This window comes from Agelaius phoeniceus, chromosome 4 (assembly GCF_051311805.1).
Source record: "Agelaius phoeniceus isolate bAgePho1 chromosome 4, bAgePho1.hap1, whole genome shotgun sequence".
In the NCBI taxonomy this organism is placed as follows: Eukaryota; Metazoa; Chordata; class Aves; order Passeriformes; family Icteridae; genus Agelaius; species Agelaius phoeniceus.
The window spans coordinates 9,004,036-9,148,214 of record NC_135268.1 but is presented as its reverse complement, the minus strand read 5'-3'; the positions used below and the strand labels follow the sequence as shown (position 1 = coordinate 9,148,214).

General features: G+C 39.8%; 1 protein-coding gene across 6 annotated transcripts; it reads left to right on the top strand.

Moving 5' to 3' along the window:
- The first annotated feature begins 72,511 nt into the window (after positions 1-72,511).
- SLC7A11 (solute carrier family 7 member 11) lies at positions 72,512-141,578 on the top strand. Of its 6 annotated transcripts, XM_077176778.1 has the most exons (14): positions 72,512-72,638; positions 74,410-74,506; positions 78,282-78,507; positions 81,174-81,300; positions 85,804-85,919; positions 94,326-94,451; positions 96,511-96,610; positions 99,768-99,812; positions 125,973-126,096; positions 127,262-127,365; positions 127,831-127,927; positions 131,410-131,559; positions 133,311-133,488; positions 138,394-141,578. In XM_077176778.1, the coding sequence occupies exons 2-14, from the start codon at positions 74,486-74,488 to the stop codon at positions 138,459-138,461; spliced, it is 1,482 nt and encodes a 493-aa protein (XP_077032893.1). In that variant the 5' UTR covers positions 72,512-72,638; positions 74,410-74,485; the 3' UTR covers positions 138,462-141,578. The 6 variants fall into 6 exon arrangements, with proteins under 6 accessions (XP_077032893.1, XP_077032891.1, XP_077032896.1 ...); XM_077176776.1 differs by lacking the exon at positions 72,512-72,638 and having other exon boundaries at positions 74,384-74,506; XM_077176781.1 differs by lacking the exon at positions 72,512-72,638 and having other exon boundaries at positions 74,408-74,506; positions 78,433-78,507.
- Positions 141,579-144,179: the final 2,601 nt, after the last annotated feature.

The window sequence follows — 144,179 nt, the reverse complement described above, 5'->3', positions numbered from 1 at the left end:
GCAAGTGTGCTACATGGCCCACTCCCATGCTCCTCGCTTTCATAAAACTGCCAATATTCCAGAGCCATTACAGATTTGGCAATTAAGTAGACACAAGCACTCTTTCAGAAAGAGAAGTAGTCTGGCTTCCTGCTATGAAACTACAAAATCACCCAGCTCTTCTCTCTGAGTCACCACATATCTCAGTGGAAGCAGGCCTTTGATTTTGCAAAATCAAAGATGTTCACCATCAGTTTTCAGAAATTATCACATGTCCCTTTTGTGAATGAGGTACCTCAATGTGGTCACAGATGTTTTGGTGAACGCAGGATGCAGATCAGTAAACTGCACAGCCTCAGGTACTGAGGCAAGTCATAAGACTAAAACTTGAAATGAGGAAGTGGCAAAAACTGAAGATTTTTTTTCTCCCACTTGGGCACACCCAGAGAGATTTATGACTGAATCCCTCAGAGGCACAAATGATGAGTAATTTCTGAAGAAGAGGCAAAGGGAAGCGTGACAGCTCAACAAATGACACAAGATACACTCCACTGTGCCCACTCTCACCAGACAGCCCATTTCCCACCCCAACACACACCACTGCAGCTTTATCCAGCAATGCTGCACCAGCCTGGCAAGGTGCAGCAACCTGGCTAATTGTGGGCCTTAGCTTTACTGACACAGATAAAGCATACTGAAATACTGTAGGACAAACTGCAACTACCATACCATGGTTTAGGATGAAGAGGAGAAGAGATTCCACCAGAAAATACTGTGGTGTAATACTTCATCTAGCCACAATGTAATTATCCAAACTGAACTTCATGTGAACACCAGAGTTAATAAACTTCCTGCTGTGAAATGTACTAAAAAATGTTTAGTGACAACAGGTGATTAGGACCATGGCTGAAGTCTCACACCAGAGCAGTCTTTGCTTCTAGATTGCTGCCAAACAGTGGTGAAAACACTTTTAGCCACAAGCTCAAACAACTTTTTTTTTTTGATGTGCATTTGAATGCTCATAGAGCTGCCAAGGTGTTTTAGCAGTGAAGTACCAGAAGCACCACGGGATTAGGAGTTTGCATCTGTGCCAAAGAGAAAACAATCTTAAGTGAAAATTCAGGACAATGAAATTTCAGGACAATGAATTACCAGAAGCACCACGGGATTAGGAGTTTGCATCTGTGCCAAAGAGAAAACAATCTTAAGTGAAAATTCAGGACAACTGTCTTGACATAACCCTGTGTGCCAGCATTTTTGCATGTAACCCAGTCTTCAGGACAATGAACTGTTTTTTCTGCAAGAGCAGGAGCCATACACAGTGTGAGTTGTCATGCTCACTCCAAGCTGCAAATTGCATTCAGGCCAAAAACTGCATTATATTTAGAATGTTAAAACTGTCTTCAGACTAGCTACTGCACTTTGTTCATTTCATGATCTACTTGGAGGGATGCAAGAATTGCCCATGTGCAAGAGTACTATCTAAATTGTATTACATATTGTCATGTTCCACTATGGGGAACTGCATGGAGTTCTTATAAAACTTCTGGTCTAGGATGAAATTAAGTCAAATGAGACAATATTGTATCTGATAACCATTTATTGGTAACAAAAAGTGAGTTTCCCTATGGTAGAAGAGTAAAAAAGACAGAAAAGGAGGACAGAATATGCAAAAGGACTGGGGGGGAGAGGGAGAGCGAGGAGACAGGGAGAAAAGGCGAGTGTCAGCACCAGAAGGTCAGGGATGCCCCCACGGTCCGAGCGGCATCAGTGTGTGCTCGCTGCCTGCCAGGGAGCCCGCCCAGCTCCCGGAGAGGCTCCTGGCACAGCTCGGGGCCGCAGGAGCCCGGGCAGAGGCAGTGGGCGCTCAGGTAGCAGCTGCAGTACCCTGGACAGGGTCGCAGCGGGGATCTCGTGCGGCGGGATCGATGCGGGAAAGGCGGGAGCAGCAGGAGCACAGGGACGGAGCAGGGCACGGGCAGGAGCACAGGGAGGCAGGACAGATGGAGGGACAGGCAGGGCACAGGGATGCGTGAGGCTCGGAGTTCAGCCGGTGCTCTGCCAAGTGCCCAGCAAAAGAGAGGGCGAGTAAGTGAGGGCTAGCAAGGGCCAGCAAGGGCAGAAGAGCCAAAGAGCAGGCTGAAGCCAGGGAATAAGGACAAAAACCAGGCTAGAGCCAGGGCAAGAAGCTCAAAAGGTCCCAGAGCTTGTGGCACATTTACTTTTTATGCCCCCTGGCTCCTCCCAAGCTCTTCCTGCTGACAGGAGACCCTTGGCCCAGTCCAATGTTCCACTGCACTCCATGGATGGAGACCTTTGGCCATCCAACTGGAGAAACCAATCCTCTGGAGGGCACAGTGTCCTTGGTGTTTCCCTGCTGACTGCCTGTCCCATGTGAGATGGGAAATGGTTGTCAGGCAAAGTCTCCCCAGAAACAAGATTTTCTCCCATCTTCTTCCAGCTGCCTCCCGCAAGTGGCACAGGTGCACCCCCTCTCCCACATGCCTCTGATGGTGTTGAGACAGATCAGAATTGAACTGGCTCCTCACACATATTCCAGATGTTTTAAATGAAGGCAGAAATGTTCAAGGTCAAGAAATTAAAGATAGGATATTTAGAATCACATATCCATCCTCCTGTGGAGAGCTCCCAAGAGAGGCACACAGCAACAGCTGGGCAGCCGCCCTCCCACTCTTCTCAGCCCAGCAGCACTTGGGGAAGGAGATAAATGCCAACAACCTGGGCCTGCCCTGCCTTCCCAGTCAGCTGTGCAAGCTGAGCAGAAATCTTAAAAAGGTTTTGATCTTGCTCCAACACCCTTTCCCCCAGCCCCATGCAGGCAGAGAAGCCAACAAAACCCATCTTCTGCATGCCTCTTCTAAGCCTCACAAGCCCTTTGTTGTGCTTCCGACTGTGTTGCCTGTAGCCTCATGTTTTTACTTTGGAGACTTGCCTCATAACTGCCCTCTGTACAGTTTCAGTGCTCCTTTAAAGAGTTTCTTCATCCTCAGTAAGTGTTTTTACAAACCCAAGACTGTATTTTTCAAAAGCATATTCCAGGATTTCACGTCAGCACTATGATGTGACCCCTCATCCTTGATATCTAGTGCAACTGAAGGACAAAATAGATCTTCACACTTTATCAAAATACTCTTCGCACTGCTTTTATTTGCTTCTAAATCTATTTACTGAAAAAATCCTTATAATGTTACAATGTCAGTTGTTTAGTGATACACCATCAAAAATCAAAATCATGTTTGTCCCAAAATGTGGATATTTACATAAGGTCAAACAAGATTTGATCTCTGCCTGGGAGTAAGAAAGAGTAATGAGAAAAGTTGTATTTTAAACACTGAGTCTTTATCTTAGAGTCAGCTTGTCTGTCAGCAGCTGGTCTTAGCTGAATTGTCTCTGCACAGCTTTGTGGCCCAAAGCCACCCAAGACACAGTGGAAATAAAGCAGTTGTGTGTACGTCTCTGCCTCTCCTGCCCCGTGCTGAGGGGTTTTTGAAGCAAAAGGAGGAAAGGTGCGCATGCAAAATGGGGTCAAGTGCAGTCACAGTTCAGAAAACTGGGGCTGAACATCTTCTAGGTCACTGAGCACAAAAACAAGTTCCAGCCATACACAAAGTTCATTTCATCAGTGTACAGAGTGCACCTGACCTCAATGAAGCTCAGCCATGACAGAGGTGGTTCTCTCATCCCTGTATTCCAGCACTTTTTGTCAAGAGAATAAAAGAAAAATGTCACAGTACTTAAAGAACTGCAAGGGGCTCACCTATAAAATGGGACTTCCCTCAGAGTAACAAGTGGTTGTTCACCAGAGTAGCTAATGCATAAATGCTGACCTTACACCCAGACTCTCACCCCAGACCGGCAGTGAAGATGATGCCCAGATGTAAACACCCAGTGTTTATTAGCAGAGTGTGGGACTGACGAACACCTGGTTCCTCCCAGGGGGAGATTCCCACACTTGAAACTCAGTTTCTAAATAAGCAGGGAAGGTTCCAAACCTCCATCACAACCTCAGTGCTGCTGCTCTGCATGGGGCTTTGGTTACAATGGAATGGAGGAATGTTGGGGGACTGGAAGCAAAATTTGGCAATTTGTGCTTATTAATCCAGTGCCTTCTGCTGCTGCAGGTAATGCAGGTAAAGCAACTTACAGGGAATGTATTAACTGATTGGGGATTCACACTTAAATACCTTTAAGAATTTTACTTCTACCAAAGCCTCTTTTAGAATGTGATGTTGTCCTGGTTTGAGAGACAGGTGTCTGCCAAGGAAGGCGGGAACCTCCCTTGGGACCCTCTTTCCTCCAAATTATGATGACTTTGGAATTATGGGGCTTTCTGGCAAAGATATGGGGAAAGGAATTACAGCTTTTCCTTATATCTGTCTATGTATACATAGATAGATAGATAGATAGATACATACATACATACATAAATAGATATAATGATAGATAGATAGATAGATAGATAGATAGATGATAGATAGATAGATAGATAGATAGATAGGTAGATAGATAGATAGATAAAACAAGGCAAGCAGCCCTATCAGCCCCATCAGCAGCAGCAGCAGCAGGAGCGGCGCAGCAGCACAGATGCCCTCGCAGCCTCTCTGGGCCCTCGGGCCCTTTCCCCTCCGGTGCAGTTCCGGGCACGGCCAGCAGGGGCGCTGGTGGCTCCCGGCCGGGCAGGGCGGGTGCGATGATTCCCCCGTGCCTGCAGGGGGCGCTGTGGCGCCAGCTCGGCCGCCTCTCCACGCGGCCATGGCGGCTCGGGCGGCAGCAGGGAGAGAGGAGAGAAGGGGCTTTCCTTTGCAAAGCCACGGGAAGGAGCCGCTCTCAGTGCCCTTCCGGGTCTGTCATGGACTACAGCAGGAACCTCGGAGCAGCAGGCAGGGACAGCAAAGGCGAGCGTGCCCGGAGCTCCAGATAAAGAGTAGCAAAGACTCTGGAGCTGCCAGAAGCCACAAGGTGTCCAGTCGGGCATGGAATCAACATCCCATGGTTAAAGTGTAGCAAAAATCCCAAAGCCCGAACCAGCACCAGAAAACAGCAGGGCTGGACAGTGTCAGATGGGCCGCCACAGGCCGCTGCTGCACACAGCCGGGATATTCTCCCTCTGGAAATGGGGAGAGGGTCGGAGTCCCGGGTTTTCCCCTGAGGCACCCGAGCAGTTGCTGAGGATCCTTCTCGATGAGGTTGGGTGTTGAAAATGTCCCAGTTTTTAAAAGGTTGCTCTTATGAGGAAAGGCTCATCTCCAGCAGGAGAAGCAGTCAAGGGCTGATCTCCGCAGTGTCAGCGAATTGCGAATTCTGCCCTGCAGCAGCACCAGCCCGACCTTTCCCCTCCGGTCCTGAGAGCCAGAGAGAGCGAGGGATGAGCCCAGCCTCCACTCCCCAGCCAAAATCTTGTGGTGTTTCTGCCTTTCCCAAGAGAAAGCCCCACAACTAAGAGACTGCAGCCAGCTCCACCCCTGCCTGCACCTTGGCCATATCCTTTGTCTCTCTTAAGTATCCATAGGGAACAAATGGGATAAAAAATCCTTAAGAGAAAAAAAAATGGAACCAAGCCCAATCCCCAACAGACATATATGTTTATTTAAAAACCATTTATGACAATGACTGGTATTTGCTGATACACAAACTTGTGCTTCTCTTCCTTACAAATACAGAAATGGGCAGAAGAAGCAAGAGCATGGGCAATTGTAAACAAAGGTTGAGTCCTTGTAAATTTACATCATTCCATCAGGGACAATTCTGTTTCTTATCATGAGCCTTTCCTCCCTCTCTTAACTTGTGCTTTTCTGCTGCTGCTCTCTCTCCTGTTTATTACTGGTCTATGTAGCCAATCAGGGAAGTGACTCTCAGGGCAAAACTTTGATACCTGGCCCAAGGACAGTATATCCAGCTGGTAAACAGTGCCTGTCAGCCACAAGTTTGACAGGAATGAAAACAAAATGTTGTCATGTGTGGAAATAACCACACTAGAGGTTTCTGATGTGGAACACACTCCAGCAGTGGCTGCGATTTTCCCTCCTGGGAAGAAGCTGGGAGATTCCTCTCAGATTTGTTTTAAGGTTATGTTATGCAAGAAACTACACTCACTTTTAAAATTTCAATGGTTTATTAAACCTCAACAAAAATACAACAAAGGGCTGAATAATTAAAAATTTCAGTCCTGGGACTCTCTGTGACCAGCAGCCACATGCTCGTCTACAAAACGGGTGCTCTGCCTTTTATACCCTTAGTGCCCCCCAAAGTTTTGTCAGTAAATTCCTTCTCTGCAATCCATTGGTGGAGATCATCACTTTTTTACATCTTGGTTGGAGGCCAGGTGTTGCCATGTCATGCCTCTTAGTAACAAGCCAGCCCTCCCCAAGTGACTACCAAGACTATTACGAGGGGGAGGGGAAAGAGGACTATGAGAGGACATATTCTCGTAACATACACATAATATCGATCTCTTAATTGTGAGAGCCAGCTATCACATTACTCTTCTACAACAGGTTATCATTGGTGGGGAAAGTCTGGTGTGACTTTTACTTTGTGTCCTGTGACTTCGCAGAACTTTCAGGACCTGCTTTATGGGGAAGCTCCAGGGGAAATTGCAGGGTACTGTATGGATTTAGGGTGATCTGACCCTTCTGGGAATGGCAAGAAATAAGATAGGCAGAAAAGAGATGTTTGAAGGGAAACCAGCTTTCTGGTTTAATGTGTCTATAAAAGCCACCCATATAAACAGGAGTGATTTTCCAACTCAGGAGTTGTTTTTTTAACCTAGCTCTTTCATATGTGAAGAAATCTGGATTTTTCAGTAGTTTCTTTCTGCCTTTGGCTTCAAAAGAATGGTAGATTTTCACTTGGGGGTTGAATGCAGTGCAGGCTGTCCTGGTGAAGTCCTCAGCTGAAGTCATGAGTTGATGCAGCTCCCATGAATTAAGGTAAAGGTCCTGCTGCATGTTTGCCTCCCAAGCTTTATTCTATTGTTCAGCATCCTCCAAAATATTCATACTTCTGTGACAGGAGGGCACCAGTAGTGCAAAAGCCATGCATTGAATAGATTGAAGAAATTAAGATCTACTATATTTTGGGAGAAACAGATCCTTAGAATGGGGTGGGTTTTTTAGCAGAACCTAATGTACATCAGGTTCATTTTTCTCATAAAAATTGGAGGGAATCTGCTCCACTGTGCTGGGGTCATAAATAAATTTTCAAGTAAGGTGTTTTAAATGTTAACACTGATGTTAGGGTTATTTCTATTTGTGGTTTTACTCAGCCCTGGAGATGTAATACTTAATATTGTCAGAGCAAGAGCTTGGAGTCCACCTCAAGTCTTGAGCCTTTAGTCTGCTTTTCTTTCTTCATATTTTGTTGTTTTTGTTTTGTTTTTTAAAAATTCCTGTTTGTTTCACCCTGCATTGGCAATTAGTATGACTCTCGTTAAAAGTGGAGTATGGTGACTTCTTCTAGTGTGCAAGATGTGGGTCAGTTTCAAATCCTCAGAGAAAACCTGTCATGACATTTAACAGGCTTCATTTATCTGAGCAAAAATTACTCATTTAAATCACTGTCAATACAATCACTCAGGCTCTGTTAACAAGCTAAGAATGTGATGATCAGACATATAGATGTATTCAGATTTATTAAGAGATACCTTTTTAGGTGTCTGCCTTCAGATGTTATAACTAAGAGTCCAACAGAGAGCACCTAGCACAGAGGTATGTAGTCAGCCTTTTACTGTATTTGACAAAAATGAAGAAAATAAATATGTTAGTTATTAATTTAGATTAATTTATTATATTAGACTATATCTTTGGCATGTGTTGTTGTTATGTGCTCAAATTTGACCACCTGAACTTACAGCTTTGGCAAATACAGGGTCATCTTTAGCACTTTAGTGTAGTACTTTGAGCTTAGAAAAGCTTTCATGAAAATGGTGCAAAATAATTTTTTGTCTTTTTTTTTTTCCTACAAGAAATATGAACAACATAAAAATCAGATTCTGGTCTTTCCCTGAATATTAGTATCCCAGTCCCTGTGGCAGCACTGTGAACTGGCATGGAAACAGGCAAAGGGTTCCTGCTGCAGCAGAGAAATAAAGCAACCTTGCATCTCAGAAGGCCACATGGATGTCTCACTTTCAAGCCCTCTGGCACAGTCTCTACCAAACCAGTGCTTTCTTAAGAGCTTGTAAATATCTACAGACTGCTCCATCCTTCAGTCACACTTGGGAACATCCCAGTCTTTTCAGTGCTAAATTACAAACGGCGTGGCCCCTTCACAGCCTATCTGGCCTCACCTGCAGGAGCTGCAACAAGATAGGCTGGTGTTCTCCTCCCATCCTATGACCTTTTGTGAGCTTTTAGAATATTTCAGAAGAATGGAATTTGTTACATCTGCCACAACAACAACAACAACAAAAACAAAAGCAGTTGCCTCCTTTGATGGCCCTGCAGACAGATGCTTCAAAGGAAGAAGGTCAATATTTAATTGACTGTGTGCTTTGAATTTTACTCTTCAGTAGAAAACAAGGATGCAGCACTTACACCCGCAAGGAGAAATGTGGCTAGGGTTCATTTTCAGCTACTATTAATGTTTTCCTGAGGAAGTGCAGGCTTCCTGTAAACTTGTTAAGAGGCAAAACTACTCTGGTTTTTAACACTATGCAAACAATATTGTTAACTATGTTAACAATATTTTCTACAATGAATAGAGATAGTGCAACACTTCAGATTTATCTTCTGCATTTTGTGACTTCCAATATTTGTGTTATATCTTATGTTATATGTTCAATGGTGCTGAGTCCATTCCTCTATAGGTCCTGCAGAATATTTCTAATTAGGAATATTCAGGGGAAACAGATCTGTGCTACAAAATTGTGCTGCTCCAAATTTTGTTATCAGGTAGCAGTTATCAGATGTATGCATCAGTGACACAGTAACATCAGGATGTTAATGTTGATCACATATCACCTTGTAGCCTGACCCCTGTAGCAGCTGAGCCTGGTGGATTCTCAGATAGAAAAAGCAGAGACCTCCTTTCCATGCTTTGATACAAAATCATGGAACACTGAAGTGTGTTGTCCAATACTGGATTAGCATGAAAGTATTTGTAATACTAAGGAAAAAGAGGTCATGTAATTGCTTTTCCCCCCTTCTCAGTGTTTTTGCAGCCCAGATTTTTTGCAAAGGATAAATTTTACAGATCCTTTTATGCTTCATTTTTTTTCTATCAGCAGGAATCCAATCCCTGGCAAAGAAATATTTTGTTTTTTCTCCCTCTCTCACTATTTTTAGAAGAGTAAGTTACTTTTCGTTTCTATTCTTTGTAACGTGCTTTGCATGAAAAAATTACTTTCCAAGAGCTTAGAATTAAAATAATGCCTATTGCCTCTGGATTTACCTAATATTAGTAGTCCCACAATTGTGAGATGAAAAAAAAATCAGAAATTAGTGAGAATTGCAACTTTCAATTAAGAATGAGCATGAAAGTGAAGAGAAATTAACATCTCTGACATTAGTCTTTCCTGACTGCTCTTTGTTATTTGGGTGGCTGCAGACCTGTGGTGTTTCTGAGAGCTCCAGGCTCTGTCAGGTGGGTTGACATTACCCTTGGCACTGGCCTTCCTCTCTCCCCTGCTGTGTACTTGAAAGTACATGTTGCCCAGTTCATATGGAACACTGTGGTGTGGGGCAAAGTGTGGGCAGTTTGCCCCCAAGTGTGAAAGGGAAAATTCCTGGGTTTTGGCTCCTGGTGTTTTGTTGTATGACCTTCTCTTGTGGCAACCCAGCTTCAGAACCCTCTTCTTGAAAGCTACTGATTGTCTCTGTCAAAGCCCATGCCTCTCAGCCTTCCTTGAGATGCCTTAAGCAGTGTTCCCATGATGGGAGATGCTGGGGTGGAGCTGTCTTTGCCTGCCTCTATTCCCCCCCATCATGATGAGATACCCCTGGATTTCTTTTCTTTCCCTTCTCCAGGTAGGAGGATAATATGTAGGGGATACTTTCAGATGGAGCATCAGTGAACTTGGAAGTGCTAGGTTTACAGCTGGATTCAATGTTCTTAAGGATCTTCTCCAACCTAAATGATTCTGGGATTTTACATCCAATTTGCTTCAGCGTCACCTCAGCCCGCTCATGGCAGCACAGAAGCCTGTGGGCATCGTCCACTTGCAGCTACCTGTCAGGCCTGGCCTTTTTGTAACTGTGCAACAGTGAGTTCTCAAGCCAATATCCTTCCTGTTTGACAGCAGAAGTGTTGGAGAGGGCTGTTTTCTTGTGACAAAATGATATAGTAGCTCAAATGACCAGAAAGGAGGAACCTCTCCACAGATGACACTGTGCATCATCCATCCAGGCTGTGTCTGATGCTGCATGAATGTGGGGTTCCAGTGTGGCAAGGGTCATGACAACTTCTTGTTATCTATTATTTTTCTGTTCAGTCTTTTCAAACTAGCTATTTCACTAAGCCACTTGTTGTTAGACGTTCTTGCTAAGACCTTGCTAAAAAGGAGCCCTGTGGCATCTCTCTCCTACCTCACCCCCAGTGCAGAAGAGCTGGTCAGAGGAGTTTGAAGTCATGACACTGTGAAAGTGTAGGTGCTGTGGGGTTTAACCTGGGGTGCAACTGGCCTTCAACAAAAAGATAGAGCCCATAGCTGACATTTCGGGCCAGAGAACTGTTTCCAAACACCTACACCTGATGTGTCTCCCTCTCTGTGCTGTGGTTCCCTTGGGAATGAAATGCCAGACAGAGGATGGGCAAACAGTCATGGCACACCTGGATCATATACAGTGACTCCAGTTGCTCTGATGACAGGCAAGGCAGAATTCATCCACTACCCTCTGCAGACAAACAGCTGTGACTGCTGTGGGGTGTTGGTGATTGTTTCCTGTGAGCTGAGGGCATGTGTCTTTTAAGGAGATAACATTTAAAAATTCAAAAATGTGGTTTTTCTGGCTTGATCTGAAATTGTAAGGATCTATATATAAATCTCTAGTGATAAAACCTGTGTGTTATGTAGACAAAGCTACACAGACTGAAGGTTAAAGTGTTAGAACTTTATCAATCATAAGAATGAATAATTTTTAAATATTGTCCAATAAAGGGTTGATCCTAGGTGCTTGGTAGGTTTTTCTACATGTTTTCATGACATGCATACAGCATTTCTTGTATTTCCAGCTATCAATAAAATGAAAATTTGTGCAGAACGTTTTTTTAAATGTGTTTTAATTTCTTCTTCTTTCATTGCCTATCTGTCACATAAATATTTCCCAGTTTCTAAAAGCATGGAGATATTTTTAGATCTCTCCCTCCAACAAGAATGTGAGGTCAGCATGGTGTTTATATTGTTCTACCAAGTCAGTGTGATGTTACACACTGAGACGTGGGGAGTTTTCTTTCCCTCTCTGTGTTACTGCTTTGCATTCAGACTTCAAAACAATGCGAAATGTCCAAAATACCAGGAGAAAGATACAATTCTCTCATCTTGGTAGGATTTTCTCACTGAAATAATTGTTCACTTAAATTTTAGAACAAACACCACTATAAAGGGCCAGTAGCTACTTTTTGATGTGAGATTCTATTCCATAACCTCTTATGTGATCTTGCAAACATATCAAATTTTGCTCCAACTTTGCCAATGATCAGGGCTCTAAATTTAAATCCTTGTTTTAAATGTTTAGACCTTGACTAGATCTGTGCTAAGTATTTACTTTGGTTTTGCTGAGATTGTCTCAGTTCTGATGAGATCAGATTTGTGCTTGAAAGCCAGTATCTAATGCCAAGTTTTGTTATTAAAATTCTCATGGCATTTTGTAGCCTACAAACTACATTTGCTCAAGTATAGAAAATTTCATACCCCATCCTCTCATTGCCATTGATTAGAGCAATTTTAGACTTATGAGAGTATTTGGGTATCATTTTGGATCTGGTATAACTTAGGTTTGCCCACATGTTGAACTCAAGAAGATGAGATTGGTTCTTTCAGGACTCTAGGAGTGTTTTTTCATGATACTGATGCAGAAAGCAAATTATGGTACTAGCAAGTAGCATAATGAGGATATAAATGTTTTAGCAATAATATTCAGTATACTGTTTGAGGTGGGATTGGAACTTTTTCTTCACTTCTTATTCCACAAATAAACTAATCTTGCAAGCAGGGACTGCAAATGAAACTTAGAGAAATTTAATTCTTTACTGGACCATGCTGCATCATGGACTGCCATCTTTTTTCTTAGCTCTCATAGCAGACTACCCCAATAAAATTGCTGCTCTCAGAACACACAGAATGAATATATTTCACAGAACTTGTGTTGGCAAGACAAGACTGCTGAGGTGACGGTACCCTCAGTTTTGGTAATTTATGCATCATTTTATGTTCTATACAATGAGAATTTCAGCACCACCAGACTGGCAGATAAACATCTAGAAATAGTAAAGTGACATCCTATATATGTGTGGGAACATGCATGTCCTCCTTACAAAAGAGGCCTTTAGAAAGACAACATAGAGACAAAAATAAGGTGATGCTGTCTTGAAGGAGCTTTGCCTTCTTCCTGTGTTCCAGTTAAAATCTTGTTGTTCTGACCCTGTGTAAGTTGAGTCAGAATATGTTGTACTTTATTTTGAAAGGCAAAGTTGAGGCAATATAGCCACAGTCTTGAGCACCAGTTCTCTGCTTTTGCTCAGACCTGGTTAAATGAGGTGCTCCTAGGGATGTAGAAAAGCTGATCTGGGAGCAATGTCTGCTGAGTGGCCCAACTTCTGTTGGAAGAAAGGTCAAGAAAGCTTTGAAAAGCCATTATTTTTATTATTTTCTGTAATTTGCACAAGATTGTATCGAAGTATAAGACTGAAACAACTTCATTAATCTTCTTACCTGCTACAATTTCAGCATGAGGTGAGGAGGGCAGTTGGTTGTTTCCATTTGGCAAGTTTTACTTTTTTTTTCATCTAGGAATTGCAACAACAATAACATTGTTGCCTATTTGTTCTTTGATAGAACAATTGAGTTAAATGACTCAGTTATGAGGCCGGAGAAGAAAATGTTCATCGCAAGTGAACTGCTCTGCAAAGTACAGGCACAATGATGTTATCACCTAATTACATACTTTCAAGGTAATCTTCTCAGCCTTTCTTGGTTAGTCTTTTGAGGCACAGGGCCAAGTGTGACCTTGAGATCCATCACTTGAGAGTGCCTCTGACTCCTGTAGTGCACTTCCAGCTCTCTGAGCTTTGTATGGCTTTCAAGAAACACAGCTTGTCCAGGGCAAGTAACAGACATGTATTTCTATTTTTTTCATTGTTGGGAGCGCATAAGAAAGGACTGCATACTCCCGAAACTATTATTCAGCAATGGAAGTAAAAAAAGCTGAGGTGGATTTGAATAATCTGTTTGCTTTCAAAATCCAAAAATACTTAAGAACTGTTGTAATTGCAGTATTCTGAAGGGGAATAGTGTTGGAAACTTGCCTTGCTGACAATCAGTTAATGATGGAAAAAAAAAAAGATAAAGTGTTTCTAGGCTATTAGCACTGTGACTTTTTAATGAAGAATTATGAACACAGACATACACATATGCACAGACACCTTCACAGTGCCCCAGGCAAATGATTATTAAAATTAACAGCTTTAATAGCTGTGGCTGGTGGTACACAGACAATTTTAAGTGTTTCCCCTGAAAGTTTAGATACCTTTTATTGAGACTCACCCCAACACCCACAAATATTTTAAATGTTTTTGACATTTTGAAGACAACAGTAATGTTTTACATAAGATAATACCAGACCAGATATAGTAAAGCATTATGAAAAAGTCATTTTGGGAGGTTTGGGGAGAGAAGGGGATAGAATTGAGTTGCAGCTGTGAAGCAAATGGTAGCACAGAGCAGCCTGACCTTGAGGAGAGGAGGTGCCAGAGGGCAGAGCCCTGCAGAGAGGAGCCTGCTGGAGCTGACAGGTGAACAGTGTGTGATCACCCCATGTGGGGACATTGAGCAAGCACATTGCTGACATGGCAGTGTGTGACAGGTCATTCAGTGAGAATTACCATATAAGGAAATACTGTGTCCTAAAGAAGTCTATAAAACCAGCTCCTTTCTTTGAATAAACGATTGGGATTCCCTGCTGGTCTGAGTCTGTGCCTCAGTCATTATTAAAAAGAGGAGATGTCATATTTTTGTGTACCCCATAGGAACTGATGCAGTCTTAATATGCAGCGGAGGGCGGTGAGAGGAAACATTTGCCACCTTCCCACTTGTGCCTCCTGCCAAATTGTTTTTGCTTTCTGGGGGCATGGTTCTCTTTAATGTGGTGTAATTACTTAGGGTTCTGCCTCAAATAGGCACAAACATGCTTAGTAGTTCACTTGGCTGTTATAGTGGCAGTGTGGAATCAAGCGGACCTTACAGAGTCATGGTGGTTCACAGTCATGGATGTTTTTTAGAAGGAAAAGGAAAGCCGAAGAAGAAGGAACTTGCCATAAATGTGTCTACTGTTCTTGCGCAAGGGTCAATCTTCAGTGGATAGATTAACTCTGATGGCAGAAGTTCTTGAAAATTCCTATGTTGAACTTCCAGTGCATTTTTGGAGCTGCATGTCTTTAACCTTTCCCCCATGCAGAGGCTGATATTTAGATGAAGGATTTAGTAGCTATTGGAATGGTTACTTAAAATGTATTTTATACAAATATCATATTACACTAGGAGAAAGAGATCAGATTACATTTGTGCATGTAGTTAAATGTTCTAGTTAAATGTTCTTTTAAACAATGCAAGCCTGGGCATAATTTTTTTCTGGGTGTTTGTGTTGGTTTTTCTTTTTTCTTTTTTTTCCCCAAGTGTCAATGGATTGCCTGGTTAATAGCACCTGGAACTCTGCCGGTGTCAAATATAAACCACACATTCCTTTTAACTAGCAAATTTGTAAAGATTTACAAACTTGATAGATGGCAGCTACCAGAATTTTCAACAAATGATTATTTTTTGAATTCTTTCTGCTCCAGAGAATTAATTTGAAAGGAATTCAGAAATAAGCATGTTCATCCTATTTAATTCCTGGAGTGCTTTATCTGGCAGTTACTCTATTCAGTTTATATCCTACTTTATATTCTAATAGGCTATATGGTCTTTCTCTCTTTAAAGAGCAAACTTCAAGGGGGGAAGTTACTTAAAGAAGTACAGTTGCAGAGATTTTCAAAATTATGAGCTTGCTGGAAGCTTCACAACTTCTTTATCCTCCTCAAAATAAATGAAAAATAATACAAAATAGCCTTAATGGATTTTTAAAGGAGTACCAAATTGAAGGGTATAAGCACTGTGGAAGTTAAAAAATAAAATATTAATTTAAGTGATTGTCACTCCTATCAATGCTAGGATCTTTCATTTTTTCATGCTAAACACCTCCTCCCCCCAACCAAGTAATAAACCAGTCTGAACAATGACTGAACACTAAATGAAATATATTGAGATGTGTTTAGAAAGCCATTAATGATAGTAAATTCCATTAGTGGAAGTTAAAAAGTTAAATGCTCATGCATGCAGCATCACATAAAGTAAGTGGCTTGGGAAGGGCAGAGGCTAGTTTTTTGTCCAGGCCCTTTCAGTCTCCGCTTCTCAGTCCTGCCTTGCCCTCCTGCTGTTAGCATTCAGAAATATAATCATGAGAATGATTATATGCAGGTGCTTTTATTGAAGAGCTCTGGGTGTCAGGGGTACAACCCCAAATCTGACTCTGACATGGGTTTGGGATGAACATGTTTTTATATTCTATCGTAATATAACTTTCATGTTAATTATTAAAACTATATTGTTCTATTGTATACATAGATTTCATCCAAGCATGGACTCCTCGTGGCCCTCCTCAAACTTCTAACGTAGTTTCTCATGATTCTTCTTATGATTAAACAATAATTATATTTAATTACTCAACAATCATCACATCTAACAATTATATCATTTATTATATATTGCTTACGAAGGTGCAATTTCAAATGATCTGGAAACCACAAAGCCTAACATTTTCAGAGTCTATTTTTAACATTTTTCCAGGGCCCTACTAAGTCTAGCTTCTTTCTAATTCCCCAAATTTTATAATATTAAAGCCTTTTACTATCACTGCCACCTCACCTCTGAAAGTGTTCAGTGCCAGCTTGGATGGGGCTCTGAGCAGCCAGGTGTAGTAAAACGTATTCCTGTTAAAATTTGGGTTTTTTTAAAACACAAGAAAAGCTGAGCTCTTTCCCATCTTTTAAATCAAGGGTGTAGGAGAATGGATTGCAAGCAACTTCACCTCTAATGAGTTGCAGCTGTATTAATTACCAAAGAGGAGGAACAGCCTTGCCCTAAAGGGGTCACAGCCATGTCCGGTAAGGATGGGTGTTATAAAAGAGTGGGTTAGCTAGTTGAGAGAAGGGTCTGCTGTAAGCACATTTGGAGCCTGTAGTCAGAGTCTGCTTGGGAAGCCTGCAGTTGGAGTCTGCTGGCTCTGCTGTGAGGAGGAAGGGTCAGGTAGTTGTATAAGGTACAGGAAGGGGCTATTCTGCATGAAGAAACAAGTGCCTCATCCATCTCATTTCAATCTCTAATGCAAGTTCTATAGCAAAACACGGGTATTTTTTTTCTAAACCATATTGTCAAATTCATATAAAGTGGTAAAATCTCAAGCTTTTTCTATTGATAGAGAAAGAAAATCCAGATTTGTTTTTATTATGACAGGATAAAATTATTATCCGTTTTCAGTCTGCAAGCTCTCGGCAGATTGACGTTACCAACGTGCATGCCAACTCAGTAATAATTGTTCCAGTTCCTAATGGAAATATAACATTGTTCCTTTGTAATCCAGTCTTAGTATTCCTTAATTTGTGTCTTTAGGATGATATTGACCACTTTGGCACACTAACATCCCCACTATTGAGCTTGTGCTTGACTGATTCTTCCCACTGGTCATATAGGTTCCATCCTAGAAGCCAACCCAAAGAGGTTCAGGAATGTGACCCTCACATTATTCAAAGGTACTGTGTCCCTCAGCACATAGAGGAGAGTGTCCTACCTTTCTCCAATGAAGATTCTCCTCCTGCATTGGAAATGCTTGGAGACTGGAGTTTGCTCAGAGACAAGCTGTGAAAATTAGACTACTGGAAGATCACAGAAGAAAATGTTTGTTGTTGTTCTTGTTAAAACTTTCCCAAAGAAGCTTCAGTGCATGACAGTCTCATTCTTCTGTGCCCATTGTAAAAATTTTCACATTTCCCAATTTCTGGAAGCAAATGTTACTTTTGTTTTGTCATGTATATCAAGATGTTAATGTTGCCTTACAACAACTTCTATTCTTGTTGCTAATATGGAAAAAAGAATTCCAATCACTTTGGTTTTTAAGTTACTTAGCAATTAAGCAAAAAAAAAATTGTCTTTCTAATGTTTGTTCTTAGAATCTACAGACCTTCAAAAGCTGGAGATGGCTATTTATATTTTCTGTTATTTGTGAAAGACATCATATCTCCCCCCATGCTTGATCTTTCTCTGTAGAACTGGATGAGGTTGTTTTCTTTTTTTGAGCTGGACTGATGGTCCTCTTTGAGACTTAGCAAAGAGACAATCTCTATAGAAAAATGTGTTTTCCATGAAAAGGTATTTTGTCTAATTCTTTCAAGGCTACCATCTCTTTACTGTCCTTGCTACCACTTTGTTTTTAGTGTATGTTTTGGATCACTGATCAAAAGACTGAATGGACTAAATGAACACTTGAAAGAAGAAGGTAAAGTGTTGGGGTTTTTCCATTTTCTTTTCTTTTCTTTTTTTTTTTTTTTGGTGTTTTTGTGGGTTTTTTAAACTAGTATTAAAATAGGCAAAGCTTCAGTTCCAGAGCATATACTCCTCTCTGGCATCTAGTCCACAGAAGAATTGTCCTTGAGTGTGCTGGTTTGACTTAACTCATATAAACTTTACCAGTCCGCTCTCTCAAAGTGAAGCAAAACATTCATGGTAGCCTGCTGAGAGGAAAGTTTCAAATCCTCTTGAGATCTTATGGCACGACACTACTAGCTGCTGATACAGAGATTTGACAGGACATCTCAGTTTATTATTTTCTGGGGATTAGTATTCTATCCCTGATGACTTAACATAAGTGATAAATGCCCTTGGAAATGCTATGTCACTTTTTGAGTGGTTGAGCTCAGTCTTGGCAAGGCTAGCAGCATGATGATATGATGGCTGAAGATGCTCTAGTCATCACTGGATTTAGGGAAAATTTCAGAATAGCAATTCACATTGTCTTGAGTTCTCTAATTTAATCCTGTAATGTGCATACCTGCTTTTGAACTTTTCCTTGCATTACTTTTCTTCTGATTCAGGTAAGGTGTCCAGTCTGTGTGCTAAAGAGAAGTCAGAAACCTGAAATTGTATGAAAAATACATAGGAACTCTTTTAGTACCATGGGAAGATATTCATAGAGAGGGGGCTAGATAAGGAATTACAAATATACTTTTTCTAGAAGGATGAGAGCAAGCAAGAGTGGGAAAGAATCCCTTGTCTGACACATTCTCCTGAGAGTCACTGGATAACCTTAGTATCAGATTGTGCCTTTAATAATGGTAACTGCATAGCTAATATTTTTCCTTTCCTGATGAACTTCCTTGAGGTTTTGTACTTGCTCACAGACAGGACAGGGTTCTGTAGCATGTACATTTTCTAAAAATGATTATTCACCAAAAGGTTTTCAGAATGAGTTATCTGTCCCATTCCTCCCCTTGGGTGGATTCTGAATCTTTTTTATGGAGAGCAAACCTACTTGTAGGTGGAGGGGCTAACATCAGCTCAGGATGATGATGCTGGAATTTATTTCCATGTGCTGGTCCCTGCTTTAGCTCCTAATATCTTTTCAAGTGCATTGCAAGCAAATTCTGCTTGATTACAGGATCCTTCTGTTGCAGGAAAAAATTTCCAGAGGCAAAAGAATTATTTGTTCTTACTCCTTGGCCAGTACTGTGCGCAATACTCCAGTTGCATAAAGAATGCTCTGGTTGTGTGAGGTTGTTAGGCATGGCTGATGCCTTTGCCTCCTTGCATTTCAACTCTGAACAGAGCAAGTCCAACACACTGGGCTTGGCTGCTCTTATCGCTATAAAACTGACAACATTTAGGTTTCTTCTCTGTGAAAGGCATTATAAAAGCCAGATTGCTGCTCTTAATAGCAGATGTGATCTACCTCTGGCACAGTGCAGGGATTTGGTTCACTAATCCATGACACTGCACTCACTTATGTTGTATCATTCTTCAAGTGGAAGACTAAAGCATATGATGCACTTTACATTGCATTCACTTAAATACACGAGTTTAACTCAAATGAGTTTTATATATGTTAAAATATATTATCAAGGTCTATATATTTATGGATACATAGAAAAATATAGTGGAAGATATCTGTAATAATAACAACAAAAAAAATTTCTGCCACTAATGGGAGATGCATGTTATGCCCAATCCGTGGCAGTGCTCAAGGCCAGGTTGGTTGGGGTCCTGAGCAACCTGAGTGGCATCCCTGACCATGGAATGGCAACTGGAACTAGATGACTTTTAAAGTTGCTTCTAGCCAATGGTTCTCTCTATATATCACTTTTATTTCCTCAACAGAGCCTCTAATAAAGATTAGGAAGGCATTCTTCTGGGTGTTATACTAACACAATGTGAAATTCCCCTACTCCAAGGGACCTTAATTATCTTATCTAAACTCCTTGATGAGTGGGATCTGCTGCTGTGGAATCAATATTTAACAACAACAACAGAAAAAAAAAAAGGCAAGTTGTGATTTCTCCAGAAAGATAAATGTAAGTTAAATGTGTGTTAAACTAATTATGAAATTATTGTGTGAAATACTTCTCACAGACCTGAAAACATGAATGTATTTTCTCCTGAGCTTCATAAAAAAATATTTTAGATGAGCCTTGACTTTTTTCATCAGAACTATGTATAAAATGGTCATAGAAAGGGGAAGGGAAAGCAGGAAAGAAAAAAAAAGATATTTTCATCTTCTTTCTGCTGCTAATATTTTTAACTTTTTGAAACAGAAGGCTCTATAAAAAGGTAAAGAGTTTGCATCCATTTGGGCAAAACCAAGAAGAATGTGGGTTAGTTTTTGGGGTTTTTTTGTGATTTGAGATGATACTGAATCAGATACACTGGTGGTTGTATCTTTTAAATGCTTGTGAGGAGCCAATTTAGTTTTGGTTTGTCTCAATGCTGATTGTCAGAGATATATGGGAAGGGAGTGCACATGTGCCACGTACAGGAGTCAGTTAGAAGATGGGAGAAAGCCTTGTCTCTGGGGAGACTTCACCTCAACAACAGCTCATGTAGGACAGGCTGTCAGAAGAAGATGCTGTACTCCTCAGAGGGGCTTCTCCAGTCAGATAGCAAAAGGTCTTCACCAATGGACGGCACTGAAAGGTTGGACTGGGTCAATGGTCTCCTTCTGTCAGCAGGCAGAATTTGGGAGGGGCTAGGGGGTATAAAAACTAACTGCTGCTTGCTCTCTGGCTTGCTCGTTCCTTTGCCATGACCCCAGCCTGTCTTTTGGCTCTCCTACCTGTCACAGACATCCTTTATGAAAAATCCTTTCCTTAGGATTTTTCCTCCTGAGAAGCTGAGAGGCCTCAGGAACAAAATGTAAACATTGATTATCTGCTGCTGTGGAATGCAACAGGTGGATCTTTGATTGGACCATGTTGGATGTTTGTAATTAATGGCCAATCACAGTGAGCTGGCTTGGGCAGAGAATCTGAGACACAAGCTTTTGTTATCATTCTTTGCGATTCTATTCTTAGCTAGTCTTCTGAAGAAATCCTTTCTTTTATTCTTTTAGTATAGTTTTAATGTAATAATATATCATAAAATAATAAATCAAGCCTTCTGAAACATGGAGTCAGATCCTCATCTCTTCCCTCATCCAAAAACCCCTGTGAACACTGTCACACCAACCCTTGCCAGCTCTTGCTTGCCCTTGTGTCTGTCCTGTCTCTCAGTGTCTCTGCGTCCAACCCTGCCTGCCTCTGAGCCAGCCCAGCACTGGGATCCTCATCTTGACCCTGCCCAGGGTTCTGGACCCTCTGAGTCACCTGCATCCAACCTTGCCCACCTCTGATCCAGCCCACTGCTGCAATCCTTGCCATGACTGTGCCCAGGGTCCTGGACCTGCTCCTGCTCGAGTGTCCATGCACTCACTGCGTGTCAAATCACCCATCACTGGGGGAGATGTGACCTCTCTGAGAGCTGCATGCACACCCCCTGTTGTGTGGATGTTGATGGCACTCCCTGATCCTGTATTCCTTTTCCATTTTCCTTCGTTCTTTTTTGTCTTTTCCAGTCCTCTTTCCTTTGGGCAACTCTTTTCTCTTTTTTTTTGTTACTGATAAAGGGTTTTCAGATGTCACAGTACAGCTAGTCTGTAGCTGGACAAGATGAATGTAGCCATAACATAAATCCAATTTGGCTCACCTAGTTCAGAAATACAGAAGTCTCTGAGTGAGCAATCATAGGATAGTTTTAAACTTAAACAGAGGCCTCAGCCAATCATGTTCAATCCAGAATGCAGAGATATCACTGCTCAAGGAGCTGGGCGGTGCTGAGACCTCAACAAATCTATACCCAGGAGTTTTGTAACTCCCTATATGAGAAGGCTCTGAACAATAAAACACGCTGTTGTCGCTCTGTCCTGGTGACTCGACTTGTGAATCTGCCTCCAACCTATTGACAAGGTTTGCTTTGTTTGACTTAATTTTGTTCCTGATCATCTAATTCTAAAAGAACTCACATTTTCCCTCAGTGGAATATGACAACACTACAGATTCATATTTCTCCAAGGAAGAGTATTGTCGGCTTGTAAAATGCTGAAGATTTCTATTACTAAATGTTTGTTATGAAAATGATCTCTTTATAATTTTCATTGGGAAAATATCAAAATAAATATCCATCCAAAAATCATAATTCTTACCCTATAATTAATGACTTGTGTACCATAAATTACAAAGGAATATGTATTCCATAATAACAGATGAAGTGCCTTGAGACAAATCTGGAATGTGTCATGTGCACATAATCTAAAGGAGCATAGATTAAATTTGCATGCATGAAGTAATGTAGTGTCGCTGGATAAAATTAAGGTAAAGATTTAGTTTAGGCATCTTCACTTACAACATTTTCAATGAGCTGGTTTTCCATTTAAGTAAGACTGGTTTTTTTCTTTTATCTAGGTCATATGAATTTGAGGAATACAATAAATGATTTCTTGTAATCCATATAAACCACTTAACATACCTTGAAATGACTGTTTTCTGGCAATACAATAAAGACACATTCACTTATTTCCCACAAAATCTATAGATATGAGTTGCATTTGTGGGCAAAAAATTTCAACAGACAATGTGAAAAGAGAAATAAGAGATTTTCTCTGTTACATCAAGATATGTTATCAAAGAACTATTTCTCTGTGAAGTTAATATCCTGGTGAAAGCTCAGGAGTATCTGCCGTAGGCACTGTATTTTGTGAAAATTACCTGAAAAGTTCATTTTCAGATGCAAATCCTTATTTCTGTCACCCATGACACTCATGATAGGAAACTGCACATGTCTAGAGGGGGTTACTAGCAGTTCTCTTTTTTTTTTTTTTTTCTTTTGGTTTTCTGACAATGCCCTCTTTTTCTGGAGCTCTTTTCAAGAAGAGTTGTGGGAGATTTGGTGCAATTGGTTTCCTGGAAACTGTAATTCTGACCAGTGCTCCCAGTCTGTGCCAAGTACACTTCCATGGCCTCATAAGTGATCAGTTTTGATGGCATGTGGTTACACCTGGTCACACACGTGGCAGTGGGATGCTAGGGGACAAAGAGGGACTAGACTCTTTCCACCAAACTTTCAAAATCCTGCTCTCTATAGAAGGAGAAAAAGTTACAGCAAGAAAATAATGGATAATGTGTGCATAAAGGAGAAAAGCAGAAGGTGAGGAGTCACCAGTGTGTTTAGAAGAGCAGAAACAGAAAAATTCCAGGGAGAAAGTACAGGAAAGACTGATTTATCTGGATCCCAACTAAGTGTTTAAATTGTCTTAATAATCTAAAACAACTTCGTTGTATTATGTCTAATTGAATTACATCCATATTTTCAGATACAAGCAAGAGGTCTTTCATCCTACTTGGATTCAGTTGGTTGTAAGAATGTCTCTTGAAAGCTAGTCCTTTTTTTCCTACTTCTATTTTCCATCTTCTCTTTTATGAAGGCCCACCTGAGCTGGCTGAATTTGTGTGTACAGTTTCCTCAGCCAAAGCTAGATCCCTGGCATCCTTCAAATCTCTTATTTCCTGAGCTATCTCTGGTGAAGCTATTGAAATACTGACAGCTGTAAGCCTGACCTGAAGCCTCTTGCAAATGAGGTGGGTCAATATGCTTACAATCAGTATCCTAGAAATACCAGTTCAAAATCTCCTAGTTTGGCTTATGTCCTAAATCTAATTCTAAGATTTAAAACAAAGTTTTATGTCTAGGTTTACATATTGTAAACAAATTCCATTATAAATTATGCAGATGTGAGTTTAAATGATGCGACTTCAGATATAACTGAAATGAACTCTGAGCTTAAAAGGTACTACAAATGCCTTTAAAGGTATACTTTAAAGGTACTTAATCTGAGGTTAAAAGGTACTACAAAAGGTACTACCCATAACCTTCATTCTGCTCTTTGGTGGAAAATGGAGAATCCACAATATGCTTGTCATACAGCAAGTGCTGTGATCCTTTAAAGAACTTGCAATCAAAGGAGCACAGTAAAACAATTGCTCAGTAATGCCTGTGTCTCTGTGGAAAGGGAAGCTTCTGGATCAGTTCACCCACCCAACAGCATCATCTGACAGCATTCAGGACAATAAATATGAACTGGTATATAGAGCACTGATCATGTTTTTAAAATGCCCACTCTGAATGGTAAGTAGTTTTGTATACCATATTACCTATGCCCATTTCTTCATCCATCCATGGAGATTGGATGGGGCTCTGAGCAACCTGGTCTAGAGGAAGGGGGATTGGAACTAAATCATTTTTAAGGTTCCTTCCAACCCAAACTATTCTATCATTCTATTTCCAGCCTGCATTTAATTTTCATCATCATCACAAGATATATTTTGCAGATATTTGCTTGTGGGTATACAGTTTAGGAAACCTTTCCCCCACACGAAATTAATCTACTGAATACTCTTAAAACGTATAGTCAAGCATCTGAAAAGCAGAGTGATTTGTTCTGAGTTCTTTATTAGAGGAACTGATAGAGTGCAAGTGAAGCATTTTAGATTAAGTGATTATCACTGAAATGTGAATGAAGTACAGCTTCATGTTGCACTTGAGTTCTGTATCCAGTTGTTAGCTAGAATTAGAATTAGTGTTTGTTGTGCTTTTTGGATATGATTGAAGAGCAGAAGGAACGGTTTTTAAAAAAAATCTGTTTTTCCTGCAGATATCCACACCAAGCTTCAGTACTGCAACATTCTCAGACATGGGTGTAGTATCTGAAAATATGTCTTGGCCTAGGGAACAAGTGAAGATTAACTCATTGACATCAAGCTGGTTGGGAACTAAGCTACAAGATCCATGAAAAGTTTAGAAAGCATCCTTGGCATTTGCATTTCTAGTAGCTAAAGTGACATAGATCAAGGAGCAGAGAAACCACAAGATAAATCAGAGGAAGGAATGGATTGGTGTAGTATGGTGTACAAGTGTAGTGCTTGTACTTTCTTTTGAAAATTATTTACATCAGCTGTAAACCAGTTTGGTTAGATTAAAAACTAAACAGATCACTGAGAGTTTTATACAGCAGTGAAATTTGATTTCCTAGAAAGATTAGAAATGCAGGACAAAGGAGGAATTCAAGGACTATGAAGTAAAGTTCCCTGTCAGGGAAGGCTCTGTCACTTAGGTATTTCCAATACTATAATTAGCATTCTTTTGTATTTAGAAATTTCCTTTTCCCACTAATTCGCTTGATTCACTGTCTATCCCTGTCCCTAATACATTTATTAATGTCATTTTAATATCATAGGTACATTTTTGCTGGCATCAGGCTGATGCGGTTTATCCTCAGAGATCTACAATTAATTTTTATTCATAATTTTTATTTCTGTAGCATGGCAGTTATTGCTAGGAGATGTAAAGAGAAGAATTCTGATGTCAAATGGAAAAAAATTATTAATATATGAGTTCTTTATGCTCTGAAAGTTCTACATATTATGAAGCAATTCTATTTTATTAATTGCTTTGGAAAAAAATTAAATTTATAATATTTTCTCTTGATACTTAGAACTCCTACATTATGCTTTTTAGTTGCTGCTTCATCACCATCACAAAGTTGTGTGTACTTGCCAAACTCTTTTATTCTGTTAGTTGTCATTTTAAGGACACTTAACCACAGAACTATAAGGGACAAGATAGTATCTAGAAAATCTTACTTCTGTTTTTCTGAGCAACATTTGTGATGCTGTTTCCACTCAACACTATTCTCCCTTTTTAGTATTTGGTGAGCAAAGATAATTTCCACTTTTCATACTTGGAACTTATAATTACTTCCTGGCTGCTTTTCTATGCATCCTGCACTGATTTTGGTATTGTTGAGAATTTAAAGTATGAGGAGAAAAATATACCTGTTGAAAGCACTTTCATCATTTTTTTCTTTTTGTGTTCATCAGTAAGTGAGCAGAGAGGCACTAACAATTTGATGTTGATGGTTGCTAGAAATAATTTCAGATGGAGCAGAATGTCACAGGAAGGGGTCCAACAGAAAGAAAAGGAGTGAAAGAAGCAAGCAGTGAGAGTTCAGAAGGGTAAACAATAATCTGAACTGGCTACAGCAAGGTCAGATGTCTCTGCTCAGTGAAGTCCTAATTAGTAAAGCTGCTGATGATCTATGAGAGCAGTACTGCCAGGCTGGTGTTAATCACATGAACCTAACTTTCTTAATTGGATTGCATTTTGCCACTTTGCAAGTCCTAATTGTACGAAGAGTTTATTTAGCAGCAGGCATGCTTTAACTCTACAAAATATTTTTTCCCCTGTCACACCCTTCTTCATTAAAGTAACTCTTTCTCAAGAAGTCAGTTTCTCCTCCCCAGGCTGATGGCTTTAACAACCATGGTTATTTTGTTGTTTTGTTGTTTTTCTTTTTTTTTTTTCCATCTTAAATCAATATTTACAGGTAAAACGTGGTCAATGGAGAGTTTCTAAAGAGGTGAGATGTAAATGAAAGATTGCTGCCACAAAGTCATTTTCCAGGCTGTTCAGAAAAAATAAAGCAAAACATAGTGACTCATTGCAAGGCAAGGAGAGATGGTAAGATATTCTTCATTTTCAGCAGTCCAAACAAATGCTATAGATTTATCCATTTTGGTATGGTGGTGTTTGTGCAGAAGTGATTACTAGATCATTAGTGTTCTCTTTGAGTTTTGAATGTTTAGTGGATATGATTTTAGGGCCTGCTGATTAGAAGTTTCAGGTATTGGCATAAACTGGCTCCCACCAAGCCCCTGATTGAGCTCCCACAGTGGCACTGACAGAAACAGTTAAACTGCCTGTTAAAATGTGTAAATCCTCCCAGTGCAGTTTCTCCCCTGAACATTTTGTGTGTAGATGCCTATTGCTTAACCAGAGCTAATTAGTTCAGCTCATCACCACCATTTCACTGTGCCTATATGATTTAAAGGAAACCTCTACACCCACCTAGCTCTGTCAGTGTGGACTTGCCCCAAAAAGCCAAGTTTCATTACTTTGATACCTCTTTGTTTCTGAATGGCAATTTATTTCCACAAAAGGCAGATGTCTTTTTTCTTTTCTAGATTGAAATGAAGATGACAGCTGCCATAGACATCACTCTGATAGGTCTTTTCAGTTTTCTGTAGAGTCCAAATCTGTTTTTCACATACAAATCCCAGAATTCCTCTCTTAGATTTACAAAGAGATCTTAAAGGTTTATGAATATTTATGAAAAAAACCCTAAAAAAACCCAAGAAACTGTCAGCAGGGTAAGAAATCACAAAACAACTTCTGTTTCATTCCTAGCTCGCCAACATACTTTTTTTTTTTTCCACAAAGATAAAAATATTCTATGAGTTCAAAAAATGCATCTAAAAATACTTTAAAACATCCCTGGTGCACTCTGCAATCTCTTTCCTCAAGATGTGCACAGTCAAACTGGCCAGGGGGCCAGGGGGTGCCACTGCTTATTCCTAATCCAAGAGTCCTGATTTTCTGCCCCTGAAACCTGAACAAAGTGAGGATGTAGGAGAGAAGAAAAGTGGTTTTGGTACAGTAAGTCATACACATCTCATCCTATTGGAGGTGTTTGGATGTTGCCTTGCTGTCTACTGTCCCAATAATATATGCCCTCAGTCCTCAGGCAGGTGCTGGGCACCTGTGTCTAATTTCTTTTTTTTATTTTTCTCTTTAGGCATCTACCTTTCATCATCACCTATTGCAAATCTAATTCAGTCCATGATATTTCAAAAGAATTTCTCACTGAAGTATTTGAAATACGTTACGCAACTAGGAGTGAGGAAGGGCCATGAGTATTAACAGTACAATGAGGTCAACATCTTTCACTTCCTTTTAATAAAATACTATATTTTGCTTGTTATGTGGAGTTTGGTCTCTGAGAATGAAGTGTCATAGAGCCCAGTGAGATCTTGGCAGATTGTTCCATAGCTAAGGTTCTGTTTTTACAAATGACCTGTCATCAGATGATGAACATCTGATCTTCTCCAGCTGTGGGATCTCTAAGATGTGTGATTGTGTGTCTGGATTAGCTGATTCAAAAATACCAGCGTAACCTCCCCTTCCAAATCCCCTCTTGAGGAGAGGAATTAAAAAAAAAGGGGGTTCAAAATTAAAAAAATATATATTTGTATTTAATAGTTTTATTGTAATATTGCTTAGAAAGTCTTCTGGCACTTTGAAAATTAGCCAGTGCCAAGGAACTTCAGATCCACACAGACCTGCCATGAGCAGCCATCATAACACCAGTGGTCAGGCCAAGGAGCAGCTGCAACTGCTGACATTATTTCCACCCTGAAGTTCAGTGCTGGGCTCACTGCTATACCCACCTTACTGATCTTCTAGGCTATGCCTTGAACTCTGGAACAGGTTTAGGGGCAGTGGTGTACTAAATGTAAATCCGATACCATATTGTCTTTAACAGAAAACAGCAAATACTGCTAAAGTATTTGGATTTTTTTAAATTAAAAACTGTGTTGAAAGCTACTGACATGACATAAGCTGCTCCTTCATTAGGTAAACAACACTTTTTTAATAACCCCAAGGCCAACAGGCTCTTGAGATTGATAAATAACTTGTGGCAGAGAAGCTGTAATCATTGGCTACATTTTTGCCTTATTGGTGTAAAAAAGATAACCTATCTATAAGAGAAATGGACACCCATAAAAGAGACATGACCAATGCCTTAGAAAGTGATTCAAAAAGACCAAAGCATAGGAACAGATAGTTCAAAATTGTGGAAAAGAAGTAAATATGACCCTCACAGACGGAAATTATGACAGACTGAGGGGCCATCAAACAGAGAGACATTTCTAAGGCTTGCCTGACCTAAAGGAAGATGGATGAGTAAAAGATGTTGATGCTGTATGAAAGATGAACTGGTGTGGAGGAGCTCAGTCAGATGCTTCTCTTTTTGCTCTTTCTCATTATAAAAGTACAAAGGGATAATGAAATTAAAGGCAACAAATTTAAAATAGATAAAGAGAAACACATTTTCATGCAACATTTATTTAATCTATAGAAGTTGCCAAGGCAGGACAATGCTGTTGCCAATAGCCTGATTAGGTAATAAAAAGGATAAGACACACGTGAAAAGGAGTTGTTACACAAGTCAGGAAAGAAGTTACATTCTATGAGCAATTAATGGCCTTCAAGGGAGAAACAATGATCATCTGCTGGGTGTTGGAACCAACTGAGGTTTGAGTTTTAAAGAGGCAAAACTTCTCTTAAATTCAGTAGAATTTCTTCTAATTAAAGCCTGTATGATTGGCTTCATTGTCCCTCCCTCTCCACAGGATGGCATAATTGCAAAAAAGGGTATATTTAAATAAATGCTGCTCGTTGCCTAAACACAGGATTTGGTTTTAATCTGCCTCTTCTGCTTTCTTTACTTAGGAAAATATTTTTGTGAAAAAGTCAGCTAATGTTCGGCTTAACATGCTGGAGTTATCCTGCCCTGTGATGTTAAAGCCAATTTACACTCATAGTTTCAGAACAGTTTTGGGCAAGGATCTGGTTGTAAAATCTAGAGTTGATTCCTGCTACTAGATGAGGCTTCCTGCAGGAATGCAAAGCCACAGGATTTATATGGTAGACCGAGTATTTATTAGCATATTTTTGCTCCTGGGCCGCACAAGCTCTGTCATGTTGATATGGTACCAGCATTTTAATTAAAAAATTCTGGAGTGGAGAGTTTTAGCAATTATATGCTCTGGTATTATCCTTTTATTCATATAAAAAAATGCATTTACAATTATCTGATGCAAAATACAGTGAAATTACACTGGATGAATATAGACCTGCCAGCCTGCAATGTGTTATTAATAGCTAGTGTTAAAAAATTATTCTGAAAGGAAAGCTGCAAAATTCCAGTTTTTCTCTATATAAGTGGAACAGACCATTAAATCAAAAAGGTTGTCTCTTATTATCTCAGATCTCATGTTTAAAACATAAATCCTTCATACGGTAGAGTATTTTTGAAATTAAGCTTAGAACTTGAAAGTTTTTAAGCATTTTCTCATAAAGATCATTCTGGTTATTTTGTATGCTGCAATGGTCAGTAGCAATTCAGCTTTCTTCCTTTAAAAAGACTTTTCAGGACCTCATTACTGACAAAATGAACAGATATGAATGTTGTTTGGATTGCTTGTGTGTGAATATATCTCAAAGATAAAATAGGAAAATCCAGTCATCACTGGACTTTCTGTGTCTGTAAAAGAAGTCTCATATTTGACAGGCTGCTTACTTGGATTCTTCTCCCAGCTCAGTCATGTCCTAAATCTTTATTATCCTGCTGCTGTCTTGCAGGTCAGAGGCTATGGAACAAATTATTGTGATAAATGTCACTAGTTAATTTAACTTCCATTAAAATTTTCTCTGTCATAAGCCTTAAATTAAAGAGAAATGGCCTCTCTTTTATTATTTGCCATGGCAGTAAAAACAGAATTACGTCTGGCTTTGGCTCCAAGGGAGGGGATGATGAGACTTGAAAACTTTTTACAGAAATATAAGGGCAGAGCATGATGACCTCCTGCTTTAGTGGTTACCTGATGCTCTGCCCAAACTCGAATTCATACTGGAATCACTTAACTCTTAGTAAAATTTCATTTCATTCATTGAGGCTGGAGTGGAATAAATTTTTAAAATAATTATTATCCATTGACTTTGTGCAGTGCCTGCCTCTGTTTGGAAGAACTATATCTTCAAGCTCTTTCCTTCTTTGAAAGAAATGTGCTCTAAAGTGGCAGTCCATAAAAACTGTAGAACAGGGACTAGAATTCTTGTGTGGAGGAAAAGAATCCATTAAAAACCCCTCAAAAACCTAAATCAAGGGAGCATGAGGATATGGACAAGGAACATATTTTTCATTAATACCTCTGATTTTGTGGACCCCCCCCCCCCCCCCCACCTTCCCCCCGGTAACTACAGCAAATTTGGAGTTTCTAAGAGAATGGGATGTGCTTTTTTGAGTTTAGTAGGTAATGTGTGAAATATTAATGTTATTTGATTTTATTGTTAGCCACTTGGAAAATGTGAGTCTAAGTATGTGAGCAAGGCATTGCTAAAAAAGAGCTTAGTGCTTATTTTTCACTAGGAGTTTCCCTCACAGTAAGTACTGTGGAAGAGTCTTAAGTCCGTGATTCAGACTGATCATGAAACACGATTACAGGGCACTTCCCTTGATTGGGAAAGTGCTGTATGCTGCTGGGAATGCAGGCACATGAAGATGGTTATTCAGTGATCATTTGTCATGCTGATGGATTTAAGGACAAAGGGGCTGGTGGAAGCAATGCAAGTGTTTCTCTGTCACCTTTTCATTAGGTCATTAGGTTAGAGATGAAGCATCTTGTAATTAAGTTTGTGGGAAGTTACATTCACTTACTGTTAATTGCTGACAGATGAAGATATTTTTGTTAGAAATTTACTGTCATATGGAAGGAAATTCAAAGTTACATGTCTGAAGTTCTCTATTTTTAAAACATGAAAGTTATTTTAGGATTTTTAAAATTTGTTATTAAAGATTTCAGGTTGTCTTAAGGTCTTACCAGTTATTTTGTGCTTTATTTTTCTGCCTGTGTTGATAAATAAATGTTAGGCATAAATGAATATGCTATTGATAATACATTTACATGTTTAATGTCTAACATGACAAAAAACTCTCCAGGGAGAATCTCATCAGTAGAGTCACTTTAACTTTTGGAAAGCTTATGTTCTGAAGTTTATAATCTGCGTAGCCCCTGTGTCACACAGTTGAACTCATCTCAAACTGGTAACCTAGTCAGCTGTCTGTGGTTGTGGTTTCTTTTTTTGTATTGGCATACAGGAAGAATTCTTACAAGGTGGAAAAAATATCAGTGGATTCAATATTTTTCAATATTTAATTCAAATATTTTTCTCTTTTTTTTTATTTTTAAATGCAGCATTATGGCAGTATTAAATTTTCAGGATGCTCTGAATGTTTGATCTGAAAATGAGAAAAACTCATAGGCTTTGGAATGAAAGTAACTGATACTGGAAAGGAAAGGAAAAATACTGCAGAAATTTTGTTAAATATTTTAATATTGTGGATGAAATACATTCATGTGAGTTATAAGTAGGACTAGAGCTATGTTGGGATTTGAGCCTTTCATTTCTAATGTATCAATTCTTTCTTCTTTTGAAATGTACAGAGAAAGTGCTAAGGTAGCCACCTTCCTCCTCTATCTATTATTTGAACATAGGCAATTAGGAGAGCAAAGAATTTAATATTAGTTGACAGATCATTAGCCTGTAAGACAGAAAGTAGGAAAAGACAGGAGTCTAAGGAAGCAGTAATTATATTTGGAGTTGAGGGGGGAGAAAAAATGGTCTTAAATATGAAGCATGATAATATCTACAGGTTAGGCACAAGAAAGCAGAAAATTTCTGGTACACAGAAATTAGGATTATGCCTCTTTGCTGACACTGAATCAGCCTGAATCTGAACCCTAATTGGCGCCTGTAGGCTGATCTCTGTACAGTTCCTTCATGACCTGGACCTGTCCTGGGGGATGGTAGTGCCGGGTACCTGGGTGAATGACAGCTCTCATGGGCATGTTTGGGCCTCATTTCCCAGAGAGCTGAGTCTTCATTAGGACTGGGCTTTGAATGGTGGAAAATAGACTCAGCTACTGGTAAAGATAAAATGGCTGGACTATTTAATATGCTAAAATTGGGTTTATATGCCCTCCCCTTTTAGGAGAGAGGAACTGAGGAGATGTGTTGCAATGAGCAGCTACAGACTGGAGCCCAATATTGAAATGGGAATTTCATGAGACTGAAACAATAAGCTAGACAGCCCCATGAGCAGCTTTTTAAAATAAAGATTTTCTTTTAAAGAGTGATTTAGGCTGGGTTGTTACTTCATCCCAAACCTACATTCAAACTTCTTGGCTTTCTAGATCACATAATTTACAGTATGGGGCAAATCTTATTACAGATCTTTCATAATGAAGGAGAGGTACAAGAACACTTACCCTACATTGAAAACTGCTCCCAGATCTGTGTGTGGTGATATAGTCACCACCTGTGAGCAAAACATTCCAGTAGGAAACAGCAGTACCAGCAATGGGAGATGGATGTCCTAGGACAGGGCAGAACACCTTTACAGAAATAAAGGGGTTATATATTTTTCTTTCAGGAATTATGATTACAGCAAAGACTGGTCTGGAACTAACGTTTCACTTTAGGCAAATCAGTAAAATGTGTTCTACTGTTAATTTTAGGTGAGTTAATGGATGGTATGATAAATCCCCAGATAAACAGTCACTACCTGAAATGCAATTTACTAAGTATTACATTGGGGTTTTGGATGGCTGTTTAATTATAATTAGGTATATTATAATTTTTCAAAGCATTTTTTCCACTTTTAGTTGTTTTTTTTTTAAGGAAAAAGAAAATAACTTTTTAATTAAATTAAAATTGAAAAAAAAAGTTTGTTCTTCTCTTTTCAGTGTACTTTCAGAATGCTTACATTTTGTTAAATTTTCTTCTCTCCCAGTACTAAAGGTTTTCTTTAATTAATTTCCATTTCTTCATGGTATATTATTAGGAAGTAGAATCTGTAGTGGAGATTAAAACAAATGTGAAGCTTTTTGTATTCTCTGAGAAACCTGGGGTCTGAATAGCTTAGAATAACATGCAGTTCTTGAATATTATCTAATTATGAGCTGGGGTTTTTTTAAAACAAATTGCTAGGAGAATAAAATCAATGCTCTCTTTCTTTATAGTTTAAAGTCCCCATTCTGCAAAGACACTTGCATAACAGTTTAGTAGCTGCTCAAAATGTATGAGCTATATACCCTTCTCTGTTTGAAGTGCATTTTTAGAGAGGCAATTTAAGATATCTTTTAGATTGCTGGTGAGATATCTAGTCATATAAAATTATTCCATAGGACACAGTTTAGTACAAACCTTAAAAATTATAGCACACATCCTTCATTTAAAAATAAGGGTATGGAATTGCAATGACATGCTTAGACGGCTTTGAATTGAAAAATGGAGGAAAATAAGAAACAGAGTTATGGAGGAAAGACATCTTTCTTGCAGGACAACAAGTGAAACAAACTTGATTAAATTTTGGAGGGAGTCTGTCCCTCTAAAATCAGAATATATTGTAAATATAATACAGCACTTGTAAAAAAAAATAAATTATTCTAAGTCAAATGACAAGCTCCTAGCTGACAAAGCTGGGAGCCCTCAGCAATAGTATTCCATCTGGTTATTCTGGTTTTTTCCCTTTGTTTTATCTTCTCTGTGTATATCTTTATGATTGCTGGAATCTGGGACTTCTCTGATACAATTATGTCATTATCCTGATCTGTTTTACAGCCCCTTCAATTCTCTGTTCTGTTTCTATCCAATGATTCTAACTTTAAAGTCCAGGAGCATATGGGATACCAGATATAGGTATATCCATCTTGTCAGAGGAATGATGCATTGCTGTATAGTAATTGACATTTTTAGAGAGTGTTGTCCTTGCATATTTCACAAACTGATTTCTTTCACTAATACAGGAAAGCAGAGTAGAGGAGTGAACTTATAACACTGGTTTTAGAGGAAATGAGATAATCTAAATACATACGTAAAGCAAAAATTTCCCTTAGAATTTAATTTGAAATCAAAGTTTTCAAACACAACTACCTTGGCTTATGCTGTTTCTTGAAGAAGTGCTGCTTCTGGGCACACGTACAAACGCATTAATGCATGCAAAAATAGCATAAAAAGGAAAATCCTACAAGTTCAATTTTTATGTGTTTCTGTTGGCCAGATTATCTTCATTATTTTGTATTTTCTCAGCTACAAAGTACAGGTTCTGAGAATTTCAGAAGTTCAGGTTACCCTACAGGTATGAACTGTAGCCACAAAATGGAACTGGGTTGGGATGGCTGAAATTTTCTAGTGAACACAGATGAATAGGTCTGCTCTGTACTTTTTAGTTTCAATTAAGGACAATCAAAGCTTCCTTTCCTGTTAATTTGTGAGATATAGAATTGCCTTTTTTTCTTAAGAAATCTTTAAAAATTTTTAAGTTTACCAGTGTTGTCTGGTAAATCAGACAACACTGAAAAAAACTGTCTCAGCTCTGAAACTTCTTGAGCTAATCTAAATGATGAATACTAATAAATATTTTTGTATTTATAGAAAAACAAGTATTTCAGCCCATGGAGATTTAGTCTTTGTGCCAGCCATGAGCCCAATAGTTCATGCTTGACTTGAGAGGTTTTGAATGGTACTAAAATTTGTTGTGGCTGGTTCTGACTGGCTTATGCCAAATGCCTGAAAGGCTGCAATTCTCTTCAGTTCACCACATTTTTTCTGTCATACAGAATAAGCAATTTCTTGTGTTTTAAACATAGATTCATGTAAGAACTTTAAAAAAATAGAAGTTAATTAATGGTTATTGTGAATGTCATTCATAATGACATATTGTGTTAAAAGTAGCTTCCACTACCGGTTTCTCTCCATTATGTCAGAGAATAGTATGAGTTGTTAACTAGTGCCAACATTTCATCAGAAACTTTTGCAGTTTTCTGGAAGCCCTGATTTCTGGAGGGAAGGCCCTGATTTTTTATTAGAAAAAGAGAAGAATCTGTTTTAGATCTATCAGTTCATCTCTTTTACATGGAAAAGCCTGAAAGTAAAAGCTTTATTCCTCCCTAGTACCTTGACAATACAATAAAAAGGGATCTATCAGAAGAAAAAAAAAATTTTAAAAGGCATTTGAGGAAAGGGATTGTTTCAGGAGGGGTAAATGAATTTATAAGGCCAGGAACTGACAAGACTGTGTGCTGGAACTGAACTTGTGCAACTGGAGGCACAGGAAATGACTTCTCCCTTTTATCTTGCCTGTGCCAGCTAACAGTTTAATCTTCTCTGTTTGCTGCGTAGGTCAGATGCTTTTCTTGGTCAGTGGATTACAGGAACAGAAAGCTCCTGTGCTTGTGAGACAATTACTCTCATCATCCCACTGCTTGTGTGTTATAAATTGAGATAATCTTTCAGATATTAAATAGAATCTGAATAATTTGGTGCTCAGCAGTGTGCTCTTCTGATCACTCAGTTATGAGTCCACCTTTCATTTGGAGATCACCTTAACAAAAGAAGGTGTCATACAAACAATAGTCTAGTGTTGCTCTTTAATCATTCACTTATGCAAAGTTCCTTTATTTGCTTTTCAAAGAAAATTCAGGATGTGAGGTTGGAGGGAGTCCCAGCTGATTTAGGGTGACTATTGTGTAAAACAGTCTTGAGCAAAACCATGGCCTCTTCTGATTGTTTTATCTTTTGTATCAGTGTGTAAATCTTGGACAGGTGTGCATGAGACTGGGAGAGATGGGATCTGGATGTTTACGGCCAGGTTGGATGGGGCTCTGAGCAACCTGGTCTGTCACATTCACATTTTCTGGAAAAATCCCTTCACCCAGGATTTTCCTCCTGGGAAGCTGAGAAGCCTCAGAGAAAAGTGAAAACAATAATTATCTCATTTGCTTCTCCTCTGTTTTTCTCTTGTGAAATGTGTTTGGAGATTGTTTATCCAACAGGTGATTCATTGGTTTCTGGTGTGAGTTATTTTACTCTTTGGCCAATCAGGGCCAAGCTGTGTCGGGGCTCTAGAGAGAGTCACAGGTTTTCATGATGATATTTTTAGCATTCTGGAAGTATCATTTCTGTATTCTTCGGTATAGTTTAGTTTAGTATTCTTTAATATAATTTAGTATCATAAAATGATAAATTAGCCTTCTGATAACATGGAGGAGTCAGACTCATTGTTCCTGCCTTCATTAGGGCACCCTGCAAATACAATACTGATCTAGTTGAAGGTCCTGGAAAGAGATGGTCTTCAAGGTCCTTTTCCAACTTGAACCATTCTAGGATTCTATGGTGTGTTTCACTGTAGTCCAGATGTTGGCTTAACACTAACAGATGTGTGCTGGTGTGGTAGCTGAGGCTGTTCTTGGTCTCTGTCTCCTTCGCAAAGAGCCTGAAGGGCTGCTGTCATACCCTTCCCCAGCTGCCCTCACTACTCCCTGGTCCCCAGTGCAGAACAGCTGCTGATACTGACTTGCACAGCTATTGCAAGTCACTCCTTGTGAAGGAGTGCAGGCCTCCTTTGTACCCTGTCACCCTCTTTGCTGGGTTAGGTGTTTTGAAGGTAGGTCCATCAGTATTCATTCACTGGCCTGCCCTTTCTGCATCCCTTTTGTTTGCTTTTTTAAGGGTATCAGCTTGTGTGAGCAGAGAAATGGACAACTGGCCCGATTAGAATCACTGCATAAATTGGCACTGTATTGTTTTCTTGTTTGTGCTCAGCTAAACTTTGATTTCTGTCATTTTTATTACTCAAGTCGTGTGAATAAAATCTGACAGTGTAACAGAACATTCAAGACACAGTGTCCTTTAACACCTGCCTGAATTCACTCATTCATTAAATAAGCAATCAAAAATGCATGCCAGTCCATAATTAAATTGACATGCGTCAGAGACTGAAATATTATTGTTTATGATTTAAAAATTTTCATGAAGGACTTTTGCCTAGCAAAGACTGTATTACAAAAGCTGCAGAGAAGACCATCACACCCTGAATAGACTTTCTAACTGAGGCCCTGGACTGCTTGCTGATGGAGATAAGGTAAAGTAAACTCAGATCTGGGGAGAAAAGAGTGCATTTACACAGGGATCAAGCTTAGCATCTTCAGGGTAGAGACGACAGCCCCAAGGTTATCAGCTGCCAAGTTTGCACAGACCCTCATATCAAAAGGTGGGTGGGGGGAGAGAGAGGCTTTGGGAAAAGCCTCTGTGTCAGAGGTGCAGTGTGTTGGAAAAGCCTCTGGTCAGAGGTGCAGTGAACGCCCGTCCTCTGCTGTGCACAGCAGCTCAGCTGTGGATCCCTTCAATGGGGAAAAGCTTATCCACAGCAGAGGGGGTGTCATGGCCCAACAAAGACCCCCGTAGGGGATCCCCAGACCCTGCAGCAGAGCATTGCTCATGCTGCAATGCATCCACAGTGTTGCAAGGGACAGTGTCAAACTGGTCCCCTGCAAGGGAAGCACCTGCCCAAAAAATATATTAATCCACTGGATTCTACCCTTCTTCATGGCACAGCATGGCATTGCATTGGGGGACCCTCATCACCAAGAAGACTAGATGGAGGGAGCAATGAGTGTTGTTAGGACACCTGGAAGGGTGATATACTTCCACCTTACCCGTGTCACTCTCTCCCTGTCCCCCCAGACCCCATGCACTTTCCCTTTCCCTTTCCCTTTCCCTTTCCCTTTCCCTTTCCCTTTCCCTTTCCCTTTCCCTTTCCCTTTCCCTTTTCCTACTAAGGAAGGCAGGAGACTCCCTTAGAATGGAGAATATGACCCCCTTCCCTCTGAATTATTATAACTTTAAAATTAAGGGGCTTTCAGGCAAAGGTATGAGAGAAGGAATAACAGTTGTTTACAAGTGTATGTATGTATAACAAGGCAGCAAACAACCACAAAGGTAACAGAACAACCACAAAGAACAGAAATTCCGGGAACAGTCTCGTCCCGCTCCTTAGGCGCGTTCCCCTCCAGTGCAGTTCCGGGCACGGCCAGCAGGGGCGCTGGTGGCTCCCGGCCAGGCAGGGCGGGTGCGATGATTCCCCTATGCCTGCAGGGGGCGGTGTGGTGCCAGCTCGGCCGCCTCTCCACGCGGCCATGGCGGCTCGGGCGGCAGAAAAGGAAAGAGAGAGAAGGGGCTTTCCTTTGCAAAGCTATGGGAAGGAGCCGCTCTCAGTGCACCTCTGGGTCTGTCATGGACTACAGCAGGAACCTCGGAGCAGCAGGCAGGGACAGCAGAGGCGAGCATGCCTGAGGCAGCAAATAAAGAGTAGCAAAGACTCTGGAGCTACCAGACGCCACGAGGTCTCCAGTCGGGCATGGGATGTTGGGTTAAAGTGTAGCAAAAAGCCCGAACCAGCATCAGAAAACAGCAGGGCTGGGCAGTTCAGATGGGCCGCCATAGGCTGCTGCTGCACACAGCATGGAGATTCTCCCTCTAGGAATGGGGAGAGGGTTGGGGTCCCGGGTTTTCCCCTGAGGCACCTGAGCAATTGCTGAAGGTCCTTCTCATTGAGTGGGGGATGAGCCCAGCCCTCAGTCCCCACCCAAAATCTCATGGTGTTTCTGCCTTTCCCAAGAGAAGTCCCCTCAACTAAGAGACTTCAGCCAGCTGCACCTGTCCTCACACCTTGGCAGGGGCGCTGTGGCACAAGCTTGGCTGCCCCTCCATATAGATGATGGCAGACACAGCCAGGGGAAAGAGATGGAGGAGGGGGTTCCTTTAAAAACCCCCAAGGACAGCCGGCGTCCCCTCTAGATTGCAAAAGTGAGATAAATAGGGCCAGGAGACCAGCTCCTTTAAAAAGGCCTTTATTAAAGACAGCTCTGGGTGGGGAACCCGAGGGGTCGCGCACACCGCCGCTGCTCCCACAGGAGGACACTGAGGAGGAGGAGGAGGAAGAGTGCAGCTTTGTCGCTCGGCAGAGCTGGGGCTTCTGTTCCCACGAGAGTCCTTAGGAAGACAATGTTGGCTCGTAGCTTAGGGGTATTCTCTGAGGCAAAGTGGAAATTTTCCAGGGTAGAAATCCATTTTGATTTAGGTGAAATGTACATTTTTGAGTTGAGTCTGTGGTTAGAATACATAGCTATTTTGCCTGACTAAAAAACCTAGGCTCAGAGAATCAGTGAAGGACAGAGATAAGGGGGGGAGACAGAGGATGATAGAGAGAGACAGAGAGACTGCTGTGAGAGCAGGTCAACCTGACCTAGGAATTCTTTCTAATAAAGAAGAACTAGCGGCAAACATCACATGAAATTCGTAAAAATGAATATGTATGAACCTATTGTGAAATTGTATGCATATGTATCTGAGAGGGGAATAAAAAAGGACTTGAAGTTCCCAGAGGCACGCATGTCATTTTGAGGAGACCGATTCCCACATGCGTCCAGCACTGTAATAAACATACTGGCTTTACAACTTTCACAAAAGTTGTGGAGTTTTGATTATCTCTGCAAAACGCCTCCAAGCTGGGTACTATTAAAATTATGGCGGCAGGACGGAATCCGGCTGTGGTCAAGGGTGGGTGATTTAGTGTGGTACTGGTGGCTTAAAGTCATAGTTTATGTGCTGGTTTGTTGTTTTCAGAGGGTTCATATAGTTCCCACAGTCTGTCATTTAAATTCAGTCTGGGCGCAAGTGCTTCTTGGGAGCAGGGGAGCAGGGGAAGTGGTTCCCGATGGGAAGGGATACAAGGAAGGGATACAAATCTGGGGTGAGATGAAAAGGGGTACAAATACAGAGTATGATGGAGAGAGATACAAATACAGGGTAAAATAGTAACACTTAACAGCAGCAACTAAAGGCAAGTCCTAGAACTCTAACATTCAGTGTTTAACAACAGACCAACACTTCAAATTAAGACGCTATCAACTTCGTTAACATCAACTAGTAATTACTACTCTGAAAAAAGAGCTCTCATCTCCAGGGTTTCCTTTCTCACAAAAGGAGCAATAGCAGGAACCTTAGGAGAAGCAAATGGAAGGGCAGGACCTCCAGTGAAAAGCTACAAACCTGGAGCAAGGGGCAGAGGTATGGCGGGGGATTTCTCACTTTCTCAGAGAAAGGCAAAACACAATTCTTATCACTTGCTGTGCCTGTGTTGTACCAAAGTAGAATGCAATATAGAAATTGTTTATCCAAAGTAAAGATATTTTGTTTCCTTAGCCTATCAAGGCCAAGAGTGTGTGTGTGTGGACTGTCAAGTGACAGTCACAAGATTCAGGGCAAAGTGTGTAAAGTTGTGCGCAAAGTTAAGTGCTTAGCAGATTCAGTTTTAGATGTATAAAATAATATAGTATAATAAAGTAATTAATTAGCTTTCTAATATTTATAGAATCAAATACATCATTCTCTCCCCTTCGTCAGAGTCGCCTTTAATTTACAATAGATGGGATAATAAAATATCCCCAAGACATTTCTCTCTACCTCTTTTGCTATTACATAAAATATATCAATATTTTTTTTGGCACCAGCATCTAACCTTGTTTGGTTTTAACCACATTTTTTAGGTATATTTTGAACCTTCAAAGTTCTTTCCATTTTATTCACAGAGACCCAATTTTCTTTGCTCTTCCTTGCTCTGGTTTAAACCAGGTTATGGCAACATTTTTGTAGAACCTTTGGTGCTCTATTGCCTGTTTCTCTGTATGCTTTTCAAGGAGTCTTTAGGTCACAGGAAAACCACTTTTACCTGCCCTCAGCTTGGCTCCCTCATTGCTGTGGATTTGTAAACCCAAGGTAGATGGAGCTCATACACACCAAGTCTAGCAAAATTCATTGTCTTTGTCCCCTTGTTTGTTCTCAATGACATGGCTCTGATATAGAGATTAAATATCTGTATGGTTAAAAAGAAGCTCAGCTTTATATAAAACTCTTCATTGCTCTTAAAGGGTGATGGATTAATGTCCATTGGCTCCTTGGCTGGAACCACCTCTTCCTTCAGCTTTTCTCCTCAGATATTGCACTCTCAGAAGAGGGGGTGCAGTAGGAACATCACTGATAAAGAATGCTTAGTCCAGAAAATTTTGGGTTTGTGCCTTACCATACAGTGGATTTGTCTATGTATAAAACCAATGAGGTTCCAAAGGTCTTGGGATATTGCTAGAAATATTGCTAGAAATTAATTGATCTGAGTATGAGCATCTCACCTGCCTCTGTTCTATAGTCCTTGTGCTTTTGAGGAAAATGTTTGACATTTCAAAGAAAGAAGTAATACAAAATGCAGGAAAGCTTCTTCAGCATGTTGACATGGCAGAAAAAGCAACACAATTGATTTGTGCATATTGTCATATTCGTGTTAATTTTTTATCAGTTTTGAAGTGGTTATATCCTTAAAGTAAGTATAATTACTTCTCATATGTTTAATTTTTAAAAAAATGTTGTATTTCTCCCTTCACCTTTCATGCTTGCACCTCAGACACATTGCAAGGAAGAAACTTGGTTTGTTCTTCAATTATCAACAATTCATCATCAATTACAGCAGAATGGGCTTCTGACCTAATGCATCTTTTATGATAGCTCTTAAAGAAGTAGATAACAGCTATTTTTGGTAAGCTGCACCTAAAGTCCCATTAAGTCTTTATTTCAGTAGCCTACAATGTAGATCAACTGAAATCACAAGATTTGGGTCAGAATTAGACAGAATATTAGGACATGGAAACTTTCGTTATCTCCCTCAGTACTACAGAGCTCACAGGGAAGGATACACTGCTGAGGTTGCTTTTCCTACCTACCTACCTAATTCACCAAAGGCAGTTCTGAAATAACTTTAATTGTTTTTGTACTTGAAGACAGTGATTTAAAGCCTTTTTGTGAGTATATTTTTGTTAAGCAGGCAAAAGACACCAGAAACTGCTTTTTATTTTGCAAGGGTAGGAGATGGGGTTGTTTAGTAATAAAGATTACCTGCGCACTGTCTCTGTCTTAGATGGCTGTAACTCATGGGAATTCACTGAAGTTATTCCTGATTTACAGTACTGTAAGGGAAGGGTCAGAGAATAGTTAGCTTTAAGAAAATGGAACAGGTTTGCAATTTCCTAATACCTGGCATTCCTAGAACTTTAAATTTATGTGTGTTTTGTAGGAAGGCATTTTCTTGGTCAGAATGCTGCTGATGGAATTAGTATTAGAAATCAGGAATCCACACCATTCAAATGGTAAAATTCCAAGTCTCTGCTGAAGTGCAGTTCTGCCTGGAGATTACATTTTTTCTTTTAGCCTGCACTGCTTGCTTTAGGAGCTTTTGGATTTCCACTACCAAGGCTTCCACATCAGTGTTCAAAGAAAGGAAACCAGGAGGTACAGCTAACAGCAAAACTAGACACAAAGTTGTTATGTGCCAATATTGCTTATGAGAATGAAACATACTTGTTTTGTCCATCACTCAGTTCTTTGTAGGTCTGGAAATGGTGGGATGTAGTCTTTTCTCAGCTACCACTGAAGTTGATCTTGTCAGTGCACATTCCTTCAGGAATGAATATTTTCCTGCATGAATATTTTTGGTAGTAAACATACATGTATCTCATGCAGTATCTATCTGTTAGACCAAAGACTGAATCAGGCTGGAAAAAGGGCTTCGGAATACTGCATGAGATGAGTGGCATCATATGCTGACCTGGCACTGGTTGTGCTGTTGCCACAGACAGGGAATCCTCTACTCCAGATCTGCCTGAGCAACATGGATCAGGTGCTCCCCTTTCTTTTCTCTTTTCCTTTTTCTCTAGTTGTCTGTTTTGTTGGGGGCCCTTAAGGAAAATCACCTGGAAAGATTATCAAAGCACTTACTTATGTTAATAACAAAGTAAGAACATCAGTAGATTTGTATTTTCTACCTCTGAAAGAAATAAATAGGGAGCAGAAGTTACTGCTTGGAAGGATGCTTAGTTAAAAAATTAAATATTTTTTTTTAGAAAATAATTTCTCTGACTATCATCTGGTCATTTCTTGTGTGACCCCTGTAACCTACTGGTCATCTTGGTGTGTTTTTCCTACATTACTTGTGCACACACTGCTCTTCTCTTGCATTATTCATGGAAACCTTTTCCCTCTATGTTATCTTGTTAGCCAGCCATTGTTTTTACCTCCTGGTCTGGGTTATACAGGAAGAAAATGTCAGTGGGCAAACTTGTATCTTGTTTGGTGCCCCTTAAAGAATGCTACTGTTGTTTTGGGACTTGGTTTTTTTTTTGTCTTTGGTTATTTATAGCAGCTGCTGCCCTTGAAAGTGGAGAGCATAAAGGTGAGCATATAATAATGGCTAAAGACAGATCCCTGGAATGTTGAGCTTTGGCATAGTGCTGTGGTTTGCATCAGAATTACAAACAAGGCTAGTCTATGATATAAGAGAAACAGTGGGAGCAGGATTCCACAACCAATCAACTAACCAGCACAAACCCCTGCTTGATCCAAGAAGGGATCAGGGAAATATAAACACAAAAACTTTCTCTGGAGAAATGTTTGGGGATGACAGCCAGAAGTTTTCTTGTGCCATTGCATCTAAGCGTAGCTTGTTGAGGTTTGCTTTTATTTTCCATAGGAAGCAGATGGCTACCCAATTCAACAGTGTTTTCTGAAAGGTAGCTGTTAACCTGCTGGGAATTCCAGATCAGAATAATAATTGCAGGATTATCCTAGCTCGGCTGGATGATGTTCCTTCCCTAATGCTTCCCCTGAGCTTTGTTTGAAGCCTTTTGTGGGTCTTTTTCTTAGATGGAAAAAGGGAAAGAAGTACTTGTTTTCCTCTTCTAGAAATCCCTAGATAGGAGAAGGGTTATGGATATTGACTGTTCTCTTTGGACATATTTTCACTCATTTACTGTTGCCACTTTCCAGTAAACACTTCATTATAATGACTTATTGAAAGCTCTGGCATGTGATCACTAGAAGTGGCAATAAATATTTGGAACTTAATATTGAGCTGGTCTAAAGGAAGACAGTGTTTCTTGTTGACTCTAGTAAGTGGTCTCAGACTTTTGATGTCTGCTCATCTTTCCAATGAAATCTGATGATCTTAGTGTAACTGAAATGCGAAGAGTGTTTGGAAAGTGAGAATTAAAAGAGGAACTGAGTTAATTGATAGTAGATCTGGTAGAGAAGGTAAAGAATAACATTGCAGAAAAATAACAGATACTGTCTTGTATGGGGAACCTAAGATCAATATCACTAACTTTTTAGAAGGATCAGAGTTGCTTTTATTATATGTTACAAATAATTTTGTCCTTAGTATTGGGCTCATGTAGAATCAGAACAGGAACTCTTTAAGGAGCAGAATTTGAGTTCAATGTGCTCAGGTTTTTGTTATCTGTGTATCAGTTCCACATACTTCAATATCCTAATGGTGTTTGGTTTTTCCCCTCTAAAATATTTTTCCTCCTTTTTTGGAGGGGGGATAGCTGTCTTTTCTAGGGTTACTTTTTTGGCTGTTGTTCAGATAGATACCAGTAAAGAACAGCATCTTGCCTTCAGAACATTCCTTTTAGAGCCCAGCAGGGATACAGTGTCTGGGATAGCGACAAAACTATTTTTTCAGTTTGATTCATACTGAGACAGAGGTGGGTCTTGAGTTTTTTTACAGCCACCAAGAACTCTTGCCACCTCTTTGTGCCTGGGAGTAGAAATTCTGGCCAAATGTCTCCAGCTCACCTATTTAAGAGCACAGGGAGTTTTCAGGCAGGATGGAAGTGAAGAAGTTGTTGTTTATTCCATAGCAACCTGTTTCAGGTGTTGAAAAGTTTTACAAGACAGTCTAATTCAGTGTGGTTTCCCAAGATCTACCAGTGTCAAAGGACTGTAGTGGGTTGACTTTGGCTAGACACCAGGTCCCCTCCACGACTCGAGAGAGGAGAGAAAATATAATAAACGATTAATGAGCTAAGGACAAGGAGAAATCAATCACTGATTACTGTGACAGGCAACACAGACTTGACTTGGGGAAATTAGTTGTAGTTATTACCAAGCAAATCAGAGCAGGATAATAAGAAATAAAATCTTCTAACATCCTCCACCCAACCCTCCTTTCTGCTCACACTCTACCTCCTCCCCTACAAGCTGGGCAGGGAGACAAGGAGTGGGGGTTGTGGTCTGCTCATCACACATTCTTCCTGCTGCTGCTCAGGGAGTGGAGTCCTTTCCCTGGGTCCCTCCAATCAATAAATGTTCTTCATGAACTTCTCCAAAGTGAGTTCTTCCCATGGGCTATAGCTCTTCACTAAATGCTCCAATGTGGGTCACTCTTCCATGGGGTGATGTCCTTCAGGAACTCAGCATGGGTCCCCCACAGAGTCACAAGTCCCACCAGGAAATCTGCTCTAATGTGGGCTTCTGTCTCCATAGGCCCCTGCCAGAAACCTGCTCCAACACAGGCTTTACTACCCATGGGGTCAGTCACCAGCATCCTTTGGTCATCCAGCTGCTTCAGCCTGGTCTCCTCCACAGGCTGCATGTGGGTCTCTGCATCCCCATGGACCTCCATGGGCTGCAGGGGCACAGCTGCTTCACCATGGCTGCACCACAGGGGAGAATCAGCTCTGGTGCCTGGAGAACCTCCTGCCCCTTCTTCTTCACTGACCTTGGTGTCTGCAGAGCTGTTCATCTCATATCTTCTTACTCCTCTCTCCTCTGAGCAATAATTTTTTTACCCTCCTTCTTACAAATGTTATTCCAGAGGCACTACCAACATCTCGGATGGGCTTTGCTTTGTCCAGTGGTGGGTTCATCCTGGAGTCAGCTGGCACTGGTTCTGCCAGACATGGGGAAAGCCTTTGCAGCTTCTCACAGAAAGCCACCCCTGTAGCTCCCCTGCTACCAAAACCTGGCCAAAGCCCAACAAAGGGTCTCAGAGAAGAAGTTGCAAAACTCACTCTGGAAGACTTTTTTTAGAGTTGAAGCACAGCTTCTTTAGCTGTTTTCTGTACATTACTGTTAATTTGCTAGATTTTCACATTGATCTATTTAGGATTTATAAGGACACTGTTAGATCCACATCCAAACCTTTGTGTTTTTAGATTGTCATTAGATTTAAATATAAGCATCCTGAGTGCCAATTTAATTACATTGTATTACTGGCTAGTTTTCTGGCAGTATCTTGTCTCTGACTGTCCAGACTGGCTTCTGAAGGGAGCTGCTTATAAAAATATAGTCCGTAGGGCAATGATTAGAAAGGAAAGACTAAATGAAGAGTCTGTGCTGAAGGAGGAGTGAGTAGTCAATAGAGGTAGAGGAAACTTTGCATATTATCATGCAAATTTTGCCCAAGCTCTTGCATGCATAAAGAAGACCTAATGTACATACTCACAAATGCAAATTGAAAAACAAACCCCTTACTGGAGCAGTTATTTTAAATAGCCTCATAAAAATTTAAATAATATGTGAATTTATAGTTGAAATATTATGCAAAAATAGCTTATCTAGAAGATGCTTATTGGACCTCTAGGTGATATGTGGATATCAATTAGTGAGCATTACATTATTTCTGTTTAGCTTTAGAAACCCACCAAAACACTGAATTACAGCATAAAAGGACACATGTTTAGGGCTGAGTTTGTGCTTAAAGGAAGGACTCAGCATCTTTCTAGAGCTTAAATCTCCCTGTACTTGTGAATTCTCCCCCAAGCTGCTGACCAATTTGAAGCCTGGAGGAAATCTGCACGTAGATGGAGAGAGCCCTTCTGGGCCTTGCTTCCAGGATGAACCACTGCCATTCTGCTCTTCAGCTGTCAGCCCAGGCTTTGTAAGGAATGCAGAGGTGAATTAGCATCACACGGCCAGAGCTGTTACTGCCTATATGGGCTCCATACCAACTTCATCAACTAACTTTGGTGTCAGGTTACCTTAATATGCTAAAATATGAGTTAGGAGTTGATTCATGAGTGGATCAGACATCCCTGCCTTGGGGGTGGCAACATCTGTTAGGCAGGTGGGGGAGGAAGGCAGGGAGTGGCAGCAACTTCAGCTGCCTGATTTTCCTCTGCTCCTGCATGTCTGCCAGAGTCGTGTGGTCACACGTTACCCCTCATTAAAATGTCCTTCCTGGACTGAGAGTTGCTGCTCGTTGTTCTCAGTGAGACTGACGTTTACAGGATCAAAGGTCCTAGCTTTGCCTGACATATGGCCACGGGCTATATTTGCTTACTGCAAAAGCAAACTCTTCCTACCAGATGAGCCTGAGCTGTGCAATGCTTTCTCCAGCTCTCAGCATATGGAGAGGGAGGGCTGCAGTTTGAAACTCCTTTCCTTCCTGCTTTTTCAGTTTTTCTGACATCTTCCCCACCTTACTGGGTTGGCACTGCAGTTTTCTAATGTGGTTCCGGAAATCTTTTCCCTGTTCGTATCTTAAAGACAATGCTCATTCAGCTGCAGGCACCAGTCAGCCTTCCAAATGCTACAAGCTTGTCCTTGTCACCTGGTTTTAGGGTATCCCAGTTGTTCTCCATCTAAGGTTCAGCTGTCATGGACAAAAATTTGCAGTCAGTCCTGGGCACTGTCTGCAAAATAGTTACCTTAAAAATTTAGTTGTAATTTGAGTTTGTTTGGTGGCTTGCTTTTATCTGTAGGAGTCTCTATGTTGCTTTATTAATGATGATAAATGAATGATATCCTGATATCTTGCAGATTACAGGCTGAGGAATCCTGATCATCTGAAAAGTCTTGCCAGCATCTGAGAAATTTCAGTCACAGCCAAGGTCTTCATTGGTAAAGAAGAAGTTGCTAACATATGTTAATTATGCTTGTATTTTTCTTGATCAACTTCTCAGGTTCAAGTAAGATAGAAATTGATTTGCTTAATGAAATTTTTCTGTTTGCCTAATTCAGGATTTTATCTAAGATACATCTAGACTACATACTAGGTTTAACTATGGTGTGTTCAGGTGTTTTATGCACAGAGATGGGATTTCAGGAGTAAAGGATCACTTGGGATGCAGAATGCAGAACTGGAAGTAAAGGATCACTTGGGTATGCACTCCTGCCAAGCCTGGTAATACAGATGCAGCTCAGACTTCTTCTGTTTCTGCTTATGATGACAAAATAAATAGTAAATAGTATTGCCTTTCCTCCTGGTATGAAATCCATTAAAAAGACAGACACTTGTTCTCTTCTTTTATGCTGAAGAAGTTACTTGTATTGGAAGTGGAACTGAAAGAATCTAGCTGTAGGATGTTATGGAAGAACATGCTCAGCAAACATACATAATGAGGAAGAACATCAGAAAATAGAGGAGATATGGTAAATGGGACAAACCATATTGTGAAATTTTTTATCAGAAACTGAAATTTTTCTTCCTGGTTTTCTTAATATTTTTAAAATAGTTTTCCACCCATTGCTTCTCATATATATATATACACATATATACATACATACATACATACATACAAATAATAATAATAATAATAATAATAATAATAATAATAATAATAATAATAATAATAATAATAATAATAATAATATTATTATTATTATTATTATTATTATTATTATTAGTTAGTGAGAAACACCAAAGAAATACTGCTGGTGCTCAACCCCTGCCAGAATGTAAAACCTGGAGAGGATCTCCTCTCAATTCCCAGTCATTCTGAGCACAGTCTGAGTATGAAGATGCAGATGGCTAGAATGTGGAGGCAAGAGGGGAGTGTGGGAAATAGCAATAGTCCCAGTGAAGAACATCCTTATACTGTAAAACCTTATTCTGTCAAAAGCCCCATGCTTTCCTTACAGGTGATTCATATACTGATATTTTAAAGTTACAAGATTATTATTCTTTTAAGATGCCAAATCAGAGATATACTTCAGCAGAGGTATACCTGATGTATACCTTCACTCATTTTTAGTCTGCTCAGGATGAGAGAAGTAGAAGTTCAGGACTAGATTCAAATTAGTTGTATATTAAGTACACTTGCATGATAGGAATAATCTGTGCTAATTCTCTGAAATAAATGTTCCACTTCTCATTTCATTTGCTCACTTTCTTTTGCAGAACCCCTAAATGAATAAGGGATTGTTTGTTGTCAGTTAATCAAAACCATCAACTAGATTATTTCTTTATCCCAAATTTATTGAATCACTTGGCTTCTAGTGTAAGAAAGATTTGATGAGGTTAATGTAGCACAGGAAAATACCAATTTAATTTTTTGGTTTGCGCCAAATTTTATTTTAGTTATTATTTGTTATTAATATTTATTATTTAGTTCTAGTTTTTTATTTAGTAGAAAAGTTGTGAATAAAGCTCATCAGATATTCAGTCTGTTTCTGTCTCTCTGAAGTGAATGCTAGACAGTGAATTAGTCATATGTGGTGCTGGGCGTGTTCTTACTTCTTCCACTGCTATCCTCACCCACATCCTTCCAATTAAATTGTTCAGTTTCAGATTATTTGATGATGATAGAAAACATCTGGTGTCTCCTGTGGGCTTGCATGGAGTCTAGGATGGAAAAGGAACACAGCCACAGACAGACTTGGAGTGGACTCCCAGCAGATTGCTACAAGACTCTTTCCCACATAACCTTTTGCCACACAGCATGTTCCAATGTGTCTAATTACACCATACCAAGGGATTAAAATCCACAACAATGACCTACCTTGGAAGGAGAGTGGGGAAAAGGGAAGGCATTGCTATTCCAAAGTCCTGAAGTTCCTGGCTATTCTGACCCCTTTTCTTCTAGCCAGTCTTCCCCAACTACTGTTTTCATACATTCAGCTTTATAGCTTTTCAGCTTCCTCCACAGAATTGTTACTGAGGGGCTGTAAGTAAATTTGCCAACCAAATGCTTTCATTATCACCTTTGAAGCTTTGTTATTTCTTGTGCTCCATCCTTTTTCTCATTCTGATCTCTTACTCTGAGTGAGTTCCTCAGGGAAGCATTACAATAACACTGAATTCTGCAGCTCCTGCCTCTCTTGCTCCAACAAGAACATACATGAGTCTGAGACCCAGGCAGTGCACATGGAGCCATCCAGCTTTGGGCTTTAAACTGAAAGAGTACAGGTTTAGATTAGATATTTGGAAAATATTTTTATGATGAGGGTTGTAAAACACTGGCACAGGCTGCCCAGGGAAGTTGTGGATGACCCATCCCTGGAAGCATTCAAGGCCAGGTTGGATGGGGCATTGAGCAACCTGGTCTAGGGAAAGGTGTTCCCAGCTCATTGCTGAGAAACTGGGCTAGGTGACCTTTGAAACCCCCTTATAACCCAGACTATTCTCTGATACCAAGATAATTAAGCAGGAGGAATTTGGATTGTGTTTGTTTTCTTCAGGAAAGTTGTGAACGTAGTGCTTTCAAAAATCATGAAGGAACAAGACGATATCCTGTGCAGGCAGAACAGCAAACTTATTCAGTCTGATGTGGCAGCTTGAAAATAAAATGGGTATGCATTTCTTTCTGCTAAGCACTTTGCATCAATAAATACTATAAGCTCTTGGCATTATTAATTGCCCTCGCATTCTGTGAAGCAGGAAAACAGCCAAAGGTGAATAATCTTAATTCCCAGTCCCTTTATCTAATTTAAACAGTATTCAGTGACCTTTAGCCAGAGAATGATTTTTCAAAAGCCTTTTCAAACTCTATTTTAACATGACATCCAGCCTTTCAGCTGTGCCTGAGATTTCGCCAAGCTTAGGGGAAAGGCAGGACATTATATAAACATACCAGCTTCATCTACCCATGTTCCAAAAAAGAAATAAAATAGGTCAATAAAGCATGTTGAAGTCATTATAATACAGCTTTTGGAAACTCCTGTTAGCTGAGCACTTGCGGGTATTAACTGAAAATGTGTTTTCTTTTAGGATGAGTGGCTGCAATATCTGCTGTCACTCAGTGACTGGGAGCTTTCTCTGCATGCAGATACCATGCCCACTCAAAAATGTGTTAGCCAGGTGGCAGTCTTGATATGTGCCTTATCAAGGACACATTGGTACAAGGAGAAGTATGTCAAAACTCTGATTATCCTTCAACTAAATTAATCCTGTTTTGGAAGTTTGGAAATTTTTCACTCAGATATTTCTATCTAGGTAGTCCTGATTAGGCAATGACTTTGTACCTCTCTATTAAAAGAAAATGTTACATTTTTTGAACTCTGTTTGCTTGAAGGTATTGAGGGGCAATAAAAGATACATAAATAATAACAAAATCATCAAATTTGAGAATATGTAATCAGTGACCCAAACAGCAAAATTAATTGCTCTTCTTAATAAAACCAAAATCCTCAGTGTACTCCAGAGCAAGGGAATTTACCTAAGGAAAAGAAAAATCCATAAAATGCTTAATGCTTGACTTGCTATGGCATATTTCCTATTCTAATTATAAAAAATTTCCAGTTGTCACCTGCTGTATTTTCTAGCTGCTCACCTTTTATAGATGGGAAAAGTTCAGGAAATTAAGATAGAAGGAATTGAAAGAGATTAATATAAGTTTCCTGGGTTTGAATTTTCCTACTCTATCATGTATTGTTAATGTAAGAAAGAAAATCCCAAGTGTGCAACAGCTGCCATAAAATGAAATTTCTTGTCTAAAAGAATTTTCAAGTTTTTAATGACCTTAATTTTTTATAGAAGATATTCTTTAAATTCCTCCCCCTGTGATGCTTGCAGAAACAAACCAAATGAGTAATATCTGATTAATTCAAAAGTAGATGAGATAAAGCTGTTATAGGACTATGCATTTATTTGTTTACAATGTTCCTAACCCAGAGTTTTGCTGAGCACTGACATGTTGGGTGCCTTGTTTTGTGGGGCAGGAGTTAGTTTGCTATAACTCTGATAATCATAAGGTCATGAGATCTATGAAGAAGTAAAATTACTGCTCGTGCCAGGTGAGGATTTTTTCCAGAACAAATGTTATACTTAGCTATGGTATTTAATTGCTGAAGGAGGGAAGCTTCCAGAAGGAACTGTGCAAGTCTGTAAGTGTGGTCACTCTCAGCTCTTCTGTGAAAGCAAAACAAACTAAGCAAAGTGAAGAAGTCAGCCAGTCCCACTTGAGCATGTGGGCTATAGGCAGGAAGTTTAATGCATTTTCCTGTTCTCCAGTTAATCCCATTATTATCCCCCATTTCTCATTACTTCTTGAAATTTAATCCTTACACATAGGAGTAGTCAATCCTAGGGACATCTGAAGGACCAGACATTATATGATGTCCGACCCTGATGAGGACGACTGTGTCCTTCCTCAGGACAGAACAAGCATGTTCAATCCTTGTCTTTTTTGTGATGTTCTAGGAACAAAATACATGACTTGTGTGTTTGAGTTGTGATGCCCAAGGATAAGCTTACAGCACTGACAGTTGCTATAGATGCAATGCTTTTTGCAAAGTGATCAAGACTTGCTTTGGAAACTACTGACATGAAGTTAATTTTCTGAGGAAAGTCTTGACATAACTGCAAGAACCATGAACTTCTAAAGGGATTTTAATTGCCAATGAATTTTTTACAGTTTGGAGACACCCCAAAGTAGTTTGATTTCACATGAAGTTACATCCAAAATATGTTCTTGGAAAATGGATACACCCTTAAGCAGTGGAAACAAATGCAGAGTACTGCTAATTGCTCATCAATTAAATTTTAACCTCAAATGTCAGGTACTTTTTGAAAAAGAAAAAAATAAAGATCTTCAATAACAATCCTCAAGTAAGTATTTCTTAATAACTATTGATCATACACACACTAGTGCCTAAAGGAGATAGAAATGAATCTCATAAATGTCAGAGAGAGAACATCAGCAAAACATTTTCTGTAGAAGTCACAGATTGTAAATATTTTCCTTTGAAATCACAACCAAACATAACAGCAGTTCCTCTCTCAAATGGTTAAATTACCTTTTTTCATTAGAAAGATTTTAATTACATACTGTCAGAGAGTGATTTGTTACTTTTCAATATTTGTTTATAGGGACCTTTATAGCAGGAAAGTTTGGAGCTGTATTGTTTTTTGGTAGATTTTTTTTTATTCTTTACTGAAGTCTTTAAATGTGAGGTCTTTTAACCTGTATTTTCATAAAAATGACAGATCTTACAGCTGATAAAAATGCAAAAGCTATGGTACAGAAAAAAGGACATAAATCACATTATACCTGTACAATAGTTATACCTATACAATAGCTAAGTACTGGCCAAGAACAACTGTCTGCCACTGAGTTTAAGTGCATGGCCAACATGATCATTTGCACCTTTTTGCAGTCAAAGCAAACAACTTCATTTAATTTTCAGTGAAATTATGTGTAACTTTATGCTGGTTTTCAAATTAATTGTCTCATAGTCGAATAAAACCTGCAAATCTATTGCTTCCCTGGTTACAATATAACTTTCTGTCTTTGCACATTAACATTTAGTCTCATAACACTCTGTAAACTGGGTGAAATTTTGCAGTGAAAATGGGGGAAGGAGGGGAGTCTGTGGCATAAATAATTTCTGGTTTTAGGAAAATTAGTAATGTGAGGATTCCTGTGAAGCACAATGTGACCTAAAGTTATTACACAGGAAATTTAGATCCGCAAGTGCCTCCTGAAAATACAATTAGAAACTCTCTTCCAGACTGAGTAAAGAAAGGCAGAACTACTGGGATAAGAGAATCCTCTTTGGAGTGATGCATCAATAACTCTGCTTGCTGAGTTGAGGTATAAAGTTTGTGTTTAATGGTGATTATTGTTGTTGTGCTACTTCCAACCCTTCTAACCCTCCCATCCTGAACCTTCTTTGTACTCACAAAGTTTTTCTTTTTAAGTAGTTCTCTTCTTTGGTCCTAACATGTAGAAGAATTAAAGGCTCTCCAGGCTGCTAATAAGATCAAAATCTGTAAAATGGACCAGAGGATAGAAAAAAACCTCAGTTTGAACAATAAACAAAGACAAATAATTACGATGAAGGTCATAAGAAGATGATGAATCCTGAATTACCACAGCAGCCTAGCCATGAAACTATAATAAGGGGAAAAGAAAATCCACCCTAGCATATGTCATTTTAATTAAGCTCTATTATTTTTAAGTGCTGCCATAAATTTTGCCACCAGCTTTATAGATCCTGACTCTTGCCTAAGTCTGATTGCAGTCTGGGAGGTGCTATGTCCACACAGATTTCTATGGATTTATTCAGAAGTAGGAAAGGACTTTTGTTTCTTGTGTGGACCAAAATAGATATAACATAAAGAAACCAGCAGTAAAAGAAAGCAGCTGCAGAACAACAGAGTATCAATGAGCCTGGATGTCATGTGCTACAGTTAAACATTTTCACTTTAATGTGTGTTTCGTTAGCATGTATGTGGTGATATTTAGTTGGTTGAGTGGTGGAGGTGTGTAGATGTGAATTATTAGTGAAGTCTACTGGATCTGGGATGTGTTAGAAGCTCATGAGCTCTTCTGCCTGGAGCCCAAGAAAGGCTACTTGTAGTATAAGTCAGGCAATAATAGGAAAAAATATACAGGAAAAATTGATGCAAGTTGTCTTATTGGGAATTCTGCTCCTTATAATGAAAACTTTGAATGTAGAAAGAGGACAGTTGTGCACAGGACAGTCTGAAGATAATAAAGTCATTCCTTTAAGAGCTTATGGTGCCTTCAGAGAGAAACATGTCCTAGCGGTGTAACTTTTGTAGCTTACGGAGTCTCCACAGCACATGGAAAGACTGAGCTGTCAACATTGGCCACTCCTGAAATTCAGTAGCCTCTTAGGAGTGTGTGGCTGCATTGACAAGTTTCACAGAGGAAATGGAGACAGGAGGGAAGAAGGGAGGGAGGGAGGAAGGGAGAGAAGGAGGGAGGCAGAGGCATAGGGGAGCAGAGGGCCTGCAGGAACTGCTGATCATAATCTCAATAGAAATCTAATTATAGCACTGCCACTTACACAGTTAATTTTATAAAGTTGCTACCTGATCTTTATTGATCCCAACTAGACTGAATTTATTGTTTCTTCGGGAGAATCATAGAATCATTTAGGTTGGAAAGGACTTTAGGATCATAGAGGTCAACCATTAACCTAACACTGCTGTCTTCACTATTAAACTGCACAGTTTTACCAGCAAGCTTATTAACCCACCCTGAGACTTTCTTTCCTCATGGCAGGACACAAACAGTCAAGGAGTTTTCTAGAGGGCATCAGGAATAACTTCTTGCTTCAAGCACTGGAATGAGCAGCTAGTGTGATGCACAGACAGGTCTGCTCCTTGTTGACATTGAAGATATGGCTTTGGGATGTGGTAAGTAGTCAGGTTTGGAATCAAAGGGACCTTTAAAATCATAGTGTTCTAATACGCCTACTGTGGGCAGGGACACTTTTCATTAGACCAGGTTGCTTGAAACCCCATACAACCTGATCTTGAACACTTCCAGCAATGAGGCACACGCAGTTTCTCTGGACAATGGCTGTGGGATGTGGAGGCCCATGAGCCTAATGGGGAAAAGGCAATGGCAATGGAAGGGTAGGTCTTAGGCTCTGGGCATTCCCCACAAGTTATGATGAGGAAGGGGCTTCTGCCATGGTGTTCTGCAGCACAATGTTAATTATCCCCAGTTCTGTTCTCCCTAATGGTCCGTTGGCCTCACCTACCCCTTTTACCATGTTTGTACCCCAGTTCTAGAATGTTCTTTGTGCCCTGTTGGCCCTTGTGTCCTTGCCTGTCCACCCTCTTGGTTGTTACTGTTTGCCGCCCCTGTGTACCATCCCTGTGCCCTCAGATAATTGATCCCTGATGCTCTGCTCCACCCCCTCTTACCCTGGTCCCTCCTTTGTTCCCTGGCTTCCATCCCTGGCCCCTTAGGTGTGTGGATTCAATAAACCTCCAACAGAACTCCATATAGAGGGCCATTCCCCTTTTCATTCATTGACAGCTATCTGTGGTGAGAGCGTTTGTGACTGTGTGATTGTCAGAGCACCTGCCCAAACACCCTCACCTGGAGACACTTTTGGGAGGGTGGTGGCAATTTACCATCCACCCAGGCTGCTACAGTGGGGTCCAAAACAGTGGGGTTCAATATCCTGAGAAGGAGGAAGGAGAGCAGTAGAGAACAGATCCTGGGCTCTGTATTAACCATCTGTAGTGGTTTTCATCATCAAATGGCTTGGATGAAGGGGCAGATGCCTCCTCAGTGAGCTCACTGATGGCACAAATCTGTGAGGAGTGAGCAATACTCCAGAGGGCTGTTAGCCCTTCAGAAGGACCTTGATAGACTGGAGAGGTGGACAGAGAAGAACTATCTGAAATTCAACAGAGGCAAGTGCAGGGTCCTCCACCTGGGGAAGAATAACCCCCTGCACCAGCACAGGCTGGGAGTGACCTGCTGGAAAGCAGGTCTGCAGAGAAGGACCTCAGGGATGTGGTGGACAACAAGCTGTCCATGACCCAGCAGTGCCCTTGTGGCCAAGAAGGCCAATGGTGCATTAGAGTGCATTAGAATGAGCAATGCCAGCAGGTTGAGGGAGGAGATCCTGCACCTCTCCTCAGCCCTGGTGAGGCACATCTGAAATTCTGTGCCCAGTTCTGGGCTCCTCCAGTACAAGAGGGACATGGAGCTCCTGGAGCATGTCCAGCATAAGGCTATGAAGATGATGAGGGACTGGAACATCTCCCTTATGACAAAAGGTTTAGAGTTGCTTCTGTTCAGCCTTGAGAAGAGATGGCTGAGCAGGGCCCTCATCAATGTCTGTGTGTGTCTGCAGGGAGATGTCAGAGGATGGACTGGGCTCTGCTCATTGGTGCTGAGCAACTGGACAAGAAGCAATGGGCAGAAACTGATGTGCAGGAAGTTCCACCTGACATGAAGGAGAACTTCTTTACTATGTGGTGACCAAACACTGTAACAGATTGTTCAGAGAGAGTGTGGAGTCTCCCTCACTGGAGATATTAAAAAACTGTCTGGACACAATCCTGTGCCATGTGCTCTGGGATGACCCTGCTTGAGCAGGGAGGTGGGACCAGATGACCCACTGTGGTCCCTTCTTGACCCATTCTGTGACTCTGTGACTTCAGGAGAGCTTCAGCTCAGATTCAGCAGCAAAATGACAGCTGGGATGGCATGGGATGTAGCTACAGGGGAAGGTAAGTCAGGAAGAGAAGCAAACTTATCAGGAGATGTCTGTGTGCGGAGGGATGCCACCCACCACAACTTCTCTCACTTTTTTGCTTATGGATGAATGATACAGAGCAAACAAAGCAGGATATCTAGTCTGTTCCTCTGAATATTGGAAAAGGGCAATATGTCCCAGTAGCTGTTCAAGGACTGGAATCTAGATGTCTCTATAGCTGACAGGGCTGTATGTGTCTCTTCCAAAGAAGTGCCTCGCCTGGGTGAGGGAGGTAGAACAGCAGAGAGGTTGAGGGCTGGCAGCTATTGCCAGAGCCCTGAGCCCAAGAGTATACCTAAAGCTGGCTATCTGGTGAGTCACATCTTCCCAAAGCAGCTAGCTGTACAGGGTGGAAATTTTCCATCTTTCTTTCTTGGGTTTGAAAAGTGATGCCATCTTTTCCTTGAATCAGTGATGAAAAAATAAGTTGTACCTGAGGTGTAACTGCAAGCTTGAGTAATGATTTCCTATCCACTCTCATGTCCTGGTAAATTACCAGAAAAATAATGTAATTGAACTAGAGCATAATTTTGAAAACTTATCAGTGGGCTTAAAGGGAGACCAAACCTATTTTACCTAGTGTGTGACTTCCAAAGAAACTCCACACATTGCAGAAGCTTAATAGCAGGTAACAGAAGCTATGAAATGTGTTTTGAAGGAAAGCTAACTGTATAATTATTTTGCTTTGATAAAAATGCTGCTGGTGTCAACTGTCTAGCACTAATCTTAACACTGCATTGAAGCAGAATGTATATAGCTTTACTGTTTTTCCTTTTTCTACAGCTTGAAATAGTGATGCTGTTATTGCCTGATATTACTCTTAGCACAAAAAATTACTGCCTGACATAGCAAAAATAAAAATAATTAAAAAAGAAAAATAGGCCAAATGTCTTAGGACTTCAGTATCAAAAGCTATCCACAGGACACAAGATTACAAGTCCCTATTGCCATGGCCTCATTGCCATGTGAGGCAACAAAAAACTGCTTTAACAATTTTTTGTTCCAAAAAACCTAGCCCTGGAATCACCTGCCAGAGCAGCAAAGTTACTAGTCAGCTTAGCCTTTGGCTCTGGTCATTCACATGGAGCTAAAGATTCCCTTGTACAATAGATTTTTCTGTATATTTTCTTACTGCAATTATTACACTTCTAGAAGTTGCTGAAAGTTCTGACCTCAGTTGCAGCCTAAGCTGATTCTCTTTCTTTACATTTTATTCTGGTAATACTTAGTCTTCTTTTAGTATACTACTGGGCTTAGGGAGAAAATTTTAAGTACCACAAGATCCAGAAATGGGAATGTGACAGTCCTTGAGATTCTTCTTCAGCTATTCTTTTAACTAGCAAAGAGATTTTTGCAAAAATGAAAATACTAATCTTTAAATGATGTGGAAGTGAAACTTAAAAATGGCACGTACAATATTATTTAGTTATCCATAAATATGAGGAGGAATCCTGTAGCACCTTTCATTTAAGTATGTTTAAATGTGTGATGGAGAAAGAACTGCTAACAGCAAAGCTGGAAGAGATCGAAGTGCCTCATCTTGGACCACAAATCTTCTGGACCTGTCATGCAGTGATAGGCAATTTCCAGAAAAAGGACCCAACCATGAGTCATTTGTCATGGGAAAGTGAGGAATGTATCATGTTATTCTCCAACCTTCTAAAATGTCCATCTCCCATGCTTACTCATTTAGAGAGTTTTCAACAGAGGAGCAGTACAGAAGGTATGCATTGGATTATAGAGTTCCACCCCTGATCTGTTTTATGTGTTGGTTTTAAAGTAGACCTTAAATACAGGACAAACCAAGCTTTAAGGAGAAGATCTGTTCTGCAAAGTCATTTGGTAAAAATCTCAGCTTCTGTTAGTGGGTGATTGCCTCATACTTTAGTACTACTTTGACTTTGGAATTTTTCTTATAATTTGAACTACTTCTGTTCAATTTTCCGGTTTTAAACCATTTCTCACTTAACCACTAATTGTTCAGAAATTTCTAGTGAGAATTTTTATGTAGAAATTTTCATGCTGTCTGCAGGTTCAGTGGTTGTCATCCTACTAATCTTAAGTAGTGTGGAGTTGAGTTTTTATATATACTTATATATCCTATGTAAAATACCAGAGATTGAAAGTTTGGATGGAATTTTGTGGACATATTTGGTTCATACTCTAAGACAAAAACAGAGAGGATTCATGGCAACAAATTAATTGAAGCATCTACCCCTAGGTGAAAACCCTGCAGTTTTCTGATACATCACAATGTTTTTCACTGCCACCTCTTGTTTTTCTGAATACCTCTGTGTGCTGTTGTGAAAGTCATTAGAAAGCTGGACTGTTTTTCAAAGCTGCTCCCTTGGCTGGGGCAAAGGCATGCAGCAATCGTTTCTTCTGTGATTCCTTTTATGTTCCCATGGTCCACTAGTACCAAGTATGAGCAAATTATGCCTTGCCATGCTATTGTGAGTAATTTTGTTTTGGGCTTTCCTTTGCCACCAAGGGTAGCTTCTTGCATTTTTTTTACTTAAAGAAGTCTTTCTGCCAAATTTTGTCCATCACTCTGTCATAATAATACATAGTGATACTTTTGTGTAGCTAGAGAGAAGCTTGCCATAGATTTATCTAACATAACAATGTCTTGACATATACTAGAGCACACACAATTGCTTCCTCTGATAGTTAGGAACCATGGGAAAAGTTTTTCCTGGAGAGATGGAGCTTAAAGATAGCCAGTGACTTCTGACTCTGGTTTAAAGCTGGGCTGTGTAATGCTAGATAAGCAGAGTAACTGTATCACCTTTTGTTTTGAGAGCCTTTTATGGTCCAAGATTATAGGGATATGCCTTAAAACCTGAGGAGCTAAGGGACAGGTCAGAAAGGCAAGTAGAGGAAAGGAAAATGATGACATGTTTTCAAGTTCCTTGTTGCATATAGATAAAACCTTATAAGTACCCGTGAGAAAAAGATTCTCTACCCATGAGAATTATTTTGTACTCATGAAAAAGAATGTAAACATCTTTGGGAAGAAAGTGTTTGGTGAGCACGTACATTAGCAACTGCTAAGCAATGAACTGGGTAGCAGCAAGTTACTAACTGATTAAAATTAAACATGATGCTTTTAGAAAACCATATAAATATGAGCTGTGAGCAATAAAGATTGGCTATTGCTGCATGCAGGAAAGGTATTTTGTCTGTCTCTACTGTGACAGTTCCTCTTTTTCCTGAATTATTCATGCCCTCCAAAAATCTCCTTTCCACTTTTCCCTGTGTTTGTTTCTTTGGTTATTAATGTTTTCTCTGCCCAAAGATATGCCTATGCCAGTCTGTTTGTCAGTCTATGAGATTCAGTTTAAGGCTAGGAGTTCTTATATCTGTTGGTGGTTCTTTTTCTTGGGTTTTTTTTTTTTTTTTTGGTGTCACTAGTACCTGATGCTGAAGCTTTGAAGTGGACACACTCTATTTTTACCCTCCTTGAAGCATTGAGGGGTAGTTCATCTGGCAAACACCGAATTCTGCTGCCTCTTCTCCGATAGCTTGCAACTTACACATGCATCTTAAATGGGTCATTAGCTAATCATTATCTTGAATTGGCAGATGGTAATTGCTGTATTAAAATTCTACATAACTTATTTGCCATGTAGGACTCAGCAGAATTATATGTGCCTCACCAGTGAGTTGATTAGAGATGCCTTAGGCATCATCTTTTCTAAGTTTTAAAAAATTACTCACTCACAGCTTTCATATTAACTCAGAACAGGGATAAAGTTGAAAACAAGACAGCTCTTAGAGCATACTCTACATATTCTGCATCTTTTTTATAAACCCAGCCTGACCTCTGTCTCCAATGACCCATACATGAAAGAAGAAAAGGAGAAATATTGTAATGAATCAACTTTCTCCAGGCAGGATTTTTATTCCTTGTGAAAAAAAAAAAAAGATGCAAATGAGAAAATAAAAAGCCAGAGTTGCTGAGCTGCTGATCTTGCCAGCACTGGAATGGCTGAGGTACCCTACATTGGAACGTGTCATGATGCTAACATGGTGGAGGTGGAGATGTGTTCTAGCAGAGGTGCAGTGTTTCCATAGTACAAAAAATGACAAATGACATAACCTAAGCCTGCAAAAGTACTCGGCTCTTAGTGAGTCTCTTTCTACACTGGGGATTTTGCCATCCATGCTTAGGCTGATTTGTTCTCTCCACTGCCAATGGATGTGGTTGTAATTGAAAACTTAGTTATGCTTTGTTAGTATCCTCTCAAAAGAACAGTAATTCCTCTCAAAAGTACAGGAATTACAGTGGCCTAAAGAGCCCCTTTTGCAAAATATTTGAGGGAAGAGACAGAAGGTGGTGCAGGCTTTTAGTGGTCACCACTGCACCAATTTTAGTGAAGTGATCTTGCTCAACTCCCCATGTTGTGAGGAAGCCTTTGGTTAGGGTCCATCAGTAGAGCTGGACAAGAAACTTTGTGGCTTTGTTTTCTGTAGCTTTGAATCTGGGCTTTGAGAACTGACCAAGTCTTGTTGGTGTGTTTATGTGATAGCTGGTAGAGATGTCTGTCAAATCAGTGAATAGCTGGGATGAACACTTGCACTGGAGCAGCCACAGGAATGTGTATACCAGGATGAGAAAATGCCTGCGTGTGCCTGAGTACAGAGCAGTCTGAGGAATTTCTGTTGTGTTGATTGGTTTATATTTGTAAATTGAAGAGCCAGTTCCTGCCTTAAAGGCTTTTCAACCTCAAATTGTGTGTTGAGTTTTGGGCCCTTTGCCTCAAGGAAGACATTGAGGTGCTAGAGCATGCCCAGGGAAGGGCAATGGAACTGGGGAGGGGTCTGGAGCATATGATGGATGAGGAGTGCCTGAGGGAGGTGGGGGGTTCAGTCTGGAGAAAAGGAGGCTTGGGGAAGAGGAATAAAAATTTGTAGCAATGTGGAATTTGGTCTTTTCTCCTGGGTAGCAAGTGATGGGACAACAAGAAATGACCTCAAATTGCACCAGGGAGGTTTAGATTGGATATTAAGAGAGATTTCTTCACAGGAAGTGTTGTCAAGAATTGTCAAGTATTGCCCAGGGAAACTGTGACATCACCCTCCCTGGAAATGTTAAAAAAAATCCAGGTGTGGCACTTAGTGACATAGCTTAAAGAGGAAGATGGCAGTGCTGGATTGTTGGACTGGTGACCTTAGAGGCCTTTTCCAACCTAAATAATTTGATTATTCTTAATACAACTGAAAAATACCTAGTGGAATGCCTAAAAAAAATACCTAGTGGAATAAAATAAAGTGTAGGAGTCACTGGGCAGGCAGTGGGACTGGAGATATTGGCTGCAAATACAAGAAAGCTGATGTGGCAGGTGGTGGAAAGAGAAGTTGTTGAAGGATTCTCTACCTATGGTCCACTGTCTTTTGGAGGCTAATAAGTGTTTTCCTCATTTTAAAAGCAGAGTGAAACATTCCCTTTTGCTTGTTACTCAGGGAGGTTTTGAGAAAATTATAACAATTTTGCATTAGAAAACCTGACATGTACTCTAAAAGAAGCTTCTTTTTCCATTTGTAATTCACCAAGACGTAATGATGTTCACAACAAAAATGATGTCAAAAGTGCAAGATCATGATGAAATTTATGAGAAAAGCAATATAAGCAACTTATTTACTGTTAATGGGCATAACTAAAGCCAACAGACAAAGAGGGTGGACTGCTTTCTATCCAAACCAAAATCAATTATTTGATAGCCATGTAAAATCAATGTCCAGTGCCATCATTGTCTCTACAACTGCATGCTGGGATTAGTCAATGATTATTTCACTGGATGAGCTTTTGGAGTAAGTATAGTTAAATCACCAGTATTTCTTTCTGCACTGCTGTGCTGAATGTAAACATAGTGATTACTTCCTTTTCCTTCCATGCAACTTGGTGGTATGATAAATAAATGTGTGGTGTTCTGGTTACTGCTGCCAGCTGGTGGAGTCACTTTTGCAGAAGAGGTGGTTTATATCACCAGGTTTATCTTTTATTGATGGTTCATGACAGAGATTGTCACGTAGTCAGTGCACATTCCTATGAACAATTAGATGAAAGCAGCTGCTTATGGAACTTCCAAGAGAACATAAAGCTGAATTTTTCGTACCCACATATTAGGAGTAATAGTAGATGTAGCTAGTTCCATGTACACAATCATTAGCTTCAAAATGAGGAACTGCTAAATTTATTTTAATCCATAAAAATCTGTCTGATTTTTGTTGTTTTTGTTTAATTTGCTATTGCATAGATGCTGAAAAAGTTCATGGCTGATATTCTGATGAAATGGTGCTTCTTATGTGTAGAAAACTACCTGAATAAAGAGCTGAAGCTGTGAGAACTGAATTAAAATAGTTCAAGCTTTAAGCAACCCAACAAGTATCTCTTGAAGGGTATTGTGTGCTCATTGAAGTCCAAATTGATGAATTCTCTGTTGTAAGCAATTAATGAAGAATTCCTTAATTACAAGAAATGAAACAACTACAGTAGAGAAAAATACTGTTTATTTTATTATGACATCCAAATTTTTGGAGCCTGATCTGAGAGCAGAATTGGTCCATATATAGTTCACTTGCAGAGAGAAGGACAAGAGAGGAAGGTATTGCACTAAAGCATTAATCTGTTGATTTGCAACTATAATGAGATCAGTCCCTCAGTGTAGTAATGTACCACTTCCTGTCTACAGCTCAGATTGGCTCATCCAAACTTGGAGAGAGTTCTACCAAAAAAGAGAGAAATATTACTTGTTCGAGGTTTTTCTGGAAGAATTGGTTTGAAATATTTAAGCACTACAGTTTTCTGACCTAAACGAACTGTGTGGGAGACTCAGAGGTCTCCTTTACTTTGGCTTTTTTTTTTTTATTGCCAGGAGAAAGCTTAATGTAATAGTGAAATGTGCTATAATCTGTCTCTCAGAGGTCCCATTCAGAAATTTATCTTCCTCTTCTTTAGCATTTAAGCCTTACCATTAGTTCCTGAGGAATTTAAAAGGAAATTGAGATGTTCATAGTTTAAGTGCATACAGATGTCAAATTGCTTTGTGAATGATATTCAAGAGTGTTAATGAGGGGGAAAAGTCCTTTGATAGATATTGGTGAAGATCAAGATTTGGTTTTCTTTTTTCTTCTTTCTTTCTTCATATCTTATTCCTTAAAGTGGTTGAAAAATACATCTAAGAGAACTTCCTCTAGACTAAAAGGAAACGAACTAAAGAGCAGGATAGTGTGGAGTTTTAATGTGAATGGATGGTCTAAAATAAAACATATATTTATAAGAAATACGGAAAACATTTTTTTTGTTTTGTTTTCACCAGTGTTAAATATGTCTCAAAGGGACTTATGCAAATTCATGGTGGAGTGGTGTTCTGGCAATTAAAATACAGGTAATTCAGATGCAATTTTTGTGTCACGAGCTCTTGGGACTGCAGCTGGAGTCAAGCCTATGTCCTATAGGTGGATAGTGTTTGCTGGGGAATCCAGTTTGGCAGGCTTTGAAGAACTGCTATGATAAAATGCTATGGTGACATTAAGCTAGTGTACAGCAGCTAATAAGGGAACAAAAAATTACTTTGTTGTGGAAAGAGATGATCCTAGAAGAGAAAGGTGAACACTACCAGTTCAGTATTAGCCTCTTGTCTCAATTATCTCCACCAAAAAAAATAAAGCTTGGTATCTTTTCTTTCTCTTAGCTTTCAGTTGAGAAAGCTCAAGAGTGAGCTTTTTCAGTTGAGAGTGCATCAAGAGACCATCAGGTTACTGTGGAAAGACTTCAACATGAATAAGTAGGACACTATTGATTAAACTACTCAGATGTGCAAAAATGGTGACATCTGTTAGTTACAATGTTTGTTTCTCTGATTTTTTTGCTGTACTCAGCCAACATACTGTGTGTTCTACAATTATTGTAGAACTGGGTCAAACCATGATGCCTTTAATATTTTGGAGATGTAGCTGAAAGCTGGCCGGCTGATAGGATGAGGCTGTGCAAGGGTGCTGCATTCTGCCTTGATGGAGATGTCACTTTGAAGGCTGCCTTTTAGTGTGATTCATCCAAAGCATTTCTATTTTATTTCTGCAAAGAGTTTTGATAGCTAAGCCAAAGGCGTTTTTAAACCTGAACAGGTTTTATTGATATACAGATCGGGGATAGTAGAGAATGGAGAGATAAGCATGCCACAACTGAAATGTGTAAAAGAGCAGGTGAGATCCTGAACTATTTCACTGGTTATGTGATTTAATACCCCCTGCTTTGAGTGAGATTCATTCAAAGACTTTGCACTCTGTATCCTCAGAGTCTGCAGCACAGAGCTTTGTTGTGCTAAGTGCATCTATTAAATGACTTGCAGTTTCCTCATGTGCTATGCCAAAAGGAGGGAGATATATAGAAAAGAGGCAGAAAAAAAGTTGAAAAAAATGTTTTATTACAGGATAGAAAAGAAAGAAGAATTTAAAAAATGGAAAGAAAAAAACTTGGCATTTACTAGTTGGCTTTTCATGTTAATCCTCTTTAAGACACATGTGACCTCAGCTGGAAAACCTCTCACATTTTTCAATCTGTTGTGAAGCAGTGAGCTTAGTGACAGTCATAAGAACCTTTAAAAATCTCTGAGCAGTTTCTAGCCCCTCTAAGTGTCACTCTCTGACTCTCTAGGCTGGCATACTAGCACTGCTCAGTGACTTGGACCAAATGATAAATACTAAGCCTGCTTTTATATATATCAGTTAGTCTGTTCCAGGACTACTGGTTCAAAATGACATGTCAGAAATGGATGTGTGGATTTTAATGCCATTTTTGAAAAGAGACTTGAACAGAATTTTTATTTTTGAAATTGAATTTAATAATTTGTAGTGTGTGCCAAAAAAAACATGCCCTGGATTTCAGCTGTTAAGGTAGTTCACAGGAGTTACTAAAAGTCCTGAAAGGACAAAGCAGAACATAGTGCTGAAAGCTTTCCCTCTTAAATGACTGTAGAGGTAACAAATTTTAAAAAATGAAAGAAGGTGTAATACAATAGATCATTTTGTCTCTTAGGCTGTCAAAGCTGAAGCAGGATCATACATTGTTATTTTCAGTACTTTTCCAGATTAATTTTGGTTGTTTCGAGGAGCTGGATTTTACTACCATATACACCCAGAACTACAGGCATGGGGTTATTTCAGTTTTTCTTTACTGTGTGGGATCTTAAATATATTACCAGGAAATGTGGGCTGACTGAGAACACTAATAATATAGCTCATATAGTCTAACTGTATGGATTAACTGTATGACAATGGTTTTAGACCTTAAAATGAAACTTACACCTTCCATAATTCAGAGGTAAAAACAACCTAGAAAAGAAAGGAAATGGTCAGGTTTGGAGTTTTTATTTAACCATTAATTTTTCTGCATTATCTGTGCTTAAGAACTGAAGAGAACAGCTGTCTGCTTGAAATGGTATTTTATGCTGAGCTCAGGTGAAGTATATTTTTATCCCTTTGGTGCTATCCTGTTGTATTTATTTTGCCTAAATTTTTAATGCATTTATAGTGATGAAATTTGTTGTTGTATGATTCCTTTCATATTGTGAGAAATGAAATGTGTAGCTGTCTGGAAACACCAAACAAATAATTTATCTTTTCTCAGATCTCATAAATTATGAGAGCTTGGGTTTTTCTGTGTATAAATGCTTCAGTCAGATTGGTTGCCAATAAAACTGGTAAACCTATAGAAACTGAATGTGTGGTAAAACACAGAAAATATATATGAAAAGATTTATTTTATCTGATGGTTGTGAGATGATATGTCAGGAATTAAGTACAAGGACATATTTTGTCATCCCAAGATATCACTCTGAAATGAAACCTTTTTGTTCATGCTGACAGATTCTTTCTTCTTCCTAACTGATTTCCAGGTTGTAACTAGTATTCATGAATGCAGTGACAATTTTAAGACTGTGTTTTTTAAATGTAAGTGTGCCATCTCTAGTTTCATGAACTGCTTCTCTATGAGGTCAATCTCTAAAGTTCACATGTGCATATAAATTTAAAAAAAATTTAGTTTTTCCTTGTAAAATGCTGCAGTGAGAATGATTAAAAAGCATCCTGGAAAGTGAGTCATCATAAATGAGGAAAAGCATTTTGGGAATATGACCTTGAGAAGTCTGGGGAGCTGGTCCACAAATCCTACTGCCACTAAATTTTTGATGGCAAGTAGTAACTCAGTGCAAAGGTTGAATTGTACTTGAAATTATATTTTAAAATGAAATAACAGTAAAGCAGTGTCTGACTGCACTTAGATAAACCTTAAAGTGTGTGATATATGAAAGATAAAATTTACAAAGGGACAATGTGTGAATGGGAGCAGCCAGGCAGGCTGGAGGCCTGGCCACCAATTTATGCACACAACTGCACTTTCAGCATAATTAGCTGTCTAATTGAGCATTATAGTTTAACTGACACATTTAACATGTAATTTATTTGAATGCACGCTGCTTGTAATCTATTTCTGTTTGCTCCTCAGGATGGCGTCGGACTCTAGAAGAGGAAATTATCCTTCTGATGAGCAGAAAAAAGAACGAAGAGTATGTTGAGAAGCCCTGAATGCAAATAAATTTCTGTAATTTGAGATCAGAAGGGGAGCATGGAAGCAGAAAAGCCATGCAGAAAAAGTTAAGTACTGAGCATGACTGTAAAGACACTACTTAATTTCAAATACCAGAGTTGTGCTCCACTTCATGTTATCAGGCTACAGTGAAAATGTGACTGGTTCATCTGGCACCTAGGTAAGAGGGATGTTGTAGCAACTGAGAGGTTTAAACTGCACATCTGTCTTCACCCAAGGGAAAAAAAAAACCATCCTTTTCTCAATGTGATGGATTTTGCCATATAGATATGGCTGGATTTTTCCATTCCTGAACAGGGACAAGGGCACATCATCCATACTCTGTTAAAATATACAGAGTAGTCTGTCAGCAAGTTGCAGGAGGAAGGAAGAAGAATTTCCTTCATTTACTGTGCACAATGCCTGGTGTGCCAAAATGTCACTCTCTGGGTGATAGCTGAGCACCTGGACATTTATTTTTGGGGGAGAAACAAACCAATGCATGTTTGATTTTGTTCCCAGATTTTTTTTTCCTTTACTTTTGGGACTTATTTTCTGAACAAAATAGTGGCAGATTTTCTTTTAACCCAGCAAACTTCAGTAGTTGCAGCTCATTCTGTATTTTGTGGTACTGAGCTGTGAATCTGCTGCTTCGATTACAGAAACTGCCAACAGACATGAAAATCCAGACCATAGAGGCTTAACAATTCCTGCTTTTTATCTTTGGAATTACTTTTGCATACTCCGACAATTTCTCCTTCTAAACAAAATGTAGTAACAGCTACAGTTAAGGAAATCAAAACAACTAATGCAAAACTTTGCTGCCAAAATAGAGAAGAAAAGTACTTTTTCAAAACTGAGGTTGGCACAATTCCTGGCTTTCTCCTCACCTTTCCCTCTGCTCTCCACACTCCCAGGTAATTAATTATCAGAAGGGAAGAAGAGAAATTAAATGCAAGATCATGCAAGTAGAAATAAAAATGCATGAGTCTTTTACACCAAGATGAATTCACTTCTTAGGAGATTCTGAAGTTTATAGCTGTGGATTTTGCATATCTGGATAGATAAGGTAGAATAAGCTCAGATGATAAAAATAAAACAGTGTATGTAACAGGATCTCTGAAATTTGCATAAGTTCCCAAATACATGGCTGCCATGCAGAAGCCAAGAGGAAAGGGAGCACTTACAGAAAAACTGATCTTTGTACCCTTCATGGGGAGATGAAGGGAGAGTTAGGAAGATGGACTGTGGCTCAGAGCATTGTTTCTCATTTCCAGTTTTTTGACAGAACAATTGTCAGGAGGTAGAATTTCTCTTTTGTTGCCCGGTGTTTTCAGAATAGCTCTTGTCAGGAGAAGAAGTATTGGAAATATAATGAGAAATACATTAATAATGAGGAATACATTATAGAAAATAAAATTCTTTACTGATTTGACCTTTCAGTCCTTTACATTGTGCTCCATGGTGATATCCTCCATTTTGTGGAGAATATCAAGGCTGTCCATACAGAGAGGAGAGCACTTCAAAAAGCTCCCTACTCTGGTTAAGGGATTTGTTGGAACTTCTGGATTAGTGCCTCTTCCATTCTCCCTTCAGGATAAAGAAGCAACAAAGCCTTTCCCATTTGGAAGGGGAGGGCCAGTGGAAGAGGAGAATCAGAGAAATTACTCCCTAATTACCTCTAATAGAGTAGTTCATATTTTAACGATATTGCTCATTCTTGCTCTGCTTCGAGAAAAACAGGAATTCCTATCTCCAGACTCTTGACTCTGCTTTGGTGGGAAACAGGCAGTGCACCAATGCCAAAAGGCAATCTGGGAACTGCTGTCTCCTCACCAAGATTTCTGCTTGGCTGTGCCCTGGTGTGGACACACAATGCTGGCTCAGCTGGCTGGTGGTGTCCTCCTCCTCCAATGTGCAGAACTGGCATAGCCTGGGGGGCAGGAAGGACAGTGAAAAGCTCTGGATTATGCTGCTTTTCTTGGCTGAGCTATCTGGATCAAAGAGTGAATTCTATATTATTCATGGATATTCACTAAGACTTGGGCATTCACTGCCTCCTGGAAAGGGGCATGAAAAAATATGGAAAGTAAGAAGAAATTCAAATGGTAATGGCTCCTACTTTAGTTCAGACTTTACTGAGTATATGCCTTCAGGTGGAAAAAAAAGGGGAGAAATAAAGATCAAAAACTAAAATAAAGCAACAATTAATGGCAGGATATTCCTTATGTAGCAGATTCATTGCTGTCATGCCTGAGGAGAGGCCTTTAAATATATGTTGTTTTCAGGAAGCTGAATTGGGCTATTTTCCTTAGTTTCTCTGAAGGGTTTTATAAATTGAAGATAATTATTAACAAAAGCTGTATGCAGATGATTAACGAAATTTCTCTGCTTAACCTATAGTCCTGTTCCTTTATTTCTTGTTTAAATTAAGAATAAATAAAAGCCTACATTGTGTAACCTGAAGAGAAATTGATACAGAAGCCTCTCAAATTTTCCCCAACCTAAATTTCTGTGGCATTTTGACCTATTCTGCAGGAAGTGTTCATGTGATTTACAGTGCACCATTTTTCTGTACTCTCTCTCTGCATCCCTTCCGTCTACCACAGAATATCTTTTACAGGGATGTGTTGTGCTACTCAAAAATGGCCACAGTTACTTGGTGTGCTGTTTTAACTCAAGTACAATTTGTATTTTGATTCAGCAGATGGATACTCAGTAAAGGAGATATCTGTATATTCAGGGTTGCATACTCAAGGGGAAGGCCACTTCAGTGTGGGGGTGGTTATGCAGTGGGAAGGATTTGCTTTAGCTATAGAGATAAGTTTGCTTTAGCTATAGAGTTAAGTTTTCTACTGTGTATATTAGCTCCAAGTTTCAGCACTGTGTGTGTGTGTGTGTGTGTGTGTGTGTGTGTGTGTGTGTGTGTTTGTGTGTGTTAAAGAGGAGTGAGAGTCTTTTATCCCGTTGAATGCCTCTCTGCCACCATCTCCTGTGAGGGGATTGTTAGGGCCCTGAAGCCTCTGGAAAAGTGTGAACAATACTGATTATATTCATTTATTTTAAGGCAAGAGCCCTCGAATTGTGCTCTCTTACAGAGTCCTCTCAACTCTCCTCTTTGAACTGCAACAAAGAAGAATAAAATCTGAGGTTAGTGTCCATTTTGTTATAAAAGAGCCTATAATAAGAGTAGAAACATTCGATAGGAAAGCCTCCTCTCTTAATCTTTGAACTAGATTAAAGGTGGAAGGAATTGAGAAATGCTGGAAGTGGTGCATTATACACAGAGAGGGTTGAGCTGTTGGCTGTTTCTAAGTTTATATGTGAAGCATGAGCTTGAAATGTGCTTAGAAATCCATGTCAGTACTTTTTGTTGTCCTGGAGACTGAATTTCTCAGGATCTGGGTAAATTGTACCTCCTCACAAATGTGGGGAGGGGGAAGAGGGCATATTTCTGTCATGGTAGCTCTTTTGCACAAAATTTTAAAGTCTAGAAGTGGCAAGTCAGAAGTACCTTCATCAAGCCCAGACACTGTGTCCATCTGTCACACATCAGCTTCTTAATCTTTTTGCTAAATGTCACAAAACTTGGTAAAATTACTATGCTTGAGTAGGCTGTGTCTCTGAAGAATAGATTGTGAATGTGGAAAATAGGAACTTCACTTTCAAAGTAAAAACAGAGGCTGACCTCAGCACTAAAATGCTGCTCTCTTTTGAAGTGTAGGAATAATATATGGAGCTGCACTAGTACAAGCTGCTGAAGCACCTTGGCAGTGCTCCAAGCAAGTGCTTTTTCTGATGGAGTTTTTAATACTTCAAGAAGACAAAGTATGTGTTTTTAGATGCCAATAAAATGATTCCCTGTATGATCCATGGGCTGCATTTCAACACTAAACTGCTATGACTGTGTGAATGATTGACTGCCAGTCATTTCCAGGCATGTATGTGCTTTTGCTTATCTGCAGGTTAAATCTCTTCTTGTGGCAAACTCTGTCACTGCTTCACTGCTTCAATCCTTAACTGAGATGCTTCTGTCCATCTCTATTGATGGAGATGTTGTGCCATTGCTGCTAAAGAAGCCATGACTACCCCAGAGCTCACTGACTGAACCTGACCTTGCATGACCTGCACAATTCCCCAATCAAGATTTGTTTGGTCTCCAGACAAAAAAAAAAAAAAAATCTACATTAAATGAGAAAGGGGAAAAAATCTATATTAAAAGGGAAAAAGTGTGAGTATTGCTGCATATGGCAATTGAGACCAGAATGAGAACAAGATGGGACTTACAATTCCCATCACAATTGTTCTTAGGTAAGAGTGTAGTTTTCTGCTTAAGAAAAATCAAATAACTTTGTAGATATTCTCTATTTAGTCTAAATTGTATGCAGCAGAAGGGGAAGGAGCTCACCTAATCTGGTGGGACAGACAGGTGACCTTCTGTTGAGGGTGGAGGTAGGGAACTGGGCTTCAGATCACGACAAGGGATGTGAAAGATTTCTCCACTTAGTGGTCAGTAAATTAAAACTTTGTTTAAGGTCTTGAATTCTTCTCTCCAAGATTTTGCATAGATTCTTCTCATAACAGAATTCAGCAGCTGAATCTACCTGTCACACCTGTGAAGCTGGGGTAAGTATCATTAACCCTTTTTAAAAAAAGAAAAATATGCTTTATAGTGGAAAACCATAATTCCCAGAAAGTTCAGCACCTGATCAAATAGAAGAGTAATGCAAATGGAAAATGATACTGTATGAATTGTGTGAAAAATACCATAAAAGTGAATATGGAGTTGCTAAAGAGCCAAGGTAAAATTTGACAATCTATGCAGTTGTTGTATGTTTTCTTCACATTACAAGCTTTTATCTGCTGTGAAGGATTCTCCCATGATAAAGGGGGAAATGGGTTAGAAAACATTCTCACTGCTAATTCTGTCTCTATTTGAGTTTGTCAAAGATTTTTTTCTGAAGTGCCAATTAATTCTCTTCACATGCCCAGCCTAGCCTGAGTCATCTGAAATAAAATCCTGACTCCCTGAAGCTGCCAGCAATCTTGCCATCGTGCCAGGTATCTGGCACATGCAGTTTTAATGGAAATTTACCCTGAGGTCTTGATTTCTTGAGTGCCATGAGGTATCTCAGTGTTTGCATCCAAAAGCTGAGGAAAAATAACATGGGGACTCTGAAAATTGTTGTTTCATTCTGCTAATGAGAAATGCAAACACAGAAAACTCAAGAATAATATTTATGTACAGCATTGCTTAGATTATGATTACATATATCCCAAATATGAAAAATGGGATAGTATAAAACACACTCATATTTTCACATCCACAGGGCTTCAGTGAGAATTGGCTTTCTCTCATGTGCAGCTTTCATGTTTGATACAAGGTGCTAATGATTCCTGTCTGCTTAAAAAAGACCCATTAAACTGTCAAACCATTCAGCTAAGTTCATCATGTCTTTTGAAATAGAGCTTTAATAGTGAGAAAAATAGGAGGGATTTCAGAAATCCTGCAGAGACTTCCAAATTTCTTTCCTTCTTTTTGAGCTGAAAATTGACTGGCAGCTATCAGCAAATTGAACACAGGGAAACCTTCAGAAGTATTTGCCTTCTAAACTGCTGTTGCCTGCAGTCTTCTGGATATCAGATTTTTATTTGCTTCCTGCATTTTGTAGGAAGCTTTTGACTGAGAATACAAGAAAAAATATTTGAATTGCTTTTGGATTTCTTATAGAGGTTTTATCTTATTTTTAAAATCTGTGAGCTCTATGTGTATTTCATTCCTTCTCACTTTTCCTTTTGCTGCTAAATAAACTTGTATCCAGCACAGAGGGGAATGCAAAATAATTGAGTAATTTGTAAGACTCTGACTAGAAAATAGCAAACCCCCCCAACATTCTCAGCAGTTCCATTTTAACTGAAGATTGGACCTGTAGTAGAGATAACAAAGTATTTTGATATTCTCAGTTCTATGTTTGCATTAAAGTTTTAAAAATCTTTCCCAGTCTGCTGAGATATTTGTTACTTCATAATGATTTATTCTCAGTGACACCTTAGTTTTTAAATGCTTATAGATTTTCTCCCCCCAGTGCTAGTTAAACTCCTTCTCAACACTACAATAGGAGCTGAAATCCCCAGTCAAAACTTCTCAATGCTAGATTATCTACACGAAACAAATTCTTTTAGGTATTTTCCCATCCTTTGACATTTGAAACCAGACTGCTGCCTTTCTGCAGGGCTGCTTTCTGAAGCTCACAAACAACTTGGCATTGTACACAGAAGACTCAGATCAGTTTTCTAAACAACATTTTTCATGCCATGCCACCCACATGTAATAGTTTGGGGCTTTCCTCGCCTTTTCAGTCTGGCTGAACTTCCTCTTTCATTCCTGTGTTTCCAGTCAGCATGGCAATGTGTGGCTGGAGGCTCGACTTGTGACTCTTTGGATTTGTTTGATGCAATAAGCTGATAGACAAATGCCTGGAAACGTTGTCAAGGTATGCTTTCTACATCTAGAAATTATAGAGTTTTTGTGGGCTTGAGAATTGGGAACTCAAGTTCAGGATTGAACTTTAGGTTCTTCACTTTGCTGCATTTGTTGTAGCATTACCATAAAGGTGAATGCTTTGTGTGTGTTCTGTAGCATTCCCCAGAGGAAATACCAAAATTGTAGCTTTTTTGGAATGATACAGCTGTGTCCAGATGTTGGCAAAAACTCTGTTAGTGTGATAAGCAGGGCTAACACCGTGTCAGGTGTGTTCAGCCTGTGGTACTGAGCTGTTGTTATTCCCTGTGATGTTCAAGCACTGAGAAGAGAGGTGCAGCTGGCCAGCAAGGTTATTCACACTGTGTGAGGCCACTGATGGCATTCAGGCAACCTCGGTTGCTGAATCTTCTGGCTGATGTTTTAGCTCTTTGCGGGGTATAGGTGTAGGACTTGTAGGCTTTTCTGATAAGGATTTTTGTTTGGAACAGACAGTGGATAGATTGATCAGGGCTGACAGTAAGAGTCAAAAGGAAACTGTTTCACAATGATGATCTCAGTTATGCTTTAAAGTGTTTGTTCAGGAGAAAATGTCTATGAATTAGAAGAAAAACAACCAGAGAGAAAAAATAAAAAGGCTATGCACAATGCCAGATGCTATTAGAGGCTGAAGGTTTCTTTTCAGAACATGTTTTTTTAGAAACACTGCTTCAAAAAATTTCATCACTCTAAAGAAAATTGCACCTTATACCTTTTTGTTCTGCTTTTAGAGTGAGTTTTTATGGAAGAACGGAGCTGTTCTGAGTGTTGGACAGGTTAACCCCTGTGCTTTCAGAAAAGCTCTTTGAAAAGACTGAGCATTGTTTGTTGTGTTTGCATAGCGGTACTTGCTCTGTGATGAATAATTGAAGTAAAAGTGGACGGTGAGATACAAATAATCAGAAGAGATTTTGTGAGTATACTGTAAGTGGGGTCAGCATACAGTTATGACCCTCTTCCAGCTTTGTGACCTCCTTAGGACTGGGCTCAGTTGATGGATAATTCTCATGAAATTCCCAGAATATAACAAATAATCCCCCAACACCAAATAAGTATTCCTTAGCCTGAGTGGAACTAATAATTGGAAGTAAGGCTGGAACTCAAAGGAGAAAAGCTCCTATTTTTCTTATTTTTAGTGAATAGAATTGAGAAGCTATGAAGAAGAAGTACACAAACATACTCCCTGGGAAGGCTACAAATAATGAGATCACTAGCAAGCTGCCAGGAGTTAGGAAAAGGAGTTTTCTGCATCTAGCTTTTCTCTGGTCCTACCTTATAAATTTCCCTGGGAATTTCAGAAAGTCCTAAGATTTGCATGCATGCTATCCCTATACCACTGAAGGAGCAAGCACCCTTTTCCCTGCGTGGGACAGTGTTAATTGCCATGCCCAAAGGGGAAACATGTATTCTCCTGGCTAGTAATCAAATGTTATTTGAAAGCCATTATACTGCCCAGGATTTGTACTGGATGGTTGTTGCAGACAACTGGCTTGCTGGGAGCTGCCTCGGGGTCGTCTGGTTATTGAGCTTTTGTTTGATCTTGGAACCAACTTCCTGTGTAAATAAAGGCTAAACATTAGTTAAGAATGTCTCCATTAAAGTATCAGATGTTTGAAGATGTCATGTGCTTCTTCATTAAAAAGCCTTTGAAAATCACCAGCCCAACTCACTTCTCTGGTTAATGCTTTTTGCTGGTTTGATTTGATCCAGTTGCCTGATCTTACTGGGGGGCAGCCCATGGAACGTGCACCAAGAGAAAACATCTTGGCACAGCATGCCACCTAATCCTGGCCTTACTGGTCACTGGTGCCATGGAAATTGGCTTGGTTTGTACTGCAGGGTAACAGGGAAGATCCTGTCTGCAATCAGTCTGTGCAGTCACATGTGGGCTGCTGTACAGGGATCAGCTGACAGCTGAGGGATCAGCTACTGAGCACATCAAAAGGGGGAGGCAGAAGTAGGATATGTTCGGAAAACCGGACAAGCACTTGACTGCTCTGCAGTCAAAAGCTACAATCACTTTGCTTTTCACCTGCGTGCATTTAAACCAGATAAGCATTTTTTTATGCTTTCTTTTATCTCAGTGCCAACTATTACAAGTGAGTTATAACTGAAAATGTGAGGCTTTAAAAACACTCAAGTTTTACAGCTGCAGCATGTTGGTATCTCTTCTTTCTCACATAAATTTGAAAGCATAGTTGTGCTCTGAGCTGAGTGCCTTCTTTTTGAAGGATAAAATGGTTTAACTGATCTTCTTTTTACTCCCAAACCAAGGTACTAATTAAGCAATACCTGTAAGAGCAGTAACTGTAGCAATAACCTCTCACTACACTGATCTAATCTGAAGCTATTAGCAGCTGCAATAGTTATACCACGAAGAATTTTTCCCCTTTGGCATATATTATAAAGGCTGTCCCTTGATTAGGTCAAAAATGCTTGAAGGCTATTGATTTTTGCTCTGTTTTAGGAGAAGGCACCTCTTTTTAACACTTTAAATGCTCCATTTGAATTTTGAATGATCAGGTGAAGCAAATGTATTTATGCACCTGATTACCCGTTTATCTGGCATGGGGAGGGCTGCGGATTTTTATGTTATCAGGGATAACACAGAAATGCCATTCTGATTCCTGAGCTCCTGGAGATCCTGTGCTCTGGGGTGTTGCTCTGTTCCTGCCTGCTCACACATGCCAGGTGGCTGTGAACCTTTGCAGTGCATTTTAACAAGGTGGTGTCATGGTGCCGTTTCCTGACATCCCGAAAAACAGCTGCACCTAGGAATATTGCTGTTCTGTGGAAATCACGCCTGTGTGCTCCTTAGGCTGACTGGGGGATGTTGCTAAGTAACTGGGGGTAACACCAGGGCTCTATGGATCCTTTACAGTGGGTCCTGGTCCCTGTGGAGATTTCCAAATTTGTAACATGGAGACGTGAGAGAGGCGGATCAACTGCGACGCTAGAAGTTCAGCCCCCACAAACTGAACTTTTGTTGAGAGTTTTTCGAGAATGAAATTGGATTAGACCCAGGGATGACGTATCCTGTTTGATTTCTTTTCCCCTTTTGCTCTGACGAGCTTTATGTTTAGGCAGGCTTTTGTTTCTGGCTCTGAGCTGCTTTAAAAAATTGGGAGTGTGTCTCAGGGTGTCGAGGCTGATATGCTTGCATTGATTGGTGAGGTTTGGCTCGAGTTGCTTGCAAGTGCTTTGTTCTTCTCACCACCCCCAGGTCAGTTGCACAACATGCCCCTACAGTTTAAAAAGAAAAAAAAGAAAGGGGGGGGGGGGGGGGAAAGGAAAAACAACAACCAAAAAAAGAAGGAAAAAAAAAAAAAAGAAATGCTGAGTAATGCCAGCGGTTTCTCAAATGGCTGATGCAAACCTGGAGAATTTGCATCATCATTCAGCTAGAGTAACTTGGTATGACAAGAGCTTAAATACAAGTCCATGCGGAAGCTGAGCTGGTTTCCAATGATAGGGCAGTACCACAGTGTGAAAACGCAGGTGTTCCTGAGCTGGGCTTGGATCACAGGAAGGGCTCACAGACTCTTTAAGAGCTTGTTACCTGTGTGTAGGAGCAGCTGGAAAGATAAAACAGGAAGAGACAAAGTAGTTGGCTACATAGAGAGGGAAAAAACCTCTTCAGTTTCTGCTGAAAACTTTTCTGCCTGTGCTTGCCAGCAGAGTGCTGGTGGCACTGTAGCATGTTTAGGAAAGCTGCTGTGCCCACAATCTCTAATGGAAGCTACTTGCAGGGACAAGCTAATGGCAAGTTGTCCTCTCTGGACAGCGGACAGCCAGCCCAGGAGGGAAAAGTTGTGCTGAAGAAGAAAGTGACGCTTTTGAGGGGGATATCCATCATAATTGGCACTATCATTGGAGCTGGCATCTTCATCTCTCCCAAAGGCATCCTGAAGAACACAGGCAGCGTGGGCATGTCCTTGACTGTCTGGACAGTGTGTGGTATCCTCTCGCTTTTTGGTAAGTCCCTGAAAAGTTTCTAATTGGTCTAGAGGGGCAGCTGGAGAATTGTTGTGATTATTTCTCTGATTTTACTATTGGATAGGAAAGTCAGAGTGCAGAGCTTGAGCACCAATGGGACTACAGAAGGTCTGTGCTTCATGATGGGTTTGTGGAGGGTGCAAAGATTTGCAACCCCTGTCCCCCATCTCCCAGCACCAGATGGTGAAAGCTGGAAGCACAAATTTTATATTTTTTTTTAATGGGTCCCTAAAGGAACAGGAAAACTAAATGAGCATTTTTCCCTATAGAATGTGCTGTATGTTTTTCTCCTGTCTGTAAGACGTATTTATGGTTTGCTTGTAAAGACCTGGCAGCTAGATGAACACACTTCTTGAACAACACTGAAACAGCTCAACCTAGTTCCCCAGAGGCTAGAGCAAGGTCTGAGAGGAATAATTCCTACTGTAGGTAAACTGTATTGCCATGAAGGGGAGCAAAACAATAATACTAATAACCCTCTTCCCAGCTCTTCCTTCCTTGCTCGTGATGTTGCTTTGAAAGATTTGGCTACAAAAACCAGTGTGATGGAAGCAAATCTGCCCTGGGAGTTTGATTGCTGGCCTGCATATTGTGGGAGTGTTTTTGTTTGATTCTTTGTATTCTTGGAGAGTGTTGAATTGTGAAGTTGTGAAGTTAAGTTGTTCTGTACAAAACAAAACCCTCATTCAGAGTGGAAAACCCCACCCTGGCTTCTGTGGGACAGAGGGTTCATTGACCTATTTAATGAGTTAATCTCAAAGAAACTGAAGAAGTGACATGAATATTGGCTTTATTTAAAAGGGAAACTGCTTGTTTACTGGCAGGAGGTGAAGAGGACAAAGAGGGACTAAGTGTCTACTTAATAGGCAGAACATGCAAATGGCACCTTGTAAATTGGCTCTGAAATTAAAAGAAATATTCTTCACAGGCTAAACCCACCCAGGCCAAACAGTTGAGTAAGTTAGGATCCATTGGGTCAAGTGATAAATGTGCAGCATAATCTCTTGTACAAATATGGAAGATCTGCCTGCAACAAAATTCCGCTATCAAGAAAAACCTCAGATCCTATTTGTAACCCTATCAAAAGACCTTGGTCTTTTGAGTTACTTAACCCAGAATTTGCTGAAGCACTACATTTATGGCTATAACTTTAGCAGTAGTAAAGTTAATCTGGCTGTGAGATAAAGTCTGTACCGAAAAAAAAACCAAAACAAAAAAACCCCCACCAAAACCCAAACAGAAAACCACAAAACCCCCACAAAAACCCCAAATCAAAACAAAAACAAAAAAAACCCTCTCTCTTTTATCAAACAGATTTTTTAGGTCATTTTCCAGACCTCTAGATATGAAGAACTGTGGAAATTGGCACAGCAAAACATAGTATTTTGTTCTCAGAATGGACCTGTTACAGATTGATTGTTTGTTTTTTGGTTGTTGCTTTTTTTTTTAATATTTTGGTTTTTCATTCCTTGTGTGACTTAGTTATAGTTAAATCACATGTAGAGGTCACGTAAGGTCTTGCTGAGGCTGTGTTTATAACTTATATTAAAACACAATTTCATTTCATCCTGCATCTCAGCAGAAGAGGCTGAGAGCAAAAGAAAATTCAGAATGACCTTTTTTTTAATGTGGCTGTAAGAATTTCTTTAAACACATCTTCAGGTAAGCTAGAGAATAGCAGATAAAAAGTTGCCACATTTTTGCAAAGTCCCAAGCAAAACAAATGAACAGGGCTGGAAAATTTGTCATCATGTGGTACAGCTTTGATGGGCTGGTACATGTGATGTGGTTTTGACAACTATACTTCTTATCTAAAAGTGTTGTGACGCAAAGGCGTGCAGGGAAGAGAGCTGAAATGAGTTCCTGTATGTTGCTGATCTTAAGCCTCTGTGATGCAGTGCTAACAATCTTTATTACTGTTTATTACTGTTTTCTCAGAGTCTTCCAAGAGGGCTGGCTGTGTTTGTTGGTTGTGGAACGCTATTGATGTGGTCCATGTGTGGAGCCGTGAATCCCCGGCTTTGTAACTGCTTCATGGTTCCTGACCTTTCACTGCATTTGCAGAACACAAAAAACAATCCATTAGCGTTGAAAAGCTGTGACTAAGCCATCTCCCGAGTTTTGTATGGAAGATGTTAGGAGCAGTGTTGAGGAAAATCCTTATTCTGCAGATCCTGTTTCCAAATTTTGGCCATTTGGTTGCTTTTGCCCATGGCTGAGGAGAGGCAATATAGTTTTCAGACCTTCAGAATTCGAGCCAGGCATCTCTAAGGCTGAAAGGAGTAGATCAGCCTTTGATAACAAGCAATTGTGTCAGAAATCTTGCATTTAGTAGTGCAATCTGGCTGCCTGAGAAGTAGGGTGGCTGGTGTGTCACCCCAATTTTTTGTCCTTCTTCACAAGATATTGAGTAGCACAGTAGTAATTGCAAATAGCTTGTCCAGAGGCTTTATATGTAACTGGATAAATGGTTTGGTTTACTGCGTGTCTAACTGAGTGAATTAAAACTTACAAAATTAGTTGGAAAAAAATTTAAAAATATATAAAGTAGTTGTGATGCCATGGAAGCTCTGTTGTTTAGGCTATAAATGTTTTGGTAGGTATTTCTGGATATCTCTCATGTTGGCACTGTTGAATTCTCACAGGTGCCCTCTGCTATGCTGAACTAGGAACATGCATTAAGAAATCCGGTGGTCACTACACCTATATCCTGGAGGCCTTTGGCCCATTACCTGCATTTGTGAGGGTCTGGGTTGAACTCCTCATCATTCGGTAAGTGTATCATGACTCTTTCTTTTCTGATGGCATGCACATGTCAATCATAAAGAAAAATCTCTGATATATGCTGGGAAAAACAAAAGAAAAATCAAATATATTTTGGTCAGTTAACTGTGTTCTTTCACTATGATTGCTTCAGAGAGTTTAAAAATGCTATTCTTCTCATCAGCTTTGAAATGTTCAAGGACACACGTGTGTATATATGGGGGAAATAAGAAAACTCCCTGCCACAAAAATTCATTAAATTGCCTTCATTTTGGTAAGCTTACTATGTCCATTGATGTCACTAATAATGTTGTTAGCCATACCTAGATATGGTACAGTGAAAGAGAGAAGTCACCTTTACCTTTTCTCAGTCTTGGCACTACCTTCTGGAGCAATTACTGTTGTCTATGGATACAGGAATAACTCCTGGTGAGACTATTGTCCAGTAGTTTTCAGAGTTAGGGGCACCATGTATGATTTATATGTCAGATTGGGGCCCCGATATTTTGTTTTTGTGGGGTGTTGGAGAACTTGACTCTTACTTTGAAAAACACTAACAGACCAAATAAAGAAACATTGTCTTCACATCCCTAAAATGTCCAGTATATTGCCTTGGTGTGTAAACCTGTGACTCATGCAGCCTTTGTGCAGAAGAATTACAATATGAAAGTGTTGAATCGTATAAAATAAACTTTCATAATGTAAATGGATCAATGTCTCAAACTCACGTGTAGCCTACCTTTTTATTTTTACAGTTGTGCTGAGTTTGGAGATCTTGATACATATAGAGCAGGGCAACTCACTTATACAAAATGACTTTGGGAATGCTCCATCCCCTGCCTCAGGCTGGTTAGCACTTCTTCCCCCTCTTCTGCAATCAGCAGATTAGTCACAAATGAGGCACAAGCATGATTTCAAATCACAGCCATGTTTACATAACACTGACAAGTCCTAGCATAGATTGTTGAGTTTAAAAGTGCTGACGGTGCTGAGTCATTATGAATCTATAAATCCTTGTGTTGTTTCCAGAGGAAATAGCTTTGTATGTCAGATGGTCCAACACAACCTCCCCACCAAAATGTAACCTTTGAATTAACTGCATCATTTCCATCAAATGTGATGAAAGGGCAGATGTCTCAACTGTATGAACTCTTTGCCAAGAGGGAAAATCAGGCAGTGGAACGAGAACTATGTTTTCACAGGTTGAACAGCTATATCATTTCACATTAGAGAATCAACAAAAGGGAACAGTAATAGAAATCTCCCTCTTAATCTGCACCTGGTTCGGCAGAGGGAACTTATTAACCTAGCACAACACCCACAAGAAACCAGGCCTCATAAATTCCTTTCCTCACAAAATAATTACTTTTTTACGTACAACAGTGTCCCAGGAGTGTTTTATAAATGCTCTTAGTCATCGTGATCTGCCCCACACCCAGAAAATAATCGCGTTGCATGGGAGAGAATATCAGCGGATTCTTTAATCACCCAGTCTGAGAGGCTGTGAGGAAGCCATACATGTTATAACTTGCAATGACCAGAGCAGCACTGCTGAAACTCTGTGTGGAGTTTTATATCTGACTCCTGCATCAGGAAACTAATTGCTACCATCAAAGAACTTGTGACCGCTTATGTGTTTACTTTTTGTTTTCAGCAGATGAAGTTGCACACACACGTCTCAGCTAGACTGATTTTTCTTCTGAAAAATTGCAGGATTATCACACTCATAGGCTGGCAGAGGAGTCACAACCAAAATAGACATTTCCTGCTCTCATCTATCTCTTTAAAGCTGCTACTTGACAGTGGAGGACACACTTAACTACTCTGCCCACATACCAATTAGTTCTGCCTTGCACTGCACTGCTTCTCACTCAGTGCACTCAGTGTGAACCTTTTTCTTTCCCAAAGCCAGGTTGTGTGTATTTTATACATATTTATATACCTTTAAAAAACCCCCAACAACTACTTTTCAAATAAGGAAAGACAGCAGTGTGACTGCATTGTCTGTAGAGCTTCACTGTGGTGGCTGCCAAACAAAGGCTGGATCAGAGTGTGCTGCCAGGTGCCTGACTCACCTGTGGAATGTGCTGGGACCCTGTCTTGGTCCTCATCTGGTGTCTTCCTATATCCTTGCCCTTCAGTGAAAGCTGGTCATGCACTTTCTACCTGCTCCTGAACACACAGCTATTGAGCACTGTAGCAAAAGGAAAAGCATGGAATCAGAAAGGTTGAAAAAGACCTCCAAGATCATTGAGTCCAACCATTAACTCAGCACTGCTGAGTCCACCACTCAGCTATGTCCCTAAATGCCCATCTGTCTGGTTTTTTTAATACTGTTTCACTCTCTGAACTTCCCCCTCCACTGATTGTCTGCGTTGCCAGCAACATCTCCCCCAAGACATGGGAATGTCAGAGCTATTTATTAGAGGTGCAATTTAGGAGCTATGCTTTTAGAAACATAGTGGTGGTATAGATAGCAGTGACTGCTTCTTTAAAAAGGCTTTTCCTTGAAATAGGAGGGCAAAATCCAAGTTCTGGGGAAAGGAGCTGGGACCAAGGAAAAAAGTCTGGGACAGCTCCAAAGATCTGATCTTTTATCTGATCTAGGGTACTCCAAAACCACTTATGGCAGGCTGCCTGCAGTACTTGAATGCCAGAAGCCTGATGATCTTCTGATATGAATTAGAAATAGGTGAAGTCAATAAATGTCTGTGAAAACCCAGACAAAATTTGTAAAGCCATTTTTTTTCCAGTGAGAAGAACATCCCCATGTGTGGGAGATGCTCATGCAGCAGCCCTTGCTCATCCATGCAGAAACTTACTGAGGCAGATTGTTCTGTTCTGTCCTGCTCTGCAGCTTGGTCCAACGCAGTGTATGACTTCTGGCTTGAGTCATAGCACAAAGAGTGTTTTGTTTCCAGGGTGCAACTCCCTTGTGGGAAATTCTTTTATTGTTTGATGGAGAACAACAATGTCTCTGCAGAATTTTTACCCTGTTCCATGGAATTTTAATCAAAATTCTGTGAAGTGAGGTGTTGCAGATTTTTTCACAAGAAATTTGCATGGACTCTTGTTCAACTCAGAAATCCTTTGAGAATCATGTGTCCTTTTGTCCTACAGTGTGTATGTGATAAAACACAGATGCCACTAAATGTCCTAAAACGAGTGAAAATGTCCTCCCAAGTGGAACATGAACAGTAATATGCAGGCACAGGCTAATTTGCTACTAATGTGTGTCAGTGCTAAGGCTTCTGTCAAACAATTAGCTTCCCTCAAAGGGAAAGGCTGTATAAATATTATAAGCATTTCAAATTTGTAAATGCAACAACTTTGTGGGCTGTTGGAGAGCTTAATTCTTACTATGAAAAGCACTAAATGACCAATTAAAGAAATATTATGTATTTTTTCATATTCCTTTGTTTTATGATATTCTATGGTTTACTACAGGGATTTTTGCTTTTAGCTGCAGTATTAGGAAATTGTTAGTCAATAAAAGGAAAATATTCTGTTTGTATTTTAGAAAATCCCATTTGGACCGTCCCAGAAGTTAATAAAAGATCTGGGTAGATTTTGGATGCTTATTTTAGTAAACCAAAATTCTCACTGTGAATGAATTTCATTTGCTTTTGTCTCTGAGGGGTGAGGTATAGCTGGCCACTAAAATTCACTGACTTTTGAGCAGGGTGTTGCCCATGTAATCTGATCCTGGTGTTAGGAAAATTAATCCACAAACATCAGAGGTTTATGTCCAAGAAGGAGACAGAGGAATCCTTTTACTTTGTTCAAAAAAACAGAGAAGCCATGAGGCATTGCCCTGGGATCTCAGATTTTTGGAGGACACAGCCTTCTTTTTATCCCAATTTCCCAGCCACATTTTCCTTTTCTCTTTCCCCATTGGCTAAGGTACTTGAGAGGTACAGACTTCCCCATATGCCTGATACCGAAGATTCCCCTCTATTGTACAACCTTCCCTTTTAATTTTTAATTCTTGTGGAATTTAGGGGTTTTTATTCCCCATTGTTTCTTTCATCTTTCAACGTCTAATTTCATTTATCAGCAAACCTAAAGTTCATTTGTAAAAGCAAGTATCTTTTTCCATTCATCAATCAGTGGAATCCTTTCCATTGTTTCTTTTATCTCCCAGTGCTAGTTTTATCTACCAGCAGACCCACAGATGGTTTGTAAAGACAAATCTGCTATTCCTCTCACTGGCTATGTTCACTTCAAGTGAGTGAATGAAGATTTCTGTTTATACATTTCCTTTTCGATTATAACTGCTTTGCAACATGGAAGTTGTAAGAGCCACCCTGGTAAGAAGTGTTGCTGTCAAGATCAGAATCACTCAGTAGTGCTACATTGAGAAACTGTGGTGAATGTCAGCAAAGCTACAAGGAAGCACCAAAATTAAGGTTCACAGTTCTCTGATAGTGAAGTTACAGTATGATCCAGTAAGAATAATAACTATGTACTATCACAGATTAATTTTGTGACTTTGTTTTTCTTTCCCTCCAGCCCTGCTGCCACAGCAGTGATATCATTGGCATTTGGACGCTACATCTTGGAGCCTTTCTTTATGCAGTGTGAAATCCCAGAACTTGCGATTAAACTTATCACAGCTGTCGGCATCAGTAAGTGTTCCATTTTAGGTTTCAGGGGAGGGTAAAGATTATATAAATTAAAAAAAAAAATATATAGCACACTGAGCAGGTTGTTGCTTGATGTAAATCATTAATTACTGTGCATCCAATGCCAGGGGCACCTGTGTGACATTTTGCCTGGGTGTGTGTGTTTGTGAACAAAGGCAGGAGCAAAAAGAACAACAGACTTTATCAATGGCTGGGAAAATTTATTATCAAGGCTGATTCTGTTGCCACTTGAATTTATGGCCAAATTGTCATTACTTTTGTAGAAGCAATTTCAGTCCCTAAGAGACGGCGAGGCAGTGTCAGAGATATGGAAGAATGATTACCTTCTTTAAGTGCTTTGCTCTACCTTGGTTTTAGGAGGCAATTGAATGCCAAATATGATGTCATGAAGAAACGTAGTTCTCTTGAGTGCAGACAGCAACATGAGGTCATCTTCCCCAGTCCCACTCTTTCCATCCTGGCAATAATCCTTATTGAGGCACTTGTGGTTCAGAAAGCAGGAACTGAATTCTGGGAGCAGAACATACAGCCTGGTGCATGGTTGTTGCTGGCTGGTTGTCCTACACTTGCTAACTCTGTAAAAAGAGTTCCCTAGTGTAAAAGGGATCATTTAGGGTCACAGAAAGCCAATATTTGCAGTGGAAATAGGGGCACTACCCTGAGAGCAGAGGCTTTACAGTGTACCTGGGCTGGTGTGGAGGATGCATGCAATGGGAGGGAACAAAAAAAGATGGAACTGGGACTCTGGAGCTTGTAGCATTAGAGGCTTGTTTCCAGGTCTGCCTGGTCACAGGTGAGAATGCTCCTTGTGGGCACACATTGGAATTCAGCTGTACTGGGAGGGAGTGCAGAGTAGACCTGAGTAATTAGTAACAGGTTGTTCCTTTAAATTTGCTCAGTGCACATATCAGAAACAAAAAGACTGGAAAAAGGAATTAAGACATGCAAAATGATCAAAGGCCCACAGGAGACCCCTTCAGTTTTGCACAATAATAGGTTCAGATGACTTTTTTCTTCGGGGCAAGGAGTTCAATTGACATTTAAATTTCCAGTCTCCAGGTTACTGTGGCTTTTTGTGGGAGCTTTGTCTGTAAGATTTCCTTTCTGCTGGGAGTGTTAAAAAATCAGTATGTGACTGCATTCCTTTCTAACTTAATTATGCACAAACTATAGGTTTCATAGGAATAATTGAATTAGGGGTTTGAATTTTGAAGTCAATGACTTTTTTCAGCTACATCTGTCTAAAACATTTCAGTGCAAGATAGGAGTGAAACAGATGTTCAGTAACATTAAGGTCACTGAGACAAAAGGAATATTAAGTGAGGACTCCATCAAGGCGTTTTGTTAATTGCATGTGATTCAAGCACAATAGGTGGACAATTTGAAATATGTTTTTATTACTTTTAATTTAAGTGAAAATCTGTATAATAGGCCTGGGCTTGGCAAAATAATTGAACAAATAAGTAGCATTGCAGGGGAGGTGGAGTCAGGCTGAAATAATCACAGCCTAAAGAGAGAGGGGAGGTCAGATGCTCCGGTTCAGAGTGGGTCTGTACAGCACAGTTAGGGTGAACTGGCATTTCACTGAAAGAAGGGATTCTAGTAGAAAACTTGTAGTGGTGAATGGGATGATGCTGAGAAAAACAATGATATGCCAGACTGGGGCTTCATTATTTGCAGTATGTTCTGCAATGGAGTTTCCTTTGTAGTAGTTCTTAGAACTTCTGCTGCAATTAACCTCAAGGATCCCAGAGTGTCTGAATGTTATCCTTGTGTGGTAAGAATCATGCTGTGGTGGTAATTGCTACAAATGTTTGGTATTGGGCATGTAGGCAGAGTGACAGGTAAGATTAAGGTGCTGAGCTGAACAGACACTTTGGAGCTCTGGAGATCTTGGAATCCAATATAATGGTGGAAAAAGTAGTGTTTGTTTCCACTTCAAATTTTAAGTTAATCAGAAAGTGAAATGACATGCCTTTTTCTTACCCATGCCTGCTCCCTTTTCCTTCCTTGCCTGATGAGAGAGCACAGATTGTGTATATGTCGTTATTGCATGGGGAAAGGCAGTGGCATGCACCACTGAACTCTGTCCTCGGCTGAAAGTTTTACCTTGTCATTTCTCATTGTACTAGAAAGGAGAGGGAGAAATTTTGAAAAATCTTCAGGTGATCCTCTGATCCCAAACACAATCAGTGTTATCTAAACAATTTCTTACAGATGTTTGTCAAAACTGGCCTTAAAATCTCCGTCATGGGAGTTTTTTAAACCCTCACTGGCAATGTAGCCCAGTTTTTTCTGTCCTTGTCACAATACAGCTTTTCTCTTTCCTTTTTGTTTTTCTGCCCACCTGTATCTCTACTGATGCATCTGAAGCCTATTATCAAAAGGTTGACTGAGGTGGATGCAACCAGGATTATGCTGGGGAGTAGCAAATACTATTGCTTCTCTACCAGCTGCCAAAAAATATTTCTTATAGAGGGGCTAGAGCCATTCTGCTCCCCACCTCTGTGCCTCTTCGGTGAAAAAGGAAAGACAGTGCAAAGGAGAGGTAAATCAGATGAAAGTTAAAATGCAACTACAGGTCATGGTGACATTTAAAAAACCCCTTGTCCTGGCTTTATTATTTATTGGAAAAAGACATATGCTGGGCACAAAATTCCCCTCAAAATCACCTGTTCAGAGCAATCTTGAACAATCTGTAAAAACAAATTTTCTGTTCCACAATATGCTGCTTTCATTTTTAGTTGCCTTTATTATGGTTTTTCTCTTTTTACCACGACCAACCAACTAAAATGTCCAAACATTTCAATGTCTCTGTAGAGAGAAGGATGCTGGTGTGGAGTCTCTATTCAGATGCCACAGCTTTCTGAACCTCTGAGCAAAACCTTCCTGTTCTTTTCAAACTTATAAATCACTTAAATTCACTTGGTGTTTCTTAAGCAAGTCTTCACAAGGAGAAAAACCTAGATCAAATACTGGATATGCAGATCTCAATTTGTCAGTCTGCCATGAACTTTTTCTCAACTCAGTTAATTAACTGTATGTGAAAGAGGAGCAGATGTCTCAAAGATTTTTATTACACTATACATTTCATAGACTCATAGAATGGTTTTGGTTGGAAAGGATGTTTAAGATCACCCTGTCATGGGAAGGGATATTTTCTACTAGATCAGGTTGCTCAAAGCCCCATCCAACCTGACCTTGAACTCTTCCAGAGACAGGATCTAATTGCTACAATTTTATGAAAATAAATGGCCAGCTAGAGGAGAGAGAAGCTGGATGGGTTCCTGCACAGGGAAGGACAGCTGAAGAAAATGCAAGGAGATTAGCCCTTCTAACTCCCTGCTTTGTTCCAGCAGGTCAAAATAGCTCCAGGACACAAAGCAAAGGGATGTTGTCAACATTTGTTCTGATGCTGAAGGTAGTCTTTTTAAGAGAAAGAGTTTAAAACTCATTTACCTCTTGAAGTGAAAGTTGATAAACTCCTCCATATTTGTTGTTTCTTGACATGAAGCAACATCCTGTCACGATGCCTATCATTGCAAAAAAGGCCCTATATTCATATATTGCTTTGTTTTATAAATTCTTTTCCTAATGGTAAACTTAAATATAATGGTAACAGGAAGGGATAAATTGGGCTGTGCAAAGGTATCAAACTCTTCTATCAGTATGTAGCCTGAATAGAACTGAGCCTTTTCCAAACTTTTCACATGGCCTCCATGTCAGAAAGCAGATAAACAGGTTTCAGCCCTTAAAAACTGTGAGACTGAAAACCACTTACTAACTCTACCAACTCACATGAGTTCTTGCACTAATTCATATGTGTATTTTGGGCATTTTACACTGCAATAATATATAATTTCCCCTCTTTTATTTTTTTTCTTTTGAGAAGTCTGCTAGCAAACTCAAATACCCCAAACTTTGGCTGTTAGAGCTAAAGTTATGCTTGAAAACTGTGGTTAGCTGTAGGTCTATCAGTGCTTGCTGGCAAATGCTCCAGTCCCAAGTTTTATTGGTGTCTAGGTGAGTCTAGGTGAGTCTATAATTAGATGCCTTTTTTTTCCCCTCATCATGGCAGATATTGCAGATGCCACTCTCTACTGCTGACAGTCTTCAGACAAACAGTTTACATTAAAATATCTCTTGGCTTGCAGGGATCTGCTCTGATATGCATTTGCAGATATGCTCTGATAGGTGCTCTTGTGCTTCCTGTGACTTTTAATTGGCTCATTAGGGTCTGCAAATTGAGGGTATTTTTTGGCATTTTTTGAATGCCTTGACCCTAAAAGTCTGACAAGTTATGGGAGAGCAGTTCTCTTGGTCTCCTGCTGAGGCAATGGTACATATATTCTGAAAAGTAGGCCAGGATGTAATGCTCACTGCTGCTTCTCCCATTAGATTTTGTTATCTGTCTATAGCTGTGTCTGTGGAAGGGAAGAGATTGTGAAAAACATGCTTGGTGTTTCCATTGTGTTTGATTGTTCATGTACCCATTTTGTTCTCCCTCCACACTACGCTTGGTTAGGATTCATCTTAGCAAGGTGTTTAGTTTAGTTAATCTCCTGTGCTCCCCATACAGTGGAGAAAGAGGAAAGAGGAACCTCCTGAAGGTAAACTATCTCATCTGGGGTAGGCATCTCACAGAGGTATTGTTATTCATCCTCTGGAGCTAACTGTCTCTTCATTGAGATTGCAGCCACACTCAATGCCTGTCTTTTAGTTACAAAAGTTAGACCTGAGTCCTCCTTTCACTTCCCCTTTTCTGAGAAATTGGTCCTTCTGATATTTGCTGTGATCCCTTATCAAAGTGTCTGCAATCAGCTTCTCTAAATATCTCCAATAGGCCCTATTCTGAAGAGAGGTGTTGACTAATGGCCATAGTCCCAGAATATAATGTCCTTCCTGAGCCCTGGCACAGCTGTCATCATCTTTTTTTGCTTTTTAGCAGCTTTCTTCATGATTCCACTTCCCCATTGCCTTTCACTACCCAGTTGCTCACACAATCAGTACCACGGTGCTGGCACATGGTACTGGTGTAAGCCCCATATTTCTAGACAAGTGTCATGCACACAGAACCCTTAACACTGAATATTTTTTTTAAATATTACTACTATTATTATTATTATTAGTCTACAATAAACAATAATGCATTTATATTATGTAGTATTATATGATAAAGAGGACTGTAAACTCCTACAGCCTAATAAGTGCAATAAAATAAAATTAAAAAAAATAAAATGGCCTCAAATTTTCTAAGCATTTGTAAGCATTTAAGTCTCAGCTCTGCAGCCTGAATTACTACTATTGCAGTCCTCCAGCTCTGCACTTACTCTTGTGAAGGACTACCAAAGGACATTTTTATCAAGGGATTTTTTACAAGGGACTTATTTACAAATAAGGACACAGTGATAAGTGTCCTGGTTTCAGCCAGGTAAGTGTTAATGTCTTCTCAGTAGCTATTACAGGGCTGTGTTTTGGATTTGGAATGAGAATGGTGTTAGTAACACACTGATGTTTTGGTTTTTTGCTAAGTCCAGTTTACCCATAGTCAAGGACAATTTTCCCTGCCTCCATGTTCTGCCAGTGAGGAGGTTCACAAAAGAAACTGGGAGGGAGCATAGCCAGGACAGGTGATTACCAAAAGGATATTCCACACCACAGAGCATCATGCCTGGTATATAAACTGGGAGGATTTAAATGAAAAGGCATCTGATCTAGGTTTGGGAATGGGGGTTCTGGCTCTGAGTGGGTGGTGAGCAATTGTATTGGGCAGCACTTGCTTTTTTTTTTCTTTTTGTTATTATTATTATTATTATTATTATTATTATTATTATTATTATTATTATTATTATTATTATTTCCTTTATATCATTTCTGTATTTTACTTTGTTTTCAATTATTAAACTGTTCTTATCTCAACCCACCAGTTTTACTTTGATTCTCCTCCTCATTCCAGTGGTGGATGCAGGGAGAATGGTGGGAATTGAGCAAGCTGCTGCCAGGTTTAATTTCCATTTGGGCTTAAACCAAGGCAACAGGATGAGGGGAAATGGCTTCATACTGGAAAAGGGCTGGTTTAGATTAGATATATGGAAGAAATTTTTCTGATGTGTCTGGTAAGACACTTCTCTGGACAACACTGGCACAGGTTGTCCAGAGAAGTTGTGGCTGACCCATTCCTGAAGTGTTTGAGGCCATACCATCTAGTAACCTTCTCATATGCATATCAGGAAGGTGAAACCAGTGCATCAGAAAACCTGGAGAAGCTCTCCCCACTCATGTTACCTACTCTGACCTGTGTAAGGCTGACAGACTGATTGCTGCAGTCAACTTGAACTCTGAGCAAACTGGGTATCAAATTGCAGATTCTCTTACACAAAAAACTCCTCCTTGGCATTTTCTTGTGCTCTGGTCCATGCCTGGGTTTCACCTTCTACAGAAGAAAAGTATTGTATCCTGAGTCTTCTAGGAAAACTAAAATAAGCTAGTGCTTGACTATGGCACCAGATTTTTCTAACTTAAGCACTTTTGGTCAAATGAATATTTTAAATATATTTTGCTTAAATAACAGTTGTTAGTCTTGTTGGTAATCAGGCCTCAGGGAAAGAAGGGGAAACTCAAAGAGCACTAATATTAGTCAGCAACCTAAAGGGATCTTTCAAAATTTAAATGAGTCAAGATATGTCAGTGTAATATTGGAACAACAGAGTAATGAATCAGGCCCTGGGATTTTCTGTTGCCTGTCAAATATAGGTATACAAGGAAGTAATAAGCAAAAAAAAAAAAAAAAAGAAAAAAAGAGAAAAAAGTGTTTGGGTCTCTCAAGACAGTCTCAAGTAAAACATTGCATATTTGGGTCTCAAGTGAAATATTGCAGAAGTCCAAGCAATTTTTTTGTGACTTCAGAACACTTCAGCTCTGAAATATGGTGAGATACAAAACTGAGTAAATATTTTGATCTCCAAGATCCTTTTCTGGTGAAAAAATTGTGTTAGGTGGTGTTGTGAATATATATTGACTTGTAAATTGCTCATTGGAGAGTGGAACCGTATCTCCCAAATAAAAATTCTAGAGAAATACTTTTTTTTTTCCCCTGTAATTTTTATTTTATTAAAAATATATGAAAAATACATTGGGATCCAGATTACAGAACTTTTCCCCGGTTCCATTAAACTCAAACTACTTTCAGTTGAAATGAGAAGATTTTTAAATATTTTTTAACCTCGCTGGTGAAGAGAAACTGTATAAAAGACTTGAGATAAATCAGTGGGGTTTTTTTCCAGAAAGCCTGTGCCATGACAGATTTACAGTGCTAGCTCCTACAAACTAGCAAATTGTGCTTTTTGTGTCTTGAGATGTGTGATGTGGCTGATGATTTACACAAACTGCTGCTCTTGAGAGAGCTTGAATTACAGGAGGATTGAGATGAGGAGCTACTTCATTAGCTCCATATGATGGCAAGAAAGAGAGGCACATGCTTCACCATGTTTACCTGGAGCAGCAGGGGAAAGAGATTTTTTATCTAGTAAAATGGCTCCTATCTTCCATTCTTTATGGAAATTTTTATTTTTAATATCTAAATTCCTTCTGTTTAAGTAAACTAGATTAAGTGGCACTAAAATGACAAGACCTGCTCTCCTCCTGTCAGTCAGTGCTGTAGGAAATGCTAGAGGATGCTGTCCCTGACCCAGAAGGAGATGCAAGCTGACCAGGCAGGATGTAAATATCCTTCTCACTGATCTCTCCACATGCTGGTGAGCTGCAGACCTGGGCTTTGTTTTCAAGAAGTAAAAGGTCTCTGTTTCTTCACTGATTACCAGCAAGTGTGGGCACAGTACTTGCACTCTGGCCCTCCTGCATCTCTGGTGGTACAGCAAAAAGTGGGGAGAACATGGAAAAGAGGACCAGAAGTCAAGCAGTTACAAATTTATGTGTGGCCTAAATGAGGGTGAGAAAGTTCAATATGGTTATTAATTGTTATTGTTTATGAAAAATACAAATCTCTACTCAAAGCAGCACTGATAAAGAAATCTGGAGTGACAAGAGTTGGGCAATTAATTTCTTTCATCTGAAGAAGTGTCCTGGCAGCCAGTTGTCTACCAGCAGCTGACAATTCTGGGTCAATGAAGCTGCAATTTGATGTGGAGGATGTCAGGCAGAGAAGGGACAGATGGATGGTCAGTGCAGTGGGTGAGGGACAAGGGCTCAGCTCAAGCCTTTGGTGCGGTACCTCAAAGGGGATGGGAGAAGAGGGAGGACAAGAGCTGGAGAGGGTTATCAGGGTGTATTTCCTTTAATGTATCAGGATCTGTTGTTTGTGTGACCCTCTGCTGGCAAAGAATTTTGTGACAATTATTTCTTTCTGACTTTTCTTTTTCCCCCTCCCAGCACTGGTGATGGTCCTGAATAGCACAAGTGTCAGCTGGAGTGCCCGCATTCAGATGTTCCTTACCTTTTGTAAGCTTGTAGCAATTCTGATAATTATAGTCCCTGGAGTTATCCAGCTAATTAAAGGTATGAAATGAAAAGTAAATGCTTTAAAAGAGCTTTTATCTTTACCCTCAGCAGTCTTTCCCCACTTGCCTCCACCACATAATGCTTATAGCAGCAAAATCTCTTAATTAGTCTGTGCTTGCTTAACCGAGGCTCTGTACTGTCATGTCATTGATAAGAAGTGGAACTACGCTGGGATGAAATGGTATTTCCTTCAGCATGCCAATGAGACTATTCCAATCAGACTTGCTTTTCCAAGGAGCAAATGGACTGCTCTTCTCTGGAATCTGTCCTTGGCCTGAACTTTGTGAAAGGGGCAGGGTGGGATTTAAAGGCAGGTAGATGCACATGCACCTCCCCAGAGCACATGCCTAGCCCAGGCAGGATGGCTGCTCTGGCTGTGCTAGTCCCTAGTCATGGTACATGTGTGTGTGGTGCTAGAGAGGGCTCCCAATTCACAGAACCACAAAATCACATGGGGGTTTGGGTTGGAAAGGACCTTAAAGATCACCTAGTTCAAACCCTCTGCCATGGCAGAGATGTCTTCCACCAGGCCATGTTTTTCAAAGGCCCATCCGAAGCCTTGAACACTTTCAGAGCATCCTGGGCTGCTTCTCTGGACAATCTGTTCCAGTGCCTCATCAGTGTCACGAGGCAGATTTTTTCCTAACATGTAATCTAAACATGCCCTCTGTCAGTTTATAGCTATTTCCCCTTGTCCTGTCACTACATGCACTGACAGGTGCTCAGCTACCTGTAGAGACTTTCCCATTCCAGCCCTCTGAGCAGCAGGTGTGAGATGGTGACAAACCCCGGGTCACCTTCCCTACAACTACAGAGAGTACCAGCAGCAATGCAGCACACAGCGGCAGAGCAGGGAGCCCTCTTGAGTGTATTGGTGGCAGATTTTATCCAACAAAAACTGTCACAGTTTTGGGCTATGTCCCACCCAAGTGAAGAGCACAGTGTTAGTCTGTGCAGTGAGCTCAGTTTCACAGGGACAGGAGGCTCTCTGTGGTTAATATAGACTCTGAAATAAAAGTTTTGCTGTGTAGCACTCCGCTGATTCACTATTTTTGTTGTTTTTCACTTTCTTTCTGGCACTTGCAATGTCGTTGCCTCTCGCACATGACATATGAAATGTGCAAAATTTCTCTCTGTTCCCATCCACCCCACTTTTTCTAGACCTTTGGAGCAGGTCAAACCTTGGGGGTTGTTGCCCTGAAGTAGCTCAGCTAAGTGTCCCTGATTCTCCACTGGGACCTTCTTCTGGCCACAGTTTCTCCCTAAACCAAAAAGCCTCTGCTTCAATGGCGATTTTGACTGAGGGCTTAGTAAAACCAGAGCAAAGGATAGAGGATTTGACTCATTGCTAATTTAAATCTGAATTAATTAAGTTTCTTCCTGCTCCATATTTGTGGAGGATCATTGCTTCTCAGGAAATTTGGGATATGGTAGGGACATTTTACAAACCATAAAGCACTTTGTAAATGAATGATAGCATAACAAAAGTGTTGCATATTTGCATTTATAGATATATAGATAATTCTTACTCGATGTACTATTAATACAGGATTGATTATCATGGTAGGGGGTTACTAAACTCATTTTTCAATGGTAGAAATTTCTAGGATTTTGGGTTTATTTATCTTATAAATGTTTCTTCTGAATGAAATGCCAGCAAAGTTCCTTCTGATTAAAATGTTGAACAAGTAAATTTTCCACATCAAAAACTACTGAGCTCATTCTGCTCTTTCATGTTGGTGTAAGTCACTGCTGGAAATGACAGAGCAGTGAGTGTCATCAAGTTCAGCATGCTTTGAAATAAACTAATAGGTCAAATTCTCCTATTACATGAATATAGATTCCACAAAGCCTTTTACAATTGCTGGCAGATTATGGCTGTGAGGGTTGGGTAAGAATTTAAGGTCAAGGGGCAGAACTTCATGTCAGTGAACTGTTGGGTGATTAAATGTTCCATGCTGTGTTATATATATATATATATATATTTTTTTTTTTTTTTAAACTAGTTATGACCAAAGAGCTTATTTTTCAACATTTTTTGTTGTTGATTTTGCAGGAGAAACACAGCACTTTAGAAATGCCTTTGCAGGGAATGATGCCAGTGTTATGGGATTACCACTTGCTTTCTATTCAGGAATGTATGCCTATTCAGGCTGGTAAGTGGATGAAACTTATACGTATTTGTCCTGAAAAAAACCCACTAATGTGCTTTAACAAAGCTATTTATTTATATGAAGCAATAAGTAGCACATTCTACATCTTTTGCCAAGCTACATCATACAGCTAGGGTATTTGTCACCACTGTTCCATATGCTCAGTTGTGATTGTGCAAGCAGCTCTGCAAGGGAAAGATTTTCCTTTTTCAGTGTATAATATATAAGCATGTACTGACCACCACAATAATCACACCACAAGAATGGAATATTCTTCATTTTTTTCATTAAATATTTTAATAACAGGATAAAAGTACAAATGAAGCTTTAATTTTTTTTGAAGAAGTCAGTAATTATATAAAAATCAAATCCATGATTCTGTTACAAAATGGCCCTTAGCCTTGCTTTGTAAGAGCAGTATTTTACAAGTAAGAAACAATGAGATTGGTATGGGCCACAAAACAGAATAAAAATCTTTAGATTTTTACACTTCTTGGTCTAAGAGATTTGGACCATACTTAAAAGAAGTGCAGCTGGCTTCCACAAAAGTCAGGTGTGATTGACTGTGAGCAAAGGTATGAGAATCTACCTTAATGGTATCCTGCTTAGATCTTTCAAGTCCTTTCTCTCTTTTCCCTCCAAAGTACACAGCAGCTGGTTTGAAAGGTGCTGCCCCTTCTAGAATCTGCCTTTACAATTTATTCATGCTCCTCAGGGCTCTGCATTGTGCAGTGCCAAAAGGCTTTAGCAGAAGCAGCCTGGGGGGAAGGAAGCAGACTACAGCGCACAGAGTGGGCTTATTTTGAGATAGCTTTGTCTGCAGGTCTTCCCTTTGCTCTCCGTAGCCTCAGAGGCAGCCAAGTCCTTTACCTTGCACAAAAAGGCGAGGGCTGCAAGATAAGGGGTTTATTTATTTAATATGAAAGGACAGTGGGCCGGGCATTGGAGTTCTCTGCCCATCTGTAATTCCCCGGTTGCAGGAGCATTATAAATGTGCACACTGAAGTATGAACAGAACTTTATATACTAAATGGCAGCAGGGGAAGAAACCCAAGAGAAATCCAAGAAATCCAAAGCCTGTATCTGAGATAGATATGTAAGAAAAGAGCCTGGCATTTTGAAGCCTCAAAGAAATGGAATTGATTATGTGGAAAATCTCTACTTTCTTCCCCCTCTCTCTGTAACTGACTCTGTCTCTCATATCCATGCATGTGATGGTTTCTCACTTTTTAAATATTAACCTAAGTTTTTGTATGAAAGCAATTTAAAAAGCTCGTTATTATTATTCAGAATTTCTTTCCTGCAAAATGCTTCATCAAAAATACTGGTATTCTGTTGCTTCTTTCCCATTTTTCACTTAACAGTTCAAAGCCTTGCAATAAAAATGACCTTTTTTTCCCCTTTACACCTTCTGACTTTTATTTCAAGGTCTTTATTTGCTACTTATAAAAGAAATTAGCAGGAAAAAGACCTAATTTGGCTAGTGGTTCTTCCCTGCTGTCTGTTTTCCTTTGTTATCAACTAAAATTCATCACCTCATCACAGAGGAGCAGACCATTAAGTGGAGTGGCAATATCCTTGCACTATCAGTTTCATGGGGCTAAATCAATGCAATTAGCTGAATATGAAGGAGTGTTAGAAGTGTTGGTGATGTGTCCTGGGATGCAGGCAGAATTTTATGCATAGCTCACAAGACTGTTAAATTTTAACTGTTAACTTTTAAAGATACAGCTTTGAAGAAAAGAAAAGCAGTATCTCTTCTGTGTGTGGGTTCATCCTGCCAAGAGCAAGTTTTGACTATGGGGCATGTAAAATATTGGCTAAAAAAGTGGAAAAAAGAATGTGAGGAAACATGCCTTTGCATCAATGAAAGGACTGGACTATCACAGAATGGTTTGGGTTGAAAGGGACCTTAAAGATAATTTTGTTCCAATCCCCCTGCCAAGGATAGGGATACTTCCCACTAGACCAGGATGCTAAAAGCCCCATGCAACCTGACCTTGAAAACTTCCAGGGATGGGACATCCACAGCTTCCTTGGGCAACCAGTTCCAGTGCTCCAGCACCCTCACTGGAAAGACTTTCCTCCATATATCTAACCTAAATCTTCTTCTGTGCTCTATGCACTAGAAAGTTTAAAAACAAGTATTGATGTTTTTCCATAAGGTGACAAAGAATTTCTTGTGCAGTCACAAAATCACTATTTTTAAAAAGCCACGAGCCAGGGTTAACTTGTTCTGCTAACCCAGTTCTGCTCCAAGACTTGTGATGGGGCAAAGTTCCCAGACTTCCTGACAGCTTGGTTACCAGTGGTTTATTCACAGCAGCAGTGCTGGCTCAGCACTGGTCCCTTTCATTTGTCTTTCTGCACAAGATCAGAAGACCAGCATAGGTGCCGTATTGACTGCTCTGTTTGATGACTTTGGGCCTGTCTCTGAGCCAGACACCATTGTGTTCCAGGCAGGCACAGACTGAGTGCTAATAAATGTAGAACAGAGGGTTCAGTGACCTTGAGGCTTATGGCTGCTTTGCATGCAGGGCTGTGCCTGGTGAGCAGCTCCTATGAATCCCATACAGAGCTCTCCCTTGAATGCTGCTGGAATGTGATCAGAGTGCAACCTGTACTGGGGGTTGTGCAAGAGCATGCAGAGCTAGCAGCCTGTGTTTTAGATTCTGTACAACAAACTGGTGTGAAAGCTCTTGGTTTAGGAGGGGCTTCAGTTATTTGTATTGTTAAGGAGCCCTCGCTGAGTACTCTGATGAGACTTTTTGCCAATCTAACCTGAAGCTGTAAAAGGCAGCAAGCACAAATGGAATATAAAGCTTGAAGTGCGCATATGTGTGTGTGTGTGTATGGAATTACGGTAAACCATTAACTGTGTAGTATGCAGGGGGGAAAAAATTAATTACATACTGACTGTACATAGTCGCTGTCTTTTTCTTTTCCTGCTTTGCTGTCTTTTCTGAGAATTCCCTTCCTAAGTGTGAGGATAAGGGAAGGTTAAATATCCCTCTCTTCTTAATCCAATCATGGGCCTGCAAAGCCTACTGTAATTAACAGCAGTGCTTAACTAAAATAATTTTCTTGATTCTTAGTGAAAGAAATACAGAATAAAAATATAGCAATAAATCTTATAATACATTTTATAACTATTTTCTAGGTTTTACCTGAATTTTGTCACCGAAGAAGTGGAAAACCCTGAAAAGTATGTACTTAATGTTTTGCCTGACTTTTGAGAAATGGTCATGAAATTTCAAATGTTGTAAAAGTAGTGATCTTCAAAGTTCTGTATGCTGGTCAAGTTCCTTGCCTTCCAGCAGATTTGGTATCTATTTGAATTACAACTGTTTGAAAATTTGCTATTTTTGGTCTGTTGTGACCTTATTATGTATTCTGCTTTTATCTGCACTGAAAGAGTGGCTGGTTTAGTGCATTCCAGGATTAAGTAGATCTATCTCTAGGGCTCTGGTTCTCCCCCTCAGGATACAAGTAATCATCAGCGGCTCCTTTCAGTGGAAGATACTGATATCCTGTCAGGGAAATCTTGCCCAAGAAACTTATCTGCTGCAATATTTGTCAGTTTTGCTATGTTTAAATATTAATGAAATACTTAGTTCTACTTGCTCTGGATGTCTCAGAAATGCAGGATCTTGAATACATGTCACAAAGCATCCAATCTAATTAAACTGAACAGGGGATATGGGTTGGAGCCTCTTTCCAATCAGAGCTGAATACTCCCACATCACCTGCCTGGAAAACATGGAACGTTGTCCTGTTAGGGAGAATTTGATTTGTCCCATCTGTTTTGGTAGATGTATTTTGGTACATGGGGACAGTAATAAAAGGCTACTAACTTTTTCTAAAAGTTAAAGAAAATGTGCCTTTCCAATTTGTTTTCTTTGAGGAAAAGAAACTATTTACTTGACAAAGAAATTAATGGCTAAATTTTCTTAGATTTTTAAAATAAGATAGCTCGCTGGGTACCAAATTGCTTACTGTTTTAAATGGACCCCCAGCACTGTACACTCAGATAATATGAATCTGAGACATGTAGGGAAAGAAAACCCCAAGCCATTGACTGGGAGCATCCAGAAGATTTTTGTTGGTTTCTTCGAAGTCTGAACCAAACCTGGTGCTATTTCAGAGGCCTGAAATTATAAGAAAATGGATGATAAAACATGAGGCTGGTAGAAACACTGGCAGATTTCCATCGTTTCAGTGACTTTGAGACGTGTTGTGTTTTAGCAGACTCTTTGATGTGATCTAGATATGTAGAGTGAGGATTCTGTGACCGAAATCTGAGACCAGGTAGAAAATACTGCATTATTATTTGTGAGTAATCATTATGACAGATACCTATGTACAAATAGGTTTTTCACTAGTAATCTTCAGTTCTGATAAAATGCCATTTTAAGAGCTGTGGTTTAGTAAACATGACTCTGAATGTATTTAAAATGTGTAGATGTGGCACTTGGGGACATGGTTTAGTGGTGGACTTGGCAGTGCTGGTTTCATGGTTAGACTCAGTGGTCTTACAGTTCTTTTCAAACCTGAAGGCTTCTGTGCTTTTAAGGCATTTGTATCAGTGGAGAGCTGTCGCAGACATCTTTTATGAAAAATCCTTTCCTTAGGATTTTTCCTCCTGAGAAGCTGAGAGGCCTCAGGAACAAAATGTAAACAGTGATTATCTGCCACTGTGGAATGCAACAGGTGGATCTGTGATTGGTCTCATGTGGTTGTTTCTAATTAATGACCAATCACAGTCAGCTGGCTCAGAGAGTCCAAGCCACAAGCCTTTGTTATCATTTTTTGCTATTCTATTCTTAGCTAGCCTTCTGATGAAATCCTTTCTTCTATTCTTTTAGTATAGTTTTAATGTAATATATATCATAAAATAATAAATCAAGCCTTTTGAAACATGGAGTCAGATCCTTGTCTCTTCCCTCAACCAAAAACCCCTGTGAACACCGTCACAAAGAGCAGCTGGCTAAAGATTCCCAGGCTTGGGACACAAATGAACTCAAGCTGGATGATCTAGGGTTTAACTACCAAGGATCTGTTCTCGTTATAAAATCATGAGAGACAGACACTAAAACCAAAAGACAACCTACAGATTTTTTTTTTACTTTTGAAAAATTGTTGTGTCACAGACTGATTTTAAATGTGAAACTAAATGTAGCTGTGAAGGGATTCTGGTCCAGGACATCTAGCTCTTCAGGAAATTCTGGGGAGATAGGTTAGGAGCCAGAGTCTTGGTGATATGATTAAATGCAGCTAGAATCAATATAATTTGTAAATTATCATGTGGTTACCACCAATACCATGTGATCTTTTTAAATGTGCAGATGTCTACACCCTTTGTGACTTTTCAAACAACTTCTGTGTCTGTGGTTCTTTTGACTGGAATTCTTGGTAATTTTCATTATAGCTATTTTTATATCTATTAAGTTTTTTGTGACTGAAGTCAGAGGAGAGCCTATTTTTGAACAGTTTGCTCTCTGCTGCATAGGACAGAAAAGCATAGCTCCTCTCTCTTTTAAAAGCTAAGCACCCCTTGAAGCATGATATATCTCAGCAAAGAGAAGTGGTGCTGGTTCAATTCTGATGATTTTTTTCCATTGCAGCTAGGATGTGAGGGTAGAAGACTGTCTTTTCCCATCTCAGGAGAACTTCTCTGTACTCTAGGTTATCTTTGGAGAGCTGCTGAAGTTATGTGTGCTGCTAGTGAGGATGTGGGACCGGAGGGCAAACCACGTAATGTGGCTGGTTGAGTGTATTCCAGGATGGCACTGGAAAAAAAAACACCTCAGTATTACATGTGCAATGTTATCACAAGGCTCTTAAAACTTCCCTTCATCACTCTTCCTTTTGAGGCTGCACTTTGAGAGGATGAGATTCCCAGTTTTTACAATCTCCATGTTAAGGTATAATATAGACTAGAAGAGAGTGGGATATTAAAAATTGCTAAATAAGTGGCAGGTGATGGTGGGGCAAATGCGTTGTTACTGTCTGTGCTGACAGAGACCTCTGTACCACCTGTAAGGGGGGATTCTGGACTCCCTTGAGCTGAAATAAGCAATTCAATGAAACATTTGGAACATATTTTTAATTTGGTTGTCACCTGTGAATGGCCCTGTTGGAAAGATATCCTGAACAAGGGCTGTTTCACCATTGTTCCCAAAGCTACCGGGCAAGAGAATAGTGTGGATTAATCTCACTGGCAACTGTCTCAGCTCCCACTAAACCCAATGCAAATGTTAGATGAGCCACTGATTATTCTGCTGTTGTAGGCATTTATTAAGACTAAACTGCTTTACTGCTTTTTTTTTTTTTTTTTTTAACCTAAAATGCTGTCTTTCATTCTTGTGTGAGCCTTATGTTAAAGCTTGCACTGAGAAACCTGGTCTAGTGGAAGGTATCCCTGCCCATGGGCAGGGGGCTTGGAGCTACAACTTCAAGGTCCCTCCCAACCCAAACTATTCTGTGATTCTACTGTATGGTACTTCTGTTGGTATGATGTTGCTGATTTTAAAAAGGAAGAGGAAAGTACAGGCTTGAACCACTTAGAGCTTGTAGCACATCCAGATGTGCAATTTGTAATGTTTTCTAATGGTTAAGATGGATGCAAATTACTTACAGCAAAGGAGGTGAGCACAGTGAGGTCTTCTGCCCTGCAGCTGTCAAAGTAAATGTTTGCCTGAGAATCAGTCACAGTTGTGCATTTCCAGATGCGCAACAGCTTTGGAAGTAGCTGAGGTGAATAATCAGCTCCATCCCCATGTGAACCAGCAGGCTGCAAACCCCCAGTGAATGTACCAAGGGGATGTGCCAGGTTTACAGCAGAGGGATGGCAGGAATGCTCTAGCAGAGAGTGGGGATGGGGCTTTGAGCAGCCTGGTCCAGTGGAAGGTGTCCCCACCTATGGCAACAAGATTGGAACAAGATGATCTTTAAGGTCTCTTCCAACTCAAAACATTGTGTGGAGGTGGGCCCTAGAATATATCCTGAGATGTGTTGGAAGGTGGAAGCATCTGCTATTAGACTTTAAGTTTCCCAGATAGGGATTGCATTCCTTTCTGTGGTGTATGGCACCAGGGAGACCTTTTGGAATATGGCATGTGTTGTTGGGAATGCAGGAGAGAGGCAGGGAAAGGGGGATGCTTGTGACCTTGCCCAGTCCCCTTTGTGCTCCAAGCAGCTGTTTGTAGAGGCAGGAAGGGCTTTTGAGGCTGTGGGAATCTTTAGAGGTGCAGCTGCCTACCCAGGTGCAATAAATTCCACACTTAGGTCTATAAGTAGGATAAATACTCTGGGTCTGAAACACTGGGATGCTGAAGCAATACAAAACCCTAGAGAGGGAGGGCAGAAACAGAGACAGTGGGAATGAGCAAAGCGGAAGCAAGCACCCTTTACAGTGCAGAAGGGAGAACAGAAAGACTTAAAAAAAATCTCAAAGTGATTGTCATTACTTTTTGAACAGAGTTTTGGAAGTAGTGTTGAATTCTCACTTTGGAAATGCCCCTGTTCCTTCTTTTGTGTAAGGACATTATTATAACCCCAATTATTATAAGATGTAAAAGTAGCTGTTTCTGTCTCTCGCTAAACCACCTTTTGATGTCTCACTTTTAAGCCTGAACTCCTTTCTTTATTCCTCTTTGTTCAAATGCTTCTCTCCTTCTCTCATGCAGCTATTAGTAGCACCCGAAGAAACACAAAGTTAATGTTTATTTTAGAAGGAGCTGTGGTTGCAGCCTTAATATATAATTTTAAAAAATAGCCTGAAATAGTTTTAGTATCAAGAATATTCTTTTCCTTTTTTTGAAAATTATGCTTTGCATGTGCAGGCTGGGTCAATAGCAATTGTTGTTTCAAATAAAATACCTAAATAATCCTTGAAGCAGAACTTCACCAAAACAAACCTGTGCAGCCATATCACCTGCAGCTTTGATCTTTTTGATTTCTTACACTATAAGGATCAGTCTCAAACTGAGGTCTTACTGTTAAATAATAGGGTAATGAAGGAACAGCCAGGTCTCTGAGGGAGTTTGTCACCTGAAAATTGACAGGAGCCATGTTGTCTGGAGCAGAAAATTTTTAGGAGTAGAAATCATGCATGAACTTCCAGACTCATTTCTTGTACATAGTCTTTGATCTCATCCGTATTCTTGAGCACACTCTCGTCACTGACATCTTTTATGAAAAATCCTTTCCTTAGGATTTTTCCTCCTGAGAAGCTGAGAGGCCTCAGGAACAAAATGTAAACAACGGTTATCTGCTGCTGTGGAATGTAACAGGTGGATCTGTGATTGGTCTCATGTGGTTGTTTCTAATTAATGACCAATCACAGTCAGCTGGCTCGGACTCTCTGAGCCACAAGCCTTTGTTATCATTTTTTGCTATTCTATTCTTAGCTAGCCTTCTGATGAAATCCTTTCTTCTATTCTTTTAGTATAGTTTTGATGTAGTATATATCATAAAATAATAAATCAAGCTTCTGAAACATGGACTCAGATCCTCATCTCTTCCCTCATCTTCAGACCCCTGTGAACATGGTCACACCCACCATGTACTCTCAAGAAACAGGCTGAGTTTTTTCAATCAAGACCCTGAAAGCAGCTCATGCCTGAAGAGCACTTCCCTCTTCCCTCTTAGGCTGAGCAGTGCAGGATCAGTGCTATAGTTCATCAAGAATTTTGGCAGCCTCCAGATGAGAAGATTAACACAGAAGTGTTTTCACATCACAGCAACACTTTCAGAGCCCTGTCAAAGTCAGAGCCAGGTTATGTCAGATGCTGGCCAAAGTGAATCCCACTTTAAGAAAATTGTTCTCTATCCTCACTATGAGTAGATGATTGGCCTGAATGCTTCAAGTTGTGAAGATTAGGCTTGTGTTGGAAGAGAGAGAAAATATTGTTTCACTTTAAGGGGAGGGAAACTTAGACTCAAATTCCTTACTGACTTCAAGGCTGTCTGTCATCAAGTGGGCAACTTGAGAGAAATGTTAATTTATGGCTCTTGTTTTACTAAATAATTTTATTTCTTTGGCACTGTAGGTTTTTGTTGGTGTTGTTGAACTTAGGAAATATTTTTCATTTAGTGGACAAAAATAATAGAATTTCAGAGGATGTGGATTCTGAAAACATTTTACAGCATAGATTACTTTGCAGCTGCAGTTAAGTACAGCTGCTATTTGGCATAATCCTTTCTTTTTTTGTCTCTCTATCTCTTCTTTTTTTTTTTTTCCATTTCTCTCCTTCACCCCCACCCCCCCTCCCCTGCCTCACTGAACCATTTCATTTGCAAATATTTCATTTTTGTTTGTAAAATAACTTTGGTCCAGCCCAGGCAATCTATCATTGTTTAAAAAAATTACACAGTGCAAAGAACGTCTTATTGAGATGTATGGTGTTTATAAGTATGGTCTCAGATTGATAAATCATGTCTTGTGCTGTTGAAAAACCAAGAAATGAATTGCTTTGCTATGACCTTGGGGTCTGAGATCAGTCAGTTTGTCTATTAGATTTTTCCATGATCTTCTCACTTCATTTATTCCTTCTTTTCTAAAACACCAAGGAACAGTAGCTGTATAGCAAGCCACCAGAGCTTGATATCATCAGACATTTTATAAAATCAGGATACCAAAATGTTTGATAAAATCTATTTTTATACTGTTTTTAAATAATGTGAATGTCATGTCTAGCTAATGTGTGCTGCCCATTCATTCTAATTATAGAGTCAACTTCGCATCTATGAGGACTGAGTGAGAGAAATAAAATATTAGGGGTGTTTTCTTCAATCTGTCTGAGAATTATAGAGATGCAGATTGATGGGAGGGGAATGGTGGCTGAGATGTTACAACTCTTCCAGCTCTCCTGTTATTTGTGGCAGTCTGATTTTTGTCACTTCTCATTAAAATGCAGCCCCCTGCCAAAGTCAGTCAGAATCTTGAATTGCACTGTTGCTCATTGTCAATCTAGCCACTGATTAGGGATCAGATTCCCAGTAAGCAAAAGAGTAAAAAATCTTTTCAGTGTTAATTGAGAGGATGCAAACCTTTGATATTTCTGCCTCTCTGCTTCTTACATTTTTTGGTGTTATTTTATAATTTAATGACAAGATTTACTCTGAAGAGGAGTATTAATATCGGTACTCTTAGACACTTAAAAGGTTTATCTGCTTGGACTTTGAAATCTTTCTTGTATCATTATATTCTGCTTATTCCTAAGAGATACATTTGATTCCAATTCATTTTCTTCATGTCAAGCTACAGTGCCAAATATTCAGTGCAGAAGTTATAGGATTACATTGTGATATTTGACCTGAAGATAACGAAAAGAGACAAATGCTAATCTTTCCAGTATTTTGTAAAGCCCATTTGCTCATGTGAATCCATCAGATTACCTTAAAGGGAAAACCAGGTCAGTTAAGTAAGCATTTGCATTTTTTCCTCTATATATTATTCGTGTCTTGGTAGATTTTTTGCACTTGAATACTTATTCTTCATCGTAGAATGAGGATGTTCTAATTAGCCTCCCCCCAGCTATTTTTATGTCTCTTTAATAGAAGTTTTATACTTTCTAAATTTGACTGTGTTGAACAGCATTGCAGTCTGCTTAAATTCTTTCAGTTATCTGGGAGGCATCTCAGATGAGGTGTCCAAACCTGGTGAATTCAACAACAATTTCAACCTTTTTTTTTTTGCCCTCTGTAAGTGATAAAATAGTGTTTTCAGATCTAGAAAATCCTTTAATGGGGAGCTGAATCTGCCAAATAAAGAAAACAAATTAATTTACTACTCAAATCTACTTTCAGGAAACCAAGCATGGGTTTTGCTATTTGTAAAATGTATGAAAAACATTCAATTAATAATGTAATTCAGTAGTATTTGTGTGTGTTTGAGAGGGACAAATAGACAATTACTAGCTCTCAGGGGAGTTGACTCACCAGCTGTTCTTAATACAGTGATCTTTCCTTTACTTTTGCTTTTTCACTAATTTTATTAGCTCCCTACTATGACTCACATCTTCAGCTCATTAATTATTGTTTCTTTTAGAAATTACTAATAATTAATTTCTGAAACTAAGTATTTCAGTCTTGAATGCATGATTTCTGACATCTCAGTATGGGAACAAACTTTTCTCCCTTCATAAATTTATTTTATTCTTTTTAGTTGGAGGATGGTGCTCTTGCTGGAAGTTGGAAATTCTCTTATGAGTGGGACTCAACTATCCTGAGTTGCTTTGCCTTTTATTTATATTCTTTCTTCACTCTTAGTTTGGGAGATTTTAGACCAGGCTTCTCAGGGCCCCCTCCAACCTGGCCTTTAATACTCCTGAGTTCTGGCTCCAGCCTTTCCTTTCTTCTCTCTTGCACTAGTTTGAAAGCAAATCAGTAAGAGACTCCACGTCAGATCTACAATTTAATAGGAAAATTAAAATAAATGCAAAAAAAAAATGGCTTAACTTGACAGAGTGAGGATACAACCTGACACCCTGTGGGTGAGGGTGTTGGTAGCAGTCCCATTAAATGGTGGCTGCAATCCTCCTGCAGTGACAGGTGTGGCTTTGTTGAAGCAGTGATCCTATAGAAAGGCCTGGTCCTCCTTGGAATGTCAAGTGGTGGTTCTGTAGTACTCATCCTGTGGGAATCCAATAGATAAGGCTGCTTGTGGAGCTCCAATTCTCAGATTATATCCAGTTAGGAATGCTTGGCTCCTCCCCCTGGGCAGAGCATCTCCCAATGGGATGGTGTAATTTTAAGAGTCATGCAGTGAGACTTTGATGGCCCATTAACAGAAGATATCCCCTGGAGTTATCAGGGATGAGTCATAGAAGAGATAAAGAACGCTGCCCCACCTGGTTTTAACAGGTGGTCATAGAATACAAACTTTTGGTTACATCTTACATTGTAACCTAAGACTACTCTCCATCCCACCCTCGGGAGATGTGCCATAAATGCCCTAATCTTGACAATCTGTTGGTTCTGCTGACAAAATATGATTGAGTTTCATGTGATACATACAAATGATTCAAGGATTGCAACTTGCTTGTGAGCCCTAATTTGGCTCTGTCTGTGATAGGATTTGTAGGGGGTCACTGAATCCACAAAATATTTCCAACCAGAGTTAGAAGTAAAACTGTGATTTTAACTGTGTTACCAGCTTGAAGTAAAAATGGGGAAAGAGTCAGAATGGAATTGGATGGTAACCCAAACTAAAATCGAAATAATTGGTTTCTTTCTTTTTTTGTTAACTTCAATTACATTGGACTGGATTTTTGGATTTGATAATGTGGATTATCCTGTAGTCTTGTGGTGAAGATGTTTCTTTGGCCCTGTAATTTTTGAGACTTTCAACATAGTAGCTACCATAGACAACTAACTGAGGATGCAGATTCGGTCCTTCTGTTCTTGTTTTCCTTATTCTTGGCTGTTGAATGCAAATTCCTCCTGCCTCACCTGAGTGTCCCCTGCCCCATGGGTGCATGAGGTCCTACTTCACAGCAGTGCTGTGTCACAAGAGAGAGGGAAAGGCGAGCACAACTGGAGAGCACAGTGTGCTGTGCAGCCTGAGTCTGAAGGGATCCAGATGTATGCAGAAAACACTGCACATCCCCTGCTTTGTCTTTGACAGATGCACCTTGTGTCTGAGCAGTGCTCCGAACTCACCAGAGCAAGATATGCGGGCAGCAGAGGGTCTAGGAAGATGACTCACTGCATGGATTCACCTGGATGATCACAGGGAGCAAAGGCTCCAGCAGCAGGGATAACAAAAGGGCTGCAGATTTCATTGGGCACTGTTCCTCTTCCTTTCCTCTGAGACAGGCAGAAGCAACCACTGTGTGTGCCTGCTGCTTTCCAGAGGCTGCATGTGTTCCTAAGGCATTTAGTTAGAGATGCTGTTACAGTCTATGATGTTCAGGGATGTGTATGTGACACATATCCAATACATATTATCAGATATTTTTATTTATTTTTCCTTTTCCCATGTGCGGTTACTTGCTTTTTTCCCCCTACCCCATTTTTTTGGGTGCTTATGTCACTGTTGAGTCCTGTGGTGAAATTCTACACCATGGGAGAGATTACCTCGGGTGCTGTATCTTTGTCATTGGCAGCTGCTTTCTAAACCCCAGTTTAGCATTTGAATTGGTTCAGCTGTCTTCAGGTCTTTTTAACTCCTACTTCCACTCTTCCACTTTATTATCTTTCTGTTTTGTGTAAAAAAAAAAAAAAGAAAAAAAGAAAAAAAAAAGAAAAGTGATGTTCTGTTTAGAAATTGACTGCAGTGAAGACCTACCTGTGGCAGGCTTTAAACTGATATGCCAGTCAATATGAGTAAATTAGAAAAGAGAGTGATCTAATCTATAGTGTCTGTAAAGATTTCAAAGATGTACCTTGATCATTAATTAAGACAATAGGATCTCTTATAAAACTGCAGTTGAGAAGACTAATAATTCACTATTGAATGAAGCAAGGCAAGGTCACTTGTATAATTGCCTGTTCTAACATTTATATTCCTTGTATAAAATACTCCTACTCACATAAAAGTCATGCTGAAGGCTGTGGAAATATTCAGGATGAGGCAATGCAGTTTTCATACCTAAAGTTTTGTGCACACTAAAGAAACACAGTAGCTGTCTTTTTCTATGTATTTTATTGATTTTAATCGACTGAATTATTATTTCATACAGAGTTAACTTATAGCACACACCAGGCATGGGTGTTGGAGAAGAGTGAGTGGGACAATGGCAGAATAAAAATGAGTGCTATAGATGCATGGTTAGATACAGTATTGCTGTGCTGGGTTTTATCTGTGAATATGTGAGTTGAAATTAATAGTGCTACCTCTGCTCTTTTCCCCCTCGTTGGCTGGTATAGAATCTGATTCTAACTTCTTTTATGTCTCAAAAATGTAATAAGGATACTGCCAAGACATTAGTCAGAATCAGGAAGGTAGTCTGTGACCATGTTCACAGGGGTCTCAGGTTGAGGGAAGAGATGAGGATCAGACTCCATGTTTCAGAAGGCTTGATTTATTATTTTATTATACATATTATATTAAAATTATACCAAAAGAATAGAAGAAAGGATTTCCTCAGAAGGCTAGCTAAGAATAGAATAAGAAGGGCTTATTGATAACAAAGGCTTGTGTCTCAGACAGAGAGTCTGAGCCAGCTGACTGTGACTGGCCATTAATTACAAACATCCAAGATGGGCCAATCACAGATCCACCTGTTGCATTCCACAGCAGCAGATAATCAATGTTTACATTTTGTTCCTGAGGCCTCTCAGCTTCTCAGGAGGAAAAATCCTAAGGAACTGATTTTACATAAAAGATGTCTGTGACACAGTAGTCAGCTACCTGAGAAATCAAATCTATGCAGCAAACATAGGTGGAGGATGGAAGGAAAAAGATAAATTGCAAGGGCAGAGAGTGTAATACTATACTGCTGTATCCCAGGACACAGGGGCAGTAGTGGTTCTGTTCTGTGTGTACTGTTGGGAGGGAGGATGGTAAAGCAGGGTGGGAATGCATGCTGCCTGAGGGATTGTCCTCCTCCTCTAAGGCAGATCTACATTAAGGCAATACCTCAGAAGCCATTGCTTTGATATGTTTGTTTCTGTTTATGTAGACTCTGTGGCTTAAGATAAAAGAACCAACTTGAAATGAAAATGACTGGATTAATTCCTTCACAATCCTGGAGATGACTGATACTTTTTGAAGATTATTTGTTAGAACTATTTGATAGTTCTAAAAATGCACCATTGGGGCAGGATCCTGGGAGGGTGGGAGAGGTTCCTGCAAAGCCACCAGAAGAATGGACATGTGAATGCCTGGGCTGCTGTGATGCCTGTCCTTATCTCTTTTTTTTTTATCCAGGGCCAGTGGAGAAAGGGGGTCTCTTCTGAGGGGATGATGATTGAGCAGACTGGTCAAGGGGAAAGTGTCCCTGTCCATGGCAGAGGGTGGAACTAGATGGTGTTTAAGGTCCCTTTCAACCAAACTTATTGCATGATTTCAATATTTTGATTTTTACAAGTGACTGTTTTCCTTAGTTCATAGGTGACAATGGAAGGTATGGGTGAGGTTCTGCTTGCAGTGTACACAAAAGGGGCAAACATCTACATGGAGGTGCACACTTAGGATACAAGCCCTCAAACAGGCTTTCCTCTGCCAAGCCTGTGGCACCTCTTCTGAGGAAGCAAAGTCCAGGGAGCTCAGGTGGAGCTCCCTGCCCTCCCTCCTGCTCCAGAGTGGAGAAGGTGTGTCCTGGGTGCCAAGACTGTGGCTTGGCTGCTGCAGAGGGTCCTGCAGCCACTCTGTTTCATGGAGCTTTGGTGTCTCTAAGGTGTGAGGATGTGACAAGCCTGTGTGCTGGCCCTGTCTGTCCCCACAGTGGCTATTCAGTGTGTGGTGTACGGTGTTGCGCCCCTGCACAACATATTGCTCCTTTCTAGCCCTCGTGGCTCATTTTGTTTGCCAATGTGATAACCTGCTGAGTGTAAGGTTTGTTTTTTTTCCTGTTGCTGGTTTTACTTTTTTGTTTTTTTAAAACCACTTCTGTTTGTTTATGTGAATCATGGTTACTATGAATCAGCTCTCCTAAGGAAGTAAAACAAATATTTATTCACAGTCTCTCTGGGAAGCTGGAAAAATCGTAATCTGCTTTACCAGCAGGGTAATGTAACACAAAACATTGTAACCTTCGAAGTTTCCATTGCCCTGGGTTTTCCTTCATTTTTACTAGCTGAAACACATGCAAAACTGTTCTAACATCTATTTCTGTTTCACTGAGGGACATAGCAGTACCTGTAGAGAAGGGTGACAGTTTCCTCTTCATGGGGAACCTGGGTTGCTCAGCAAAATATTCATGGTGGGAATAAAAATCCCTTGCAAGACTGATGCTCTGCTGCAGAACGGAGTGTATTTTACTGGAGAGATGATGGGTTTCTCAGGGCTGAGCAGCTCTTCTCTTGGCCACAGTAAAGGTTCCATTAGACATTTTCATACTCTTTTGATGGTTCATAAGCAGGGGGCCTGGCTGAAATTACTGTAGAATGGGCAAGAGTGTATTAGGGGTAGATAGAAAAATGAGTAAATTCACTAGGGTGACAAGTACAACTGAGGTGGTTCAGGGCAGTCACTGAAGCTGCACCTCACATCTCCTGTCCTGGGTCCTAGGGGTGTTGCACTTCGTGAAAGCAAGTGTGTTTTATAGAATTTCTAGTGTGGGTGCTGCTCTGTGTTGTAGGTAAACCTCTCCCAGATTTTCTCCTTCCCACTTTAAACTGGAACCTGGCTTTGTCTGATGTTTGAGCTCTTATTTGTGTGTACCAACGGCATTAGCTCTTGTGGAGGTGACTCAGAGCACTCACCCTAATGTTTTGGTCTGAGATTTAAATCTGCATTTCAAATGGCCCTGAAATCTTGCTGTAAGCCCCAGCCAAAACCCTTAAATTCCTTATGAAATTACAGATCAGCCTTTTCTCATGGGTACTGTCAGTGCTGGTTTATAGCCTGGGTATAGAAAAAGAGGTCTCACAGCCTTTTATCCTGGTATTTGTGTAAGCAAGTGACCCCCACTACCTATGGTTATTTATATAGGGCAGCAACAGCTACTTTAATTCATAGTGCAATGTTGTGATCTGTATGTGGTACATCCTCTCCTGGAGCCAGAAGGGGATGACCCTCTTCTGCCACTTTTTATTTCATTTTCTCTTTAATGCTGAGCCTCAAAAATGAGAAAGAGCAGAGTGCTAGGGCAGTGTTAGGTAAGCAGGGTGTTATACCAGCACATGTAGCAGCATCTTGCTTGCCATTAACAGTAAATCTTTTACTGGAGTATACCAGTAGGCTGATGCTGGCTAGCACCATCTGACAGAGATGGTGAGATGACTGTCAGAGAAAGTAAGACAGCATTTTTTACTGGAATAAGATACAAAATCGGAGAATAAAATACAAACACAGCAATGGGCAACAAAAATTGCAAGGGCCATATGATCTTTATTGTAGTCATGCACATCAGATTGGAGTTTTATAATGCACAAAGAGTCATTAACACATGCCATGCCACCATGAGTAGTTGGCATGGTCACAATTCCAATAGCAATGGTATTACACACACAAGAAAAGGAATATGTTCCACTTACTTCAGCCAGCACAATGACTTACTCTGACACAGTCTTTTTGTATGAGACATTAAATGGGGTTCTCTTATCTGATTGTTCATCTTTAATAGGTAGTGAGATTGCTGGCTTGTATTTAAGATATGTAATAGTCATATAAAAATGAGACAATTTGGCTTTGTATATCTTTCCCATAGATGAGTACATAATTTCCTGTGTTACAGCAGAATTTCCGTCGGGGAGAATTGATCTTTATCTAGTGAATGCTAAGATTGCTATTCCCCTGCACACTCCTTCACAGCATCGTGGCTGTTTTCTGTGAGTGCTTTTGGGTGTGCAGATGTTCTGGGAGCAGGTTCTGGTCACTTACATATTGATATTTGGCTGTGAATATCTTGGAAATTTAAACACAAAGTGACAGTGATATTTTATTTATGGAATGACTATTGTTAACTAAGTGACCATTAGGGTTTTTAGTCATTTAAATTACAGTACAGCCTATATCCATGAAATGTAAACAAAGAGGATTTATATCAGATTATTAATGCTCCAGGGGTGCTGTGAAGTGAATAATCTGAATTTCACAAGTAGCAGTGCTGTGGTTTATTATGTCAATCCTCATTCACTTGTAGCACTTGCTGTTGAACAAGTGCTGTTATTTCCATCTTCACCCTGATGTTATGTTTTGTTTATTGTCAAAAAGTGGACTATATAATAACAGTATTTAATTTTTTGAATTATGATGGAATGGAAAATCCCTTAGAAGAGCAGTTTTGATACCATCATTTGGAAAGGTCTAAGAGCAATTTAGAGACCTCCTCCAGAGATAATGAGAATGGATAATGAATAGGAGCACTCTGATATGGCAAGGGGTTTAACTTCTGTGTGGGGGTGTTTTGAAGGAAAGAACATTTACATTCATCTAGCACTGTAAAGGAATAACAGGCACTTCTAGCTTATCATATTTGTTTATTACAGGAAAAAAACAGTTGCTAAGCAAAACCAGGAATGTAGAAGACCATGAAATTAATTTTCCTTGGACAAAACTCCCATTAGAGGATAAGCTGCTTGTGAGTCTAAGGAAGAAATATTTCAATGGATGTGAAAAAAAGCAGCAATGCTTTAAGATTCTTGCTTGGTGATTGTAAAAGTCATGAGGAGAGGCTTTTTCTTAGTTGCAGACTATCCCAGACATGAACAGATCCAAGCTTTAGGCCACCTCAGCTTGGTGTTAAGTGTTGACAGAGTCGCTATGCTGTACTGGAATGACCCTGGAGTGCAGTGAATTACATATTTTCTCTGCTTTTAAGAATATAATATTGCCCACAGAGGCCCAAAAGCTGCCATTTGCTTTGGTTACTGAAAAAATGTCTTGCAAGCACTATTGCTAAACTAACACATATATTTGTCTCTGTTCCCCAGAGCTGGTGTTTTTTAATGGGGTTCTGCAAGAAAAGTGAAGACAGAATTTTTATCAGGATCTGTTGCAATGTATAGAAAAAGGGGTAATGATTTTAAACCAAAGGAGAATAAATTTAGATTAGCTAGGTGGAAGAAGGGGTTTACAATTGTAAAGCAGTGGAATGGGTTGCCTGGGGCAGTGGTGGATGCCCCATCCTGGGAACATTCAGGGCCAGACTGGGTGGGGTTCTGAGCTGTCTGATCCAGTGGAAGGTGTCTGTGCTCTTCCCAGGGAAGTAGGACTATATAACATTTAATGGTCCCTTTCAACCCAAATCCTTCTATGATTATCTAGGTTTACTTTCAAATGCAGAAGTCAGGGAGGCTGGTGCTGGATAGGCTGCTGTGGAGTGCCAGAATGTCGGGATTTTTGATGGCCAGTACATGGTCCTTTTAAGCTGATGTTATGGGTCAGGATAAGAGATAATGTGGTAAATTCTGTATGAACCCTCATTATCACTTTCATTTTAAGATTTTAACATGGAAGAGTAGGGCATTTTTGCAGAGGGTACACTGAACAATGTGCAATTGCAAAGGTGAGTCAGCCTTAAAATCCTGAGTCTCATTGATTATACTGTCCCAGATAATTGAAATAGGCTACTAAGTCTGGCTTTTCATGTCACTATCAACTGCAGGGAACTTGATTTGCAGCAGAGTTTCAGGGTTAACTCTCTAAGGTTATGCTTAAGGTTATGTTTAAGATTTCTCAGTTTGAACACAGAAAAAGGAAACCTCAGCCTTACTGGCCATGTTGAAAATTGTGCATATTTTGATTCATGATATCACTTCATCAAAAAAGACAAGGATAAGCTTTTCTCCTATGCCTGTGATTGTAGTTTCAGCATTATGAAGTTTTAGTGAGAGAGGATTTCAGCTTACTGTTTCCCTACTCAAAGCACAGAAGGTAATAAAATAGAAAAAGTTGATATTCCCATTTGAACTCCATTCAAGTGCTTCCAGTTACTGTGTGTTGCAAAGGCATATTCAAGCTCACATTTGAAGTTTTCTGGATTTCTGTTCTGTCAGAACTCTACAGAGTTATTTCAGTGGCTGTATAGGCTGTCCCACATCTGTAGGTGCTCTGCTGGGCTGTCCTTTAACAAGACCAGAATTTCCCTGCTTTCTGCAGAGAAAACAATTTATCTGCCAGATAGCCACCTTCGTGGCGGTGCAGTATTGTTAAGACATCTCCTTTTAATTTCATTTACACCTTTTTGTATCTTTAAAAATGCTAATGCTTTAAGGCACCTGCATTTACCCTTTTTCTTGTTTTGAATTTCTTCAGAAGAAGAGCCTGTCTTGGTAAATGATATTTCAGTTTCCATGGTGCTCCTTATTACAAATAGCTGCTCTTTTCATCACCAAATGGTGCAATTTTCATTCATGCTGAAATATCAATGGTAACATACAGCAGCAAATTGTTCCTTTATGATCCTTGGCATTGTGGAAACTCTTCTGCTCAAAATTAAATGTCAAGGAATTTAGCAAGTATGAAAAATCTGGCTCCTTTTATGCACATACCCACAGAGATGTGTGCTCTTCCCTCTATGCTCTGTGCATCTAAGCATTTACCTTCCTTTATTCCTGTAAGGAGTCATTAATATGCTACCAGTGATGCTTCCCCAAAAGTCCAGCTTTTAGAGGGGTTAAAGGGATAGCATTGCTTCCTGTACCTTCCACTGGAACTGAGTGAGGAGTTTGGTATTCAGGCTGCTTGTTGCCAGCTTGTGAGTGTGAGAAGATCATTTTGGGAATGATAGCAGCCTTGCCTGCTCCCTTGCATTCCTCAAAATGTTGCTCTGCCATTTGCCCTGACCCAAATTACAAACCTGTATCGTTGGTGTAGGCAATAGAAATACTCACAGATCGAGGCAGGGCTCTGCTTCCACCCCAGCCCCGCTCCCTGCAAACACTGAGGTACTTGTGGCAGTGTGGGGAGGGTACTGTGGCAGGCAGCACTGTTTGTAGTGGGATTCCTTTCACAGCCACTATGATCTCTTTCCCTGGCCATGATATTGTTATGCAGGAGATGATGGGTTAGATTTCTCAGCTACGGTGGCCTGATAGGCACACTTCCCAGATCAGGTTCCCTTGTTTATAATTCTAAATATCCCTCACTCCCCCACTGCCAACTGCTGCCAGTGGTCCATCTTTCCTAAGAAAAGTGATCCTGTGTGGAGAAAGTAGACACTGTTCATAAATCAGGTGCTCAGGGAATTAATAATTTCAAATTCCCAGGAGAGCCCACTGTGTCACAGACATCTTTTATGAAAAATCCTTTCCTTAGGATTTTTCCTCCTGAGAAGCTGAGAGACCTCAGGAACAAAATGTAAACATTGATTATCTGCTGCTGTGGAATGCAACAGGTGGATCTGTGATTGGCCCATCTTGGATGTTTGTAATTAATGGCCAGTCACAGTCAGCTGGCTCAGACTCTCTGTCTGAGACACAAGCCTCTGTTATCAATAAGCCCTTCTTATTCTATTTTTAGCTAGCCTTCTGAGGAAATCCTTTCTTCTATTCTTTTGGTATAGTTTTGATGTAATATATATCATAAAATAATAAATCAAGCCTTCTGAAACATGGAATCAGATCCTCATCTCTTCCCTCAACCTGAGACCCCTGTGAACACCATCACACTGCTGTAATAAATTGAACTACTTATGATACACAATCACTTCACTTCTTCCCTTTTGCATTTATTTAAGTCTGGCAATGAGATATGTGATGATATGGAGTAGTAACAGGAAGTTAGACCCACTAGACCCACTAAATAAAGCAGCTTGGAGGAAGTGCTTTGGATTGTGCCTCTGCCCCTTCCCCCTTCATTTCCATGTAGGAGCTGGGTGCAAGCAGATGTTTATTTTTTACAGACCTGTGTCAGGTTTGTTGTTATGGTTTCCTTGCCTCCAAGCAAGCACCATGATTTACTAGTGCTTCTCACCATGATCTACACTACTGGCAGTACTGGGAGCACTTCCACAAATAGACCTCAGGAGAAAATAAAATGCTGAAACTTTCTTTGAGAGAGCAGAGGTGCTCCTTTCATCTTCTGGCTGGGAGAGAGCGGGGCAATAAAGGTAAAATCTGAGGTTTTGTCTCTCTGGTGGAAAAGGTCACAAACTTCCTTGAGGACATTAAGGTTCCCCACAAATGAAATTAAAGGAGGGTGATGTTAAATGATGAAGTAAGATAGAAACATAGAAGTCATTCATCAAACCCAGGAGTGGCAGTATATTTGTATTTGAATCCTCTGAATTTAGACTCTGCTGCTTTTTAAATGGCAAGCTTTTGTGAGAGTGGCAGACAACCTTTTAACTAGGTCAAACCTAAACCTCACTTTAATTGCAATACACTAGATAAATAACTATTGTCTTCTGGCCATCTTCATTACCATTTCAGGTTCTGAAATGCAAAATGCAGATCCTTTGCTAGAGATCCTGCATTTTCCAGGCACCTGGCTGTTCTCTGGTTAAGCCTCCCAGACTCCTAACAATAAGCACACTTGAGTTCCTAGGGTAGGCCTAGTTCCCTGCAGGTATGACTGTAGCAGTAGGAAGGAAAAGCAAGCTTCTTGGGACTTTCAGGTTGTCAGGAGGGATGTAATAATGCCATTTGTAATAACCAAATGTGCCTTTTATTTTGCACTGTAACTTGGGGTCAAGTTACTTCGCAAAGTAAAAGCCACATTTGGTTATTCACATGTCTTTTGGAAACAGTTGTAAACTTAGTACAATAAGTTTGCAACATGAAGATGTTGAACACTGGCACTTGATGTACTTATGGAAATAGAGTTGACTGAGAAATCACAGGAGGTGGTTGATATTTTGTTTCAAGTCTGTATTCCATTTCTTCTTCTAAAGAAATTTTAAAAATTAGTCCCCATAGTAGCTCTGTGTGCTGCCTCTTATGCTTAATTTCTGGCTCCTAGGAACATTCACATGCCTGCTATACAAGAAAAGGCTAAGCAGAGACAGAGGGACTAATATTTAGTGTTGTAATCTCAAAAGTCTTTTGTGTATTTAGCTGTCATCTTTGACATCTGCTGTGTTGGCATAGTTTTCTTTGGGAATGCCAGTAGTGCTATGCATTCCATGCAAAACAATTCAGGATCCTGCTTGACCATGAGGAGTGTCTCTGGCTGGTAGTCCAAGTTTCAGAGTTCATTCTGCTCTTCCAAGAAAGATATTTCATAAAAGGTATTGACTTGACAAGGTGGGGCTTGATATAAATGAGCACTGTGGCCAGATATCTGGTTTGGCAACCTGAGTGTACACAAAGACATCATAGCCAACTTTAAACATCTATTAAAATAAAGCAAATCCCCTTGTAAGCATAACAACTATTCTCAGTTTCTCAAGGGCTGTGGACAGATTTGCCTCTTGAGATTTGAGTTGGGAGAGTTTGCCTGAAAGGAGATATTTTATGGAAGAGTGTTACCCTGTGCAATTAATACCTAAGTCTTAAGGCAGTATTTATGCTGATCAGTTTTTGAGGAAAACCTGTTGGAAAAAGTGCTGAAAACATCTGAGAAGTTAATAAAATTTCCTGCCTTTTTCAGCACACGGAATACACAGCATGACCCTTTAAAGTCAGTTGGTCATGGAAGACCCTATTTACAAACTGTAAGCAATTATAATCTGAACCAGTGAAGCCAAACACTGAGAAGACAATAAGTAATTAGCACAGCAGAAGCTCTTTTCTTCTCTTGCTAGGTGGTAGAAGGCAAGAAGGCTTTGAAATGCAGACTGTAGCCTGATTCTTCACTCTTTTATCCCAGTGTCATGCTGCTGTGTCTCTGAAGTAAGAGATATGGAACCAAAGCATGGAAATGAATATGGGGAGCCCTTTAAAACTTCACTCCAGCAGTAGCTTCCATGGAGCATGTGGTGGTGTAGATGAGAGTGCATATTAATGACTGGGCTCTCCTTTCTTTCATTCCTCCTCTCAAAATCAAAAAAAGATCACAGGATGACAAAGGGCAGTTATATAATTGAATATTGTCTAAGCTGCAAGCCCACAGACTGCAAGTTCCTCTGATCTGGAACATAAGGATGGAACATATTGGAAGGTAGTGAAGAGATGATTTGCTGATGGGAATCTTCAATAAACAAAATAATAGCTTGTCACTGAAGTCAGCAGTTGCTGAGACACTGGTTAGCATGTAGAAATATGTGGATCTGAGAGGTGCTGTGATGATGCCCATCCCTTCTGTCTCTCTATTCCTGGCTTTGATTCAGTCCTGGGAGGTGACCTCCTTTGAAGTTTAACATCTTCCTTTTCTCCTAGCAGATGGATGAGATTGTGGATTTTTCACCTGTTGACATGGTGAGGATGATTTGATCCCTTCAGTGTAAAGTCTTGTCTTATAGGCTGCTTTTTACATGAAAAACTTGTCAGGGATAAGTGAGTTTATATCAAAATGTGATGCTTGCTGTCCAGGATTTAGGATTGTCACAGCTCATGGAATGACCACCTGGGAATGGTGAGAGACATAGTTTGGACTCTGGAACACAGTGCTTACTAAGGCAAGCCTGTATGTCTTCTAGTCTTGCACTGAAGTCCTGGAAATATTAAATTTCTCTTGCCACTTTCTGTATTTGATTTTTTTTTTCTCGGTGTCAGGTTATTTGGATAAATTTACTTTTGTGATAAATTTGCTCTTTTTCTGCCAAGTTTTGGTGCCATGGGCAGTGCAGTGGATGATTAGATTTTTTTTTAAGAGTGCCAAAATCTGGAAAGAGTTCATTTGAAAAATTGCTTAGCAGATTGCAAATGGTGAATAAATTATTGCACAAGGGAACTTTTGAAACTCCTCTGGTGGTAAATTTTCAACTAAGGAAATACAGAATATACAGCATCATGCTCATGAAAACTAAGTAAATCCTTGCCCATAGATCATGTGAGGGAATTAGGATTTCTTTCCTTCTTTGTTATTGTCATTCTAAATTTATATGCAAAATTATCTTCCACAATTTTCTTGCTATTGTGAAGATGTAATTTCATGTAACTTTATCAGTAATTAAGTTATTTATTTCAACCTTTTTATTTATGTTTCCTGGCTGGGTCCTGCTAGTGCCACTTTGTCCAGGACAGTTGACTATGATGAGTATTTGTAAAACCTGGCTTTGATATGGATGCAAAGAAGAGGTTTTGGTATGACCTCTAAGTGACAAAGAACGTGGCAGAAAGGTGCTTCACTGTTGTGAACTCAGCTTGGAGGGGTGTCTTTGACTGTGTGGTTGTCATTTCATAGGGAAAACAGCCCTCAGTGGACATGGCTCTTAGTGCTCTGTTTGCTGTTATAAAAGTTGCCATTAACCAGGAATATGTGCTGTACATTTCTAGGAATGTTCCTCAGCTGATTTATTGACATGGTTTTTGTCACCCTGAGGTTCTTCCTCTGGCTTTCTCTCTTTTTCCTTTTATATTGTTTTTTTTTTTCCCTTTCTCTTGCTTGCTCTGCTTTCAGTTTTTTTCTTGCAAAAATATTTGTGGGAGTAGAGATGTACTAGAGCAGATTTTTAGAAGATCTATGATTCTGCAGCACTAAAGGTTAAATGCAAATCCCAGTGGTTATCCTGATTAACTGAATCAAATGCTCTAACTCTGGTGCCTTTTACAGCCTCTAGAGGAAGGAAATTTGCTTCCAAGCAATATACAGCATTGCTTGGCAACCATTTCAGCCCTGTATAGCACAGGATGGGCTAGCTGTATTCCCAACCCTGAACATCTGTGTGATGGTAGGCTCCTTGGTGGCTCTTTTTCTGGGAATCACAAGGTAAATGCACTCTTTGTTCAAGTGTGATTCTTCATTACAGGTACTCTGTATATAGGGCAGAAGGGGAAGATTTAGCTTTGAATAGCAGCTAGGGATGGGTAAGTCTTAAAAGGTATGAAGATTCAATTCAATTTTAGTCAACATTCAGCTACATAGAAGTTATCCTAATTGTCTCTCACCCACTTTTTAAAAGACTGTTTAATTATAGGGTCAACATTGTCCTGATTCAGATTTCCTCAGATTCCCTTTGATACTGATTTTCTTCAAAGATTTGGGAGAAGGCATGAGTATTGCAAAAAGACTTTCCTGGCAGCAGCTTCCTCTTCTAAATAATTATTGAATTTTCTCTCTGTAGTCCAAAAATTTCAGCTAGCTGTGAGGCAGCTGTGTATTTGTTTTACATCAGAAACCTGGCTTATCAGTATTGTGGGCACTCTGTGTTGTGTGTGATTCATAGAATGCAGAAGTGAAAAGGTAGAAACTGCATCAGTAGAGGCAGTTTAATGGAGACTAGAACCTAGGTATGATTTTTCTTATTTCGAAACAAGATTTGGAAGTCTGGATAATATCTAAAATATTCCAAGAAAATTGGTACAGTGATCCTCTAAGGAAAGGAGGTAGTCTTTATTGCTAATGGCATTATAGCTTTTATTCTAGCATGGAGACTGTAGTTCACAGCAGAGAATCTGATAATGGGATTCTGTTGCAAATTGGGAGCTGTCTCTTAAACTGGATGGATAGAAAAGACACAATTTAAGCTCTCACTCAGTGGTTTTGCATATGGTTCCTGCCTGTCTGCCCGTGTTTTCAGGTGTTTTGAGGACCAACACGAATCTGAATGGAGGTGTCAGTGAGAAGTGAGCCATACTGCATCGCTTATCCCTGAAATCTTGAAACTGGCCTTTTATTTCTCTCTGAATCTGTCACTGGAAGCAGTGGGTAATAAGCAGCACTTGGAAGGGCTGTGCAGGGATACCACAGCCCTCTGAAAGCTCACTCCTGCCAGGAGACAAAAGGTGGTGCAGCCTGAGCACTCTTTCCTCCAGGAACAGGGACTTGGGAACTTAAAAGTCACAGCATCCCTTGTGCTGCTCCAGGCACTGGGTTATGATTTGCAGGCTTTTTAATGAATAGTGCTTCCTGACTAGTTCTGGCTTGTTCAGGGATTTTATTCTTCTGAGTGTGTTTCTTTGTTGGTATACTATCCAAGGGCGTTAGCACCTTTCAGCTTAACAAAGCAGGACTTGCAGTGCTCAGATAATGGTCACGTTTTGTGAAAAACGCCAATCACTTGTTTTTAAAATTTTAAAAGTTTAAGAGTAATAACATGATTATAAAAACAGTAATATAATTAGAGTAATAAAAATTTGGACAAGTTGGATTAGGACAATATGAGACAATAGAAACAAAGACTTATGGACATCCAGATACCTTTTTCTGGGCAGAATAAGCCTGAAAAAGGACACAATTTAACAGAGGATTAACTCTTAAAAACAACAGCCTGTTGCATATTCATACATCTCATACATGATGCATAAATTCCATTCAAACAAAGGATTCTGTCTGGTCAGTGTCAAATTCTTCCTCTCAATCCTAACGGTGTCTTCAGGGCTGAGTGAGGCAGGAAGAAGTTCGTTTCTTCTGGTAAGGGAGCAATAAATTCTCTTTCTCTAAAGATTTAGATGTCCTGTGGCTGCTATCTCAGTGTGAGTCCTTTCTTTAGAAAAAAAGTATCCTACATAGCATAGTTTCTATTTTAACATTATGTTTTAACCTAAAACTATATTTAACACGCTACTTAAGAAAATTAATACAGCATCACTTTCTAAGATAACACATATAATATTCATTTTAATATTTGCGAAAAGCCAATCATAAAATATGCATTCTTCGCACATTTGGAAGCATGATTCTTTGCAGCCCCACCCCTGCCCTGCCACCTCCCCCCTGTTTTGAATTGCCATTTTGTTTTATCACAAGTTAAACTGGGATTTGAATTAGATATGTATATAAGGTGTTTAGTAAGAGTTAGGACAAAGATAATCTATTAAGTTTAGCACTATGCTTTCAGTCATTTAAATGGTATTTGTGAAAAAAGTCCAAATTTGCTATATTTGGCTGAAAACACTCTTTCTAAGGTTGGAGTCAGGGCTGATTTTTCCAAAAGCTTGGTGGTTGAAGCATTCATCTGCGATGCAGAAAATATAGATAAAATACCTGCTCTGAGAGGCTTTAAATCCATGTATCCCTACCTTGAATCAGATGCTAAGAGGATTGAATTCAATTTATACACCCAGGTCAGGTAAGAAGCTTAACCCAACTGACTGCAATATATCTAGCAACTTACAGACCCCATTTTGCCTTATATTATCTATCTGACTTACAAACCTCATTTTGGCATGAATTATCATCACACAGAGCTGCAGTTATTTCTTGTGTCCATAACTGTGGGTTTTCCAGCAATACAGCACCTGTATTCTAGGCTCTTTGCTCTAGTCCTTGCTGTCATCTTCTCCATCAACAAACACATCCTACAAGATGACTGGCTTTCCTTCTACTTTCTTCACCTGACATGTGTGCATGAGGTAGCTGTGGCTTAATACAGTATCATGATGCCTACTCAGATTTGGTGTTACATTACCAGCACGATCCTCTTACCCACCTGTGTGTCTGGGTTAATGGGAGCATTTGACACCATGGTTTCTGACGTGGGCAAGATGTGCAACAATGATACTGCCCTGCTTTACTTATTTATAAATACATTTATTTATTCAGTCTCAGGTTAGAGCTTGTTTTCAGCTCTATACAGCCATAATGATGTGAAGGATCTATTTGAGAAATAAAGTGAAGAAGATCCTTAAATTCTTATCTGACTATGTTTCTTTGAAAAAATATCAGAAAAGAAAGGTCTTTGTGTTGGTTTTCAAAATACCTTTTCCTTTGAGGTGATTACAATAGTCCTTGAGAAATGTGCTTGTGATCTCCTTTGGAATACCAGAATTCCTAGTTCTATCTTTCCTTTAGCCACCTGCTGGGGTGACCTTCTTTAAATATGGCAACGCCACCATCCCTCCAAAAGCAGCCTTAATATAGAAAGATGGAAGGAACCAGCCCTGAAAGAGGAGCTCTCAGCTCTCCTCAGAGGGACTGTACATACCAGCCTTGGAACTAAAGGATTGGTTTCAGATCTGAGTTTTTTCTTGGTGTGATGTAGATATCAATAATATTAGGTGGAAAGAGACTAGCTTAACACTTGAGGCACCCGGGTTTTTCTCCTGACTCAAACATTTTCTTGCAGTGTGGCTTTGGACATATTCACTGTGCCTCTGTTCCTCCTTTTAAAAACAGAAATAATTCCACTTTTCTGACGAGAAAGACATGCTATATAAAAGTTTGGTATTATTATTTTTTTGTTTGTTGTTGTTCCGTCTTTTAGTAGGATGGCAGGGGGGTTGTGCTTTTCAGTACCATTTGTGCTGTACTAAATTTACAAATTTGTATGGTTTCCCTTTCTGTGTCATATTCTGCTCTCATGTTCCCCTGAATAGTGAGAGAGATCACTGGGATGTGGTAAGGTGTGTAAAAGAAGAAATACACCCAGGAGGAAAGGGCAGAATTTTGCATGCTGGATATTTTGGTAGCCAGGGGAAGATGTCGAACACCTCCAGGTGTTTGGGTTCAGCTTTCAGGTCAATAATCTGAGTAGGCAACTTAAATGGGAAGTGGGGGACCAATGAGAAGCATGAGGGCCACAAGCCTCTTGGTGTCCCCAAAGGACTCCTCCCTCAAATAGCTTCTCACCTCTTCATTATAAACCTATTTCCTTTGTCCAGAGGGTTTTGTTTATTCCTTTTTTTTCCTGGTAGTTTCTAGTGATGATATTTTGGGATCTCTAAATGTGCATTCACCATCATTAGTGGCTTTTTCCCATGTTATTTGTTTCATGTTCAGGGATTAGCAACCAGATTGCAAAATAATGAGCTGCCTTGTGTATTTCAGAAATATACCCCTCGCAATATGCATTTCAATGATTATCGTCACAGTTGGCTATGTGTTAACAAACGTGGCTTATTTCACTACAATCAGTGCTGGGGAATTGCTGCTTTCAAAAGCTGTAGCAGTGGTAAGTTACAGAAGAAAAATACAAAGATATATTCCTGCTGCAGTTATGTTTGTTGATATTATTGTTTTCAGGGGGGAAAAAGATTGGGTGGACACATCCAGTCAGGTTTCAGTATGGCAGCACTTATTAGCATCCCAGTGAAATTTGATTTTTGACTGATGAGTGGGATTGCAGTTCAGGTCATCAGTAGCATTTATAATGTAACATTGGACTGTATTTATTTACCTCTTATAACTAAGTCCATAGGATTTACATTTCATAGCCAAGTACATGATTGAAAAATTCAGAGCTAAATTCTAAACTCAGCTCTTGGGAAGCAGGAATTACAGATATTTATGGAAGAGAGAACTCTGAACTATCTTGAGTGGCAGAATACAGTAACTTTGTCTCTGCACAATGTGTGTCCTGAGTACTTGGGAAGGGGGTTGCTGTGAGTACTGGAGCTCATTTGGGAAGGAGTTGCAAGGCAAACTGGCTAGGAAACACTGCTTCGGTTGTCCTTGCTGAATTGTGGTGATGACACTGATTTTTATACTTCTGGTATCTGAGGCACAATGAGGAAATAAATAATTCCATTTCTTTTCCAGTAGTGATACTGCCTGTGGCTATTTCAATTGACATGAGTTTTGAAAAATGACCAAATTCTGTAGCTAATGGGAGATCTAGAAAGAAAACATTTTATAAACATGACAAAAATTATGCATGTTGCCTGTGTGCCCCAAACTCCAATTAAGGCTCTTCTGCTAGTCTAAATCACTAAAGCCTGAATGGATAGATGATACCACTGGGTAGTACCAACTGAGTGCAATGAAGGCTGTAGAAAAAGGGTATTAGGTGTGCAGATGAGACCTTGATCCATTCAGATCTTGATCTTCTTCTTTGAAGCCATAATGGTTTAAATTGACATGAGTCTGGGCCTGATTCCACCTCCTCATCGTGGCTTCAACTGGAGCCATGCCCTTCCACATTCCCTCAGGGATGGGGATAGGACAGCTCAGCTGTAGTAGCTGAACTCTCACAAAAGAAGGAACAAATGCACTGCACAATTTTCAGTGAGGGATGCAGAGAAGGGGAATAACTAACACCATGATAATTTGTTAATAGAGGAAAATAATTTTCCCATTTTATGAAAAATCATTGTGCGTTTCTGTCTCTTTTCTAACAGACCTTTGCCGAACGACTGATGGGAAACTTCTCTTTAGCTGTACCCGTGTTTGTTGCTCTCTCCTGCTTTGGATCTATGAATGGTGGCGTTTTTGCAGTCTCCAGGTGAGCACTGCTGATGTTCCTGGGGGTCAGGGCTTGGGAGACACACTGAAAGTATGGAAGCAAGGGGAAGGGAGAGTAGGGTTTATTCCTTTAGCGGGATAAATGACTACACTGTTTACCAGGTGTAGGGCTTTTTCTCACTTTGTGTGGGATACTATTTTAAAAATCCTTTGAATCGTTTGGAAATGAATGTCTCTGAGGCTAGCCCTTAATCAATGGCTGCTTTTTTTCATGTAAAGAAGGAAAACTGGAGGGAAAATATTAACTCCTTCCCAGTACCAGTCAAGGGACACCTTTAGAGATGGTTTTGCTTCCTGTGTGGGGGTTTCTCCTGCCAGTGCTTTCATTCAGAACACCTCAAACAAGACTGAGAAGTTCTGCTCTGCTCTGTGACTTTCATGAGCCACTTTGCGTACTCACAGTAATGAGCACATTTAAAGTCTGTCCACATTTATTTCCCACCAGGATGTTCTTCGTTGCATCCCGTGAGGGTCACCTTCCAGAAATTCTCTCCATGATTCATGTCCGCAAGCACACTCCTCTGCCAGCTGTCATTGTTTTGGTAAATCATACAAACAAATGTTCCTGCACTAGAATTCATATTACAGGCTTGCTCTAGAGGATTCAAACAGAATTTGGGCACTGCTTGAGTCTCATTTATTAATGTGAACATGGGCTTTGGGCAGGGTGGAGGACAGGAGAAAGGAATGAGATTTGTGAGTTGTTCTTATTCTATCATCTCCTCCTTGCTTTCTTGTCTCTCACTGCAATCTAATTCACATCCTATTGCTCTGAATTTCTAAGGACCTGCTAGTGGTGAGCTAGTTGCCTTTCAGAGAAACAAATTCTAGTTAAACAAAAAAAAAGGGATTCAGTTTACTGAAAGCTGAATTAAACACCAGCATCTGGGAATACCCTAAGGGCTCATTATACTACCTTATAGTAAAAAATGCAAGCAGTTTTGCAACTAAGATAAAGGAGGAAGAACCCTCAGCTGTCCAGCATAGTGGTGATTAAAAAATGAGAGAACTTGTGCCTGTGAAATAATCTGTGGATTTTCTAAGGAAAACCACTGGTGCTTCAGTGGAAATCCTATTACAGACTTCTAAAATAAGCAGCAAAGGTAAATGTTTGCCATGTGTTAGCTTTGCAGACTAATTTTTATGGTAAAATGTTAGGACTGAATGTCAAAATGCCAACTTCAAAGTTCAGTTTTCATAGTGCCAGGAAGATTTTCACTTAACATGTAGTCTTCATAATCATGGGTATTCAGCCCCACTTTCGGGATCAATGACTGCAGTGTATCTGCATGGGCCTCTGCCATATTTAAGGACTCTCAGCCAAAGCAAAAGATGCACCTATGAGTCTATGCTACTAAGAGCAAATCCTTGTGGAATTTAAACTGGTTTTTGCCCTTGAAGCCTATAAGCTCATTGCTGAATTGTTGGATTTCATATGTGCACATATAACCATAGGCTTTGAAGTTTTGAAAATTAGGCAGTGTGATTATGGTGAAACGTTTTAATGAAATTAATTTTCTATAAACATTTAGTTTGCATTTTATTTCTTTTGGTGTAGTCATACCTTGAGGGTAAATTGCATTGACTGTTTTTTGTGGAATGAAATGCACAAAATGTATTAATATTTTTTTTTTTCCTGACAGACATTTTCTGCTATTGCATATGGTCCTGTTACACCAGTGCATTGATTTCCTTCGAAAAAGTCAGATTCTAGTATGAAGATCGCTTTCCTTCAAAGATTGCAATTTTTTAGCTCACCTTACTGCAAATAGAGCAGTGGCAGGATATATTCTACATCAGTAATTTTAGCATTTCCCTATTTTATTTCTCCTTCCAAGTTCTACACACTGTAAAAAAGGAAAGATCTTTTGAGGATAAACTGAGAAAATGAGCATGCATTTGAGGCTTGTTAAATTAAAAAAAAAAAAAAAAACAAAACAAACCAACACCTTTTTTTTTTAAATTAGGAAATCTGTTTATGTGTGTATGTTGCTAGAGAAATTTTCCAGTCTGACCATTCATGAGACTTCCTGGCAAGCACACGCCCAGTGCCAGGTATGTCCCTGCTTGGACCAGAGCCCCTTCCCAGCAGTGACTCTGGTGACTCAATGGGTCACTGCTGGACTCCTGCACATCCCACTCACAGGCCAGGTTTCCCCACTGCTTTGAACCATGTTTCCCATGACAGAATATCAGATGTCTCATTTCATAAAGCCACTTAGTCCTGGCAAAGGAACACAGAAACAGCTGAGCTGGTGCCCCTGAGGAAGGACCCCTGACAAAGGAATCTCATTGCCTTTTATAGCCCACATTTTCTCCACAAGTCTTGCTCTTCCTCCCAAGTCTTTGGTTCCTGCTCCATCTCCATGTCCATCCACTTTGCTGTCTTCACTGGTCTTCATTTGCTTTGGTATCCAAAGGGTCAGCAATTCCCAGCTCCTGCTGTGTCACCCAGTATCTGTCCATCTGGCCGGAGTCACCAATCTTTCGTACTCTTTGTTGCCTCAAAAGTTGGCTACTCATGGCCTCTTCTCTCAGGCTTCTACACAGAGCTCAGCCTGCATTTCAATCTGCATCTCAGTCTGCAAGCTGAGCTACCTGGACCAGAAGTATTCCTCACCAACATGAGGAATTTGATAGATGTGTGTAGTGACTCATAGAAATCATGCTATCTGATTGTAATCCTGTTTTCTTCTATTTTTTCTTGATAGCCCTCCTTCACTTTCATTATTGTATATAGCTTGCATTCCAGTTATGACTGAGATTTTAAGCTTTTAGAGGTTGAGTTTGCAGAGAAGAAATCTTGCCCAATACAATTCAGTGGTACAATTTCCCTTGACATTTACAAAGGAGTTTGCTTACTATCTATATGTAGGGAACCAAGTACTTTATTACAGGTTAGAGGCCAGAAACCCACATTTGAAATATTGATCCTTCTGATTCAAATCCATGTTGTCTGCACTCCTTTGTAAAAAAGGAGAGTGTGGCTGTGAATCTAGGTAAATAATACAAGTTAGTTTTCTATGTGTAAACATTTAGCCCAGTGTTTTACTGCGCCTGCAGTTGATTTCACCTGTGGCCTTGTTATAAACCTCTCACTTCCAAGATCTTCCCTCCTGCTGAAGAATGAGGGATATGGTGAATTTGACTTACTCCTTCATGCCCAAACGCAAGGACATTTTTTTTCTCCAGACACTCCTTTGAAATAGATCCATGTAGCCTTCCCTAACCATCTAACTCACAACAAAACACTAGTTTGTACATAACCTTCTGCCTGCCCCACAGAGGCCTTGTATCTCAGACTAATTTTTTAGTGAGGAACTGTATGTATTCTGGTGTCCTCTCTCCCTCTCTCCTTCTTGCTCTTCAGTAGCTACCTGAGTGACAGCTAAATTCTTCCTTCTTCTCATAAATATTTGCATTTACAATGTGCAGTAAGTCTACACTCAGCAAGTCTGGACAAAGGCAAACCCAAGCTGGTGGCAAGCCAGTGTGCCCAGCTGGCATCTCATGGTGTGGAACTGCCCCTTGCCATGTCCTCCTTGCTCACTTCCCCTATGAAGCCTGGATGATTACAACTTTTTCCTTCCACAAAACACCTAGAAACTTCTGCTTTCATATGATTAACATGACCAAAATTTAACTGTTCTTATTATTTACATCAGCAATGAGCAAGTAAACCTGCAGTGAGCTTATATCCCATGAGAGTGCTGCCCAGAGTGCTCCAGCACTTTGGTGGTGCAGTGTGCCTGTGTATTTTTGGCTGGGTCACAGGAGACAGATCTGTATTGACTATGTGTGGCCACCCAGGACAGATATATATTGATCCAAAATGGTCTCAAGGGACAGCTAGACATTGATCACACACCTGATTTTATGACAAAGGCAAGCCTGAAGTCTGTGGCACTCAGGTATGTGCATAAGGCTGTGCTGTTTGTCCCTGAGGAAAACTTTGACATCACTGCTGTAAAATAATAGAGATAGATCTACTAAACCCCTCTTATGCTCTGAATTTCTTTTGCAGCATCCTCTCACAATGATAATGTTATTCAACGGGGATCTCTACAGCCTCTTGAATTTCCTCAGCTTTGCCAGGTGGCTTTTTATTGGACTGGTAGTTGCTGGGTTGATTTATCTCAGATATAAACGTCCTGATATGCCTCGTCCTTTCAAGGTAACATCTGCTTTCTACTCTTTTACATGAATCCTCCCTCCTCTCTGTCCTGCAGTCAGACAGCAAGGGAGCATTTTCTGATGGAACAAGCTAACCTCTTTCTCAGGAAAAACCGATCTAAGAGAAAACAGTGCTTTGCTGTGAAGAGTGAGAGTTTTCCTGCAAGGTCCCCAGTGCTACCCCAGCTGTGTTCCATCCTGGAAAAGAATTCTTCCCTCTTCCCTATGCTTGGGGAGCAGAGACTGAAGGTGCTATACTGAGATGAAGACATTTTCTCAGTTTTGCCTGTCTGTTGTGCTCAGGCTGTCTGATGTGAGCTGTGTGATGCAAGCTGTGTGAAAATACCATGGGCACTCTGCAGCCACAGAGGGCTCAGACTGCAAATATTGGGGTTACTTGAGCCGACCTGATTTTCTGCCAGTCCTCTATTTAATGTCTCCTTTGATAAAGGCCTGGATAATTTTATGATCAAATATACAATAACATGATCAAAAAAGTCATGTCAAGCACAAGAATTTATGAGAGAGGGCATTTATGTCATTGCATATCCAATATCAAGTATGCCAATTTTCTGTGCAAATAAGTGATTAGTGTGATTATTGTAATATTTGGCACTTGCAGTGGATTGGCAGACAGAGTTATTGTGAACCCTGAAAGAAAATGCTAATAGTCCAGCCCCTTGAATAGTATCTATTTTGGCCTTGGTTCTGCTATTTTTCTTGCTTGTTTTAAGTAGCATCGTACAAAGTAAGTTGTCCCATTGTGTATCCAGAAAGGTAATATCCATCACCAAAAAACTGGGAAATATATCTCTGTTTAGATGCTGCCGAGACGACTATTTTGTGAAGAACTAAGAATATGTATTGTTGCATTCTTGTAGGTATATTAGTAAATAAGGAGGTATATTAGTAAATAAGTACAACCTATTTTGCTTTGATTAAAAAAAAAGCTTTGACAGTACACAAAAGAAGAACAGTAATGCTTTGAGGCATGAAAAGAAGAGAACAATCTCCAAGGAATTCTCAATTTTCCATTACACTTAATGTCTCATAAGCCATGCCTGTAGGCATTTCCTTCAGAGACTTGCTAGGAGAGTGATTGTATTGGTGTTTTTGAAAATTGAGCAAATAAATTTGATATGGTTACTTTGTGTGCTTTCAGCAGTGACACTGGCAATGCCATCAGTCATACAGTCAGAAAGTGCTTTTTCAATCCCTATCAGGTGCATAACACTATCAAATATCTTTATGACTAGTCAAATTGCTGTTTAATTTGCTCTCTTCCTGCTAGATTTTGATTTTTACCTTAGGAAGAAAATCAATATGTTCCCAATAGTTTTAAAAGGTGACTTGAGCTCCTGGTTGTATTTTAAAATGTTTTCTAATGGGTAATTATCAAAACGGAAATCTTTACTGTGGTTAGAGCTGCTTGCTTATATGCTGGGGGATTAGAGGAAGGACTTTTACAATGTAACTTATTTACAGTCCTTACACTTTAAAGGAAGTAAAACACTGGAGTGTTTTAGAGTGCAATTAAGACACTTCTGTGGTACTTACTGCATAGCACTGGCAGGGCCTGGCTTCTGCAGTCACTGACATTTTGTGTGCCTGTTCTAGATACCCTTATTTCTCCAGAACTGTCCTGTACTGCTGGGTCTTATCCAATTTACATCTCATGGAAAGTTAAATGCCTTGGTCATTACTTTACAATGACCTTACTATTTAATGGTCCTTTGTGTGGTTATTTTTCAGGTTCCTTTATTTATTCCAGCATTGTTTTCCTTCACTTGCCTCTTTATGGTTGCGCTGTCACTTTACTCTGACCCAGTAAACACAGGGATTGGATTTGCAATAACCCTGACTGGCATTCCTGCCTACTACCTCTTCATTGTATGGGACAACAAGCCAAAGTGGTTCAGAAAGCTTCTAGGTAAGTCCTGGGGTGGGACTTCTGTCCTTCATGCTGACTCCAGGAGTTTCTCAGAGCTCTCCCCATGTTGTGAAATCCTTTGGATCGACCCTCTCAGCTGCTGTGAGGCAGGGGGGTGACAGCACAAGTTGCTTTTGGGCACGTGCTCCAGCATTGCTCTGCCAATGGCAATCAGTGTCCGCTAACTAATGAGGTACATTCCCAGCAAGGCTGTTCCTCAGCCAGTGATTGACTTTAAAGGACTGATGCTTCTTCCCTGCCTTCCCCTACAAACATCTAATTCCTTTTAAATCACCATCATCTTCTCCTGACCCTGCCTCTGTGCTAATAAAGACAGTACTGCACTCCTTGGAGAATCTGTTTGGAATCTTGAGCAAAACAACTGTGATATCAGGATGAACTTGGTGTTCCCTACTGACACCATGTGTCTGTGGACCACTGAGGAGTCTTTGGAATGGGACTGGAAGTGTCTGGAAGATTCAGGCAGCTTGGGCATGGGATACTGTCCTTAGCAGTGGCTCCTGACAGGGTGGTAGCAGCATATACCATGGCCTCTATGGAAATGATTTCTGTGCTTCATGAAGAATGACTTCTGTGTGACTTGGCTAGTAGTATTTCATGCCTGAAATACACTGAGAATACTTTCTGTACCATTTCTGGAAGGTTTTGAAAGGATTTGTGGAAGTTCTGATGTGTTAGAGAAGGATTATTTGAAACAATTCAATTAGAAGTCAGTATTTATTTATAATTTATTAGAGCTCTTCACTCTCATTTTTTTGTTACTAGGATGATAGGCTTCTAAAATAAAGGGAATTTTCAAAATATCAAATAAGACTATTGGCAAGGTATTTTAGGAATCATGGATTATTTATTAAACAAAAAAAATATTTTGCTGCAAAATTAAAACTCAGCCTGTGAAATCTTTAACTAAAAGTAGTTGATTTCTATAGATGCTGAATTAAAAGTGCATATTGTGTTCTGTGCTTCAGTCTTAATTGATGATTTAAAATGAGCTGCTCTCAAGAAAAGAATAGTGCTTTTATATGTAATTACAGTATAACCAGTTGTATGTATTTTCTCAATATAAATAATTTATAGAGTTATATCCTATCTTCTGTAGAATATGTGAATTTCCCTCTCAATACATTCTGGGAAGTCCATAGGCAATAGGGTAGGAAGTATTTACAGCAAAAGGTGTTATTTTGCACTAGCAAAATCTTAATTTTATAGCTAAAATGTTATAAATTACTTGCATTGTCCTTGGAATGGGTAGAAATCTGCAGTACAAATTAAAGCAGTTGTATGCAGAAGGACATTCTATTAAGTAGTTGGGGTTTAGTCTGTTTATAATCTCTCAGTCTTGACATTTAGGGTGTAGGAATTTTCCCCTCATCAAATCCAGGAGATTTTTGGGCATTTTCTGTTGTGTCTCAGAGGTTTTGGAGTAGTACAGCTACTTGAATCTTTGGCCATGGGATGACAGTGTTGAACTACATTACTTGAGTAATGAGAAAGAATATTCTCTTTAAGGCAGACTGGATAGATGTGAAGATTTTTATGCCAGCTGTGACAATGAAGGTGAATAATTTCTAGATTTGAGATAACACAAAATTCTCCTCCTAGAAAGAAGTCTGTGTGCCTGTGTCATATCTATGGATGGGCATGGTGTACTGGCTCAGAGAAGAATGCAACAGAAGCCAGTCAGTGAGGGAAACAGCTTGTTTGCTTTGCAATTATTATCCCCAAAATAACAACAGTAATGACAGAAAACTGATGCTGACAGTTTTGAGCTGGGCCAGGGTGGAGATTTACTTGTGAAACCAACAGATTTTTCTTTTCCCTAAGAAGAAGCAATAAACCTTCTGTGTGGAGTCATTAAGCTGGCATTATTTTGGGAGCCTGAGAACATTTACAAAAGGTATTGATTGAGGATAAATTCACTTAAGGTACCTCTGTGAGATATAGAAAAGAAATTGGGCAGCTGCAAGCTTGATATTCTAACCTTGAAACAATATGTCTTGCATAGGCATGAAAGTGTAATTCCTGACACAAGGTAAAGGACAGCATAAAAAAATAGGATTTTCATTTAAGACGTAGATTTTTGCCAGAGTAACGGGGTAACTTTCTATGAGAAGATAAATGATTTTTTTTTTAAATTTTTTACAAATGTGATGAATCCAATTTACTTACACTTGACTAAAGCATTTCCTGTGGTACCAGAGGAGAAGTAGCAGCCTGCTAGTCTGGACACACTGCTGTGCTACCAATACTATTGCCAAGCTGTTTCATGTGCCCAGATCAGCACATGGGCAGCTGGTGTGGGTTTGAAAAGTCACCTCCTTGAGGCATTGACTAGTTCAGCTGCCCAGCTGTGCTTCAGCAGAGAGAGATGGCTGGTGCTCATAAACCCCATAAGGAGCAAATACCCATGGGTACAGACCAGTCCCACATAAGGTCAGAGGGAATATCCTGAATAGGCTTAGTAAGGATCAGAGAAAAGGCATATTGAGCAGCCAGAAGGAGTAGTGGGATAAAAGAGCCAGCCTGAAAATACATGTATTTCTGAAAGGAGTTTCAGGCTGATTACAGGAGCAGAGTCCTGGAATGGATTACCCAAGGAATCCCCTCCCAAGACTGAAAGTCTTTGTTCTGTACTTAGGGCATTTACATTGCCCATTCTCCTTATAAAACTGCTGCATTGAACAAAAGGTAACTTTACAGCTCTCAGGGTTTGTAGATTCCGGGATGGTATTTTGCAATGAGAATAGCATTTTGTTCTGTCCTCTTCCTAAGGAATTCTGCTATAGAACTAGATGTGCTGGGACAAATAATTTTGAGCTGGTACAGGCTTCATTTGACAGCTGCATTCTTTCTTTTTGTAAAACTAATGTGAAAATGAAAAAGTTGAGCCTAGCAAATCCTAAGCAGCAAATCAGTATGTAAAAGGATGCATCACCAGCATGAGAATGCTTCTATCTGTACTTCCCCAGCTGAAAACCCAACCTGAGACTCATACTTAAAAACATTTCTTCCTTTACAATTAGTTTAATTGCAAAGAGGTAAAAAGTTGAATCCTACTTTTTTTCATAGCTGAGCCCTTGATGGAAATGAGATCTCTTTATATAGCAAAAATCTGCCAGGGTTATTTAGCAGTTCCAGAGGATAACACTTGTTCACTTAGGACAAAGTGTTATATGCTCAATTTGCTTCTCTTTGTCGAGTTTGTGGTGGGACCATAGGAGATTATCTCAACATTTTGTTGTTACAGATTTCATGTCCAGTCATATATATGTGATAAAATTCCTGCTTTTTTTCCTCACCTAAACTTTATGTGGTGCTTGTGTGGATACAAAGTCTGGGTTTTTTTTTTTTTTGGTTTTTTTTTGGTTTTTTTTAATAAAGGTTGTCCCCTGGGACCCCTTTGCAGTGAATTTTATCAAAAAGGGATAATTAGGATTTAAAATGGGCTGGGGAAGTTATCTGCACTGCCATGGCATGTTAAGCTGTCTTGTGACAAATGTGAAATCGGTCCTGTAACTCTAGGTACTGCTCCAAGCAGACAACATAGAGGTAGGTACTGACTGGAAACAGATTGGAACATTTTCATAGGGGAAAATGCTCCTTATACTGATTTATTCTGAGTATATTGCAACCAAAGAATGCAAAGAATGCCAGCTCCCCCAACTTTTCTGCTCCACTGTGGCTTCATCCCAGGAGAGAGAAAAACTGCTGCATGGAAATGGAGAGCTGGGCAAGGTCTTGCTGCTGGTGGGTCTGTCCACTTAGGTGAAGAGAATCACAGCCAGCTCTAGAGATGCCCAGGATTTCCTTCTGCTACTGTGCCCTTTCCCAAGAACTGTCATGCCACTGCTCAGCCTCATAAAATTCTCTTTTTCCCTTTGCTTGCCCTCAAAGCTGGAAGGGCTGGGATGGCAGGGGTGAAGCCTTGCTGTTTTCCTGCTGCTGGCTTTCCTCCTGTCTTTCATCCCCGCTGCACTCAGCCCAGCTCTGATGTCCCCACAATGGGTAGGGAAGGCAGATGGGAGGAAAATGCAAAGCCTGGAGACTCCTGGCCTCTCTGCCCTTATCAGTTTATAGTCTAAGGGCAACCTGGCTTTGCACTGAACTGGTGACATCCAGAGAAAAGAGGAAAGGATGGTAGAATCTGCCTTAGACAGAAGATCAGAGAAATGGTTTCAGTTCATATCTTCTGTGAGCTGCACTATTTTACCCTCCTGGCATTGTGTCAATGTCAACATTCATGCCAGACATTCAAGGAAAATGAGAACTTTCTTTTGCAACAATTTCTGCTTATTTGAAATAGGATATTAAGAAAGAGTGATAAGTGAAAGAAATTGGAAGAAAATGTTCTTTTACTATTCTCTATGTGCTGTATGTGAATTAACTGTGCCATTTATGCATCAGTACCCTAAAAAGAAAACCACCAAAAGCACCAGAAGGAAATAAATGTTCAGAGTGAAAAAAAAGAAAACATGAAGTTACTTGGATGAGTGACTTTTTTTTTTTTGCTTAGGCAGGTCTTGGCACAAATAAATTAAGTTATTTGAATTTTTCCAGACTTTTATTTCAACATAAAGTCTTGATAAAGCTAAGCAGTTATGCAGAGTAGTAATTTTTTTTAAGATAGCCTTTAAAAGCATGCAGACTTTTATTGAATAAGATTACACATCCATACCCTTCTATTATTATTGTATATGCATAGCCTTGGATTAGAGGCATGGAAAACAGTTAATAGGAAAATGTCGAGTTTAAATGATAAATGTATATGACCTGTGTGAAGTCTATGTGCAAGTAGCCTTCATAGAAGCTAAGATAATTTTCTTGACTGCTTCTCCTTAATCTCTCCTGCAAAATCTTACCATGTATATGCTTTTATCTTTGCAGGCAGGGTAACCACAACATTGCAAATCCTCCTGGAAGTCATCCCAGCAGAGGAAAATCAAAAATCATGATCATCATGCACAGCTTTTGGCTTGGTGTTTCATTTCTACCTGAAATAAAAAGAGTAGGGAGATTTATCTCCCTTCCTAACATGCTGCAAACTGGAGGAACAAGTCACAGTTGCAATGGATACTGAACAAGTCCCTTACCAGAATTGTCTTCTATGATGCTGTTGCAACATTTTTTTAACACGGTTGATCTATATGTAGAAAGCAAGTACTTGTGCTATGAGGGAACTCTTTACTGTTTTTTTGGTACAGTGTCTTATTTTAACAGTCTGTAGGTTCATCATACTGGGATTTTGTTTGCCTTGTCACTGAAGATAGGTTTAAGTGATGTGTAACAGCTGGGTGTACTGTGAAGATGGATCTTGCTTTCTGCCCCTGGAGATCTCAAGTCTCACCAGAGCAAGGGTGAGATAAAGCTGCTGAGTTTCACATCCTACATTCTTGCCATCACTCTCTTTGGCAGCCTGATTTGACTTCTTTTGACTTGCTGGAAGCCCCAGTGCACAGATGCAGAAGAACCAATCCTCAGACCTTTGTGATGGCAAACTCCAGGTTTCTTCATTCCAGAGTTCTTAAACCATAGCCAACAGAAACATCTTCTGTGACTCAATATTTCTGCCAGTGGGGCAGAAAGATTTTAGCACGGGAATTTTAGCAGTAACTTTATGCACACTAACTTTTTTACCAGGCTGGAATTGATCACTGGTTTTACCAGTGGTTGTGTGCCTACACACACAAAATCCAGCAAGTTGAGCACTGACCTTCAAATGAGTCAAAATATTTGAAGATCACCTCCACTGCTGTATGAATATTTCCTATCTAGGAGCATATGGTCCTGCAGTTATCAGTCAGGCAAACCTGATTTTAAAGTTTTCTATCAGTGTTGGTGGGCAGAAATAGATGTCACTTGGTGGGAAATGGTACAGACATGGCAATAAATGCAATACTTTCTTATGAATAAGACATAAGGCAGGCTACAGCAGATTTGCTGATTTGAGTAGGATGTGTGCCTGATCTGTGGGCTTTTCACTCAAGCACACTCCAGTTAACAGAGCTTTGGAACACTGAGGAGCATGTGCTTTTTCTGTCTTCTCATGTGTTTTATCTCAGCAGAAACAGAGAAAGGCCTTCAAAACAGATAAAATTAAATTAAATTAATCTCCAGAGCTATTTTTGAGCTGAAGTCTGGCTCAAATGTGAGCTGAAATTTTGCCCTTTTAAAAAGATAATTGTATAGTTGAAGAAGTTTTTTAATACTTAGAAATTGAATTTTATATTCTTAATGACTACCCAATCTTAAGGTTAAGGTTTATTTTCCCTCTGTTAAGAAAATAACACCTAACTATTGAATGCACTACTATTTGAGCTGTCTGCTTTCAGCAAGTCACGTTTCATGAAAATTCTTAGGGAACTAAGAATTAACATTTAACTTCCTAAATTGGGAGAAAAGCACAACTAGTAGCCAGACCACTACAGTAAAGGGAGACTGTGTATTGTATATGTGTTGTATATATCCAAAATATCTACTGCTTTAAAGGTGTACAGTAATGTGTCTTAAATGTATACATGTTTTTTGATTTTGTATCTCTGTGGTGGAATTTCACAAAAGTAGGGAAATGCAAGTAACTGCTTATGGAGAAGAGCAGTAATTTAAGACACAGAAAGCATTTTGCAAATAATGTTTTTCTTTAAATGTTTTCTGTTTACAGTAATTTAGTGTTATTTGAATTTTTTTTTTTTAGGCAAACATTTTGAGAGGGTTTTTTGTGCTGAAAGTGGGTGGGTTTATTTAGTACTTACCTTTGGGTCACAATTCTGCCTTTGAGGCCATCCTCTGCCATCCCGGTTCATTGGGGTTTGGCCTCTGTCACCATGGAGCATGTCTAAAGTACACAAACTCTGCTCCTCTCTGACAGAAATAAACTGTCTGGCACCTTGCAGGAGTGCACCTAACCCACTCCTCCCCTAATGAATGCAAAGTGCATGGGATCCAGAGCAAACCACTTCCAGAGCCATAGTGGATGTGACTTTTTCACTCTGTTTCGTTCCCATGTATTCACTTCTGTTGTGCCACATTACTTGAAAATTGGATTGTTGGCAGTGTTAACTTGTAGAAATAAATGGCCTCCATAAATATAACTGAATGTTGCTTTATTTTCCCATTGTGGTCTTTAAAGTTTAGAAATGTTTCTGAAGCCTGATTCAGTGCATGTATCTTTACTAACTTTAGTTCATGTAAAGGGTTAATTTTTCCCAAGGGAAATCCTAGGACTTGTTGATTGTGAAGTTGTATACTTTAGGAAGGAAAAAAATTACAAGGAAAATAAAAATCTGGGGTTTTTGAAGGTAAACAGGGATTTTAATTTCAGATTTAGTTTCTTTAGCACATGCAAAAGCAATACAAAATAATATAGTTGGGTTTCCACAGTATGATGAAAATCAGTATTAAGGATTTTTATTGCACTCGAAAGTGAGGCATATCTTCAGAAATGGAGGAAAACCATATTTTCTTAAAGCATCAAGTTCTCTTATAAGATTGTTAAGTATTTATTTTCAGAGTCATAGAGGAAATTCTTCTAGAATAAAGAATAAACTTTATGTATACTTTTTCTTATTAGGGCCTGAGGTGGTCAGCCAATGAGACCATTTCTGTGGAGATATTCAGTAGTTCTTATTTTTCTTGCCTTTTGCACTTGTATATCAACTGGATGTGCCAAAAGATATCTTCCTGTTTGTTTAGGTGGTTGTTCCTGGTTTTTTTTTCTTCTTTGAATTTGTCACTTTTCTGGAGTATAGGTAGAAATTTCACTGAAGGCAAGAGAAATGTGTATCTTATGTGAGTAGCAAATACTGGTCAGGTTTAGTATAAGATAGAGAAACTGTTCAGCACCTCAAGCTCTGAAGGGGCTGACATGCCTTTGTATCTCCTAATCTGGAGCATCATGATTCCCCCATAAGAATTATTTATTTTCAATTCAAATTTAAACAGAGGCTTCTCTTGACCACACTACATCTTCTGTATTTTTCAATCTGAATGGAAAAAAAAAACCAAAAATCTTTGCTCGCCAAAGGTTCATGTGCCTTTCACTATATGTATATAAATATAACTCTTTGTCTGAATGTGTATGCTCCTGCTTTTTTGATTTTCACAGGAAAATCAGGCTTCAATTTAAGAATCGTTTTCAAATATTTTTCTATGGAAGAAAGTAGTAGTTACCTATTTCCACAGGGTGCATAATTGATATAACAAGATAAAGAGGATTTCCCATTATGTTCTGTGCCTCCAGAATTTCTGACTTAAGAATTAGCCATACATCACAATCCAAGCAGATTTTAATTAGCATAAGTCTTCGAGAAATGGGTGTTGATCTTTCTTAGGAGGAATTAGATATTTCATTTTTTTTCATTGTACCTATCAAATATGGTGTTTAATGACCAGCAGACCACAGATAGCTTGGACAGCAGAGCATGGAGCAGGTAATGAATATACTGAAATCCAATACAAAAATTGTATTCATGTCTGCCAAGGATGCAAAGTACGAAGTCTGGCATTTGAACCCAGGCAGGAGTGGTCAGGGGGCAGTGCAGGACAATGTGTGATGACCCCTAATGGTGATTTGGCAGATTGAGTCTGGAGACTCTTCTGCTAGACAAGCATCCTAAAAATTAATACTTGTGCCCATGCCAGTTTGTGTCCTGCCTAAGGTGCTGTGGAGTCCCTTTAGCCTGGCTCTCCCCTGGCAGGAAAAGTGTCAGGAAAGGCTGGTACTGTCAAAAGGAGATGGCAGATTGAGATATCCCTGTGCCTTTTCTGTAGAAGACATCACTTGTGATTTTTCTTTTGCCTCCTGAACCTCCCCCTGCATTTTTGAACCATTCCTCTCTGGTGGTGTCTGCAGTAACTGAGGGAAGCCTCCATGCCTTAAACACCTTTGGGGATTTGTTGAGACTTGGCAAACTCATGGAATTTTTTTGTTGCCTTCAGAAGCCTGGAGAAGTTTCTTCTGTGTGTTAGTCCATGTTTAATTTGTTTTCTATGGTATTTTTGCCAAGGAACTCTTGGGGGACATGTGAACAATGGGCACCATTTCTGTTTACATTTGCTTTCCTATTTCTTTATTTATTCAAAGAAACATTTGAAATAATTTTTCCTTGAAGTGCAAAGAACCAAGTGGATAAAACACCTCTTCCAACAAAGGATTAACTTTATCAGGAGAGTTTGGGTCCTCTTTGGATCCTCTTCATATTCCCTATAACAGGAATGTCTATGGTGTTGTATACCAAAGCTTTGATATTTTCTAAATATGCTATTGGGGATGATCCAACATAGTTCTAAAAATGCTGTGGCAACAGACAGTTTTATGCTCCTCAAGCTCATTCTCTGCTCCCAACCCAGGCTACTAAATGTTCCCACTGCTAAGCTTTTCTACAGGCCTTTTTCAGATCCAGGAATTCACCTACATCTCCTTTGAAAGGGAAATGCCATCCCTTCCTTTGTGGTGCACCTCAGCCCCTAGACCTGGATGTGAGCAGGTGACCTTAGCTCTAGATAGGCCCTTTGCTGAGCCCAGAGCTTGTTCTGTTCAAGGGAAGTTGGAACCCCGGGTTTTAAAAAGAAGCTGGCTTTTGCAATCACTTCTCTAATTTGTACTTAAAATGTTTTGTAAAACTGTTAGATAGGAATTTTAGTGCTGTTTTTTAAATGTGGTTTTGTGTGTGTATGTGCGGGAATGTGATTTTTATTTTTCCCCCCTCCCTGTTAGTTATGAGAAGTTAAATGTTATGGGATCTTCTAATTTTACCCTGCGCCTTTGGCTCTGCCTGAAGAAAGCTGTTTGATGCACTTCAGCTGCCAATATCTCTTTGCTACTCAGTCATTACAGTGTAATTGTATCTAAAGCACGTCTATAATTTGCTGCTAGCAATGCTGGCCTGTCTTATTTATGACTTCCAGCTGATTTCTAACGATGCCCATCAATGAATATGCATAGCAAGGCAGTCAGACTGGTGCAGATGAATAACTCTTCTTGGGAACTTGAGCTTTCATGCTATCAAGCTGTTTATAAGCATCAAGGCAGGATGTCTGGCTTAAACTGGATGCAGGCTTTCAGAAGGGCTTATGACACAGCCCAGCACACCATGAGTGCAAAGCCTGAGACGTTTTACGTTCTATATAAGTGCGCATTCTTCCACATTTGGCAAAATTTCTGGGAGAAAATGAGGAAAATCTGAGAGGTATAAATGTGACCTCCTAGGCAGATGATTTCCCCAGTGCTTTTTTCTGCATTCACACTGACTGAAAGCTACAAATACATTTTCACTGAGAGCATTTATATTCAGTGTCTCTTCTGCAAGCCAGCTCTTTGAAACATCTGTATTTAATTTTAAGCTGGGTGCTATTCTTGACCATTTGCTTGTGATTTTTTAAACCTCCTATTTTTCCTCACCTGAAAACTGTCATGTCATAGAAAACTGGTTTTTCAGGCTGCAACAGTACTTTTGAAAAGTAACACAGTCATAAATTAGGGTCACATAAAGCTCTAAAGGGGTTCCAAGCTGCTCCCTCCTAACAGGCTCATAGTTTTGTTTGCAGATTGCAGCCAGAGGACCTTAAAGTTTATCACAGCAAATACTCAGCTCCTCTCAGGTATCAAGGGCGTGGTGTTTTAATAGAATCCTTGCACTTGCACTCCAACACCTGACTAGAGGTCCTGACTTGGC

Coding starts and splice junctions, on each gene's coding strand:
- SLC7A11 (XM_077176775.1), top strand. CDS start 78,231: ATGTTTAGGAAAGCTGCTGTGCCCACAATCTCTAATGGAAGCTACTTG. Junction 96,611..99,767: donor ATGTATGCCTATTCAGGCTG/GTAAGTGGATGA, acceptor ACTATTTTCTAG/GTTTTACCTGAATTTTGTCA. Junction 133,489..138,393: donor GTGGTTCAGAAAGCTTCTAG/GTAAGTCCTGGG, acceptor TTATCTTTGCAG/GCAGGGTAACCACAACATTG.